Source organism: Calonectris borealis, chromosome W (assembly GCF_964195595.1).
Source record: "Calonectris borealis chromosome W, bCalBor7.hap1.2, whole genome shotgun sequence".
Lineage (NCBI taxonomy): Eukaryota > Metazoa > Chordata > Aves > Procellariiformes > Procellariidae > Calonectris > Calonectris borealis.
The window spans coordinates 12412744-12522623 of NC_134351.1; the positions used below are offsets into that span (position 1 = coordinate 12412744).

A 109880-nucleotide genomic window follows, 5' to 3' on the forward strand; every position below is an offset into this window, starting at 1 on the left:
CGCCCGTCTGGATCAGCTTGTCTGTGACTGCCGCGACTTGCAGTCCTGTCCCGGGAATACTATGAGGAAACGTTACCCCACGACCGAATGGTACCCGGTTGCGTGACCTGCTCTTCACTCCGTATTGAGCCCCTTCCTAGGTGCTGGTGTGGAGGAGGGCTAGCAGTTATGCTAACACCTTACATCTTAAGTGTCTAAAAGCAGGAAACAAAATGTCAAAGCCTTCAAACCTTGCTGTTGTTGATTGCCTGCTGTGGGTTAAACAGAGAAAGTGAAATTTACTTTGCAGTGGATATTGTATCTAAAAGTTGAGGTGTTTTATGTACAAAGTAATATCTATTCTATTTTTTCAGTGGTATTTTTTGTCCCAGTACACAGGAAGTGGGAATCTGGCCGTTTTCAGCTTGATCCCAGGCTACAAAGACTCATGCTTTTAACTTTGGAATTACATGTTTCTGCTTCTGGCCAAAATAGCATCTGCCATACTTGCTATATCGAATATTGATCTGCTGGAGGGGTGGTGTGCGTCACAGTGACACTCAGTTGCAATAGTGCCCCAGACTGTGTCCCATCCTGAGAATTCAGGAGGCTAAAGGCTGTATCCTGAAGTGAACAGTTTCTTTGGATGCGTCCTAAATTGGGTTTGCAGACAGTGCAGAGATCCCGAGCTAGTTTAGGTACTTAAGTAATGGAGCTCTATGCTGTTTCATTTATTCTGCTGGGACCTGTTGCTCTGAGAAACAGAGTAAATTAACTTGTGTCACATGCTGCACTGCTGAGTCTAGTCTACTTCCAATATATAAACTGTTCGCGTACCTCCAAACTACACAGCAGCCTAAGATGTAGACATACCTGCTCTTGATGTACCTGGGGGTAAGATGTTCACAACATAAAAATCCCAAGACTTTGCAGAAACACATTTTTTAGGAAAATTGTCACAGTCACAAGCAGCTCCAGCAGTACCTCATCCTCTGATCCCTGATCCGTCTTTGCCTTTTTCCAAAGTTATATACACAGATTAGGGAGTTATCAGGTAAAAATGATCAGCGACAGACAGGCTATGTCAGAGCACACTGCATGTACTCAAAAATTAAGGAAGTTTTAATACTTTCCACCTTTGACTGATCTGGAATGCCATTATAACCCACTAATGCTCCTTAGCATTTTTCAGTTTTGTTCCCTCCAGGTAGAGCAAACCCAGTTCCTATCCCAGTTCCCTTGAAGCCTCAGCTCTGGTAAGGCAAAATAGCTTCCCAAGAACACAGAATGTGTAACACATACACAGACCTGTTCATCTAATTGACATAATAGCACAAAAAGTGCAGCAGGAAGAATCTCCAATTCAGGGAAGTACATATTTGCTACTATACGCATTTTCTCAATAGGAATTCTCCACGATTTCGATGCAATTAGCTATTTCCTAACTTCTGAAGTAGATTACTTCACAGTCTTTCAACTGTTTAACGTGATTAAGTTTTTCAATTGTGTGCAATTTTACAGATAAATCTTCTGCTGTTAATTTGCCACTTAAAAACTTATCAGATTTAGATCAAAAGGAAGTTTTTTGATTATAATTCAGACCACTGTGATAAAATAATATGAAGTCATAGCTCTACCACAGCAGGTCATTAGGTGTGTTCCAGAGCTGTCATATAAGTTGCAGCAAGGATTCTGGAAAAACTACAGTGTTCAGAGATGTAGTGAACAGGGGGCTGCAAGACAGGGGGGGAAAAAAAGTAAACCTTACCTGGTTCTAAAGCGTATTAGTGATAAAAACGAGCATTTTCTTTTCTTGTCTTTTCCTGAGATTCAGTTTTGCATTTGGAAATTGCAGCTATGCAGAAAAACTTACAAATATTTGCAGACTCCAATACCTACAAAAAAAAGGTTGGTGAAGAACTGGATCCTGAAGATTTGAAAAGGACTGCTATGATCCCGTATCTGAGTTGGGGCTGGATTTTGATAGCAATATCTATAGTGCAATTATGTTCTAGGCTGTTACAACATGTTTTACCTCCCAGTGGTTTTCACTGAGTACAGATCAAGATAAAGAGTGAGGATGGTGAAGTTACTGCGGTAAGCTTGTCTGAAGGGGATGGAAAGGAACAAGGATGTGATTGTACCACCTCTTTCTCAATTAGCATTTTTCTCCAGAAACAGGGGTGAGAGCATGATGTGCTCTTAAAGTGTAGCTTGGAAACCAAACTACCTCATGCTTTTCTGGAGTCTGGTATGGCGCTGCATCATCAGGAGCTTCCACTGGAGCCCAGTGCTTTCACGGGTATGCTTCTGCTCTCTGCCTCGCTTCCCTGAGCAGAAAGGCAACGTGAGATTGCTCTTTCCATTTTACAGGGACTCTGAATTAGAGATGGCTGAACAAAATATGCATATGCATATATACAGTGAGTCAATTAGCTACATCAATGCAAATGCAGTTTTCCATAGCTGCTGGGCATACAAGAATGTATGGAGTTCTATATTTCAAGGTGTCTTTTCTCTTGAATTGGAATCAAGAAGATGGGACAAAAATCTGCCTAAACTGTTCCTTCTGAAGTAATGGAGGAAGATACATTTTGTGTCCATATTTTGAATATATTTTATCATCCAAGTTAATCTCAGATCAAAAAAAGGAAAAAATTTATTTTGAAACAATCAAAAAAAGGAAAGAACTAAAATTAATTAAAAGAGAATGTCGTGGTTTAACCCCAGCCAGCAAAAATAAACGCCACGCAGCCGCTCGATCACCCCCCCCACTCCGGTGGGATGGGGGAGAGAATCGGGAGGGCACAAGTAGGAAAGCTCCCGGGTTGAGATAAAAACAGTTTAATAATTGAAATAAAACTAAGTAGAACAGTAATAATAACAATGAGAACAACAACAATAACAGAAGACACAAAGCAGGCAATGCACAACACAACCGCTCACCGACCGCCGACCGCGTGTCACGAACGGGGGGCGAGCCCCCCCCACACACCTGGTTTTTATACTGAGCATGATGTCACATGGTATAGAATACCCCATTGGCCAGCTGGGTCCACCACCCCGGCTGTGCTCCCCCCTCCCGGTGCAAGCATCACCCAGCAAGAGCCAAAGCATCAACGGGCCATCAACGCTCCTTTCACACCAAACCCAAAACACAGCACACCCCCCAAGCTACTAGGAAGAAAGTTACCCCTGTCCCAGCTGGAACCAGGACAATTGCACCTTGCTCAGTTTCATCGGAGTTCATCCTACATTAATCTGGGTGTTTCTTACTGTAATACTGTTAATATGGCATATGGTAACCATAAAAGTGATGACATACAGTACTATGTAATAACTAACATCGTACAATTCAGTTCATTGGCTATTTTCACCCAAAATCAAATCCCCTTGAGGTACACACCGGACTTCCCCATCCTTTCTCATCACCCACCAAGTGCACCCAGGTCCCTGAGCAAAAGCAATCCCACGGATGGGTTTTCCCTTGCCAGAAGCAGGAGTAACCCAGACCGTCTTCCCCAGCATATTTCTCATATGCACGACAGGGACTTTATCCCCCTCTACAGTACGTAAGGGTTTGGATTGGGCAGGGCCAGCTTGAGTGACAGATCCCCTAGTGTTGACTAACCAGGTGGCCTTTGCTAAATGTGTGTCCCAATGCTTGAATGTCCCACCGTCCATTGCCCTCAGTGTTGTCTTTAACAGGCCGTTGTATCGTTCAATTTTTCCGGAGGCTGGTGCATGGTAGGGGATGTGATAGACCCACTCAATGCCATGCTCTTTGGCCCAGGTGTCTATGAGGGTGTTTCGGAAGTGAGTCCAGTTGTCTGACTCAATTCTTTCTGGGGTGCCATGTCGCCATAGGACTTGTTTTTCAAGGCCCAGAATGGTGTTCCGGGCGGTGGCATGGGGCACAGGGTATGTTTCCAGCCATCCTGTGGTTACTTCTACCATTGTGAGCACATAGCGCTTGCCCTGTCGGGTTTGTGGGAGTGTGATATAATCAATCTGCCAGGCCTCCCCATATTTATACTTCAACCATCGTCCTCCATACCAAAGAGGCTTTACTCGCTTGGCTTGCTTGATTGCAGCGCATGTTTCACATTCGTGGATAACCTGTGCAATAGTGTCCATGGTTAAGTCCACCCCTCGATCACGAGCCCATCTATATGTTGCATCACTCCCTTGGTGGCCTGAAGTGTCATGGGCCCACCGAGCTATAAATAATTCACCTTTATGTTGCCAGTCCAGATCTACCTGAGCTACTTCGATCTTGGCAGCCTGATCCACCTGCTGGTTGTTTTGGTGCTCTTCAGTGGCCCGACTCTTGGGTACGTGAGCATCTACGTGACGTACTTTTACAGTCAGGTTCTCTACCCGGGCAGCAATATCTTGCCACAATGCGGCAGCCCAGATGGGTTTACCTCTGCGCTGCCAGTTGTTATGCTTCCACTGCTGCAACCACCCCCACAGGGCATTTGCCACCATCCATGAGTCAGTATAGAGATAAAGTACTGGCCATTTTTCTCGTTCAGCAATGTCCAAGGCCAGCTGGATGGCTTTCACCTCTGCAAACTGACTCGATTCACCTTTTCCTTCAGCAGTTTCTGCAACTTGGCGTATAGGACTCCATACCGCAGCCTTCCATCTCCGATGTTTTCCCACAAGGCGACAGGACCCATCAGTGAACAGGGCATATTGCTTCTCGTTTTCTGGTAGTTTGTTATATGGTGGGGCCTCTTCAGCACGTGTCACCTCCTCCTCTGGGGATATTCCAAAATCTTTGCCTTCTGGCCAGTTCGTGATCACCTCCAAGATTCCTGGGCGACTGGGGTTTCCTATTCGGGCCCATTGTGTGATCAGTGCGACCCACTTACTCCACGTAGCATCAGTTGCATGATGTGTAGAGGGGACGCTCCCTTTGAACATCCAGCCCATCACCGGCAGTCGGGGTGCCAGGAGGAGCTGTGCTTCAGTGCCAACCACTTCCGAAGCAGCTTGAACCCCTTCATATGCTGCCAATATCTCCTTCTCAGTTGGAGTGTAGCGGGCCTCGGATCCTCTGTATCCCCGACTCCAGAACCCCAGGGGTCGACCTCGAGTCTCCCCTGGTGCTTTCTGCCAGAGGCTCCAGGTAGGACCATTCTCCCCGGCTGCGGTGTAGAGCACATTCTTCACATCTTGTCCTGCCCGGACTGGCCCAAGGGTTACTGCCTGAACTATCTCCCATTTAATTTGTTCAAAGGCTTGTCGTTGCTCAGGGCCCCATCTGAAGTCGTTCTTCTTCCTGGTCACGTGATAGAGAGGGCTTACGATCTGACTGTAGTTTGGAATATGCATTCTCCAAAAGCCCACAACGCCTAAGAAAGCTTGCGTTTCCTTTTTGTTAGTTGGTGGAGACATGGCTGTTATATTATTGATCACATCTGTTGGGATCTGACGACGTCCATCTTGCCATTTTATTCCTAAAAACTGGATCTCCTGTGCAGGTCCCTTGACCTTACTTGGTTTTATTGCAAAACCGGCCTCCAGAAGGATTTGGACTATTCTCTCCCCTTTCTTGAAAACTTCCTCTGCTGTGTTGCCCCATACGATGATGTCATCAATGTATTGCAGGTGTTCTGGAGCCTCACCCTGTTCCAGTGCAGTGTGGATCAGTCCATGGCAAATGGTAGGGCTGTGTTTCCACCCCTGGGGCAGTCGGTTCCAGGTGTACTGGACGCCCCTCCAAGTGAAAGCAAACTGTGGCCTGCACTCTGCCGCCAAAGGGATTGAGAAGAACGCATTGGCGATATCAGTTGTGGCGTACCACTTGGCTGCCTTTGACTCCAGTTCGTATTGAAGTTCTAGCATGTCCGGCACGGCAGCACTCAGTGGTGGCGTCTGTGAAAGACTGAATTATAGAACTTTTGTCTCAAAGACTGCTTATCTGGGCGAGGGTTCCTTTGGCTGCTGAATATGATAAGATCAGCTGCAAGGTGTGAAAGATCTGGGCGAGGGTTCCTTTGGCTGCTGAATATGATAAGATCAGCTGCAAGGCGTGAAAGATCTGGGCGAGGATTCCTTTGGCTGCTGAATATGGTAAGAATGGCTGCAAGGCCACAGAGATCTCCGGCTAGTAAGGTGTGAAAGATCTCCGGCTGGCACGTGCTTGGACAGTCAAGACTCAGGAATGCGGAGACATGTCGTTGCCATGGAAACTGCAGCCCTCGAACGAGAATAAAAGGGACTGCCAAGAGGACCCCAGTGCGATTGCCGACCCCGCCGAAACACCGCGGACCCCGGAGCGACCGCCCACCGCCGGAACACCGAGAGACTTGGACCCCCGGGACGCCACGGATCCATGGTGGGGACTATTCTTGCAAATCTATCCTGAATACCTGCTTGACTTCTGTCTTTTTACTCTATTCTATCCTATCGCTACTAATTTTCTACTTTTGATATTAAAAGTTGCTGTTTTGGGTATACGGCATTTGATCTCGTTTTGTGTCTTAATCTCGCTCTTGGGATCATATCGAAACCTCCCCCGACTTCGGATCGGGACATTCCCGACATCGGATCGGGACATTAAATTGGCGTCACGGACAGGATCCCTTGAGACGAGAGTGCCGTACTATTTCCCAAATACGTGAGACCTCTCAGGAAAGTAAGGGGTGTGGGTCTGTGTTTGCTGTGTTTGAAATTTACGTGCTGCCTTCCTGAGACGACCGCTTCCCCGCTTTGTCTGTGTTTAAAACTTACGTGCTGTTTTGTTTTCTAAATACGTGAGACCTCTCGGGAGAGTGAAGGGGTGCAGGGCTGTGTTTGTAACTTACGTGCTGCCTTCCTGAGAAGACTGCTTCCCCGCTTTGTTTTGCAAATACGTGAAACCTCTCAGGAGAGTGAAGGGGGGCGGGTTTGTGTTTGAAACTTGCGCGCTGCCTTCCTGAGATGACCGCTTCCCCGCTTTGTATAAAGATGAGTGATACTAAAACTGTCCCTTCGGGGAGAGAAGTTTTGTTTGAGTTTTTGGAGAAACATAATGCACGACCCTCTGTACCCGGAATGGATTGGGCTCAGGGAAATTGGTATAATTTGCAGAGTGTGGTTGATCGGACGAGTGCTTTGCAAAAGGATGCGAGAGTGAGATCTGGAAGAGGAAAAGCGATTGTTTGTGCTGTTCTTGGTGCCAGTTTAGCCGCTGCTGTAGAGGCGAGAGAACGTTGTCGCGTTGAGGAATCCCTAATTGTTGAATCCCTCCAAAACCTCGTTCGGTCCCTTCAGGGGCAAGTGGCGGAATTAAAGGAACAGCTTGAAGGAGAGAGAGACCAGGTGAAATATCTGCAGATTGCTCTTAAGGAGCAACTCCTTGCGGGCACTGCCCATGAGGAAATACCCCCAAGATCGGAAACTGGTTATCCTTTTAACGACTTGCAGGCAGCAAGAGAAAAAGTAGAGAAATTGGAACCGCTCTCGCTGCGACCCTTGGTTAAGACCGAGTATATTTATGATGATGAGGAGGATCAGTTCCCCCAGGTTACAACCAAGGAGGTCCCCTATACTGCCACTGAATTGGCGAAGCTAAAAAAGGATTTTGGCCGAACCCCTAGGGAGTCGGAGACGGAGTATGTGTGGAGAGTGTCGTTATCTGGGGGGGATCAGATTTTGTTAAGTGAAAAGGAGGCGGAGGGGTATTGGGGACCGGGAGTATTTTTAACTACCGTGATTACCGCGCCCCTTGGTCTTTAACCCAGCGGGCAGCCTATTGGGCGGGGGGATTGAACCCCTTGGAGAGGGGGGATCCCCTTGCAATCACGGGGACTGTTGATCAGTTGGTGGAAAGTGTGCATAAGGCAGCTTGCTTGCAGATGATGTATGATCGGAAGTTGGAGCCTAGGCAGGAGTCCCCGATGATGATGCCTGTAGATCCTGAGCGAATGACTCCCCTTATAAGGGGACTTCCCGATTCCTTAAAGCCGATTGGTATACAGTTACAGGGGAAAATACAAGCAATACCTCAGGGCGAAAGAGTTGCAGCTGCTTTAGAAGGACTTACACCCGATCGGCACCGCCGGTCCCCGGATAGGAAGATGTGGACTTGGGGGGAGGTCGCCCAAGAATTGATCAATTACGGGCGCAAGTATGGCCCTGTAAACCTTCCGGCCACTAAAACAGACTCTAGAGGCCTGAGGCGAACTGAAGTAAAAATGGTTCCACGCCCTGAGGGCGATGGAAAAACACCCCTCGCTAAACCACCTGGAGGGAGGGACATCCCAAATAAGCGCAGCAGTCTGTGGGCAAAGGGGTGGCAAAAGGGGATCCCACGTGACTTAATGGATGGATTACCGACTGACAAGTTAGAAAAACTGGTGTCTGAATGGCCCGATAAATCGGCAGATAAAGACACGGGTTCTAAAAATACCACCCCGAGTGCACCCTCTTTAATTGACTTATCAGAAACAAATGTCCCCCGATATTCGGCGGGAAACTAGATGCTTCGTCCTCTGATGGTGAGCGGGGGGGCGAAGGCTGGATGTACATCAGACAGCTCACCGAAAACGGCCAGGGTGATTTACTAATCACAGGTGTTGTGGGGCCAAAACAAGTCCCGGTCACATTTTTGGTAGATACTGGGGCTCAAATTTCAGCTATTAAAACAAAAGATGCTACTAGCTGTGGGGTTAAATTTTCTAAACAGAAACTGTTTGTAACAGATGCATTTGGCAATGTTCAACCACAGGCGTTAGCAATGGTCAGCCTACGATTGCCGGGAGAAGATATTGCTACCACGGTAACAATGGTTGTGGGAGATTTTCCACTCAACCTCCTGGGACTTGATGTCCTGAAAGGGAGGACCTGGATTGATAATAAAGGGAGACAGTGGTCGTTTGGCTCTCCAACAATAGACATTCGACTGCTACAAGCTGCGCCGCCACTTCCCCCTTCGAAGCTTACGAATGTTAAGCCTTACCCGATACCCTTAGGGGCCAGAGAGGGAATAACACCTGTGTTAGAGGACTTAAAGGGACAGGGCATCGTGGTTCTGACCCACTCCCCTTTTAACTCCCCAGTGTGGCCAGTACGAAAACCCAATGGCAAGTGGAGACTAACTGTGGATTATCGTAGACTTAATGCAAACACCGGTCCATTGACAGCCGCAGTACCGAATATTGCTGAGCTTATAGCTACAATCCAGGAACGAGCCCACCCGATCATGGCGACGGTGGATGTTAAGGACATGTTTTTCATGGTCCCCCTACAATCTGAGGACCAAGACCGTTTTGCTTTTACTTGGGAAGGTCAGCAATTCACTTTCACCCGACTCCCGCAGGGATACAAGCATTCCCCAACATTAGCCCACCATGCATTGGCGCGGGAGCTGGAAAGAATCCAGGTAGAGAAGGAGGTCAGTGTTTACCAATATATTGATGATATTCTTGTGGGAGGGGATAAGGTAGAAAGGGTTCAGACAACCCAAGATAATATAATTTCCCATCTGGAAAGTTTGGAACTGAAGATTCCGCCTGAGAAAACACAAACACCCTCGAGTGAAGTAAAGTTTTTAGGGATCTGGTGGAAGGGAGGAATGACATGTATCCCACCTGACACCCTCTCCTCGCTAGATCAGATTAAGATGCCAGAGTCAAAAGGACTTACAGCATGTGCTGGGGCTGCTTGTGTTTTGGAGAAAACACATTCCTGATTTTTCAATTATTGCAAGACCCCTGCATGACTTATTGCGAAAAGGGATGCAGTGGGAATGGACTGAGCCTCATGAAGAGGCATTGCAGTTGTTGGTGTTTGAAGCAACTGCCCATCAAGCTCTGGGTCCTATTCACCCTACAGACCCAGTCCATATCGAATGGGGATTTGCCAAAACTGGGCTATAGATACATTTGTGGCAAAAGGGCCCCAAAGGACCCACTCGACCTATTGGATTCTATTCTCACAGTTTTAAAGATGCTGAAAAAAGATATACAGCTTGGGAAAAGGGTTTGTTTGTGGTCAGTTTAGCCTTGAGAGAGGCTGAACGAACTATCCGACAACAACCAATAGTGCTCAGAGGCCCATTTAAAGTAATTAAAACAGTTTTGGCAGGAACTCCACCCCCTGACGGGGTGGCCCAGAGAGCTTCTGTTCGAAAATGGTATGCCCAGATAGAACATTACTGCGACATCTTCACGGTATCTGAGGGAGCCACAAAGATGTTAACCATTCAGGAGGAGATGGGCCCAGATAGGGAAACGAGTGAATTCCCTCCCGTAATACAAGTGGCCCCTCCATTTTCCGGGCAGTTACAGAATGTTTGGTTTACTGATGCTTCTTCCAAGCGGGAAGGAAAAACCTGGAAATATCGAGCCGTGGCACTCCGTGTAGACATTAATGAACAAATAATTACTGAAGGGGAAGGTAGTGCTCAAGTAGGGGAACTAATTGCAGTATGGAGTGTTTTTCAACATCAGGCCCAATCTGCTTCTCCTGCCTATATTTATACTGATTCCTATGCTGTATTTAAAGGCTGTACTGAATGGCTTCCGTTTTGGGAACAGAACGAGTGGGAAGTCAATAGGATACCTGTGTGGCAGAAGGAGAAATGGCTAGACATTCTAACTATTGCTAGGCAAGGAAAATTTGCAGTGGGCTGGGTGGCTTCCCACCAACAGGATGATACTCCTGCAAGCCAGTGGAATGGCAAAGCTGATGAACTAGCCCGATTGGCTCCCCTGCAGAACACCCAAATAACTGAAGATTGGGAACGGTTGCTAGAGTGGCTACATGTAAAAAGGAAACACTCAGGGGCTAAGGACCTCTATTGCGAGGCCCAAGCCCGAGGTTGGCCAGTTACCAGGGAAGAATGTAAGACTTGTGTGTCCACTTGCGAACAATGTCATACCCGCTTAGAAAGACATCCCCTGGAGGATGACCCCCTCCACTTGAGGGAGGGGAAAGGCCTGTGGGAAGCCTGGCAGGTGGACTACATCGGCCCTTTCCAGAAATCAGAAGGTAAGCATTATGTGTTGGTTGGAGTAGAGATAGTGTCAGGGCTAGTCCAGACCAAAGCATTTGCTAGAGCAACGGGGGAAAACACGGTAAAAGCTCTGAAGGAGTGGTTTGGTACCTTCCCCAAACCACAATCAATTCAATTGGATAATGGTTCCCACTTTATTGCCAGAGTAGTCCAAGACTGGGCAACTCGGGAGGGAATTTCATGGGTATATCATACTCCGTATTACCCACAGGCAAATGGGATTGGGGAAAGAACAAATGGCTTGCTGAAGCGCTGCCTTAAACCACACAAGCCAGGCTGGGCCGAACGGCTGTGGGACGCAGTGACTAGTGTCAACAGTCGTTGGGGCATAAATGGGTGCCCGAAAATTACTGCATTTTGTCCGAAGGCCCCAACCATTATACCAGCCCCATACGGCCCTGATCATCTTAAAAATCCATCACATTTTCCCGGCCAACCAGTTTTGGTCGAACTCCCTACTGTGGGAGCCGTACCCCTGGTACTGGAAACCCCAGTAAATAAGCACGCCTGGAAGGCAAAAGATGCTCGTGGGAAAGAACACAAGATTAACACGAGGTGGATTGTTCCATCTTTCTAATAACAATCTGTCCGGTTCCTTAAAACGAACCGAGTCTGCTTTCTTTTCTTTTTCAGGTGGAGACTCTGAAGCCAACCAGAAGAAATAACTGAAGCCGAGGATCATCTGAATGGTTTTGTTATATCATTGAAAATAATGTTTTGGTTAATTATTTTTACTGTGTTTGGTGTTTGGGGAGGCTTCTGTGCCCCCCTTTTCGACGTGTCATGGCAAAATGAATTTATTGTTTTAGGTCAACAAGTAGCTGATACCTTTAACCTTACCAATTGTTGGGTATGTGGAGGACCCTTGGGTTTAGAAAGTTGGCCCTGGACTTCCATCCCCCTTTCTCCTAAATGGTTAGTGAGTAATTACAGTGAGATCAAAAATGATTCCTATTGGAGCGAGGATACGCGACCTTGGACGATACAATACCCGACCCGAGGTGAATATTGTCTAAATCAAACACAGGAGGGTGGTGTTTTTGTAGGAAATAGCAAATGTAATTGGACCTATACATATGGAAACCATTGCTTCATTGAGGGCTGTAAGACAACGCTTAACTACAATAATGAGCCTTTTGTACCTCGCGAGCTGGGATGGGCCTGGGTGAATGAGACCGGACACCGGAAAATATTTCCTTCCTATTGGTCTCCGATCAATCGCATAAAAAATATTACCGGTGTTGCTGAAAAATGTTCCTGGCGTAATGATACCGGTGCTTGGTCCTGTTCCATTTACAAGATACCTGGCAACAACGTACCCATACTGTTAAACCATCCACTCGGAGCAGACAATACCACATATTTCCAATTACCATGAACCCCCACAGGTCTGTTTGAAAATGGTGCCTGGGCAATGAAAGGTCATTATTGGATCTGTGGACAACATGCATACAAGCAATTGCCCAAAAATTGGACTGGGGTGTGTTATGTGGGGCTAATTCGCCCCTTGTTCTTTTTGCTCCCAGAGGATGAAGGTGACAGTTTGGGTGTTAAGGTATATGATGATCTCAATCGATATCGGCAGTCCATTGATACCTCTATAACAGGTGGAAGTGGTCAAACCTGGGGTAAAGATGAGTGGACCCCTCAGCGTATAATCCAGCATTATGGACCTGCCACCTGGAACCCCAACGAGTGGATTAGCGGTGCTCGAGAACCTATCTATAATTTAAACCGCATCATCCGGCTACAAGCTGTCCTAGAAATTATTACTAATGAGACGGCCCGTGCCCTGGATCTATTAGCAGACCAGGCTACGCAAATGCGAACAGCAATATTCCAACACCGCATGGTTCTCGATTACCTGCTAGCCGAAGAAGGGGGTGTCTGGTAAACTGAATGATTCCAACTGTTGCTTAAAAATTGACAGCGGTAAAATTGTTAAACAAATTACCGCAGGAATACGAAAATTGGCCCATGTTCCTGTCCAGACATGGAAAGGCTGGGATGTTGACTTGTTTTCCTGGCTCCCAGGCGGCCCATGGGTTAAGCGAGTCTTATTTTATTTGTTATGTAGTTTTGCCATGTTATTGTTCTTGCCATGTGTTATTCCATGTTTTATACAGTTAATTCAATGTGTTGTAACCAATATGCAATTTGTAACCACCATTTCACCTGATGGTGTTAAACAAATACGCGCTGTGCATCGAACCATGCCGTCAGTAGTGCGGATTGTATGAATTGCTCTTTTCTAGCCTTTTCTACATAACTATCTTTCTCAAAACCGCCATGGGTCCTGAAGCAATATTTGAGCCACAGGGTGGTGTGAAAGACTGAATTATAGAACTTTTGTCTCAAAGACTGCTTATCTGGGCGAGGGTTCCTTTGGCTGCTGAATATGATAAGATCAGCTGCAAGGTGTGAAAGATCTGGGCGAGGGTTCCTTTGGCTGCTGAATATGATAAGATCAGCTGCAAGGCGTGAAAGATCTGGGTGAGGATTCCTTTGGTTGCTGAATATGATAAGAATGGCTGCAAGGCCACAGAGATCTCCGGCTAGTAAGGTGTGAAAGATCTCCGGCTGGCACGTGCTTGGACAGTCAAGACTCAGGAATGCGGAGACATGTCGTTGCCATGGAAACTGCAGCCCTCGAACGAGAATAAAAGGGACTGCCAAGAGGACCCCAGTGCGATTGCCGACCCCGCCGAAACACCGCGGACCCCGGAGCGACCGCCCACCGCCGGAACACCGAGAGACTTGGACCCCCGGGACGCCACGGATCCATGGTGGGGACTATTCTTGCAAATCTATCCTGAATACCTGCTTGACTTCTGTCTTTTTACTCTATTCTATCCTATCGCTACTAATTTTCTACTTTTGATATTAAAAGTTGCTGTTTTGGGTATACGGCATTTGATCTCGTTTTGTGTCTTAATCTCGCTCTTGGGATCATATCGAAACCTCCCCCGACTTCGGATCGGGACATTCCCGACATTGGATCGGGACAGCGTCACTTCGTTCAGGCCACAGTAGTCTACTGTTAGCCTCCACTCTCCATTGGACTTGCGCACTGGCCATATGGGACTGTTAAAGGGTGAGCAAGTCTTACTGATCACTCCTTGGCTCTCCAGTCAACGAATCAGCTCATGGATGGGGATCAGGGAGTCTCGGTTGGTGCGGTATTGCTGCCGGTGCACTGTTGTGGTAGCAATTGGTACCTGTTGTTCTTGGACCTTCAACAACCCCACAACAGAAGGATCCTCTGAGAGACCAGGCAAGGTGGACAGCTGTTTAATTTCCTCCGTCTCCAGGGCAGCTATACCAAAAGCCCACTGGTACCCTTTTGGGTCCTTAAAATACCCTCTCCTGAGGTAGTCTATGCCAAGGATGCACGGAGCCTCTGGGCCAGTCACAATGGGGTGCTTCTGCCACTCATTCCCGGTTAGACTTACTTCGGCCTCCAACACAGTTAACTCTTGGGATCCCCCCAAGCTACTGGGAAGAAAGTTAACCCTGTCCCAGCTGGAACCAGGACAGAGAAGAATCTAGTTTTTTAAAAAACCCACAAAACCAATAATGCAATGAAGCTGAACAGTTATAGATGAGGAGTTGTAAGATAAAGAGTGCAGAAGCTCTAGAAGAAAATTTCTTGAGATCTGTAGCATTTTTTCTCCTTTACCCTTAAAGAATGATAAAATTAAGTATTAAGTCTTTTACATTCTGCACTCTTAGGTATACGCTATCATGGATACATCCAACAGATGTATGGTGTTCAGAGAATACCATAACCATGTTTGAAGTCTTGGTCTTGTATCTGGGTGGCATAAATGTTGTGATACTTCTTCACTTCAGTCCACACTCCTCCAGCAAACCCGTTGCCCAAAGCCCTAGATTAATGGCCTCAAATAGCCCTTTTCTGTAGGCATAATAACAAAAAGTAAAGCCTGTTTGTTCAGGAAATGGAGCTGGTCTTAGACCCTTAGGCTGTATCTCTACTAGTAAATTAAATATGCTCAGGGATGTTTCCTAGACATTAAAACCACCAAAAAGCACAGAACTGCGCACATCTCTGCTAGCAAAACCTCTGCTTCCTTCAGAGACCACCTGTTGCAGATGGACTGTTGAACACAGTAACTCCTGAAGGGTACTGAAGAGGCAGGCTGGTGGGAGCAGGGCACAAAGCATGTGGGGACCATCCCAATAGTTTGATGTTACGGATGACCATGTGCCAGCACTATTTAATTTACTGGAAAAGCAGAAAGTATGTTGTAAAAATACAAGTCACCATCTCCCACAAATCTATAATCTTTGAGCTTCGAGATGGGAAGAAGGAAGGAACCCCATCTGTGTATTACTGACATCACTTACTACTGCTAATCACGTTGCTTGTTCAGATACCATGGTTTTGAGGATCGTATTTGCAGTAAAGAATAGACATGCAAAGTAAGTTTTTAAATGCCCTAGTTTTATCTATCTCCCTGTGCTTTAATTTTCATGAGTCCAAGTAACACAGCTTTCTGCAGTACCAACTGGACTTCTGTATAATGTAAGAAAGTTAGACTTTTTAAATAGTCTTGCTTGCTTACCTCTCATGCTAAATTTTCAAAGGGAATAGTTTCCCTTGCCTCCTTCCCAAGACTTTTAGTATTCTGCTATTTTTATAAAAAAAAGAAGTTTCATTTTGCCCTAAAGAACATAGAGAAAAAGTTTTAACTGATTTATTTTTCATAGTAATAATAATTTTAATTTTAGTAATAGGCAAAGCAGCTTATTTTTTGTGAAGCTTACCAACAGCCAGCAGATTTACAGCAAGGGGATGTTTTACCCAGACTTACAGACAGATACAGCACATGCATGTAATGACATCACTGGTAATTACATAAGAGATAGTATAATGTGTGCGTAACAAATATTTTAATTTAGGGGAATTTGTAGAGTTTCTTTTATGAAATTAAACAATTTCATTTGTATATAATCATAAATAGTTGTAAACAAAAAGGTAGTTATTGTAGTAGGAACTTAGGCAGCCTGACTCTCCTGGCCAATTCACTCCCTCAGTTCCCCTCTACCAGGAGGAGGAGTTTTTTAGTGAGCACTTCCTTCCAAATCATCCTTAATTGGAATCACTGGTTTTGTTTGGTTTTATTTGTCATTCAGTTTGAAGTGCCAAGGGGTTTCTAGCTAGCCAGTATCTTGGTCAGTTTGCCCTTTAGCCTCTTTTACGTGTTGCTTGCACAGCCCCTGTATTGAGTTTCTCCCTCTTTCTAGACTCCAGTGTCTTCCCCATCTTTTCTGTAACGTGTCTTCTCACTTGTCCAGATGGCACCTTCCTGCCTGTTCCTTAGCAGGGACTCACCCCCACGAAGCTCCTGCCCACGGGAGCTCCCTCGAGCATTTTACAGAGGCAGTCTAAGGAAGGCTTGTTATCAGGGACCCACCTCAGGCTGCACCCTACAGCCCTCCTGGTTTTACCACTGGAGGGATGGGATAATCCTGGTACGAAGGGGATGAGCCCCATGCTCCCTTGAGGGCCCAGCTTTCCCCAGGAAAGGCTTCTTGCTTAGAGAAAGCGGCTTTCTGATTGTCGTGGTCAGCATGACATCTCTGCACACTGAAATGTGACTTCACTTGCAATATAACTGAAAACAACTGTTAGCCAGCTATGCATAGAAAAACAGATGACCCAGTACCTCCTCTGTATGCCTTACTGTTGGGCAAGAAGGAGTGTAGGAGTTTTTTAATGAAAGGGTATGTGTGTGATTAAATTGTAAACAATTAAGAGCATGATGAGAAACAATTTCTCCTAAGTATAGTATTACACCTCGCTAATTTTCATTTTATAGCATCGGCAGATGTGTCACATTGTATGAAGGAAAAAACATTGTGCTTTTCAGTGTCTCTTAGAATATTTTAAACACATACATAATAGCCATCATAATTTGAAAAATATTTGCAGGAAATTCGCTTTTACTTAGTAAAGTAATGTGTACTTGTACTTGTGTTTTGAGAGTGTTTTGCCTATTTTATAATAATTAGCAAGTTTATAAAAAGTATCATCATTATCTTCCAAAAAGTTCACAAAGAAATAAGCATTTATATTCTGCAGATGTGGAAACTAAGGCACAGAAAAGTTAAAAAACTCAGCCAAAGTCTAAGGCAGGATTTCCGGCAGAAGTGAAAAACAAAACAAGACAATGCTGATTTGAAGCTATTATATCATCTTCGTAGACTGAAGTTTGTATTTCAGGGATTTCAAATTCTGAGTTATTTTCCACTTATTTACAAATACCAGGAGTTTCTAATAGCAACATGCAAAAATGCCACTATGTAAGAGTATAAGTATCACTTATGTTGGGTGGGTGTCCAGTAGGAAGGAACCATATCTCTAAGTTCCCAATTCTGAATGAATAAAAGAGGGCCTCTGAAATTTGTTCAGAGGGATCTGGAAAAGAGCATAACATAGCTCCAGGAAGACAAGTCTGAGAAAATATTTCATTTGCACTTGACCCTATTCACAGCCTTTCATACCATTAATTTCTTTGGGGTTTTTTTTGGCAAAGTTTCAGATGACAGAACCATGCAACAGATAGGAGAAACCTCTGCTGCCCATTTTTGTCCATGAAGGGAAAAACAGAGAAAGAGGAGCAGCTGAGAAAGAGGTAGATTTCACTCTCTCTAACTTTTTGCATTTAACCTCCTTAGAATACTAGAGCTTCGCTGGGGCGTTTCAGCCTGGTTTAAACACAGATGGAACTTTCTGCTAGTCAGAAAGCTGTTTTTAGTCTTTCTTGAAAATTCTTGTAGGTGAATCTAATTTTGGTCATATGTGATACAATTTTTTCTCTCTAAGGCTGATTGGTAATAAAGGTAAGGAACTGCAAAAGCCGAGCCTACTGTATCAACCTTGACAGTAGTTCTTTTTGGAGATCATGTCACAAAACTCAGATGATCTTTGAACTGTGAGTTATATCCCATAGTGTTTAGTATATATGACAATATCTAGGCTTCTCGTGGTTCTAGCAAACAGATCTAAAAAGTGGTATAGGTTTGTAGGTTTTTTTTGGGGGGGGTAGGGAGAGATTATTCTATTAATTAGATCAGTTAATATAGCTGGGAAGACACTGACAGACTTTTCTACATGCAATTCCTTCATCAGGTCTGTCTGTGTAGAGAAACAACACATATGTTGGGCCAGTTTCCTAAAGTAAGCCTCTGTAGTAACTACACATACTTTTAAGAAACATGGTAGTTTGTACATTATGGGCAAAACTTGCAGAAAATCCTTCAAAAAATGGGTTTGTTCACTTTACTTGGATGTGAAAAGTTTCTAAATGAATCTAGTCGTTAAAAAAATGGGGGAAATAAAATGTCAAGTTGGTGTCAATACAGATTTTTTAAAGAAAAAGGGATAACGCAAATAGATTTGGCTGTGAAATGAACCTGCATTAAAATATGAGATCTGCTCATATTTAAGTATGTGCAAGATCCTATCATCATGCTGGTCATCTGGTCTCCTTATTTCAAAATTAACAAGCTCTAAGTTCACAAGTTAGGTGCATTTTAGGGAAAATACAGGAATTTAATTTTATAGAGAAAAGGGTAGGGTAAAGATAAGTAGCTTATGAAAAAATAGTGATTTAGTATTGTATATTCAGTTCATAATTCCTTCAACTTGTTCCTTTTCATCTAAATTGTTCCTTGTGATTAACAGTTATTATTTTGAGCTCTTTATGAAATTTAGAACAGTGGGTATTCACTTGCTGTTATTTTACTTTCCTGGATGGAACAGGGCAGAAGTTGAGTATATTTAGGATTTACTTGCTTATTATTTTAGAGAAGGTGTATAGCATGACTTTATCCTTCAACAGAATAAATGTCATGTAGACAACATTCATTTGGGACATATTTGAAGAACAGTTGCACCCTTTTAACATCAGTTCATTAGCTGGATAACTTACATGAAAGGAATACTGCTTAATGGAGATAAACCATTAAAATAGTTTCATATAACCCTTGGTTTAATACCACCTAATGTTTCTGAAACACCTTCTTAGAGATGGATGCTTTTACTGTTAAAGGGGAAAAAGCTACTAGTCAGGCTATTTTCAGTTACAACATGGGTGAAAAACTTGAAATGGAGAAGCTGTTCTTTTAAAAGCTTGATTCTTAATAGTCTTTTTACCTTCCAATTAGTATTAACAAAAGAATGGCCTCTGAGTTCTTATCCTGGCTTTTCACTAGTGTCACCAAGATATTGATTCTTTCAGATAGAAAGAGTCATTATCTTGAGAGAGATAAAATGATCAATTAATTTCAATAATATAGGTCAAATTTATACTTATATATCATTCAAAATTAATACCTAGGTATTGCTTCAAAATATGAACTATTACCTACAGCTTTATTGAAGTTTTTGCCCAGAATGCTGCTCCCATCAAAGTCAATGGTAATTTTAATATTACAGTTCTTCAGAAAAGAATGAGTCAACAAGCACTTATGTTTTAATTTTCAGAGCTGTTTAGCACTTGTCAATTGTATTAAAGTACACTGGACACTGAGATGCTCAGAACTCTTGAAAAATAAAATAATTAGAGGTTATACATCCTATGATGCAAATTATAATGGTCATTTCTTTAATACAGTCAAATCCCATTGTCTTATTTGTGTAGGCAGACACACTGAAATCCTGAAGCAATTGAAAAAGTCATCTTACCTTCCTTTCCTGGAAGGGATAATAGATATAAATAGACAAGCACAGATACTTTATACTAGAGTTCATTGTGTTACTGCAAATGATAATGACTAGATGTTGCTATGTACTTTTGTATAATGCTTACATTCTTTTAATTTTGTTACTTAAAATGTTTCATATTGTGAACATGCAGCTGAAAGATATTTAAAACTTTGCAACAAGGACTGTTTATTTGAACTGTGTTTGGGATCTGATTGTACAAATACTTCTCTGTTGAGAAGAACATACATTAGAATTGGGTTTTTATTATTAATATTAGGTGGCCATTTTCTTTCTAGTTTTTAAATATTGGGCTCACTGCATCTGAAGCTTTCTGGATCAAATCTGTATTAATCAGATTTTAAACCTGTTATATGAAAATTTTGATTTTTGTCCTTCTGCCTGATTCTTTGGTTCAGATTGATTGTATATTTGGCACACTGGGTTTTTAGTACAAGGTTAAGTATTTTGTACATCTTCATGAAGCGGCACAAAAATGTGTAATAGTAAAGAATTAAATATGTTTCCATATTTTTCTTTAATATTTGCTCAATTAATGATCTGAGTGTATAATATACTCGCATAAATATCTTGTATTCTTCTCCTAGAACAAATGAGTGTCAAAAACATTTCAAGTGCCTGCCAAAATACATTTTTAACTTTTGGTCTCATACTTCATCCTGTCATCCAAGTTTGTGCAGTAAATAATTTAATTTTAAATTCATTATACATTTTTCATATTAAAATGAGTTCTAAGACTTGTATTTAAATATTGATGGTTAGTATTGTGGAGAAGAATTCTGGAATCGGGAGTTTCGGCCAAGATAAGATAGGACTTTGGCAATGCTACAAAATCATAAACAAAAAAGGGGGACATGTGGAGAAGAATTAAGAGGTGGCCTAATGAGCACCAGCTGATTCAAGAGCCAAAACAGGTGAAGGGAATTGTGAGCAGACATGTGATCGTTGCCAGAAGGAAGATGAATTAGGTAAGAGAGAGAGGGGCAATGGAGACAGAGATGATAAAGGCTGTGTATGTATCTATCAGCTACCACAATTGGTGTCTGAACAGGGACAGAAAGAAGAAAACCTGAAGAAAGAAGGCCTTGAAGAAAGGAAATAGAAATATCTGGTGGTGAGCCCTGCTGAACTGCAAAAGCCATTGAAAAGAAACAGGAAAAAAGCCGTTGAAAGGAAATGGGATAAAAGCTGTTGAAAAGAAACAGGATAGTGATGTCGCATAATTGTTTCTGCAGGACAGAGGTGAGCAGCTGTGGGGAAGTTATATGAACTTTATACATTAGTCATGGGGCAGTCGGCATCTCAGTCACGGAAGTTTCAACTTGAAATATCTCAACATATTTTGAAGAAACAAGGTTTTAAGGTCGCTCCAATACAATTAGTGAGACTCCTTGTGTAGGTCTGAGAACATTGTCCTTGGTTTCCTTCTGAGGGAACCATAGGATGTTATGATTTAGCCCTATGGCAAAAGGTGGGAGAAAAACTGCAGAGGAGGAAATCTTTGCAATTAGAAGTTCCAGAAGGAATATCGATTACCTGGTGAGTTGTTGTCCTAGTTTCGGCAGGGATAGGGTTAAATTTCTTCCTAGTGCTGTGTTTTGGATTTAGTATGAGGAGAATGTTGATAACACACTGATGTTTTCAGTTGTTGCTAAGTGCCCTCCTAGTCCAAGGACAGCTCCCATGCCTACTGACTGAGCTAGGTACACAAGATGGGAGGGAACATAATCAGGACAGCCAGCCCAGCTGGCCAATGGGGTATTCCATACCATGTGACGTCATGCTCAGTATATGAACGGTAGGCGTGATCCAGGAAGTACCGATCGCTACTTGGTTATCGGTCAGCGCGGGTGGTGAGCAATTGCATTGTGCATCACTCATTTTGTATATTCTATCATTATTTATTATCATTATTCTCCCTTTTCTGTTCTATTAAACTGTCTTTATCTCAACCCACGAGTTTTTCTCACTCTTACCCTTCCGATTCTCTCCCCGTCCCGCTGGGGGGGCGGGGGGGAGTGAGTGAGCGGCTGCGTGGTATTTGGTTGCCTGCCAGGTTAAACCACAACAGTCCTTTTTGGCGCCCAACGTGGGGCTCGAAGGGTTGAGATAACGATAGATCTGACCAAAGTGTGTTAAGGCAAAATTGTTATAAGCGTTCATTATATTGATTGGTCACAATGTTGATGTATTGGCTGTCAAAGTTGTGGGGCTGGCTCTCAATGTTGGGTCATGTAATACCTTGCTTGCAGTATGTGTTCCCTTTTGTGCTGTTTATCATTATTCGGAACTGGGCCAAGATTATCATTTTGCTGCTGTTTTATGAGGTGATAAAATCGTTGGTCGTAAGTCTAATCTGGTATCTGTATTTGGCACTGCCGTCATTTCTGTACCTTGGGAACCACCTCTTAGAAATTATTGGTAATTGCACTTGCTTCTCCTCGGAGAATGAATTTAAGGGGGAGACGGGATGGGACACTCTCTCCCACTTGTTCATCTTCCCTTCCATATCGTCAGAAACTCCTTTTTCTTCTATCCTCTTCATGAGGACATCCACAATATTCCCTGAGAATTTTGAATATCCTTGGGATGTCCAAACAAGCATGTTCATATTGCTACTATGTCTCCTGAATGTGGTTCAGGCCTTGTTTAGGGTTAAACAACTATTCAGGAATACTGTCCAGAGATCAACCCTCAGGAACAAGAAAAGAGGGAGGGCAAGCAGCGGTGCCTCATCGGGGTGGGCGGAGCGGCGAGTCTCGGGGGCGGGTACAGACACGGTGGCTACTCAAAACCCCACGACAGGCACTGCGGCTACTCCAACCCCCATGACAACCCCTGTGGCTACTCAAACCCCGGCAACAGTCACCGTAGCTTCTCCAACCCCTGCGACAAGCACTGCAGCCACTCAAGCTCCGGCAACAGGCACTACAGCTGAACCAGAGGACCAACCCTTGCTGGTATCTGTTGCCCCTGTACAGAAGAGGAAATCTTGGAAGCGGAGATCAGGTCGTTAAGAAAGGGATGATGAAAGAGCAGGGCCATCACGAGGAGGGGAGGAGGAAGAGGAAGAACTCATAAACGAGACGGAAACCACCCGATCCCTATCCCTGAGTGAGCTGCGAGATATGCGGAAAGATTTCAGCCGTCGTCCAGGCGAGCATATTGTTACCTGGCTGCTCCGATGCTGGGATAATGGGGCCAGTAGCCTGGAATTAGAGGGGAAGGAGGCCAAACACCTGGGATCCCTTGCTAGGGAAGCGGGTATTGACAAAGCAATTGGATAAGGGACACAGGTCCTCAGCCTCTGGAGGCGACTGCTGTCAGGCGTGAAGGAAAGGTATCCCTTCAAAGATGTTATATATCGCCCAAGCAAATGGACCACTATGGAGAGAAGTATCCAGTACCTGAGAGAACTAGGCGTGCTGGAGGTGGTTTATAGTGACCTGGATGACGCCCGAACACCCAAAGATCCAGATGAAGTCCAGTGCACCCGACCCATGTGGAGGAAGTTGGTACGGAGCGCACCAGCATCGTATGCCAGTTCGTTGGCAGTACTGTCCTGGGCAGAGGAAGAAGCACCAACGGTGGATGAGGTGGTTGGCAGACTTCGGGATTTCGAAGAAACTATCTCCTCCTCCCTTGTCTCGGCTGTAGAGAAACTGTCCCGGGAGGTCCAGCAACTCAAAGAGGATAGGTCCTATTCTCCACCTGTACGGACCAGTATCTCAGCCATTAGGAGTCAGCGTTTTTCTCCTCAAGAGAGAGGATATAGAAAGTACACACCACGGGGCACCCTGTGGTTTTACCTGCGTGACCACGGAGAGGACATGAGGCAGTGGGATGGAAAACCTACCTTGACCCTAGAGGCACGTGTACGTGAGTTGCAAGGAAAAACAATCACACAAGGGGGTTCTCTCAGGAAAAATGCTGCTCCAGTTTTCAGGAAAACCCTGTCTCATGGCGGTCCAGTTTCCAGTGAACAGTTCCCCAGACAGAGTAGAAGGGCTGATCTTACTTTGGACTGTAATGAAGGAATTCTTGACTCACGTTTGCAAGAAGTGAGAAGCGGATACTATGACCAGAACTAGAGGGGCCCTGCCTCCGGCCAGGTGGAGGAAAGGGACAACCGGGTTTACTGGACTGTGTGGATTCGATGGCCTGGCACATCAGACCCACAGGAGTAGAAGGCTCTCGTAGACACTGGTGCACAGTGTACCCTGATGCCATCAAGCTATAAAGGGGCAGAACCCATTTGTATTTCTGGAGTGACAGGGGGATCCCAAGAGTTAACTGTGTTGGAGGCCGAAGTGAGCCTAACCGGGAACGAGTGGCAGAAGCACCCCATTGTGACTGGCCCAGAGGCTCCCTGCATCCTTGGCATAGACTACCTCAGGAGAGGGTATTTCAAGGACCCAAAAGGGTACCGGTGGGCTTTTGGTATAGCTGCCTTGGAGACGGAGGAAATTAAACAGCTGTCCACCTTGCCCGGTCTCTGAGGACCCTTCTGTTGTGGGGTTGCTGAGGGTTGAAGAACAACAAGTACCAATCGCTACCACAACAGTGCATCAGCGACAATACCGCACCAACCGAGATTCCTTGATCCCCATCCATGAGCTGATTCGTCGACTGGAGAGCCAAGGAGTGATCAGCAAGACTCGCTCACCCTTTAACAGTCCCATATGGCCAGTGCGAAAGTCTAATGGAGAGTGGAGACTAACAGTAGACTACCGTGGCCTGAACGAAGTCACGCCGCCACTGAGTGCTGCCGTGCCAGACATGCTAGAACTTCAATACGAACTGGAGTCAAAGGCAGCCAAGTGGTACGCCACCGTTGACATTGCTAATGCGTTCTTCTCAATCCCTTTGGCAGCAGAGTGCAGGCCACAGTTTGCTTTCACTTGGAGGGGCGTCCAGTACACCTGGAACCGACTGCCCCAGGGGTGGAAACACAGCCCTACCATTTGCCATGGACTGATCCAGACTGCACTGGAACAGGGTGAGGCTCCAGAACACCTGCAATACATTGATGACATCATCGTATGGGGCAACACAGCAGAAGAAGTTTTTGAGAAAGGGAAGAGAATAGTCCAAATCCTTCTGAAGGCTGGTTTTGCCATAAAACAAAGTAAGGTCAAGGGACCTGCACAGGAGATCCAGTTTTGGAGAATGCATATTCCAAATTACAGTCAGATCGTAAGCCCTCTCTATCAAGTGACCAGGAAGAAGAACGACTTCAGATGGGGCCCTGAGCAACGACAAGCCTTTGAACAAATTAAAAAGGAGATAGTCCATGCAGTAGCCCTTGGGCCAGTCCGGGCAGGACAAGATGTGAAGAATGTGCTCTACACCGCAGCCGGGGAGAATGGCCCTACCTGGAGCCTCTGGCAGAAAGCACCAGGGGAGACTCGAAGTCGACCCTTAGGGTTCTGGAGTCGGGGATATAGAGGATCTGAGGCTCGCTACGCTCCAACTGAGAAGGAGATATTGGCAGCATATGAAGGGGTTCGAGCTGCTTCGGAAGTGGTTGGCACTGAAGCACAACTCCTCCTGGCACCCCGACTGCCGGTGCTGGGCTGGATGTTCAAAGGGAGGGTCCCCTCTACACATCATGCAACCGATGCTACGTGGAGTAAGTGGGTCGCACTGATCACACAACGGGCCCGAATAGGAAACCCCAGTCGCCCAGGAATCTTGGAGGTGATCACGAACTGGCCAGAAGGCAAAGATTTTGGAATATCCCCAGAGGAGGAGGTGACGCGTGCTGAAGAGGCCCCACTGTATAATAAACTGCCAGAAAGCGAGAAGCACTATGCCCTGTTCACTGATGGGTCCTGTCGCCTTGTGGGAAAGCATCAGAGGTGGAAAGCTGCTGTATGGAGTCCTATACGCCAAGTTGCAGAAACTGCTGAAGGAAAAGGTGAATCGAGTCAGTTTGCAGAGATGAAAGCCATCCAGCTGGCCTTGGACATTGCTGAACGAGAAAAATGGCCAGGACTTTATCTCTATATGGACTCATGGATGGTGGCAAATGCCCTGTGGGGGTGGTTGCAGCAGTGGAAGCAGAACAACTGGCAGCGCAGAGGGAAACCCATCTGGGCTGCTGCATTGTGGCAAGATATTGCTGCCCGAGTAGAGAACCTGGTTGTAAAAGTATGTCACATAGATGCTCACGTACCCAAGAGTCAGGCCGCTGAAGAACACCAAAACAACCAGCAGGTGGACCAGGCTGCTAAGATTGAAGTGGCTCAGGTGGATCTGGACTGGCAACATAAGGGTGAATTATGTATAGCTTGGTGGGCCCATGATGCCTCAGGCCATCAAGGAAGAGATGCAACATATAGATGGGCTCGTGATCGAGGGGTGGACTTGACCATGGACGATATTGCACAGGTTATCCATGAATGTGAAACGTGCGCTGCAATCAAGCAAGCCAAGCGAGTAAAGTCTCTTTGGTATGGGGGACGATGGTTGAAATACAAATATGGGGAGGCTTGGCAGATTGATTATATCACACTCCCACAAACCCGGCACGGCAAGCGCTATGTGCTCACCATGGTGGAAGCAACCACCGGATGGCTAGAAACATACCCTGTGCCTCATGCCACTGCCCGGAACACCATCCTGGGCCTTGAAAAGCAAGTCCTATGGCGACATGGCACTCCAGAAAGAATTGAGTCAGACAACGGGACTCATTTCCGAAACACCCTCATAGACGCCTGGGCCAAAGAGCACGGCATTGAGTGGGTCTATCACATCCCCTACCATGCACCAGCCTCCGGGAAAATTGAACGATACAACGGGCTGCTAAAGACAACACTGAGGGCAATGGGTGGTGGGACATTCAAGCATTGGGATACACATTTAGCAAAAGCCACCTGGTTAGTCAACACTAGGGGATCTGTCACTCGAGCTGGCCCTGCCCAATCAAGACTTTTACGTACTGTAGATGGAGATAAAGTCCCTGTTGTGCACATAAGAAATATGCTGGGGAAGACAGTCTGGGTTACTCCTGCTTCTTGCAAGGGAAAACCCATCCATGGGATTGCTTTTGCTCAAGGACCTGGGTGCACTTGGTGGGTGATGCGAAAGGATGGGCAAGTCCGGTGTGTACCTCAAGGGGATTTGATTTTGGGTGAAAATAGCCAATGAACTGAATTTTATGATGTCAATTGTTATATGATATTGTATATCATTATTTCTATGGTTGCTATCAATGGTATAGTAGTGAAAATCACCCAGATTAACAAAGAATGAACTAACTCTGATGAAACCGAGCAAAGTGCAACAATGATAGAACTGGACGAGCGCAGCAGTACCGGAGGGAGAACTGGCTTCAGGATGCAACAGCCCAACACCACACACCATTTTTCTGGCCCTGAAAGACTGTTATGACAGATGGAGCCCAAAGTTGTGGACTAAAAGAACTCAATGGACATTTATATATATTTATGTATATATATGTATGTATATGTATTATATGTATATATGTATGTATATGTATTATATGTATATATATAAAAAAGATAGTGGTGATTAATTGAAAGGTATCGAAAAATGTGAGACCTAAGCATAACGTAAATGGTATGGAATAAGGGGTGGATAGTGTCCTAGTTTCGGCAGGGATAGGGTTAAATTTCGTCCTAGTGCTGTGTTTTGGATTTAGTATGAGGAGAATGTTGATAACACACTGATGTTTTCAGTTGTTGTTAAGTGCCCTCCTAGTCCAAGGACAGCTCCCGTGCCTACTGACTGAGCTAGGTACACAAGATGGGAGGGAACATAATCAGGACAGCCAGCCCAGCTGGCCAATGGGGTATTCCATACCATGTGACGTCATGCTCAGTATATGAACGGTAGGCGTGATCCAGGAAGTACCGATTGCTACTTGGTTATCGGTCAGCGTGGGTGGTGAGCAATTGCATTGTGCATCACTCATTTTGTATATTCTATCATTATTTATTATCATTATTCTCCCTTTTCTGTTCTATTAAACTGTCTTTATCTCAACCCACGAGTTTTTCTCACTCTTACCCTTCCGATTCTCTCCCCGTCCCACTGGGGGGGCGGGGGGAGTGAGTGAGTGGCTGCGTGGTATTTGGCTGCCTTCCAGGTTAAACCATGACAGTTGTGTATACGGCTCCGCAGAAGTTGTGTCCTGCAGAGCAGGTGTTGCAAAATGTGACTGATTCAGCAATACTGGAGGGAGAATCAAAAGATAGGAAAGATTTGTTTGAACTTGCACCAACGGCAGATGAAATTTTACAGCAACAGAGACTAAAGACACTTTTTCAGTCTTCCATTGTGAAACCAGCACCATTTATCTCATAGTCTGTAGTATGATCTACATCAAACTGAACCTTAAATTACATATAGTATTCAGAATACTAAATTTGGATGAAAGTGCTAAATGAGTTTTTCTTCTCTTCATCAAACTACCCAGAGGTATGTCAGTCATTCAAAACCAATAATTCTTAGCTTTGTTCTTAAATATCAACTGTTGTCTAAATTCTGTGTGAGTTACCCTTTGCTTGTATCATGGTTCACTGAAAGGACTTTTAAAAACATGTGTGAGCATCTGTGGCAAAAATCTTGGCCTACTTTTCCAAGTTTGCTTAACAAAAGAGAACTGTTCGTATGGAGATATCTTTTTTTTTTTCCCTTTTCTATATTAATTTCCAATTTAAATGTCATCATAACCTCCTATAGTAGTTTTCCACACCAGACATATTCTGCTCAGCCTACCTACTTTCAGAAGCTGTTTCTGTTAAATTTAGATCGCTTTAATGCTCTCACCCTCTTCTATGCTCTACATACTTCTGAAGATCCAAGTACAGTTTGGGTTCAGAAGACCAAATAACATGGTTTACAACAAAATTTGCTATAAATATTGCTTCATAAATTTACCAGTCTGGATATCTTCTGTCTTTTCTCTTGTTCTTCATGACAGATGATGACTATGTTAATGCTAGGATTTCTTCATCAGTAAAGGAAGACGTATGGTTTCATCAGCGTAGTTTAATTATTCCCCACACAAGCAAAACAACCTGTATTAGTAGAAGCATTGTTTTGCTGGTATAAACTCTGTGTATATCAGGAGAACCAGCTGGTATAGTTATGCTGTGCATGGCAGGAACCTCTTCACAAATCAAATTCATAGGCCAGCAGGCTTAAAAATTAATTCCTTTAAACTAATCTTCACACACTAAGAATGGTCCTGTTGACTTTGCTGGAACTGCTTGAATGCTTGTGACATGTAAACTAAAGTGTGCTAAAAGAGGAGAGCTCTTGATTTGAATTCAGTGTCCGGTTTGCCACTGATCTCGGTAAGGTAAGGACATCACCTCACCTGTTTGCAGGGTCAAAGCCTTGCTTTTCATGAAGTGAAAATGGCATTATACCTTCTTTTATGAAACAATTAAAGAGATACACATCAAACCCATTTCCCATTACTAATTTCCCCGATGACTACCACAGCTTTTCCTGTGGTTACTAATATTGATGTGGTTATTGTTACAGGAAGGAAATAGAAGGATCATATATGAGGCAACACAAACAGAAACCTATTAGGAGGAATGATATGGATGAATTTATAATCTCCTGCTATTTATTGTGTCTCGCTTGATACCCACAATATATCATCATACTGGGTGCTATTGAAAGACATTTAAAGAACAAAGCAATCATCAGGCACAGTCAACATGGGTTCACAAAGGAAAAGTCCTGTTTAACTAATTCGATATCCTTCTACAATAAGGTCACCCACCTAGTGGATGAAGGGAAGGTGGTGGATGTGGTTTTTCTGGATTTTAGTAAGGCTTTTGATACTGTCCCTCACAGCATCCTTCTGGACAAGTTGTCCAACTGTGAGATGAGCCGGTACATGGTGCGCTGAGTGAAGAACTGGCTGAGCAGCAGGGCTCAAAGGGTTGTAGTGAATGGGGCTGCATCTGGCTGGCAACCAGTCACCAGCGGTGTTCCTCAGGGTTCAATCCTAAGGCCAGTTCTGTTCAATATTTTTATCAATGATCTGGATGCAGGAGTTGAATGCACCATTAGCAAGTTTGCTAATGACACTTGTTGTGGTTTAATCTGGCAGGCAGCCAAATACCATGCAGCTGCTCACTCACTCCCCTTGCCTGGCCCCCCACCCCCACCCCCCCCCCCCCGGTGGGATGGGGAGAGAATTGGAAGGGTAAGGGTGAGAAAAACTCGTGGGTTGAGATAAAGACAGTTTAATAGAACAGAAAAAAAGGGAAAATAACAATGATAATGATAGAATATACAAAATGAGTGATGCACAATGCAATTGCTCACCACCCGCGCTGACCGATAACCAAGTAGCGATTGCTACTTCCTGGATCATGCCTACCGTTCATATACTGAGCATGACATCACATGGTATGGAATACCCCATTGGCCAGCTGGGCTGGCTGTCCTGATTATGTTCCCTCCCATCTTGTGTACCTAGTTCAGTCAGTAGGCATGGGAGCTGTCCTTGGACTAGGAGGGCACTTAGCAACAACTGAAAACATCAGTGTGTTATCAACATTCTCCTCATACTAAATCCAAAACACAGCACTAGGAAGAAAATTAACCCTATCCCAGCCGAAACCAGGACAGTATCCACCCCTTTTTCTATACCATCTACGTCATGCCTAGGTCTCACATTTTTCGATACATTTCAATTCATCACCACTATGTTTCTTTTTATATATACATATATATATATATATGCACACACAGATATCATTCTCTTACTCTATGGGCCATCCCTCTAAAATGTCCACTGAGATCATTTAGTCCATGACTTTGGGCTCCATCTGTCATAACAGTCTTTCAGGGCCAGAGAGATGGTGTGTGGTGTTGGGCTGTTGCATCCTGAAGCCAGTTCTCATTTCAGTACTGCTGCGCTCGTCCAGTACTATCATTGTTGCACTTTGCTCGGTTTCATCGGAGTTAGTTCATTCTTCATTAATCTGAGTGATTTTCACTACTATACCATTGATAGCAACCATGGAAATAATGATATACAATATCATATAACAACTGACATCATAAAATTCAGTTCATTGGCTATTTTCACCCAAAATCAAATCCCATGAGGTACACACCGGACTTCCCCATCCTTTTGCATTACCCACCAAGTGCGCCCAGGTCCCTGAGCAAAAGCAATCCCGCAGATGGGTTTTCCCTTCCCAGAGGCAGGAGTAACCCAGACTGTCTTCCCCAGCATATTTCTTATGTGCACAACAGGGACTTTATCTCCATCTACAGTACATAAGAGTTTGGATTGGGCAGGGCCAGCTCGAGTGACAGATCCCCTAGTGTTGACTAACCAGGTGGCTTTTGCTAAATGTGTATCCCAATGCTTGAATGTCCCACCACCCATTGCTCTCAGCGTAGTCTTGAGCAGTCCCTTGTATCGTTCAATTATTCCGGAGGCTGGTGCATGGTAGGGGATGTGATAGACCCACTCAATGCCATGCTCTTTGGCCCAGGTGTCTATGAGGGTGTTTCGGAAATGAGTCCCGTTGTCTGACTCAATTCTTTCTGGGGTGCCATGTCGCCATAGGACTTGCTTTGCAAGGCCCAGGATGGTGTTCCGGGCGGTGGCATGGGGCACAGGGTATGTTTCTAACGATCCGGTGGTTGCTTCCACCATGGTGAGCACATGGCGCTTGCCTTGGTGGGTTTGTGGGAGCGTGATATAATCAATCTGCCAGGCCTCCCCATATTTATATTTCAGCCATCGTCCCCCATACCAAAGAGGCTTTACTCACTTGGCTTGCTTGATTGCAGCGCATGTTTCACATTCATGGATAACCTGTGCAATAGCGTCCATGGTCAAGTCCACCCCTCGATCACGAGCCCATCTATATGTTGCATCTCTTCCTTGATGGCCTGAGGCATCATGGGCCCACCAAGCTATAAATAATTCACCCTTATGTTGCCAGTCCAGATCCACCTGAGCCACTTCAATCTTAGCAGCCTGGTCCACCTGCTGGTTGTTTTGATGTTCTTCAGTGGCCCGACTCTTGGGTACGCGAGCATCTGCGTGACGTACTTTTACAATGAGGTTCTCTACCCGGGCAGCAATATCTTGCCACAGTGCGGCAGCCCAGATGGGTTTCCCTCTGCGCTGCCAGTTGTTCTACTTCCACTGCTGCAACCACCCCCACAGGGCATTTGCCACCATCCATGAGTCAGTATAGAGATAAAGGACTGGCCATTTTTCTCGTTCAGCAATGTCCAAGGCCAGCTGGATGGCTTTCATCTCTGCAAACTGACTCGATTCACCTTCTTCTTCAGCAGTTTCTGCAACTTGGTGTACAGGACTCCATACAGCAGCTTTCCATCTCCGATGTTTTCCCACAAGGCAACAGGACCCATCAGTGAACAGGGCATATTGCTTCTCATTTTCTGGCAGTTTGTTATACAGTGGGGCCTCTTCAGCACGCGTCACCTCCTCCTCTGGGGATATTCCAAAATCTTTGCCTTCTGGCCAGTTCGTGATCACCTCCAAGATTCCTGGGCGACTGGGGTTTCCTATTCGGGCCCGTTGTGTGATCAGGGCGACCCACTTACTCCACATAGCATCGGTTGCATGATGTGTAGAGGGGACCCTCCCTTTGAACATCCAGCCCAGCACCGGCAGTCGGGGAGCCAGGAGGAGCTGTGCTTCAGTACCAACCACTTCCGAAGCATCTCGAATCCCTTCATATGCTGCCAATATCTCCTTCTCAGTTGGAGTGTAGCGGGCCTCAGATCCTCTGTATCCCCGACTCCAGAACCCCAGGGGTCGACCTCGAGTCTCCCCTGGTGCTTTCTGCCAGAGGCTCCAGGTAGGGCCATTCTCCCCGGCTGCAGTGTAGAGCACATTCTTCACATCTTGTCCTGCCCGGACTGGCCCAAAGGCTACTGCCTGAACTATCTCCCGTTTAATTTGTTCAAAGGCTTGTTGTTGCTCAGGGCCCCATTTGAAATCGTTCTTCTTCCGGGTCACGTGATAGAGAGGGCTTACAATCAGGCTGTAATCTGGAATATGCATTCTCCAAAAGCCCACAACGCCTAAGAAAGCTTGTGTTTCCTTTTTGCTAGTTGGTGGGGACATGGCTGTTATTTTGTTGATCACATCCATTGGGATCTGGCGACGTCCATCTTGCCATTTTATTCCTAAAAACTGGATCTCCTGTGCAGGTCCCTTGACCTTACTTTGTTTTATGGCAAAACCGGCCTTCAGAAGGATTTGGACTATTCTCTCCCCTTTCTCAAAAACTTCTTCTGCTGTGTTGCCCCATACGATGATGTCATCAATGTATTGCAGGTGTTCTGGAGCCTCACCCTGTTCCAGTGCAGTCTGGATCAGTCCATGGCAAATGGTAGGGCTGTGTTTCCACCCCTGGGGCAGTCGGTTCCAGGTGTACTGGACGCCCCTCCAAGTGAAAGCAAACTGTGGCCTGTACTCTGCCGCCAAAGGGATTGAGAAGAACGCATTGGCGATATCAGTGGTGGCGTACCACTTGGCTGCCTTTGACTCCAGTTCGTATTGCAGTTCTAGCATGTCCGGCACGGCAGCACTCAGTGGCGGCGTGACTTCGTTCAGGCCACGGTAGTCTACTGTTAGTCTCCACTCTCCATTGGACTTTCGCACTGGCCATATGGGACTGTTGAAGGGTGAGCAAGTCTTACTGATCACTCCTTGCCTCTCCAGTCGACGAATCAGCTTATGGATGGGGATCAGAGAGTCTCGGTGGGTGCAATATTGTCGCTGGTGCACTGTTGTGGTAGCGATTGGTACCTGTTCTTGGACCTTCAGCAACCTCATAACAGAAGGGTCCTCCGAGAGACCAGGCAAGGTGGACAGCTGTTTAATTTCCTCCATCTCCAAGGCAGCTATACCAAAAGCCCACTGGTACCCTTTTGGGTCCTTGAAATACCCTCTCCTGAGGTAGTCTATGCCAAGGATGCACGGAGCTTCTGGGCCAGTCACAATGGGGTGCTTCTGCCACTCATTCCCGCTTAGGCTCACTTCGGCCTCCAATACAGTTAACTCTTGGGATCCCCCTGTCACTCCAGAAATACAAATGGGTTCTGCCCCTTTATAGCTTGATGGCATTAGGGTGCACTGTGCACCAGAGAGCCTTATACTCCTGTGGGTCTGATGTGCCAGGCCATCGAATCCACACAGTCCAGTAAACCCAGTTGTCCCTTTCCTCCACCTGGCCGGAGGCAGGGCCCCTCTAGTCCTGGTCATAGTATCTGTTTCTCACTTCTTGCAAACGCGAGTCCAGAATTCCTTCATTACAATCCAAAGTAAGATCAGCCCTTCTACTCTGTCTGGGGAACTGTTCACTGGAAACTGGACCGTCGTGAGACAGGTTTTTCCTGAAAACTGGAGCAGCATTTTTTCTTGGGAGAACCCCCTTGTGTGATTGTTTTTCCTTGCAACTCACGTACACGTGCCTCTAGGGTCAAGGTAGGTTTTCCATCCCACTGCCTCATGTCCTCTCCGTGGTCATGCAGGTAAAACCACAGAGTGCCCCATGGTGTGTACGTTTTATATCCTTTCTCTTGAGCAGTAGGACGCTGACTTCTAATAGCTGAGATACTGGTACATACAGGTGGAGAATAGGACATATCCTCTTTGAGTTGCTGGACCTCCCGGGACAGTTTCTCCACAACCGAGACAAGGGAGGAGGAGACAGTTTCTTCGTATTCCCGGAGATTGCTAACCATGTCATCCACCGTTGGTGCTTCTTTCTCTTTCCGGGACAGTACTGCCAACGAACTGGCATATGATGCTGGTGCGCTCCGTACTAATTTCCGCCACATGGGTCGCGTGCACTGGACTTCATCTGGATCTTTGGGCGCTTGCTCATTTTCCAGGTCACTATAAGCCATCTCCAGCACGCCTAATTCTCTCAGGTACTGGATACCTCTCTCCATGGTGGTCCATTTGCCTAGGCGATATATAACATCTTCCTTGAAGGGATATCTTTCCTTCATGCCTGACAGCAGTCACCTCCAGAGGCTGAGGGCCTGTGTCCCTTATCCAATTGCTTTGTCAATGCCCCCTTCCCTGGAAAGGGATCCCAGCTGTTTGGCCTCCTTCCCCTCTAATTCCAGGCTACTGGCCCCATTATCCCAGCATCGGAGCAGCCAGGTAACAATATGCTCGCCTGGACGACGGCTGAAATCTTTCTGCATATCTCGCAGCTCACTCAGGGATAGGGATCGGGTGGTTTCCGTCTCGTTTATGAGTTCTTCCTCTTCCTCCTCCCCTCCTCGTGATGGCCCTGGTTTTCCATCATCATCCCTTTCTAAACGGCCTGACTTCCGCTTCAAATATTTCCTCTTCTGTACAGGGGCGACGGATACCAGCAAGGGTTGGTCCTCTGGTTCAGCTGTAGTGCCTGTTGCCGGAGTTTGAGTGGCTGCAGTGCCTTTCGCACGGGTTTGAGAAGCTACGGTGACTGTTGCCAGGGTTTGAGTAGCCACAGGGGTTGTCGTGGGGGTTGAAGTAGCCGCAGTGCCTGTCGTGGGGTTTTGAGTAGCCACCGTGTCTGTAGCCGCCCCCGAGACTTGCCGCTCCGCCCGCCCCGATGAGGCACCGCCTTTTCCCCTCCCTCTTTTCTTGTTCCTGAGGGTTGATCTCTGGACAGTATTCCTGAATAGTTGTTTAACCCTAAACAAGGCCTGAACCACATTCAGGAGACATAGCATTAGGAACATGCTTGTTTGAACATCCCAAGGATATTCAAAATTCTCAGGGAATATTGTGGATGTCCTCATGAAGAGGATAGAAGAAAAAGGAGTTTTTGACGATATGGAAGGGAAGATGAACAAGTGGGAGAAAGTGTCCCATCCTGTCTCCCCCTTACATTCATTCTCCGAGGAGAAAAAAGTGCAATTACTAATAATTTCTAAGAGGTGGTTCCCGAGGTACAGAGATGACGGCAGTGCCGAGTGCAGATACCAGATTAGACTTACAACCAATGATTTTATCACCTCATAAAATGGCAGCAAAATGATAATCTTGGCCCAGTTCCGAAAAATGATAAACAGCATAAAAGGGAACATATACTGCAAGCAAGGTATTACATGACCCAGCATTGAGAGCCAGCCCCACAACTTTGACAGCCAATACATCAACATTGTGACCAATCAATATAATGAATGCTTATAACAATTTTGCCTTAACACACTTTGGTCAGATCTATCGTTATCTCAACCCTTCGAGCCCCATGTTGGGCGCCAAAAGGGACTGTTGTGGTTTAACCTGGCAGGCAGCCAAATACCACGCAGCCGCTCGGTCACTCCCCCCGCCCCCCCCCTCCAGTGGGACGGGGAGAGAATCGGAAGGGTAAGAGTGAGAAAAACTCGTGGGTTGAGATAAAGACAGTTTAATAGAACAGAAAAGGGAAAATAATAATGATAATAATAAATAATGATAGAATATACAAAATGAGTGATGCACAATGCAATTGCTCACCACCCGCGCTGACCGATAACCAAGTAGCGATCGCTACTTCCTGGATCACGCCTACCATTCATATACAGAGCATGACGTCACATGGTATGGAATACCCCATTGGCCAGCTGGGCTGGCTGTCCTGATTATGTTCCCTCCCATCTTGTGTACCTAGCTCAGTCAGTAGGCATGGGAGCTGTCCTTGGACTAGGAGGGCACTTAGCAACAACTGAAAACATCAGTGTGTTATCAACATTCTCCTCATACTAAATCCAAAACACAGCACTAGGAAGAAATTTAACCCTATCCCAGCCGAAACCAGGACAGTACTAAACTGGGAGGTGTTGTTGACTCTCTCAAGGGACAAGATACCTTGCAGAGGCATCTAGATAGATTGGAACATTGGGCAATAGTCAGTGGCATGAAATTTAACAAGTCCAAATGCCGGATTCTGCACCTGGGATGGAGTAACGCCATGCATATTTATAAATTGGTATTGGAGTGGCTGGAGAGCAGCTCTGCAGAAAGGGATCTGGGGGTGCTGGTTGACAGCAGGCTCAGTAGGAGTCAGCAGTGTGCCCTGGCAGCCAAGAGGGCAAACCGCATCCTGGGGTGCATCAAACACAGTATAACCAGCCAGTCAAGAGAGGTGATTATCCCTCTGTATTTAGTATTGGTGTGGCCTCAACCTTGAGTGTTGTGTGCAGTTCTGGGCCCCACAATTTAAAAAGGATGTGAAGGTCCTTGAATGCATCCAGCGGAGGGCAACAAAGCTGGTGAAAGGGCTGGAAGGCATGTCCTATGAGGAGCAGCTAAGGACTCTGGGTTTGTCTAGTTTGGAGAAAAGGAGGCTGAGGGGCGACCTCATTGCTCTCTGCAGCTTCCTGAGGAGGGGAAGTGGAGAGGCAGGTGCTGATCTCTTCTCCCTGGTGTCCAGTGATAGGACGCGTGGGAATGGTTCAAAGCTGTGCCAGGGGAGGTTCAGACTTGACATTAGGAAGCATTTCTTTACCGAGAGGGTGGTCAAGCACTGGAACAGGCTTCCTAGAGAGGTGGTCGATGCCCCATGCCTGTCAGTGTTTAAGAGGCATTTGGACAATGCCCTTAATAATATGCTTTAACTTTTGGTCAGCCCTGGAGTGGTCAGGCATTTGGACTGGATGATCATTGTAGGTCCCTTCCAACCAAACTATTCTATATAATGTATTGCAAAGACAGAAGATGCTCAGAATAGTTGTGTAGAGTGGAAGCTTTAGCCATAACTCCCTTGAATTGAAAGATCATTTCAGATCATTAATATAGCCTTAAGTGTGTGTTGTCAGAGTGGCCTGGAGATGCTTTATTGACTCTACACGCCTAGTTTTCATGTTGCTTTTGGGTTCATCTCTTATCTTATTTTCCTAAATATTGTTACCCATCATATTTTAGGATTGTATATGTCGCTTTGGGACTTGTATATGATCCCTTTGGTCAGAGCTTTCTTGGTATTACATGTGTTTGAAGCGCTCGCATAGTGATTCCTGGAGTCCTGAGATGTTTTTGGTGATTTTTCCTGGTTGAACAAACCTGTTAGCTTCTAGCTACTACTGCAACGTATGTTTGATATGAGTTAAATTCATCAGTGTGTAGGTTATAAATTACTATTTTGAAAAAGATTTTAATAAAGAAACTTGAGAGTGTGGACAGTTTTGGTACTATGGTCCTAGTGACCATAGACACATCAGACTTGGCTCCATGGCTGGCACCATGGTTCACAGTCAGGCCAGGTGGCAGAGCACTGCCCTGCCTTTCCTGTTTGTGGTTTCAGGCTTGGCAACAGACTGTGAAAATAACTGAGTGGCACGGGGTATGCTCCATCACCCTACCTGGAAAGCCTCACTTTTGCAGCACAGGTCAAAGTAAATAAAAGGCCAAACAATTTCAAGGATGAGGTAGAGAAAGGAAATTGCAACACAGTCAAGATTGTGATAGGCACCTAAAAAAAAGCCGTTGTTGTTAGAAATGGGAATTGGGGTTGACTAATCAGAATTGAGCTGAAGGCAAATGAGACTATAGCACTTTCCAACGTTTTATCAGTTTTTTAAAGATCAAACTCTCATGTATTTTTCTACTTTCTAATTTTCTCAGTTATTAATTTTTGTTTTCTAGTAATTTTATCAAATGATGAAAATGGGTTATTTTAAGAGCATATATACATCTGCAAAATACATTAAACAATACTACTATTTGTTAAGACTGAGACTTTTTTGTAAAAAATTAGCGCATAATTTCAGTTCGTACAATAATTTAAATCTCAGAGGAAACTGCCAATGGAAGAAAATACAGAATCAAATGCAGGCTCTAAAAACATTTGCCAGTACCCTTTTTAATGATATTTAAACATAATTTTGTATATTTTATTTTTCACATAATTAACTGCAAAATAATTTGACTTGCAATGGAAATGAGATTTCAAAATTGCAAAATGTTAATTCAGACATTTAGTTACCAGGCTGCAAAAATCCATCATGTTTCTTTCAAAAAGGCACACGTTGAATGACTGCACATACGTTAAACATGTTTCCACTCTTAAGTTTGTAAGTTGAAGCTATTTTTATCAATTCAATGAAGATACTTCTTTTTTTTGCTTGTTTAAATGGTGGTTATAGACTCTTTTACTCGCTTCAGGCCCTGCTGGCACCGTGATTTAATTCTGTTGCATTTGTGAGCTCTGCTCAGCGTCGCTGAGATGCAGATGACCTTCGGTCTCTGCTCTGCCTGCAGCTGCAGGCCCGCTGTACCCCCACCGCCCACGCGCCTCGCTTACGGGAGCGGTGGGGCTCTCCCTGCCACCGACCAGGTTGCTCTCGAGTCCGGTGGGACCGGGGTCGCGCTCATCGGCCGTTCACGCCCGCGGTCGGCGGCCCGCAGGGAGGCCGGCACCTGGCCGTACGCCGCGCACGGACCTTCCAGCGGCCAGCTAGGGCCTCGCGGCGCCCGCCCAGGCTGATTCGTACGACCGCGCCCTGGGCCCACGTCTCGGTTTCGGTGACCCGTTTCGGCGCTACAGCGCTCAGCCCAGGCTGCAGTGGCTCGTACCGCCAGCCGGGGCTGCTGTTGCCTCCTGAGTACCCGCCTTCTCCTCAGGCCGCTCTCCCGAGCAGCTGTTAGTGCCGGTAAGAATGACGCTGTAGAGCTGTGCCGCCGCACGGTTAATTACGGCGGCGCTGGGGACTCCCGCGGGCGGGGCAGGGCGGGGCGCGCGCTGGGGATTCCCCCGCCACCTCGCGCGGAACGTTCCGGATTGTTCCCGTGACGTCACGGCAGGGGGGCTCCCGCCAGCAGAGCGGGGTCACACCCTCGGTGGCGGCCGGGAAGCTCCGCCCCGGACGCCCGCGGGGTCGTGTGGTCGATCTTGCGAGGCTTGGGCGCGCAGAGGATTGCGGCTCGGAGCGGCGCCATTTTGGGAGTGAGGCGAACGGGGTGTGTGTGTGTGTGCGCGTGTGTGTGCGCGTGTGTGTGCGCGCGCGCGCGCGTGCGCGCGTGTGTGTGTGTGTGTGCGCTCTCGCGTCCGGGGCTCCCACGGTTCTTGGGGGGCGGGAGGGGGCAGCTCCCGCTAGGAGTGGCCTGGTGGTGGCGGGCCGGAGGCGCGGAGGGGCTTCCCCCGCCGCGGGGCGAGGCCCGCCCTCGGGGAGGGCGAGGGGAGCTGCCCCCAGCGCGGCGGCTGCTGCGCGGGGGTGGCGCGGCCGGTGAGTGCCTGAGCACGTGCCGCGGCCCCCCTGGAAGTCAGGGCGAGCGCCCAGCGCGGGCCGGCGGAGCCTTTCCCGGGGCCCGCCGCGGCGCCGCAACAAAAGGCCCGGCTGGGGCCGGGGAGCTGGGGGCCTGTCCTCGCACTTCATAGGCAGGCAACTCCGAAGTGGTGAGGCTTCCCCTAGGGCCGCGCTGGGGGGTTCCCCAGGCGTCTCCCGCTGCTCCCCTGGGCTTGTTCTGTGCTTAAGCTCGGTGTCCCTGGCCCAGGTCAGCGCCTTCCTCCCCAATAAAATGAGAAATGCCTCTTTCCGATTTTTTTTTATTTTCGGAAATCAGAGACAGGAAAACGTTTTCACTGATAGGCTGCGTTCTCCGATAAATATGCCTGCTGCTTTCTCCAGGATGTGAGCGAATGTTTAACTGAGGCTTCTGTAGTCGGGTTTGGCTGCCTGATTGCACGTATGTTTGCTTTTTAAGATTCAGATTTATGTACTTGTCTAACGCCAATTCAGATTTCAAAAGGGAAAACTGATTGTTCTGGTTCTTTTTCCCGTAGGCAATTTGGGTTGCAAAGAGAGTCTGGATATTTGGAGCCTTTTGCTTCAGCTGGTAGGGAGGAAAAAAGGGGGAAACCGTCCTGCACCGGTTGCTTCTTGTGAAAGGAGAGAAATATCGGACACTGATCTGGGATTATTTGTCCAAGTGCTTCCTCCTGAAAAGGCTTCCGAAATGATCATTAGGCATCTGAGAAGTGAATTGGAAGTTTGAAGTCATGAGCTTTTTCTTTTTAGCAGTGCAGAGCACCTCACCCTTGGACGCTGTTGTCCATGTGGCATGGATACACGGCTAAATTTATCAAGTTCTGAATACTTCGGCTGCCAAGATAAAGTGCTGTTTTGCTTTTAGTTACTTTTTTCTTCCAAGCAACGTTCTGTCTGAGTCATAGGCATAACCAGTTTTGTTAACTGGCTCCAGGATAAATGCAGCCTGAGTCACTGTGTAGACGTCGCTGAAAAGTTTCATGGCAGATATTTTTACCCTTATTTTATTTTTTAGATTTTCTGATATAGCCCTCTGTCATTTTGCAGTGAGACCTATTTTCTAAATGAAGTGTCTAATATAAATTTGTTTATGATTTTTTCTTTTATTTAATATTTTTGTTGAAAAATGTTGTTGCCAATAAGCAGTGTGGTGGTATCCAGATAGCTGCTGTTTACAAATGTCTCTGTTACCCGAAGCTAGGAAATGTTCCTCAGTTCAGATGTGAAATTTGGATTTTTGGCTTCACAGTTTGTGGTGTAAAAAGTGTATTTATTTCACCTGTAGCTGATGCTTCTTATAGTGAAATGTACATGGAATAGACAAGAGAAGAAGCTGTCAGAGGAAAAAAAAAAGAGCTCCTTAAGGCAGAGACTTGGCAAATTTTGGAAATAGCCTTGCAGAATCTGTAAGCAAGAAGGATGGGTAGCCGATTTCTGTGAGGTCAAATCTATGTCAAACAGCTACGAATGTAGTATTGCTAAGAACTCTGGATATTATCTCAAGGAAAACAAACTGGAAAATATAAGTCACGCAGTACTAACACCTTGTGCAGTCCTCTTGAATTAGGTAAGTGTTGTAGTGTTCATAAATCAATTTACACTTGAATAAACGTTTTATCAGTAGAATGGTTAAACCAGTAACATTTACTGCCTAGAGGATGTTGGTTTTTTTTTTGAGAATGTTGAAATGAGCTTGCAGAATCTAATTTTTACTTGCAATTTTTAATAATTAATGGAATATTTTTAAGAATTTGAAGAATACATGTACTACTACATTTGTGAGTATGAGTGTGATTTTTCTGGGAGATTAAAAAATGTGTACATCTAGACTGAATCTGTAGGTAACTTATCCTTCATGTTAATATTGTAATCTCAACAATGAGCTGTTATACTTATTGAACAAGTCTGCTGGATGGCTTGCGCATCTCAGTCTTTCCATTTGCATTAGACATTTTTGCAGCATGAAGGTACTGATAATGTAGCATTGGTGTTTTTTTTTTATTTCCTTCCACTGTTCTTTGTCACTTATGGAAGCCAGATATTTATTACCAAAATTAATTTACTGCCAATGCAAACTGGCTTTTTAATGTGTTGATATTTTAAGGTTGGGTTCAGAGTAATTTCCTATTCTGTAATGGGAATGAATGAGTCTGATTGGTTTGAAAGTATACTATAACAAACCCCCCCTACCTTTTTGGAAGGATTCAAAACAAAATATAGTGGTGAACTAACCAATTGTACGTGTTATTGTTAGATGTATTGCTGCCCCCTTCCCCCTGTAGTGGTTAAATGTTTCTGAAGATAGATATAGTTTAAATGTTGAAATTAATATATTTACAATATATTTTTTTGTAGGTTTGCTTTCAGCTGAATTACTACTGCCTCAGAAAATTAAGATGGATAGAACAACTTAATTCAAAAGTCAGTGGTAATTTTACCAAGTTCTCTCCCCCCTACCCCACCTTGATTATTCATAAATTTTTAAATAATTAAAGCATTATTGGGTAGACTGTAAACCGAGTGTCTGGTAAAGGTGACACATTTACCTTAGTTGTGACCTTTTCCAAAATTTTTCAGAGCTTCTGCAATACTGAAGTATTAGTAATAGTGAGCTAATGAAAAAAATGTTTTTTTCTAAGGACACTGCAAAGATGTTTGGGAAGATGGCTTGTGTTAAAGCCTTGTAGAAAAGTAATTTTAAGCATGTGAAACTGTGTCTAAAGATTACTACAGTGTTTTTTGTTTCCCCCCCCCAACTTGTTATTTTGACCATAAATGAAAGACTTGCACCTAAATAAGTATTTTAAATTCTTAGGCTCACTGAAGTAGTTCTGTTCTGTGTGTTGTCTTGTCAGTATCTAAAAGTTGATCTAGCTTCAGTATTTTGCTTTCTTTGAATGGCTTTGCTGTTTTGTTATTTTAACTTCTATTTCAACATAGTAATACAAGTACTTGCTTCTTAAATCATAGGAAAAGTGATGTCTGTCTTTTTTCAAGCTATTAACTTTCAGTGCTATGAGACACTTTTACCTCTTGACAAGAGGTTCTCACTGAAATCAAGGAACTGCATTCCCTCCACTTACTATTTTGGGTGACATCTTTATCTGGATTCTTTCTCTTCTGGATGTTTCTTTTTTTCTTTTCACCGTGTTTGCACTTGGGAAGTGCAGTTGTTCTTATTTGTATGCATATGTATTTGACACAGATTCAGGCATGTTTTACAGCTGTGCCCTTGTACTGTAAGCAAAATTCATACTTGGGTGAGGACCATTGAGGAGAAAATGCCTAGCATGCTGGTCCACTTGAATTCTTTCTTTAGGTTTTTATTTGTATAATGCTGACAGTCTGTTAAGTGGTTTGCAGACAACTATGAAGATAAGGTTCTTGCTCTGGAGAGCTTATACTTTAAGCCTTGATGTAAACATAGCTTTTGTACTGGAATAACTGTCAGCAGCTTGGCTCTTTTACTGATGCGTTTATTCTGGTAGAATCCTAAAATGGGTACATTCGTATTGAGAAATTGTCTTGAATGGTGTAAGCTGCTCTGCTGTGTGAAAAAACTGCTGGTGGAAGCTTTTAAGACTAAGCAGAGTTTAAACTTGCAGCAAAGCTTAAGTGGAATTAAATCTGTAAAACGATATAGGGAAATTGTGTAGATATTTAACTTTGTTAGTACTTCACAAGCTAATGTACTTTAAGCTCTTTTTTTTTCTCCATTCTAGCGAGATTCTTCTGTTTAAAATGTATGGATAAAACAGTTTGACAGTGATAGTTCATCAATAACTTCTGGGGAAGTTGCTCTTAGTTCTTTATTTTTTAGTACTGGGAGTAAATTCTGTCCTGCAAGGAGAACTACTTGCAGACCTTATTATAAACGAACTTGAATGAGACTTGGCATGCTTTTTTTTTTTTTTTTTTGTTACTGTGTGGTTTTGAGTAGTAGTATTACACAGTGACTGATGATAATGCCCTATGTGGTGCTGTCAACTCTTCCACAATCATCTCCTTTCATATTTTGGGTAAACATAGTCTGGGAAACAGCTGAAATTATATAGAATTGTTTTTCTGCTTCATATGCTCAGGATATTTTAAAACTGCCACCTTTTTCAACTGCTTTTTCTTCAGATCCTTGTGAAGACTCTAAAGCGCAAAAGCATTCCCGGTGATTTTGTTACATAATGTATGCTGAACTGGGTGGTGATGTTAGTGTACTAACACTTCAGCTTTTGGACTTTGAACCTTGCAGAGGACAAGAGATTAGTGTTTATCCAGCTTTCTGCTAAATGGTACTGCAAGTGTAGGATTTCAAGCAGAAGGAACCTGGTTGTAGTTTACCTTCAAATATGAAGTTATTCTGTGTTACAAAATAGTTAGCTTTTTTAATTTACATTTTGGTACAGTGCAAGAAGGAAAAACTTTTTTGGATAAAAGTGATGATCAAGGTATTCTAAGCTCTCTTGTTAACTTTGGCTCTTTCTAAAACATTTCCTAAAAGATGTTTTGATTTTTGTGACAATAATATTTGATTCACAGAAGTGATGTAAACCCTGTTGCTTGTGAACCATATCTATATACAGACAGGGGGCCATACGATAAGGAACAGTGGTTGGGATTTTTAGAACACTAGTGTCCCACCAAGTCTGCTGACGTTCTAGATCCTTATGCAAAACAAAGATAGTGAGTGCGCTTTAGTTGATTCATCCTCACATAAGGAACTTGAGCCCTAAGTAGAAATGAAGGTGGGTTTTTCTTAGGTGTTTTTGTTTGTTTTTGCTAAGTCACTGTAAAGCTAGGTTTTAGGGCTGTGTCTGTACTAGAGAATATGTTGTTTTTCTATGGTTAAAAAATTGACTGTTACAGTTTGATTCCATACACTTCTCATACCCTGGCATGTCATAAGACTTTTGGAGGTGTTCAAATTTGACAGAGGACTTTGTCCCATCCTCAGTGTTCTGCAGGAAGCCTTAGCGCTCATACTTTTTTTTTTTTTTAAAAAGATGAGGCAAGAAGGTAAATTAAAAAAATGAATGGATATTTTCTTTTATTCTTCCTCATTGTCCACTGTTAGAATACTCATCAGAACAGTTCTGTATTGGATGGTGGGGACAGTGAGACTAAAACTAGAGATTTTACTTGCTCTGCAGTAGCACAGTTGAGAAAGAAGAGGCTTCAGCTGAATTGTTCGGAACTTTTTAATGTCTGTTGAACCAGTGGGAGAGAAGACCTTTAAAGGTTCAACTCCCTTTCCTTTTATTGGAGGTGTGAGTCTCTGACAATAAATTTTAGAGAACCAAAGAACTTGAGAGAATTACTATATCCAAACTTAACCTTGTTTGTAAATTATCATATGTCTGTAAACCCTCTTCTACATTGGAATGTAGTGGGGGGGATGACGCGCACATTTTCCTTTCAAAGTGTTAAAAGGTTGGTTGTAAAGATTGAAGCTTATTCTTTTGTTGTGGCTGTGCATTTACATAGAGAGAAAATAAGGGAAATAAATAATCTTTAGTTCAAGTAGTTGTCACGCTTTTGCAGCAATTTGTGATCAGTAGAAATGTTTCCATTTTTAAAAACTCTGTAAAGCTTGTGTTAGGGTTTGAATATTCTTTTCTCTTTTATTAACATACAAATTTTGGATAGCAAAAGAACAACTTGAAATTAGCTTGTTTTGCTTTGTTCAAACTAAATGAATGACAGAGTAAGGAAGATCTCTAATAAGCTGTGTTTTTGAAGGGGAATAAAAATTGAGATGTATAGGGTTTAAACAAAAGTATTGTTTAAAGCTTACACTTACCAACTTAACTTCAAATTAGCACTACTCTTGACTAGAGATAACAGGGAAGGATATTTTATCACAAGAAATTTTCAGTTTAAAAGAAAATGTGTTTTTTTGTGGCAGAAGGAAAAAACTTTTGGAGTAGGTTATTGTAATGGCCTGCTTGGTTGAGAAAAATCCTGAACATTTCTGTTTATGAAGAAGAGAGACTGTGTAGTCTGATGGTTAGGATTTGAGCATATAGTTTCTTTGCCTAATTCAGAGCAAAACTTTGTAGTTCTATGGCTGATGCTAAATAGGTGAAGTAAACCTTTGAAGCTGGCCCAAGATGGGAGAACTGAAGGGTCAATTTATTCTGTAGCTCCGTTATTCCAGAGTTGCTCTGTTTTAGTGAGAACTTTGCCTGCTGATGATGCTTCTTCAGGAAAAAAAAATATTGACCTTGGCAAATAGCTTTCTCTTTTTGTTGTCGTGAAATGCAGTACAGTTGGTATTTGGCTTATCTCTGATAGTGAACATTCAGTTTTAATTCCCTCATAGAAAATTGTGTGCCTCCCTTCCCTTCTTGTAGATGGCTGCTCTTTTCTAAGATGTCATACAGACTTGCTTATTGGGCCCCTCTGAAATTCATATACGCTTGGTTTGTCTTCCTGACTTAATAAGGATGTGATACACTTGCTGTAGCTCATTACCAAGGAAGCAAAGCAGCAGCAGTAGCAACAGACTTGAGACACTGAGTAATATATAACCTTTTATTTTTCCACTGTCATAACAACACTATATTATATTTTAATTCTGATGGCTTACAACCTTCTTTTACCCCGTTTATAAATTTTATACTAAAAAATATGATGACAAGGTGAGGGTGGATTATCAAACAAGTGTGTAGCTAAGGGGTGGAGTTAAGGTTCCACATGCAGTTTGTGGTGTGCTGTACTTATGCTAATAATAATCTGTGAGGCATTAGGTAAAAGATCATAGGGTATGTGCCACTTAGATATGCATACATGTTAATTTTAGATTTTCTGAAAACTATGTATGTGCATATATCCATGTGCTTTTAACATTTATTCTGTTCATGGATTTCTCTATGTAAATCAACAGACTGAAGTTCTAAACTGGTCTTCAGAGAGCATCAAGAAATTTGAATTTGTATCTCCTTTCTAACTTTGGGAATTCATGTCTTGAAGCTTCCTTAATTTTTTTTTCTGTTAATAACTTTACTACTCCACTCACAAGCTTCAAGTAATCCTACCTTTTTGGGTTTATATTGCCTTTTATTTTAATCTTCTTCTAACAATCTCTGAAATACCTAGTGTCACAGAAACTGCTTCCTGTAAAATAATTTAGGCTATTCACAGAGTGTGAGAAGTATAGAAGCTGATAATGCAGAACTATTTTTCCTTGTCTCTAGTTTCTGGTGAGATGGGTTCAGCTGACAGGGATATTTTTTTTTTCCTAATTTTTAGCATTATTTTAATATTTGTTAGACAAATTACTGTAGGTAGTTCAGACAAATAGTGTTATCAAATGTATCTTGCCAACAATAATGAAATCTGTCTTAAATATTGAAGACAGCTTTCTGGGCTAGGGGAATATTTTTATTTTGTATGCTGAAGAGACCTTCCTGAAGTTGGATCTGTTCAATACCAATGGGACTGTCTTTCCTCTGCCAGCTAAATACTGGTTAGACAAGTTAAACAACATGCCCTTAAAATTGGGTGGGGATGGTCTCTGATCTCATGTCCTTGTCATCTTAAAGTTCTGCTGTGCTTTTTTTCTCCACCCTCGGTGGAAGAGGATCAGGTTAGGGAACACTTAAATAAGAGATACATAAGTCCATGGGGCCTGACAGGATGCACCCATGAGTGCAGAGGGAGCTGGCTGATGTCATTGCAAGGCCATTCTTGATTATCTTTGGGAGGTCATGGTGATTGGGAGAGGCTCTTGAGTACTAGAAGAGAGCAAATGTCAATCCTGTCATCAAGAAGGGTAAGAAGGAGGTTCCAGGGAACTACAGGTTGGTCAGCCTCACTTCAGTCCATGGGAAGGTGGTAATCCTGGAAACCATTTCCAAACACATGAAGGACAAGAAGGTGAGTGGGAGCAGTCAGCATGGCTTTATGAAGGGGATATCATGCTTAACCAAGCTAGTAGCCCTCTACAATGAGGTGACCTAGTTTGGTAGATGAAGGGAGCAATGGATGTTGTTTATCTTGACTTCAGTAAGGCTTTTGACACTGTCTTCCATGACATTCTCATAGAGAAGCTGACAAGTATGTGTTAGAGAAGTGAACAATGAGGTGTATCAAAAACTGGCTGAATGGCCAGGCCCAGCCCATCAGGGTTGTGATCAGTGGCACAAAGGCCATTTGAAGGAAGTCATTAGTGTTGTACCCCCAGGGTTCAATACCGGAGCCAGTACTGTTTGACATCTTCATTAATGACCTGGACGATGGGGCAGAGTTTACCCTTGGCAAGTTTGCAGATAATACAAAATGGGGAGGAGTGGCTGATACACTAGATGTTTGTGCTGCCATTCAGAGGAACCTGGACGGGCTAGAGAATTGGACAGAAGATCCTCATGAAGTTCAGCAAAGGGGAAAATGCAAAGTCCTCCATCTGGGGAGTAGTAGCCGCATATGCCATTACATGCTGGGGGCTGACCAGCTGGTAAGCAGCTCTGCAGAGAAGGACCTGGGGGTCCTGTTGGACAACAAGCTGACCATGAGCCAGCAATGCATCCTCACAACAAAGGTGGCCAACGGCACCCTGGGCTACATTAGGAAGAGTGTTGCCAGCAGGTCGAGGGGAGTTCATCCTTCTCTACTTAGCACTGGTGAAGCCACACGTTGAGTGCTGTGTCCAGTTATAGGCTCCCTGGTACAAGAAAGATACGGACTTAGTGGAGTGAGTCCAGCAAAGGGCCACAAAGTTGATTAAGGGACTGGAGCATCTTTCCTATGGGGAGAGGCTGATATTCTTTTTGATCTTCTAAGGAAGTACGAGTTGATTCTCAGTCTTTCAGAACACTCTAAGGATGTTATATTTTAATTTTTCAGAATATACTTTCCAGATTTAGAATTAGTAAGCCATCAAAATCATATTTTTCTCATGTAAAATTATGTGAAGGTGAAAATGATGAGGGAGACTTTGTATTTGTTAATGCTGTTGATAGGACTACAGACTGTTGAGACAAGAGTAGACAGTATGCCTTCAAAAGGATGTTACAAGGTAGCAATGTTTCATTACAAGATGATGCTTAAAGTTCATAACCCTGTCTGTGATAAATTGAAGAGTTGTGTTGTTGAGACATTCCTCCTATAATCTGTAATGGGTGTGGATGTGGGAAAATAAAAGGTAGGATTACATGTTTTTACGCTTGATTCTTATGAGTCACAAAATTGTTATAGTGTTTATAGTTAAATATATTAAAAATGTGATACTAAATGCATTTCCTCTACTTAGAGCTACTTAAACCATTGAAAACAAAAATGAAAATAGTCTCAAAAAATCACAGCAGTTAAATGTGAGTGCATATTACCTTATATGCCACAGTCTTTTCAGGAATCTGTACTTTAATAATCAGGCTCATTTTTTCTTATTTGACCTTGTTACCGTAAGTCGGCAAAATAAGAACTCTCTAAGACTCGTTTTTGGAGTTTTAGAAAGCAGGCATTCTTTAATGCGGTGCCGGGGGCACAGGGGATCGCTCCACCTAGTGTGCGCCCCAAATCACTCAACCATAGAAGTTATATACAATTAGAATATACATATTCATTACACTTCTGAGAAATAATCTAAATATTAATGTTATTTCCCGGAATTCATTAACATATGCAAAAGTCTTTGACGCATGCGCCCTTGTGTTCATTGGTGGTCTTTCAGGGTCCTCTGGTGGTCGTCGATAGTCTTCCTCACAGTGTCCTTTAGTTGAACTCAGCCTTTATGCATGCTCAGTTTTAACCCTTGACTTAATTAGCACAATTCTCATTAGCACGAACTAGCTTAGGCTGGCACAACCCCCTTATCTATTCTACTCAAGATACAAGGTTAGCTTCCTCATCTATTTTATGCAGAATACGAAGTTTCAAGGCCTTTTTATCTACTGAATGTCCGGCCTATCTATTCATAAAGCATTCCTAACCTATCTGCATCATTTCAACCAAAGAATCATCTCTCTTCACTGTTCCTTTGTAATTGGTATCAACCTGTTTATAGAAAACAAAACATGGAACTGAAATTCAGAATGCTTCGACTACAACTGCTTCCTCTGCTCTCTTGTCCCTGAAATATCCCAGATCATTCCCCCCCGGGCTCTCACATCCAATTATGCAGCCAGTGCAGAGATTCCCTTGAGAGGAATTCTCATGAGAGTCACTTTTCCAACTCCCGAAGAGTATTACACCCTTCCAGAAATGCTGTTTGGCTATTTTTAGTGTTGTGTGAGTAGACAAATAGAGAGAGAGGATTTCTGACACTAGACAGATCTGATGAATGGAAGTGAAGCTAGAAGAAATTCTGGATAAAGGGTCATCTTTATAATGGAGCAGGAGTGATCACTTAAATTAATTTGTGTGTAACCAGTTTGTTCCAGACCTCAGTATCCTTTGTTTTCTTGATGATATGTTTAAGGCCAGGTTGGAGACATTTGTAAAGGAAATTACTATTGTTCCACTGTGTTAGCAGGAGCAGTGCAGGAGACACTATATGAATTTCTAGTATATGAAGGAAGTCAGGTTAGATCATAAAGGTTCCAGTGTTTGAGTTGGAGACTTGGGCTTTTTGTTTGTTTGTTTTGTTTTAAAGCTTTGTCAGTTCTAATTGTTTCCAGCATTTTATAGATGCCTGGCATGGAAACAAAAAAGTCTAGGTCTGTCTACTTGCCTTATCTTTTTGCTCCATGGCTTTTGCCAGCACAACTGCTTCCTGGTTTAGCACTGCAGCTAAGTGAGTTAATAAATGCACCCAATTCTGTCTGTAGTGACTCTACAGTTACCCTGTCTGTAATGAGTCTGGTATGTGCCTGTACTGTATTCCCATTTTTTTATGTGCTACGCAGAGATATGAGCTGGACTAATGGATGTTTGCTAGGATTCTGCAGTATGCTTAGCCTATAATGCTCTTTCTCACGCTTCACTAGTGGTTAGAAACTACTGCCACATATTGTCAGTCTGCCTATTTGGTGAAATTATTCAGGAGTGGAGGAGGGTGAAATCTGTAACTGACATAGTTGTGGTGCCAGGAGTCCCTAATTTAGGACAAATGGTATGAGAATGAGTAAACATCCTATGTTTTTTTTTCCTCCTAGTAAACATAGGGGGAAAAAAGATTTTTAAAAAAATATACTTTTACTGCAAGAAACTACACAAATTTTATTAAAACGTGAGAAATTGTATTTGTTAAACTTGAGATGTATTCCATAACACTGTTTCGGATAGTTTGTTCAATTGGATCTCCTTGATCTATGTATTTTATGCCCCTGTTTTATGTGCTAACTGCATGGAGGTTTTTAGCTTGCAAACAAAACTTAAATGTTAGTCATTTTGGCTGTTGCATATTTTTTCCCAGTAATAGTGAATTAAAGGCTGCAGATAATGTGAAAATTGTAATATAAGATGAAGCTTGAAGAAGCACTTTGCTAAAGTAATCTGAAAGTAAATTAATCTGAAAGTTCATGAATACAGGGTGTTTTCTGCTTTTGTACCATGTTGAATTTTATCTGTGTTATTGCAAAAAAAAAAATATTTGATTTATGTTGGTTGTAGTGCATGGTCTTCACGTTTAAAAACTTTGGTTTTTAAACACTGCATCGATTTTTAAAGTAGCAGGGGAGAGGGGAAGAAAAACTTGCTGGGGGAATGGTATTCTCATATGGTTACCACCTAAGATGGGAAAAACTGGATTAATTATTACAATGTTATCTCTGTGTACATGTATTGTGTTACATGTTAAACTCCTTAGTTACAATTATTAGTTTCTGACTTATAAGCATAATAGGAATTGACAGGTTCAAATATTTGTGTTAAGTCTTAAAGTTGTTCCAGAATTTTGTTCTTCTGATCTTCAAAACTGTGTGTCCGGCTTAAATCTATTATGACTGGTATCTTCTTGTGATTCTTATAGTGTTTTGGTTTAAGACATCTCTTTTCTTGGTGGAATTTACTCCTTCAGATGTTTATAACCACTGTTTAAATACATCTTGGGTCCTAATTTTGTGAGGCAAAGCAAGCCAAGTAGTTTTCTTAGACTTTTCTTGTCCCTGATCACTGAAATAGTTCATTATTGCACTAAGTAAAATTTTAAATTTCTGTGCTGTTATTCTAAGTGTGATTTTACTTGTATCTTTTTCTGTGATGATTTAAAAAATGTAGTAGTGCAGGGAAAATTGACTATACTGTTTAAGATTTGATTTCTTCATTTAATTTGGTAAGCACAAGCTAAACTAATAATAGTTATTTCAGTTCCATCTTTTTTGTTGTTTTTTGCAGAGTTTTGGGAGTTGACTCTAGCTGTTTTTTCTTAGCCTTTTTGCAGAAGTCTTGACTTCTGATTCATGCAGTGGCTTTCTGCTTCCCTTTTTCTCAGCATGTTACTTCTTTTTCTAAAACAGAGGCAATATATTAAATTTTCCTGAATGCTCTTTGGATGAGACAAATAAGTTTGTTTAAAAAGTGAGTGTTTCCAGCTGCTTTAAAACTGGTGAAAAAATACTTCTTGTCACAAAAGGACCTTATTGACTCAACCATAAAAAAAAACCCCAGCCCAACCTTTTTGGATGTTGGTTAAGCATACTTGGTGCAGTGTTCTTATTTCAGCTGTTCATGTAGCTCGAAGTGGGTGACTGAGTTATATTTATGACAAATCTCTTTACTGTACATCATTTGGAACCAGCTGTTCATTATTCCTTGGCGTTCACTGCCTTATTATTGAAGATCATACTTCACAAAACTATAGACTTAAATTTTATGTAATTGAATATTGGAATAATTGTTGCATGTTACCTGAAACAAAACGCTTTACAGACTTCACTCAGATATGCCCCACAAGAAGTAAAATTTAAGAACAGTTTTTTTTTTTTCCTTTGCTGTAAACTATTCTGCTATCCACAACACAGCAAAAGATAAATTTTATCTAAATTTATGGGCTATGGAAGACTTTCTTTTCTGAAGTCACTACGCAGTCCTTGAATCAGACACCAGAGACTATTGCTGAGATTAGACTGAATATTTTGACCAGTCTGATTAAAGAAACTGAAATGCATTTGAGTGTTAATAGTATGAGGATAACAGTATTTCAGTATCTTTTTCTTGCCTTTCTAGAATTGTGCAGCTCTGCTTCAGTAATAGACAACCTGAACCAAGTTAGCTTTTATGATACTTTTGTTAGAGAATGGCAGGTATATTTTGAGTTTGTGCTACCAGGGACTGATGAATTCATCATTCAATGATGAATTTTGGGCCTGATCTTTTGTTACCAAGAGAGTTTCTGAAAGCAGTGGAATAGTGTTCAGATCTGTGGAGCTTACCTCAATAAGCTTACTTCTGATAGCTGTATTAATGCTGGGAGTACAACAGCTGTTTTATCAGTGTTAATGAACAGTGGTTGATCTGTTGTATGGTGTGTGTATGTAAGAGAAGGCTTGCTAGCAGACAAATGAGTTCTTCGTGGTCTGTCAGTATAATTAAAGCAAATTCCTGTAAATGCTTGTATGGGTGCATATTATTTAATTTCATTCTATTCAAATACTTTAAATGTTTTGGGTTTTTTTGGTTTTTTTTTAATTTATTTAAAAGTAGGACAGTCCCGTGTTTCTGAAAGGCAGAAGTGTTTTTCTAAATTGTTGCTCAATGTTACCTATTTGCCTTAGTGGCTTCTCAGCCTTTGTAAAGGCAGCTCTTGTTTGATGTCAAGCTGGAAGGATGTATCAAGCGAATTTCTAAAGAAGTCTCTTCGGTATTTTTATTAATAACTTCAATCATGAAATGGAGTGTATGCTTATTAAATTTGTAGATACTATGAATCTGAATAGAGGTTGCAAGTGCTTTGGGGGACACAGAATGCAGAAATGTCTCTGATTGCTGGGGAAAGCTTAAGAAGTAATGGACTTGAATAGCAGGAAAAAAAACTTAAGTCAGACCTTATAGAAGAAACCTTTCTAGTGATGTAAGAGTAGTTCAATACTGGGACATGTTGCAGAAGAAAGTGATAGTCTCAGTTGTTGGTCTAACTTAAGTTGGAAAGCAACGAAGAATCAATCAAACTGATGTTTGGCAACCAAGCTGATCACAAAGGGTTTAAGCATAGCAAATCCTGTCTGTGGCAGCAGAGTGGTCATGCTGACATCCCATTCTCACTTTGTGATCTATTTTCAATTTACCAAAAATATCTTCCTAAGACTGAAGAGTGTCCTAGAGCCATTGGATATTTGCTAGATCATCAAAACAGAGCTCATGCTTGTAGTGAAAATGTTTTTATATTAAAATACATTCTAGGACAAACTTGTTGGCAACATCAGAAAGGTAGCATCTATAAGAATATGTATGAAGCCTGGTAAAACATGGTATTGTCAACTTAAAGCTGGGTAGGCTGTGTACTCTAAAATGTAGTTTTAAAAAAAGATATTAATATTTGTCCTTTCCTGATCTGCTGTGTGTTTCCCAATTTAATTATGGATAAGGTATTTGTGCCTTTTAGAAGTTAGTGAGTAAATAAGGTTTAATAATGGAAATACTCGATTTTCCTGTGTCTGATTGCCAGATCAATAATATGTACAATCAGATGAGAGAAAGTATTTTCTTTACTTCAGTGGTGTGGAGATCAGTATCTTCAGTAGTTGCTTTTCCTGGTAGTCTTTAACTGTAAACCTATGAAATTGGTTCTAAAAATACATCTAAGCTTTTGTTATTGTTGTTCTTTTATCAAAATTAGCTGGAAGAATTAGGCCTAAAAGACTTTCTTTTATGGACTTACTGAAATTTACAAATATTCTGCTGCTGACTTTGCACTCTGAGTATTGTGTAGTTTTGGCCCAGGCTTCTTTCTTTGTCACTTCACTATACTGTTTTGGAGGAAAGGGATTGACTCATCTGACTCAGCAGCACTATCAAAAACCTTTTTATAGCTTTTAGTTGGAGAACTGAGAACATGGGGAAGACTTGAATCTGCTTCTAGAATAATTTTTGTGGGAAGAAATATACACCCAGTATCAGTGAGCTGTGGACAAAGTTTGGTTAAAAACACCTTTCCAATCCTTAGATACTCGGTGATCACCAAGTCTCACTTCAGCCCTTGATTTATGTGCAAAGGTAAAAGGTAGGGATGTTAGTAAGTTAAGAATAAACTTTTTTCATGGCAGTTGGATAAATAGTAGTGTTAGGAAGCTTGACTAGTTTTCTAAAAACAGTAAGGCTAATTTATTAAGAAATCACATTTAGTGCTTTTGTTGTCCCATACCTAATAGCTGATTCACCAATAACTTGGTAATAGTTTTTGGATCCTTTGTTATGTTCTTATTCGGTATAAACCTAATCTCTCCATTTGTTTTTTAGACTGTAAGTGCCTTGATCTGAAGATTTTGTTGTTGTTGCTGTGCTGATCTTCCAGTATCGATACCTGTCTTGGTCCTTCCTAAAAATTTCATAATTCTCTTGCTTGGAGATGAGAACTGTATCTGAGGGAAGGAGAAAAAAAATATTTTTCTTGCTGTAGTCTGTTCACATTTAATTTGCTATTTCTTAATTTAGCATCTCTCTTGTATTGGTTCATCTGTAAACATATACCCTTTTCTGTTTCTACACCATTGCTGAACATGATTAATCAGTAAAAGTGAACTTGGTTCCTGTTAGAAAGAGAAGCCATTTCTGTGACGGTTCTGTGACTCTAGAACTTCCTTCAATTTTTTTTTTTTTTTTAACTAGTCTGACATAATTGGATTGTTTAGAAAATTTCTCTGGAATTTCTTTTGAAGTTAATTTAGAAGAGAGTGTTGGATGACTTCAGTAGAGTAATTTATAACAAGTTATTTGGGTGACACATACTTTTAAACTTGTCTCTATTTAATGATAGTGGATTTTGTGCATCTTACCTTATAGTTTAACTCTGGTATCAGAGGTACCTAAAAACTTTAGTATGAGCTCACTGCATAAAAAAGAACCAGCAGCTCAACTAAGTAGTGCAGTTTAATGCTTACAAATCTGCTATACTTCCTTTTAGAAGTTGGAACATTCTCCTCTGTCACTGAAAGTCTGCAGTAGTCCGGTTCAGGCCTGAATACAATAATTATCAGTTATCAAGTTCAGATTCCACAGCTCTTCCTAAAACTTACTCAAATTACAGCAGTTTTAGATTAAAGTGAACTACATATGTGCTCACTGACTAACAGATCTGCACTCTGTTGTGCAGAGATGTTGAATATGCATTTATTTGGGTCTCCCTGTAAAATGCATGTGGATATTAATTATGTTTTCACTAGCTGAATTTCTAATAGTGTGTTGTCGTGGTTTAACCCCAGCCGGCAACTAAGCACCACACAGCTGCTCGCTCACTCCCCCCTGCTGGGAAGGGGGAGAGAATCGGAAGGGTAAAAGTGAGAAAACTCGTGGGTGGAGATAAAGACAGTTTAATAAGTAAAGCAAAAGCTGCGCATGCAAGCAAAACAAAACAAGGAATTCATTCACTTCTTCCCATCGGCAGGCAGGTGTTCAGCCATCTCCAGGAAAGCAGGGCTCCATCATGCGTAATGGTTACTTGGGAAGACAAAACGCCATAACTCCAAACGTCCCCCCTTCCTTCTTCGGAAGGAAGCTTTATATACTGAGCATGATGTCATATGGTATGGCATACCCCGTTGGCCAGTTTGGGTTAGCTGTCCTGTCTATGCTCCCTCCCAGCTTCTTGTGCACCTGGTAGGGCATGGAAAGCTGAAAAGTCCTTGACTAGGTGTCGTGGTTTAACCCCAGCCAGCAAAAAAAATAAACTCCACGCAGCTGCTCGATCACCCCCCCCTCCCCGGTGGGATGGGGGAGAGAATCGGGAGGGCACAAGTAGGAAAGCTCCCGGGTTGAGATAAAAACAGTTTAATAATTGAAATAAAACGAAGTAGAACAGTAATAATAACAATGAGAACAACAACAATAACAGAATACACAAAACACGCAATGCACAACGCAACTGCTCACCGACCACCGACCGCGTGTCACCAACGGGGGGCGAGCCCCCCCCCCCCACACCTGGTTTTTATACTGAGCATGATGTCACATGGTATAGAATACCCCATTGGCCAGCTGGGTCCACCACCCCGGCTGTGCTCCCCCCTCCCGGTGCAAGCATCACTCAGCAACAGCCAAAGCATCAATGGGCCATCAACGCTCCTTTCACACCGAACCCAAAACACAGCACACCCCCCAAGCTACTGGGAAGAAAGTTAACCCTGTCCCAGCCGGAACCAGGACAATATCCACCCCTTATTCTATACCATCTACATCATGCCCAGGTCTCACATTTTCCCATACATTCCAATTAGTCACCGCTCCTTTTCCCTGCCTTTTGATATATACACACACAGAGATATCATTCCCTTAGTCCATGGGCCATCCCTCTAAAACGTCCGTTGAGTTCATTTAGTCCATGACTTTGGGTTCCACCTGTCATAACAGTCTTGCAGGGCAGGAGAGATGGTGTGTGGTGTTGGGCTCTTGCATGCAGAGGCCAGTTCTGGGCGCTCGTCCGGTTCTATCATTGTTGCACCTTGCTCAGTTTCATTGGAGTTCATTCTTCATTAATCTGGGTGATTCTTACTGTAATACTGTTAATATGACATATGGTAACCATAAAAGTGATGACATACAGTACTATGTAATAACTAACATCGTACAATTCAGTTCATTGGCTATTTTCACCCAAAATCAAATCCCCTTGAGGTACACACTGGACTTCCCCATCCTTTCTCATCACCCACCAAGTGCACCCAGGTCCCTGAGCAAAAGCAATCCCACGGATGGGTTTTCCCTTCCCAGAGGCAGGAGCAACCCAGACCGTCTTCCCCAGCATATTTCTCATATGCACGACAGGGACTTTATCCCCCTCTACAGTACATAAGGGTTTGGATTGGGCAGGGCCAGCTTGAGTGACAGATCCCCTAGTGTTGACTAACCAGGTGGCCTTTGCTAAATGTGTGTCCCAATGCTTGAATGTCCCACCGCCCATTGCCCTCAGTGTTGTCTTTAGCAGCCCGTTGTATCGTTCGATTTTCCCGGAGGCTGGTGCATGGTAGGGGATGTGATAGACCCACTCAATGCCATGCTCTTTGGCCCAGGTGTCTATGAGGGCGTTTCGGAAGTGAGTCCCGTTGTCTGACTCAATTCTTTCTGGGGTGCCATGTCGCCATAGGACTTGTTTTTCAAGGCCCGGGATGGTGTTCCTGGTGGTGGCATGGGGCACAGGATATGTTTCCAGCCATCCTGTGGTTACTTCCACCATGGTGAGCACATAGCGCTTGCCTTGGTGGGTTTGTGGGAGTGTGATATAATCAATCTGCCAGGCCTCCCCATATTTATATTTCAACCGTCGTCCTCCATACCAAAGAGGCTTTACGCGCTTGGCTTGCTTGATTGCAGCGCATGTTTCACATTCGTGGATAACCTGTGCAATAGCGTCCATGGTCAAGTCCACCCCTCGATCACGAGCCCATCTATATGTTGCATCTCTCCCTTGGTGGCCTGAAGTGTCATGGGCCCACAGGGCTATAAATAATTATCGTGGTTTAACCCCAGCCGGCAAAAATAAACGCCACACAGCCGCTCGATCACCCCCACCCCGGTGGGATGGGGGAGAGAATCGGGAGGGCACAAGTAGAAAAGCCTCTGGGTTGAGATAAAAACAGTTTAATAATTGAAATAAAACGAAGTAGAACAGTAATAATAACAAAGAGAACAACAACAATAACGGAATACACAAAGCAGGCAATGCACAACACAACCGCTCACCAACCGCGTGTCACGAACGGGGGGCGAGCCCCCCCCCACACCTGGTTTCTATATTGAGCACGATGTCACATGGTATAGAATACCCCATTGGCCAGCTGGGTCCACCACCCCGGCTATGCTCCCCCCTCCCGGTGCAAGCACCACCCAGCAACAGCCAAAGCATCAATGGGCCATCAACGGTCCTTTCACACCAAACCCAAAACACAGCACACCCCCCAAGCTGCTGGGAAGAAAGTTAACCCTGTCCCAGCTGGAACCAGGACAATAATTCACCTTTATGTTGCCAGTCCAGATCCACCTGAGCCACTTCAATCTTAGCAGCCTGATCCACCTGCTGGTTGTTTTGGTGCTCTTCAGTGGCCCGACTCTTGGGTACGTCAGCATCTACGTGACGTACTTTTACAACCAGGTTCTCTACCCGGGCAGCAATATCTTGCCACAACGCGGCAGCCCAGATGGGTTTCCCTCTGCGCTGCCAGTTGTTCTGCTTCCACTGCTGCAACCACCCCCACAGGGCATTTGCCACCATCCATGAGTCAGTATAGAGATAAAGTACTGGCCATTTTTCTCGTTCAGCAATGTCCAAGGCCAGATGGATGGCTTTCACCTCTGCAAACTGGCTCGATTCACCTTCTCCTTCAGCAGTTTCTGCAACTTGGCGTATAGGACTCCATACAGCAGCCTTCCACCTCCGATGTTTTCCCACAAGGCGACAGGACCCATCAGTGAACAGGGCATATTGCTTCTCGTTTTCTGGTAGTTTGTTATATGGTGGGGCCTCTTCAGCACGCGTCACTTCCTCCTCTGGGGATATTCCAAAATCTTTGCCTTCTGGCCAGTTCGTGATCACCTCCAAGATTCCTGAGTGACTGGGGTTTCCTATTCGGGCCCATTGTGTGATCAGTGCGACCCACTTACTCCACGTAGCATCAGTTGCATGATGTGTAGAGGGGACCCTCCCTTTGAACATCCAGCCCAGCACCGGCAGTCGGGGTGCCAGTGTTGTCCGAAAAGCGGATTCGTGCCCGGCGTGCAAGTAACCAATTCCACACGCTCAGGAGAGATATTGTTTTATTCAGGCCTGGGTGCTCGGTGGACTTGCCACAAATCAAGCACACCTGGTCTAGTCACCTTTCTGTTTATATCCATGCTTCTCATACATATTTTGAATTTCCTTGTTACATATTCATTACATTTCCGAGAACTAATTATAATATTGCATCATCTTAAACACATGCGCACTAAAGCCTTTAGGGTCTTCTTGGGGGTCTCGGGTGGTCTCTGGTGGTCGGCAGGGTAGTGAACTCTTCATGAACTTACTTCCTCTTTACCTTATAGGGTCGTGATTTGTCCCTGAGCCATGCTTGGACCACGTCTGTTTATAGTTTCCATACCTAAATTAATTATCACTACTTCTAAAACACACCCCTGTTAGTTACCTAACTTCTAAGCAACAAGTCTTCATTGTTTAAAATTACAGAAGCGAGCAACATAGAATCCACAACAAACCAAACCATCCATCACCATAGTACTCTTAAATTAAAACACATACATCTTGATCTTCTCCAATCAAAACCCCACTCACTAGTTTCATCATTCTGGTTTCTTATTAACTGGTCTTTTAACCCAGTTCTGGGTGAGGGCTATACACAAGATGACAACACTTTGAAGATTAATGTTGATTAAGATTAACATTAACACCAGGAGCAGCTGTGCTTCAGTACCAACCACTTCCGAAGCAGCTTGAACCCCTTCATATGCTGCCAATATCTCCTTCTCAGTTGGAGTGTAGCGGGCCTCGGATCCTCTGTATCCCTGACTCCAGAACCCTAAGGGTCGACCTCGAGTCTCCCCTGGTGCTTTCTGCCAGAGGCTCCAGGTAGGACCATTCTCCCCGGCTGCGGTGTAGAGCACATTCTTTACATCTTGTCCTGCCCGGACTGGCCCAAGGGCTACTGCCTGAACTATCTCCTGTTTAATTTGTTCAAAGGCTTGTTGTTGCTCAGGGCCCCATTTGAAGTCGTTCTTCTTCCTGGTCACGTGATAGAGAGGGCTTACAATCAGGCTGTAATCTGGAATATGCATTCTCCAAAAACCCACAACGCCTAAGAAAGCTTGCGTTTCCTTTTTCTTAGTGGTGGGGACATGGCTGTTATTTTGTTGATCACATCCATTGGGATCTGACGACGTCCATCTTGCCATTTTATTCCTAAAAACTGGATCTCCTGTGCAGGTCCCTTGACCTTACTTCATTTTATTGCAAAGCCGGCTTTCAGAAGGAAAAACACAGCACACCCCCCAAGCTACTGGGAAGAAAGTTAACTCTGTCCCAGCTGGAACCAGGACACTAGGGTAAACGCACTACTTAAGACATTGATGTTTTAGTTGTTGCTATCAACATTCTTCTCATACTAAATCCAAAACACAGCACTATACCAGCTAGTAGGAGGAAAATTGACACTATCCCAGCTGAAACCAGGACATGTGTATATCATACTTAAGATACTTTTGAGTCATTAACAATTTTACAGTATCTAGCTGCAGAGCATGATTCACATACCCTTATAATTCAGGCAGTTTCATCCATTTCTTTCCTTTCTGTGCTATTGTTCAGCTTCAAGTAATATAGTTTGCATTATCTTGCATTCTCTTGCTTACTGAGAGATGTTTTCCCACCTGTGGAGATAGCATGGGGTAGAAAAAGTACTCTTGGGTTTTATCTTAAGCCATTACCTTCTCTTGCCCATTTTCAAACTAGAGAATTTTACTGGATTTTGACAGTATTTCTGGACATGTAAACACAGTTTCCATTAAATCTAGAGAAAATATGGGGCTTGTGGTGGTCCTGAGCATCTAGTCTTTTATTAAGGAACTTTAGTATGGCCTCTGAGATTAACTATTAGGGACTAATTTGAAAAAATCAGCTTCTTCTAGGAAGCTAATGAAATAGCTCCTGCAATCCATTCTAGATCGTACCAGAAAATATTTCAACAAGCTAATTTTGCCACAACTTTCTGATCAGACCTTACGCAAGATGCTTCATCCCATTTATAAGAGGAAATAAAGGAGTGAATGTTACAGTTGCATTTTCATGATACTTGTGATATATTTGATTAGTGTGACGCTTTGGTAATAAAAGCACAGATGTGATGCTATAAATGAGATGAGGCTAGTTAGATTCTAAAAACAGATCTGTGTGAGAAAATAATACCAGAAAACAGAAGGGAAATAATGATCAAAACACCACAAGTGTAATCCTCTTGTAAGATAAGCATCTGAAAATACTCATTTCCTGTTTTTTCCAATTACAGGGACTTGCCATGAGGTGCTGAAGCCTTGTTTCATTGATTCGGAGAGACTGGACCTAAATGGCGCAGCATGACTTTGCTCCAGCCTGGCTTAATTTTCCTACTCCGCCATCATCAACAAAGGTATGTTCTTTGCTGTTCTTTTGAACAGGCAGTCTCATTATTAGAGAAGTCTAAATGTCATAACCTCAATCATAGTAAAAATACAAATCTCTTTATGAATATGTGAAGGGTGATAACAGATGATATCTAGCAAGTCTTGCTGTCGTGATTTAAATAGTTGGACCTTGGTTGTCAAGCTTGTACCTCCGGTAGGGGTTTTTGCTTGAGCATCTGAGTTCATGGAAAGAAGTATGTGCCTGGACACATTGTCAGAGCTGTTGTTGGATTAAGATTGCCTTCATCAGGAGTTTAAAATGAATTATGGTATTTTGTGCTAGAAGAACCGAGACAGAGGCATGTGCTTAATGTTCTTGCTTCTGATTTTGCTCTATCCCCTATACATTTCACAGAAGTGTTATTCCATTATCCAAGTGATTAAAAAAAATGCTTTTGAAATAGACCTTCTGAAATGGCTCTTCAGTTGCTGGTGGGATGCTTGCTACTACTGGTAGTGTGTGGCACTTTCAAATAGTTGTGCATTCTCGCTGTGGTTGTTTCATCTAGACTACTGTTACTCACTTTATACAATGGGACAGCTTGGAAACAAGAGGTAGCAATCTCTGAATCATTAGGATTTGTAAGTATTCTAGGAAGTCTTGAATATGTCTATCTCATATAAATGTTTCTTTTTTTCTGGCCTATCCCTTCTACTCTTTCTTAATTTGTGTGAATGCAGAAGCAGAGGCAGCACTGGATGTTTCAAACTCCTGTCATCTGTTTTATTTCCCTATTTGTAGACCTGTTGTCTTCAGTATAATCTTTTGAATGCATTATAATCTTTTGAATGCTCGTCTCCCGATGAGCAGGATAAACCCCCCATAATCCCAGAGGAAGCAGTTAATGACCTGCTACGCCACCTGGACGTTCACAAGTCTATGGGGCTGGATGGGATCCACCCGAGGGTAATGAGGGAGCTGGCAGAGGAGCTTGCCGAGCTGCTCTGCATCATTTACCAGCAGTCCTGGTTAACGGGGGAGGTCCCGGATGACTGGAGGCTTGCCAATGTGACGCCCATCTACAAGAAGGGCCGGAAGGATCCGGGGAACTACAGGCCGGTCAGCCTGACCTCGGTGCCAGGGAAGATTATGTAGCGGTTTGTTTTGAGGGTGCTCACGAGCCATGTCTGGGACAACCAGGGGATCAGGCCCAGCCAACACGGGTTCATGGAAGGCAGGTCCTGCTTGACCAACCTGATCTCCTTCTATGACCAGGTGACCTGCCTAGTGGATGAGGGAAAGGCTGTGGATGTGGTCTACCTGGACTTCAGGAAAGCCTTTGACACTGTCTCCCACAGCATTCTCCTAGAGAAGCTGGCGGCTCACGGCCTAGACAGGTACACTCTTCGCTGGGTAAAAAACTGGCTGGACGGCCGGGCCCGGAGAGTTGTGGTGAACGGAGTTAAATCCAGTTGGCGGCCGGTCACGAGCGGTGTTCCCCAGGGCTCAGTACTGGGGCCGGTCCTGTTCAATATCTTTATCAACGATCTGGACGAGGGGATCGAGTGCTCCCTCAGTAAGTTTGCAGACGACACCAAGTTGGGCGGGAGTGTTGATCTGCTCGAGGGTAGGAAGGCTCTGCAGAGGGACCTGGACAGGCTGGATCGATGGGCCGAGGCCAACTGTATGAGGTTCAACAAGGCCAAGTGCCTGGTCCTGCACTTGGGCCACAACAACCCCATGCAACGCTACAGGCTTGGGGAAGAGTGGCTGGAAAGCTGCCCAGAGGAAAAGGACCTGGGGGTGCTGGTTGACAGCCGGCTGAACATGAGCCGGCAGTGTGCCCAGGTGGCCAAGAAGGCCAATGGCATCCTGGCCTGTATTAGAAATAGTGTGGCCAGCAGGACTAGGGAAGTGATCGTGCCCTTGTACTTGGTACTAGTGAGGCCGCACCTCAAATACTGTGTTCCGTTTTGGGCCCCTCACTACAAGAAGGACATGGAGGTGCTGGAGCGTGTCCAGAGAAGGGCAATGAAGCTGGTGAAGGGCCTGGAGCACAAGCCTTATGAGGAGCGGCTGAGGGAACTGGGGTTGTTTAGCCTGGAGAAGAGGAGGCTGAGGGGAGACCTCATCGCGCTCTACAACTACCTGAAAGGAGGTTGTAGCGAGGTGGGTGTTGGTCTCTTCTCCCAAGTAACTAGCGATAGGACGAGAGGAAATGGCCTCAAGTTGTGCCAAGGGAGGTTTAGATTGGACATTAGGAGAAATTTCTTTACTGAAAGAGTGGTCAGGCCTTGGAACAGGCTGCCCAGGGAAGTGGTTGAGTCACCATCCCTGGAAGTATTTAAAAGACGTGTAGATGAGGCGCTTGGGGACATGGTGTAGTGGGCATGGTGGTGTTGGGTTGACGGTTGGACTCGATGATCTTAGAGGTCTTTTCCAACCTTAATGATTCTATGATTCTATATCCGTATCTGCAGCTATGAGAGTGGCATTGCTTTGCTTTAATGTATTTATGTAAGTTTCTTGCTGTCTTTCATGTCCATGGAAAATGTTTAACCTTTATTAACTTATGGAAATAGGCTTGTGCTATTGTTAAATGCACAGTCAGCTGTCAGTATTAGTTGTGTTCCCATTGCTTTACTTTATATATGTCTACACACACACACACATACACGCATGCATTTTTTTAAGTCAGGTCATTGAATGTCCTTATTTATTATATTGCTCTATTCATCTTTCTTCTACACTGATCTAGCTAGCTTCTTTCTTTAGTATAGTCTATCAGCAACTGTCAGTTGCTCTTCTGGGAACATCAGGCCTATCTGTTCCAGGATGGTTCCTGCGATCTGTTTGTTTTCATTCTACTTAATTTCTGAGATATTAACTCTTTTGATCTGCTTTTTCCAATTTAAATACATTTTCAACCAGAAAAGTAATCAGAGCTTAGTTTAATATGGTGTCACAATTGCAAAACAATCTTTCTCTTTACCTGCATACTTAAAGTGTCAATATAGCAGGATAAAAATAAGTTCCAGCACTACCCCAGTGCTACTCGAATATATCTGGGGTGTGGGTTGTATTTGTCACCTCATTCCTGAATTGTAGGAAATTTCATTGCAAGCATATGTTGTGGATCCTGTTCTCTTCCATGAATCTTTGCCTCAAGGAGTTTAGATAGATTTTCTTTCATCTCTTCCAAAAACTCTGCAGTTGTATGCTTTCTCCATTATAGTCTTTGTGCTTCATTGTTTGAAATGCAGCTTATTTCCTTGCGTTACCTCCTCCCTCAATGATCAGCATTCTGTGATATAGAGCACATTTGGATATTAAACACTTGAAAAGTCTTTTTGGTCCTACCCAATGCGTAGTAATTCCTAGTTTATGGAATAAGGCTTATCCTGTCATTCCTCTACAAGACAGGTCTCAAATGTTGTGCCCCCCTGCTCCCTGTCCCCTCCATTTCCTAGGACAGATGTTTATTTCTGCTTCCCATATCTCAACAAAGCAGCTGAAGAGAAGAGCAGGTAAGAGGGATGGAGATGAAGAGGAAGAATGGGGTGAGGAAGGCAAGGTGTCTCATGTTTCATGCAGAATGGAGCTGGGATGAGGCTATGGTATCAACAACATTTAGACTTGAGAAGGAGAAACTGAACTCTGCCTGGTCAGTTTTTATTTCCCTGAAAGAGGCACTTTAAGGAATTGCATCTTTACGAGTTTGGTTTCCCCCTTGATCCTGGGTAGCCAAGGCTTTCCCTTACATAGGTAAAGGCTAGCATTAGAAAAACCTGATGCCAGGAAGCTGGGATTGTGAATGAGTTTTCTTAATGTGACTGATACAGATTACAGCTTGACCGAAATCCATCTCGCCTATTGCTGATGATTTCCTCTTAAGGATAAGCTTTTGTATCATTTCCCTGTCACTTATATAGCAAAGTCTACCGAGATAGCTAGGTATCCATTGCTCAGTAGCTTTAGTTCAGGTCTGGAACTAATATATTTGCATCAGTGCAGTATTGCAGTTGAGCAGGCAGAAATGGGAAAGTGTTGTGAATAGTGAAGCCATCTTGGGACATGGACGAAACTTTTCAGAAAGGGTTGCTGTAAAATGTGTATGGGGAGATTGCAGATAGATTGGTAAACTCAGTAGTTTTTGCAAGCTTACTGTTACTTCATATTAAGCAATAAGACTTCTTATACTTCAAAAATCTGTGTTGCTTGCTTTCTTGACTGGCTGAATCAAGTCAGATAATTTCTCAACTTCCAGAAATTGCCAGTAGATTTCCTGTTGATTACAAAGTTTACTGTCATCTTTGCCACAAGAGGCTTGATAGACTGATACCTCCATCATGTGGGGAAAATGCAAACTGCATGATCTTTGCACGCAATTTAGAGACTTTAGATGCATTTTATCAAGTACAACTCAAACACTATATAAAGTGCTGTCAGTTATAGTTTGTGAAAATGTGTTTGTTCTTCAAAGTTCATACAAAAAAACCCTGAAAGTTAAACTCCAAAGGCAATATTAGGAGGTTGTCATATGTAAATGAACACATGAAGCTATCTTCTAAAATTTCATCTATGATCAACAGATCTGGAGCTTTCGGAAATTTTTGGCAGCTTATTCAAAGTTTGTTTATAAGGAATTATTTTTTTACTTAAATATTGAGATTCATTATGATAATTTGTTAACTACTTAGATCTTTTGATAATTTCTTGTGGTTTTCTGTTTTTTTCTCTCTCTCCAAGTTTGTGAAGGAAATAATTCACTCTCCAGGTCTCAAATTGAGAGGGAAATCCCTTTTCATTTGACTTCTATACAGTTTGGAAATACATATCTATTGCTTACTTGAGTTTGAATTTTAAGCAGTGGATTTTGAACAGCACCTTGAGCTCTGCTGGGGCATTGTCAGTAGAACTTAGGTGTCATTTTTTTGTGTGATTGTCTCGTGGTGGTGGGGGAGAAGGAAATAATTTTCTTCAACATATTTTCCAAAGTAGTTAAACCTATTAATGTGATTTCCTTCCCCCCCCCCCCCCTTTCTACTCACTTTGACCAGTGGAGTACTTTAAATATTAATATGGCTTGTTTAGACGTTAATGGATAATAACTGTTGAAATAAACTTGGGGCTTTCATTTTCAAACATGCACCATTACTGCTATACTCCCCCCCCCCCCCCCGACTGTTACTCAATCTGGAGAGGGAGCGAGCTTCGGGCAGCAAAGTTGATACTCCCTGGAATCACTAAGCTTACTTTGCTCATATAGTACATTTCCACATAGCTGTGCATTTATGCATTTGTAGGTATTATGGCCCTGGGAAGTGTTGGATCTCTTGTACATGTGCAATACAATGGACATATATGTGCACAGTATGTGCTGGAGGGAAGGGGGCTTTGCTTCATCTGCATCAAAGGTTGGCTGTGTGGCAGGGAGGTGCTGGGTAACACAGCTCTCTGCTATCACTCATTGGGATATGTGTGGTATGTACAACAGTAAGGCTAAGCACTACTTTTGCAGAATGAAAATTTATTCTTGAATTTTTAAGGTGTAACAGTGAAAGAAATGTTATAGTGTTAAAATAGTAAAGCCAGATAGAAGTAATAGGAAAGACAGCTGCTGTAAGACATGATATTTTTTGGTTTAATCCCCTTAGGTATGAGTTCTAGTCAGGATATGTTTTAATTTCCGAGTGCTATTCTCAACATAAGGTTTTGGTTAATAAAGTACTTCCTACTGGTATATTAAAGATTTACTTCTTTAAAATTTCTACAATGCCTACTTAAAAGCTGATAATTTGAAGTATATTTGTGAATCTGTACACTTTTGACTCTAGGTTTTACTTGTATTTCATAACTAGTTGCATTTGCTTTATTAAGTTATAATGACAAGGCTAATAAACTGGGCCTTTTTTGGGTACAGCTGCCTCTGGTGGAAACAATTCCTTGTTTTCTATGCAATGCACATGTGTAGTCTCTAACCACCCAAATTAAGATCCCAGACTTCTTTCCTGCCTTCCAAACTCTGATCTCATATCCTTTGTTACCTTTTTTTATTTTTCCTCTTCTGCCACACGTCACTTGTGCTCTGTTCTGCTGCCAAACCAAAATAAACACTTGGTTTTTTTACTTTGTGTCACAAGCATGGTCCTCAGCACTGTTTCAGTGTCCTGGAGCGGAAGATATAGCTTCTGTTTCTGCTAGTGTGGGAGATGATGATGTAACTGAACATATGCATACTTGAGAACTGCTGTATTGTCTGCCATTCATAGTCCTTTTAAAAATGGATTGTATATACCATGAGTAATGTACATATTACAGTTCTGATAATTCAGTTTTGTTATTAATCAGATATCTCAGGTCTACCACTTGTGCTCCTTTACAGTCATCACTGAACTTTGAGAAACATTCTGAAAATTTTTCATGGACAGAGAATCATTATGAAGCAAATCGCAGAAGACACAACTCTTCAGATGGGTTTGATCCTAACATTGGATGGCCTAATGGAGGTATAATTTAGCTTTCATGGAACATTTTAAATACGTTTACATCGTTGCTTTGTAGCACTTTAGCTAGAAAAAAAGTCTGATGATAATAGCTGTCCTATGCCAAATGCTGTATTCTGTAGTAGAATAGAGGTAACGGAAAGACAGATCTTCTGGGAGACGATGTGATGACTAAGGGTTGGTTAAAGTAGTGTGATTCCAGGTGTATTTCTCTCTTAAGAAGAAGGTCAAGTTAATTCTCTAGCCAACAACATATAAATGAGCAGCCAGAAAAGGGGTTCGACTTCTTAATGTTGGACTACTATCCTCTTTGGCACTGTTTTGTGAGATTCTTCCCTGCTGCTTATGTGAATGAAAACTAAGTTTACTATGCTATCACATCCCAGAGGTATAGAGCTGCTTGCTTAACTCCTCTACCAATTTTGCAAAAGTAGAATGTTCTTTCAGAACTGTTAGTAATTACATTTCTTTAAAATTTAAAAATCTAAGGGCATTTTGGGAGAAAAGAGAAGAATGGTTGGCGTTCACAAGGCAGAAATGGTACAGAAAATATAAACTATCGTGGGGGATACCATGGCGGAGGTTCCCGCACTCGTACCAGCACTTTCCACTGTGGAAAAGGCCAAGGACTGCATGAAAACAATGTATCTGATAATGAAACTGGGAAAAAGGAAGACAAGGAAGTACCCAAACAGTTTGAGGCTGAGGATTTTGTAAGTTAATTGTAATTATAATAAACAAGGTTTCATTGTTTCTGCAAGTGCCATTTTGTCCATTACAAGATACTTCATGAGATTTCACCAGTTACAGATCATCATATAAGGGATCACCCTTCCCATAGGTAAGAGGGTGTTAGTCATTTGTCCACTAACTTGTTTCTCTTTTTAATATCCAGTTTTTATCATTATGTTTTTATTATTGTTACTTAAGTGTTTAAGTGAAACTATAATTGGGTTCTAAGTTTATTTCATAATATCTTACCACAGTTTACTGTGGCATGTGTATGTATTAAATTCTGTACAAGTACCTTACTAGAAATCTGAAGTACTAACAAAATGATCTTTCTGCCACTGGCCGTTTGAGGTCCCATGCTTCAACCTAAAATTGTAGGATGTAAGGGGAAGGGTGAGCTTCCTCTTTGAAGAACCATACATCACTGTTTTGCTTTCTCTGGACAGTTCATATAATGGTATTGATTGCTGCTTGAGATGTTTTGTTGGAGAAGAGAAACAAGTGAGCATTGATCTATTTGGGTCACAGGGGGAAGTGTCTAGTCTGTCTCCATTTAAAAATCTTTGACAGCAGAGGTCATACTTCCGATATTATTGTGATTCTTTATTTCATTGGTCCCACAATTCAAGACTTATTATTAATTTTTATTTTTAATAATGATAAATTTTCCTTTCAGCCATCTTTGAATCCTGAATATGAGAGAACACCAAACCAGAATAAGTCTTTAGCTGCAGGTGTGTGGGGTGAGTATTTTTGATGTTTCTAAATATAAAAATGTAGCAGAGATCTGAAGTTGTTTTATTTGAAACATAGGATTTTTTTTTTTTTAGAATATTACAAAGGTATAGATTGAAATTGAGCAAACTTGAATATTATTACAATGTAAGTATCTTTTTGATAGAGAGGTGACACTTCTATTTGGATATCAATCTGTTGGTCTATAGATGCAGCCACAACTAGGATTCTTGCCAAGAACAAGTATATGTCTTTTTGTAAAGATGTCAAGTATTTATCTCCCAAGAGGAAATGCGATGAAGGTGGGTCACCTAAACTAGTGATGTGATTGCTAGCTGAAGACTTTGTAAAAGAATGCTCCTGACTGATTAGAGCTGTTGGAAGATCTTGGAGAGAAATCTAGTAGCTGGTATAGTGCTGTGTTTTGGATTTAGGATGAGAAGAATGTTGCTAACACACTGATGTTTTTAGTTGCTGCTAAGTAGTGTTTACTTACTCAAGGACTTTTCAGCTTCCCATGCTCTGCCAGGTGCACAAGAAGCTGGGAGGGAGCATAGCCAGGACAGCTGACCCAAACTGACCAAAGGGATATTCCATACCATATGACGTCATGCTCGATATAGAAACTGGGGGAGGGGGCTGGGGAGGGGTGATCGCCGCTTGGGGACTGGCTGGGCATCAGTCGGCTGTTGGTGAGCAATTGCATTGTGCATCACTCATTTTGTATATTCTACCATTATTATTATTATTTTCCCTTCCTTTTCTGTTTTATTAAACTCTCTTTATCTCAATCCATGAATTTTACTTTTTTTTTTTTTCCAATTCTCTTCCCCCATCCCACTTGGGGGGGGGGGGGGGAGTGAGCGAGCAGCTGTGTGGTGTTTGGCTGCCTGCCGGGTTAAACCACAACAGTCGTGTTTATGAATTACTTGTAAGAAAGCCAATCCTGAGAGTGGGCCTTTAACTGAATTGTAGTCTGGGTTTGTTTTCTCGTCTCTACCTGATAAATTTGGCTACCACTTTAAAGCCCACAGAACTGTAAGTAGTGAATTGTTCACTCTAAGAAGGTTGCAGCTTTAGACTGCACAGGTTTTGAAGTAATAAACTTGCTCAAAATAAGAACCTTTTTCTTTGAGGAAATAAGTTTAATTAAACATAAAAGCTACAACTTAAACTGTTGTTAATACTGAGGTCTGAAACTTGTTGCTCATTTTAAATGGTACTTTAATTTGCTGATTCTTTTTCTCATACTTCCCCAGTATGTTCTGCATTTGTAGGTAACACTAGGTGTAGGCCAACCCCTCAATATAAATATCTAATTGCTAAGAACTTTTGCAGGAGCCTAAACAGTTGGACTGCTTTCCATTTTTGTGTATTTAGCAGCTTTCATATGAAAGTCAGGAAATATAGTTATCTTTCAATAAAAGAGTAACAATAGCTGAATCTTTTTCCTAACCAAGTTGTGGAAAACTATATAGCAACTTGAGTGTTTTACGACCTTTGCAGCACTCTGGCTGTGGCTGCTGCATGGTGTGGCTCAATTTGATCTGAAGGAGGGCAAGTTTTCCAGGCTTTCTAGGTATCGCTCTTCACAAGCAAAGGAAGGAACAGTTCTGTTAGCTACATAGATCTGTAAGCTACAGTGCAGCGGCTTGTTACAGCTTACAGCTTGGTATCTTACTTTATTACAGCTCTGCTATTGCAAGCCTTGTTTTGTAATTGAAAAACTGAAATTAAGGCTATTCTTATTCCCTATTAAAGGAAACTTAATATTCAGGACAGGAGGAATGTTACCATCCCCTTTTAATGACTGTTAAAAATGTATACTTCTGTTAGATTCCGTTTTACCTTGTGTATACGGGATGGGAGCATGCAAGTATTATGAAAAGTTTTTTCATAAAGTTTAATGAGAGCTAAGTATACAGTTATCACAAATGTTTTGTAACATCTACCTGCTAAACAAAGCTAAAATCACTTACGCTTTTAAGATAGGTTTTTTAAATGCAGGATATGGTGACTCCGCCTGTGAAGTAGAAATGCTTGCAGAGAGAGGAGATAATCTTGGAAAAGGTTGTTAATGCAGCATTGGAATGCATGTGCAAAAAAATAATTCAAGTGGTTTTTTTACTTTTTGAAAACTTTACAACTGTTTTTAATAGGTGTTCTTTCAAACTGTTAAATGTCAGTTACTGAGTATGACAACTGACTGTATGTCTCCAATTAGTGCTCTCTTGAACCTGGAAATGGTGTAAGCTTCAGATGTTCTATTATGCTCATCTTGAGGCATAGAGATAGAGAAACCAGTCATTACCATGGTCTACAGTAGTATGCATCTCTTCTCTCATGTTTATAGAGCCTCGGTGTGGAACATTTGGCTCTAAAATGAGTTGTTAATAAATATATGAGTAATTATTCTTTAGTAACCTTAAAGGGAAATATGAAAACCATAATCTTTTTTGAAGATTAGGTGACTATTAACAACTAATAGTATTTGGATTTTAGATTTGCAAACAAGAACTGTGTAGCTAGCTGCTTTGACTGAAGGATATCTTTATTTTCTGAAAGTAAAATTCCTGCATTGCCAAGTGAAATATTTTATAAAAGGTGGTTGTGGAAAATGGAACAGAACTTGTGTTTACCCAGGTTTGTACAGTGTGTTATTTGTGGAACTAATGCTGGACCAAGTTCCTGATTTATGCCTATTTGCTCTGGACCATATGGCTATCCAGTACCCTATGAACTAGGAACTTAAGAATGTATACACATGCATATATATATACACACACACACACAATATATATATACACACACACTTTTTTTTTTCCCCCAGAGTACCCTTTGAATCCTAAATCTAGATCTCCAAGAATGCTGGTCATTAAAAAGGGCAGTACAAAAGAACTGCAGATATCTGGATTCCCTGTAGTAGGAAGTCTTCATTCACAGCCAGTAAAGAATGGAACTGGCACAAGTGTTTATAAAGGATTAGTCCCTAAACCTGCTACTCCACCCGCAAAGGTGAGTCTTGGATACTGGTGGCATGAACAACATGCTGAAAAAAATAATGCTCTAATTCTGAATGCGCTTATTTCACCCCTGAGAGTACTGTTCCTAGAGTATTATGCTTTCAAATCTTGCTAAGTGCAGAACACCCTGAAAGTGAATGGAAACACTTTTTCTCATTTTTCTTTTTAAACTATACTGTATTTTAACAGAAAAATAGATACCTAGTGGAGAGCTATAGTTGGCATAAAAATACCTCCAGAATTTATCCTAATTATTGATATAGATGTGCTTAGTGTCATTCTGGTCCCTCTCCATATGCAACTTTCTATGTTCATCTTTTGATTTTGTTTCAGGAATTTTTCTGTGCTCCTGAGAGCATTTGGTGGAGCTGTTCTTAACTCTCTTAACATACTACATTTAAAAACACTACTTTCAGCTGTTAAAGACTCATATTTTGATTCTTAATACCTCCAATATGAGGGTCTTAATTGTTTGTAAATTTAACTCTATATAAAAAGTGTAAACAGTATTTGTGAGAGAGGATGAATTGCTCATAAACAGTCTCTTTTCCACAATAAAACAGGTATTTGCTCTAAATTATGGTTGTAGTTATGATTTGCTTTTGCTTAATCATTTTTCTAAATATTCCTGAAAATAATCCTATTGTAGTTAATGACTCTCTAAATTTTTGTTTAAATTTTTGTTTAGCCTACACAGTGGAAAAGCCAAGCAAAAGAAAGTAAACTTGGGAATTCATTTTCTCATGAATCTGCATATGGTATTGGCAATTTCAGTCCTTTCAAATCAACTGCCAAGGCATTTACTGTATCACAGAATTCAGTGAAAGAGGTAAAGCAATGTCTGTAGTTTTTATCAAATCTATCAAATTTTAAATTTGTTTGGTTGGATAACTGGATCAGTAAGTTTTATGCAGAACTGTATTAAATAAGTTTATTTTTGTGGGAGAGAGAAATACGGAAGGTACATCACTGGCCTTTAAGTACTGCAATATTTGCTTTGTAAGTTTGATTTGGAGTAAAAATGGTGCATTAGGAACTATAACCTGGTAGGTTTAAACTTCAAAACTGCTAATAGTGTGATACGCTTCAGAAGGTCCACTGTTTGTTAGCAGGGCTCCATAAACCTTCATCTCTGGGGTTACATGTAAGAACTATATATACTGAAATACAAATATCTTCCCTCTGCTTTTGACTGTGGATATACATGAAACTTGAAACTACAGGTGCCTGTGAGTCTGTCTTTCATTTGAAGTTTTCTAAATGAATAAACTTCTAATATTCTTTCTTTTTTCTGACACCCCCCCCCCTCCCATTAGTGTAATCGGTCAAATTCGTCATCCCCTATTGACAAAGTTGGTCAGCCTCGTTTAACAAAATTGACAAGAATGCGGACTGATAAGAAGAGTGAATTTTTGAAAGCATTGAAACAAGATAGAGTGGAAGAGGAACGTGAAGACGAGAATCATACTGGACAAGAGAAGGTAGTTTTGTTCATACCTATTGTAGATCCAGCAGTAACAGTTCTCAGACTGAACATAAACTACTTTTGTATTTGGCTGTAAACAGCTGTTAAGTCATGGTCTTGATCTCTAAATGAAGGAAAGGAATTACCTTTAGATGAATTTTAAAAATTTGCTCTAAGTACTATTTCTCCAGTGCTGCTTAGTAGTTTCTTTTTTTCTTTCTGCAGTATCTGCTCGTACATGTTAGAGACAGATGTGCCTGAGTTATTAGCAACAATAAAAAGAATAAATAAGCTTAGTACACTAACCTAATCTTTGTGGAGGGCAGTGTTTCACACCTTGGCCATTAGTTATCCTACAAAACAATTAATGGAAAAACTTGGCTCTGCTTCTCAAACCATTTCCTTTCTAATTCGAGTGTTTAGATAGCCAGAAGTTCTCTATTCTTGGTCTAGTCATAGGGGCAGTAGTTTGATTTATGCATATATAAAAAAAACTGGTTTTGCTTCCTAATTGAGAACTTGGAGGCCTATACTGTGTATAATATTATGTGTCAGTTTTCTTTCAATCTGGATCAGTTTATGCAGTGCTTAGCTGGCACCTGAGACTATTTGTGTCAGTGCTACCAGCCACCAGCAAGCCATAAGCATAGTTGTTATACATAGTCCAAGTGAAGATAAGTAATGTATTATTCAGGATGAGGCGATTAAAAGCCTATGTTTGCTGTAAATGAGTGGTTTAAAGTGTAAACAAAAAAAAGGGCACAAATTACAAATCAGCCAGACAAATGAGTGGTTTTAAGGAAGGGTTATTCAGATTTAGAGACATGAAAAAAGAAACAGTGCCAGTGTGCATTGCTCATAAAAGATTTACTTTTCTGACCCTGTTCCTATTTCGGGTAAAATAAAATTTGCTGTAATGGGACTGTACAACTTAGCTGTATGTGTCAGTTGGGAAAGGTCTGCATCTTTCCATTAGGCATTTTTATGGCTGAGCACCCTGAGATGGGTGTTGGGGGTAATGCTGTTCATGTGTGTTTAAGAAATACACAAAATTTTGTTTTAAGATTAAAAAGATCTTGGGGAAACACTGTCTTGAGCTTCAGAATTCTGAACATGAATTTGGTGGGAATTTCTGTTCCTGAAATTGTCTTGAGTTCTTAATATCTTCATGATACTTATGTCAAATGCATTTCGTTGTCCCATTTTACACAGCTGATTTTCATAAGCAGTGTATTGGGGGGAGGGGAGGTTTTTAGTAGTGAAAATTGTAATGTCCTTGGACAAGTGTATGTAACACGTAGCCTGGAGTATTTGTTGGTAAGTGCATGCATCCTCTTCCCTGCCCTTGCTGTTTCACTAACAGGTGTGAAAAGATGTTAAACAAATCATGTAACTAATAGTTGTCGTACTTCCAACATTCATTTTAATGATAATCAGTAGAAGACATGGTGTGCAACTGAGTGGATAGGGAGATAACCGCGCAACAGACTTATAACGTGATCCTGTTGATGGAATTTTAAGGCCTGCAGTAACAGATTTCACCTCTGAAATAATGAGGCAAATCATGATCAGCAGCTGAATCATGCTTGGAAGAAGCTATTTTGCCCTAATATATTAAAACTGTTTAATATTTTTATGGATTTTCTTTGATAATGAGAGATGCATTCTTCAGGCATATGATTTAACAGGTGAATATATGTTTACTGGGGTACTTGTTCTTAAGAAATTCTCGCTGAGCATTCTAAAATTTCTGGAGGCAGACAACACTGTGAGTGGGAGGGGAATGATGATGGATGGTCTTGATCGTGGACTCTGAAATATGATTTTGTACAAGTGCAGAACTGGCTGATTGAGCAATTGCCTCCTGCTATGGATAATGCTGTTATATGCCAAGTTTAGGGATTTTGTTGTCAAAAGGGTGTTAGCTAGATAATGTTCACACTCTCCTCTTTGTTTTTACAGTTGGTAAGACTTCTGAGGCTATTTGGCTCATTACTAAATAAGAATTACAAGTTGCTGAATGAGTAGAATTAAAAGAAACATCTCTGGTTTATAGGATTAAAGAGCTTTTAATATTTGAGTGAACCTGAACAGTCTGCTTTCTAAATAAACTTTCTTCCTAGTTCTTATTTCATGGCTAGTAAGTTACAGTTGCTGTAACAACAGCCTGTGAAGCTCTGTGATGTGTGCATGTGTGTAGGGGAAGCTGTTGTCTGAATTTAAAGAGCAGTATCCAACCTTTCTGAACTTGTGGCAGGTGAATTTGCTGGTTGAGGTAAGTTGGCTGTGACTTGCCCCTTAAACTAAGCAAACTTGAGAACTCTTGCTTTCAAACTTCTCCTGACACGCATGGTTCTGATAGTTAATTAGGAACCTTGTTTGTAAGTTCAACAGATAACTTATTTAAGCTGCCTTTCATACTTATAGAAATAAGAAGTTTGAATTTTAAGATATGTTTGAAACTTTGTAGAAAAAAGTTTGAGGCTGAGCATGGGAGTTGCTTTCTACATTACTTGATCAGTGGCATAACTTAAGATTTCTGTAGTATCCAGGTATTGCAAACTATAGAAGTATGAACAGAATTACCCCCGAAGTAGTATAGAGCGTCTCCATTTAAACTTAATTTAAATTAAATAGAATCACTGAATTGCAGCATTTGCAGACATTTACTTGTGAATGGAATTTACTTTTAAACTTTGTAATATATAATTATTTTTAACAGGATGATGAGTCCTTTAACTTGCATAACAGCAACAGTCCTCATCATGAGAGAGATATAAACCGAAACTTTGAAAATGAAATTCCGCAAGAGAATGGCAATGCTCCAATTATATCTCAACAGATCATTCGATCTTCAACTTTCCCTCGGGCAGATGTTCTTTCAAGCTCACTTGAGGCAGAGCATAGGTATGTACTTTATTATAATATAAAGAGTGTTCCTTCATGGTAAGTGAGCATGTCTTAAATTCTTACTAGTTCAGAAGTCAGAATCTGAAAACTGAGAACACGTAAAATGTTTAATGAGTACTGTCAAAGTCTAACTTTTATACATGTACTAATTTAACATGGAATATACTTTGTTTCTACTAGACTTGTGTACTGACATCTTAAACTTGCTTTACTAAAAATTTGATGTATTTCATTATAAAGAAATAAAGCAAACTACATAGTGACTTCATCCCTCTGATTTTGGTCTGCATGTCTAGGAAAAACAATGCATGTAATTGCTATTTGTATTAATAATACTTTAAATGCTTCATCTTATGTAAAACTCCAATGAGTTTTTCCTTGTTAAAGAAACGAATTATTTCTGTAGCTGACTAGTTGATGCTGTCAGTGATATCACAAGACAATGCACTGGAAAGGGAGAAAGTAACTTCAAAAAAGGATTGAAACAATTCTAGTATCTCATAATAGTAACTGCAGTAGCAACTGGTAGAGATTGAGAATGATACTGCTGGGAAATCACAACTCAGTCTGGAGGTGAGCTTGTCATGAGCTCTGTTAAATTCTTACTGTTTCTGGCAACTACAGAAATGTAGATAGGTTTTTTTTGTTTGTTTTAAGGTGATAGATTCTACGTATACATTGGACTAGAGAACTTTTCCTTTTGTAGTACCTGCAGAGGAAACTTTCATGACCTCTTATCCCTCATGAGTATGAAAAGTGAAATGCACCCTGCTCTGTTCCTTTTTTCCCACCATTGGCTATGGAGACAGAAATCTTTGGCTGCTAGAGGCTGCTGATGAATATTTTTGACTAGAAGATAGGAGTCAAATCTAAGTCTCCTTGGTCAATTCAAATGACTTTGAATGGCCTTCATAGGGTTTCTGGGCAAGCATCTTTCCTTGTGGTATCCCAGAGATGCTGTGTCTCCGTACTATACCAGCCCTTTGGCCGAGACCTCTGCATGCATGTAGACAGATGTGATGGTAAGCCTTTTTGTGGTAAATTGGACTTGAAGAAACCAGCTTAACTCACAGGATACTTGTGCATACCTAAAAACTGTATAGGCACATCTTGTACAAAATTTATCTTGGGCTTCCTTTCTGCTGGGGGAGTTTCCAACATGCAGTGATTATGTACTCATCCTGTTGGTGTCAAGTTTGCTAATCTGAAGCTTAATTTTTTTACGTAGTTAATAATTTTAACTATTCTAGAAGCCTAATGTTGCTTTAAAGGGACAGCGGTCCTGCTAACTTAAGATGATATTGCTTAAAAATTAATTAGCTATTGCCCTAAATTATATTTATGTTAACAGGAGCTATGTAACTTCACTTCACCATACATAATACTGTTAACATGTTAGCTTGCTTGCAGTAAAATTTTCTGACTCAAGTTACTGTTGCTAAAAATATAACTATCATTGAACTGCTTTTGGCATTGCATAATGGCGAGTCTTTTTCTGTATTTGTATACAAATGCACATATTCTCTTAAAAGAGAGAAGTTTTGGATGACTTGCATATTATTTCTGCTGCTTCCTGAGGATTTCACTGTTCCTGGCTGTCACATTGTCCAGTTTGGTTCAAACACTATAGAGGATGTAATTTCCATTTCGGTTATTGTTCTTTTAACTTTCTTAAATGATCTCAGTAGTGCTGTTCTCCCCCCGCGCAATTCCAGGCTTTTATTATGGTTTTAACAACAGTCATTGGTGTCATTGGTCACCTGCAGTGACACATCCAGTGCATGTCCATTGTGTTGGGACCTAGAATTTTTCATAGGGAGGGTTATGTTGAAGGGCATTTCTTGCTGACATCTAGCTAAATGGAATACCTGGCACATAACATCAACTGTGAGTTCATCTAACTTCCCTGTTGTAGTATATTCACTGTTCTTCATCTCTAAGTGTAAGTTTCTTGTGTCAGTTCTGGCATATACTTTAGAAAACTCTTCATTTTTTGTGAAATAGCTTTAACCTCCTGTCCTGGTTTCGGCTGAGATAGGGTTAAATTTCTTCCTAGTGCTGTGTTTTGGATTTAGTATGAGGAGAATGTTGATAACACACTGATGTTTTCAGTTGTTGCTAAGTGCCCTCCTAGTCCAAGGACAGCTCCCATGCCTACTGACTGAGCTAGGTACACAAGATGGGAGGGAACATAATCAGGACAGCCAGTCCAGCTGGCTAATGAGGTATTCCATACCATGTGACGTCATGCTCAGTATATGAATGGTAGGCGTGATCCAGGAAGTAACGATCGCTACTTGGTTATCGGTCAGCGCGGGTGGTGAGCAATTGCATTGTGCATCACTCATTTTGTATATTTTATCATTATCATTATTATTTTCCTTTTTTTTCCCTGTTCTATTAAACTGTCTTTATCTCAACCCACGAGTTTTTCTCACTCTTACCCTTCCGATTCTCTCCCCGTCCCGCTGGGGGTGGGGGGGAGTGAGTGAGCGGCTGCGTGGTATTTGGCTGCCTGCCAGGTTAAACCACGACAGTCCTTTTTTTGGCACCCAACGTGGGGCTCAGAGGGTTGAAATAACGACACATCTGACCCGAACGGGTTAAAACAAATTTGTTATAAGCATTCATTATATCAGTTTAGTACTCGCTGTTCACAATGTTGATTTATTTGCTCTCAGAGTTTTTGGATCTGTTTTTGGAGTTGTGGTATATAGCACCTTACTGGCTGTCTATACTGCTGATTATCAGTTTGTATGTGGGGTTGGTCATCTCTGGGAAATGGATTAAGGTCATTGCTTTGCTATACTGTGTGACACTGGTTTATGTTATGATAAAATTATTGGTCACGAGCCTGTACTCAGCACTGCCATCATTCCTGTTCTTTGGGAGCTATCTTTTGGAAACTATTAATAATTACACTTTTTACGTCTTCACCTCAGAGGATGAATTTAGTGGGGAGACAGGATGGGACACCTTCTCCCACTTGTTCACCTTCCCTTCCATATCTTCAGAAACTCCTTTTTCTTCTATCCTCTTCATGAAGACATCCACAATATTCCCTGAGAATTTTGAATATCCTTGGGATGCTCAAATGAGCATGTTCATATTGCTATGTCTCCTGAATGTGGTTCAGGCCTTGTTTAGAGTTAAACAACTATTCAGGAATACTGTCCAGAGATCAACCCCGGCAACAGACACGGTGACTACCCAAACCCCCACGACAGGCACTGTAGCTGCTTCAACCCGCACGACAACCACTGTGGCTACCCAAACCCTCGCGACGGGTACTACAGCTGAACCAGAGGACCAACCATCGCTGGTATCCGTCGCCCCTGTACAGAAGAAGAAATCTTTGAAGCGGAAGTCAGGTGGTTTAGAAAAGGATGATGGAAAAGCAGGGCCATCACGAGGAGGGGAGGAGGAAGAGGAAGAACTCATAAACGAGACGGAAACCACCCGATCCCTATCCCTGAATGAGTTGCGAGATATGCGGAAAGATTTCAGCCGTCGTCCAGGCGAGCATATTGTTACCTGGCTGCTCCGATGCTGGGATAATGGGGCCAGTAGCCTGGAATTAGAGGGGAAGGAAGCCAAACAGCTGGGATCCCTTGCTAGGGAAGCGGGTATTGACAAAGCAATTGGAAAAGGGACACAGGTCCTCAGCCTCTGGAGGCGACTGCTGTCAGGCGTAAAGGAAAGGTATCCCTTCAAGGAAGATGTTATATATCGCCCAGGCAAATGGACCTCTATGGAGAGAGGTATCCAGTACCTGAGAGAACTAGGCGTGCTGGAGGTGGTTTATAGTGACCTGGACGACGTCCGAAGACCCAAAGATCCAGATGACGTCCAGTGCACGCGACCCATGTGGCGGAAGTTGGTACGGAGCGCACCAGCATCGTATGCCAGTTCGTTGGCAGTACTGTCCTGTGCAGAGGAAGAAGCACCAACAGTGGATGTCTTAGTTAGCAGACTTCGGGATTTTGAAGAAACTATCTCCTCCTCCCTTGTCTCGGCTGTGGAGAAACTGTCCTGGGAGTTCCAGCAATTCAAAGAGGATATGTCCTATTCTCCACCTGTACGGACCAGTATCTCAGCCATTAGGAGTCAGCGTTTTTCTCCTCAAGAGAGAGGATATAGAAAGTACACACCACAGGGCACCCTGTGGTTTTACCTGCGTGACCACGGAGAGGACATAAGGAAGTGGGATGGAAAACCTACCTTCATCCTAGAGGCACGTGTACGTGAGTTGCAAGGAAAAACAATCACACAAGGGGGTTCTCCCAGGAAAAATGCTGCTCCAGTTTTCAGGAAAAACCTGTCTCACGACAGTCCAGTTTCCAGTGAACAGTTCCCCAGACAGAGTAGAAGGGCTGATCTTACTTTGGATTGTAATTGCGATGAAGAAATTCTTGACTCGCGTTTGCAAGAAGTGAGAGATGGATACTATGACCAGAACTAGAGGGGCCCTGCCTCCGGCCAGGTGGAGGAAAGGGACAACCGGGTTTACTGGACTGTGTGGATTCGATGGCCTGGCACATCAGACCCACAGGAGTATAAGGCTCTCGTAGACACCGGTGCACAGTGTACCCTGATGCCATCAAACTATGAAGGGGCAGAACCCATTTGTATTTCTGGAGTGACAGAGGGATCCCAAGAGTTAACTGTATTGGAGGCCGAAGTGAGCCTAAGCGGGAATGAGTGGCAGAAGCACCCCATTGTGACTGGCCCAGAGGCTCCGTGCATCCTTGGCATAGACTACCTCAGGAGAGGGTATTTCAAGGACCCAAAAGGGTCCCGGTGGGCTTTTGGTATAGCTGCCCTGGAGACGGAGGAAATTAAACAGCTGTCCACCTTGCCTGGTCTCTCAGAGGACCCTTCTATTGTGGGGTTGCTGAGGGTTGAAGAAACGCAGGTACCAATCGCTACCACAACAGTGCACCGGCAGCAATACCGCACCAACCGAGACTCCCTGCTTCCCATCCATGAGCTGATTCGTCGACTGGAGAGCCAAGGAGTGATCAGCAAGACTCGCTCACCCTTTAACAGTCCCATATGGCCAGTGCGAAAGTCTAATGGAGAGTGGAGACTAACAGTAGACTATCGTGGCCTGAACGAAGTCACGCTGCCACTGAGTGCTGCCGTGCCAGACATGCTAGAACTTCAATATGAACTGGAGTCAAAGGCAGCCAAGTGGTACGCCACAACTGATATCGCTAATGCGTTCTTCTCAATCCCTTTGGCGGCAGAGTGCAGGCCACAGTTTGCTTTCACTTGGAGGGGCATCCAGTACACCTGGAACCGACTGCCCCAGGGGTGGAAACACAGCCCTACCATTTGCCATGGACTGATCCACACTGCACTGGAACAGGGTGAGGCTCCGAAACACCTGCAATACATTGATGACATCATCGTGTGGGGCAACACAGCAGAAGAAGTTTTCGAGAAAGGGGAGAGAATAGTCCAAATCCTTCTGAAATCTGGTTTTGCCATAAAACAAAGTAAGGTCAAGGGACCTGCACAGGAGATCCAGTTTTTAGGAATAAAATGGCAAGATGGACGTCGTCAGATCCCAACAGATGTGATCAACAAAATAACAGCCATGTCCCCACCAACTAGCAGAAAGGAAACACAAGCTTTCTTAGGCGTTGTGGGCTTTTGGAGAATGCATATTCCAGATTACAGCCTGATTGTAAGCCCCCTCTATCACGTGACCAGGAAGAAGAACGACTTCAAATGGGGCCCTGAGCAACGACAAGCCTTTGAACAAATTAAACAGGAGATAGTTCATGCAGTAGCCCTTGGGCCAGTCCGGGCAGGACAAGATGTAAAGAATGTGCTCTACACCGCAGCCGGGGAGAATGGCCCTGACGTGCGGAAAACAGACTCCACAACCTAAAAGGTTATAAAGTAGGTATGTTTATTCAGCGCTGGGCAGCACGGGGGGTAGTCCCACCAAAGTCGTGCACGCCTCAACGCGGCACCTATATACAGTAAAATATTACATATTCATAGAGTTTCGTATTACGCTTATACATATGCATGACCTGTCCCCGCTTTGTATTAAAATGAGTTCCAAGAAGTCATTTACATAGTCCAAGCATGCGCAGTAAAATTAGGGTTAGGGTCTTTTCCTTCTCCGGTGGTCGTCCATAGTCTTCTTCACTGTGTCCGTTAGTTGAACTCTGGGTTTCCTTTGTCTATATATGGTCACTTAATTAACTCATCCGTTCCTCGACTCTTGGAATGTAACAAGGCATCGGGTTATCTTGTCCTTTAACACTTATCCTTTCACAGGTGTTTGTTATTAGTGATTTACATAGGACACTATCTCATCACAGCTGTTACATAGGAGGCCTAACGAGCCAGCTCAAGGTTTATCCTCTCTTATCAAGTGGGAGGATGCACTACAGTAAGGTCTCAGTCAGGAATTGTTAGTTAGTTTAGTAATTCAAGGATCCTGTTATCTACACAGCCTTTGTAACTTCTGCTTACAATATTTATTATGCATATAACAGCATCTTGTCTATCCGAGTTGCTAGCTGCAAAAGATTGCACTAGCAAGCCAGACAATGGCTCTGCTATTAACCCTTAAGTGTTAGTTCCCTCTATCAATCCCTCCTTTTCTAAAAAGTTAGTAAATTCATTTACTTTATATTAATGCCTTTTATATTATTCCATTCCTCTCCAGGTTCTTTATAAGATTTTTGCCTGCTTCAATTTGTTCTCGGAGCTGATGAGCATATATCAAATGCCTCATTTGTTTTATCATTTGCCAATTTAAAACATATAGCACTATAGATAAAACAATACTAATCAAGGACAAAATTAGGAGAAAAATAATAGGGTGACACAAGTTATTAAGGATACCTGTAGCAGTGGGTGACCATCCGAAAAGTGTATCCCACCATTTATGTTCTCCATCCTTTTTTACTCTTTTTAGAACTTCTTTTATTTTATCTACGTCATGATGAACCGTTATCAAAGTTTCCTGGCCGTTGTTTTTGATCTCCTCTAGTATCTGTATTAAACCTTGATGCTGTAATAATTTCTTCGTTAGGGTTAAGTCCATCCCAATGGATGTAGGTACCAATTCATGGATTAATGTATAATTAGATTTTAAAATCTGATGGGATATGACTGGAGCTGAATAATTAAAGTCACATCCAGTGATTTTAGTAAAATTGCAAACACAAAAATTTGAGTGATTTCTAGTGTCTCCTTCTGTGTCCCCTACAGATATAAAAGTACAAGCAGTTCTCAAACATACACAACCTTTGCCAGTGTATATTAATATGGTCTTAAGGTCAGCATTGGGGCGAACTTCAAAATGGCAAACTTTCTGGACAGTGTCAAGACAAATATCTTGTGCACTGATGGCGTTGTTCTCACAAATGAACCCTTGTTGTTCTCGCACAATGCAGGATTCTAGGTCTACTGTTTGCCATTCATTTTTCACTTTTCGGGCCCATGCCCTATGCTCAGAAGGATAGAGTAAGGTCCCGTCGTGATTTAATCCTAACGCTACAACGGGATGAATCACATATATTGAAGCATTGCGAATGGTTAACACAAAAGTTGTAACTGTGTTTGTAGTGGGATCATAGGTAAAGTTTACTAAATTCCACCAGGACTGGAGTTTCTTTTCAAAGTCATTTGCATTGTTCCAGATTATTTTCCGGATTTCAGTGGGAAAAATCCCTTCTTCGCCTTCTCTTATGATTGAAGCAGTTATTGACTGCATCCACAACTGAGCCTGGATACAGCTGAGAGCCAAAGAGATGTTACTTTGGAGCCCACCAAGTGCGTCTATAATTAATTCGTGGTCTCCTATGTTTATTCTTTCCCAATCTGGTAACACTTTTGACATTAGCCACTGATGAGTTCCCAAAGCCAATAGGGAAGATCGTAAAGGCTGTCGTAATTTTGTCAAATCGGCAGTGGAGGTAGCCAATTTATTCATTATTATCTCTGAGTCAATGCTATTCTGAACCCCCAGTCCTGTTCCTAAAACACCAGTCAGGTCTCTTGATATTTGTCTGAAAAGTTGCTGTTGTTCTTTTACGTAGCCATGTGGTCCACCCCTCGTAAGAGGTTCGTAAAAAAGGAGAACAGGCTGGTTGAATTTCTGAGACATTGTTCTGTATCTGTAATTCAACCTGTTTAAGGGACCATTCTGGGTTAAACAGCATTTGCTGCTGGCCTGTGTTTCTTATTACATACGGACCAATCTCATAGATTCTGGGTTTGAGCTTGAGTGCTGGCGTAGGTTGTGTATCTTTTTTATGGTGTGTGACACTTGTAACGGGCACCGTTGTAACAGGCCTCGCTACAGCATTTATCTTAAATTTGAATGAGAGTCCAACAGTATCATAGGCCCAGAGACAAACCACCTCAATGGTCCGTACTAATGTAAAGTTATGCCAACAATCTAATTCCCTGGAAGTACAGACCTTTCTGCTCTTATTTGTAGGAGTAACTGAGACAGTAATTTGGGATACCTTTTTATGGGTGGTCCCATTAACCATTCGGCATCCCACTTTGATCTCTTCTCCTACAGTTCTTTGAAGTTGATGGATTCCCTTTACACCTTTACTCCATTCTTCTTTTAAGTATACTTGACTTCCGTGCATAACCACGGTGGATAGATTTAAATCCTTTCGAGCAGAATATTTCCCCATGGATCCAGTATATCCGATATAAGCTTGAGACCAAGGCTGCCCAATATTATTCTGGCTAGAAGTGCTCTCCCATCCCTGAATTATAATTATGACCGTGAGAAAAATAATTTTCCTGGTTGGGCTTGCGTGACCTTCCATGAAGATTTAGGTGCCTTTTTCACCCTGGTGTGATGGATCCAGGCGCTCTGCTCCTTGGTTTTGATTGCTGTGAAGGAGGTGAGGAGTACCTGGAATGGTTCTTCCCACTGCGGCTCCAAAGTCTTTTCTGTAAGAGACTTTATATACACATAGTTTCCAGGTTGTATGTTATGTACAGGCTCATCCAAACCCCTACTTCGAGTCCCAACCACATGCTTCTCAATTTTGCTGAGTTGTTTGCTTAATGCCACCATGTAGGAGGTCATGATTTCATCCCCAGCTTGTGTGGACATCCCTTTCTGTATTCTATAGGGTCGTCCATACAAGATTTCAAAAGGGCTCAGTCCTTCTCTTGCTCTTGGCCTAGTTCGTATGTGCAAAAGAGCCAAAGGAAGAGACTGAGGCCAGGCCAGGTTAGTTTCCTGTCCCAATTTCACAATCTGCTGTTTGATTAAGTGGTTCATTTTTTCTACTTGGCCACTTGACTGAGGGCGATATGGGGTATGAAGCTGCCAATCTATGCCCAAATGGTGGCTAATTTGTTGTACTACTTTTGAGATGAAATGTGGTCCTCTGTCAGAAGATATGGTTGCTGGAACCCCAAAACGTGGTATTATTTCTTGTATTAATGTTCTAGTTACCTCCTGAGCCTTGGTTGTCCTGGTAGGGAATGCCTCTGGCCAACCTGAAAAGGTGTCAGTTAATTCCAATAAATATCGATACCCCCCCTTTTCTTGGGAGTTCTGAAAAATCAATCTGCCATTGTTGCCCAGGCCCGTTGCCTTTCCCAATTTGGCCCATTTCTGGTTTGGGGGTATTTTTGGGATTAGTCTGGAGGCAAAGATCGCACTGCTGAGTCACTTGTCTCACAGTGGTGTATAAATTTCTAGCTACGATCTCTCTAATTAGATGTTTATATAAGGCTTCTGCCCCCCAATGTCTCTTCTTATGTTCCTCCCTTATCAGAGACCATGTTAGATAGGAGGGGATGATTAGTTTCCCTTGTGGGGTGAAAGCCCACCCCTCTTTACTATATGACCCTTCTAGATCTGTGATAAGCTTCTGATCTTCTTTGGTATATTTTGGCTTACCTTCTAGGGAGATTCGCCCGTCAGTTTTTACCTTTGCTTTGGCTACCTGTTTTGCCTCTCTGTCCGCCAGCTCATTTCCTCTTTCCAATTCCGAGTTCACTTTCTTGTGCGCCTTAATGTGCATGATCGCCACTTTCTCAGGGAGTTGGACTGCCTCCAACAGTTTCAGGATCTCCTCTGCATGTTTGATGTTTTTACCCTGTGTGTTCAATAATCCTCTCTCCTTCCAGATTGCTCCGTGCGCATGTACGACTCCAAAGGCATATTTCGAGTCTGTGTAGATATTCACAGCTTTGCCTCGGGCCAATTCCAAGGCGCGGGTCAGAGCAATTATTTCTGCCTTCTGTGCAGAGGTATTCATGGGCAAAGGCCTTGACTCTATTACTTCCTGACTGGTGGTAATGGCATATCCAGCATACCTTTTACCACTTAGGACATAGCTGCTTCCATCCGTGAACCAGTTTTCCGTGTTTTCCATAGGACTGTCTCTCAGGTCCGAACGGCTCGAATATGTTGCTTCTATGGTCTCCAGACAGTCATGATGCACTGGTTCTCCTGTGTTTTCACTGAGGAAAGAGGCTGGATTGACAATGTTAGTGACTACAATCTCCACATCATCTTGTTCTACCATTATAGCCTGGTATTTCAAGAATCTTTGTGGGGAAAGCCAGTGTCCACCTTTCGCTTCTAGTACTGCAGATACTGTATGGGACACCAACACAGTCATTTTCTGGCCCAGGGTGAATTTTCGGGCTTCCTGGATGTTTAGTGCTACGGCTGCAACCGCTCGCAAGCATCCAGGCCAACCCTTTGCAGTTGCATCCAATTGTTTGGAAAAGTAGGCAACTGCTCGTCGATACGGGCCCAGATCTTGTGCTAATATCCCTAGGGCAATCCCCTGCTTCTCGTGGGAAAAAAGGAAAAACGGCTTACTCACATCCGGGAGTCCTAAGGCTGGGGCCGACATCAGGGCCTTTTTTAGCAGCTCAAAGGCCCGTATGGTCTCTTTGTTCCATTTAAGGGGTTTCTGCTCAGTGGTTGTTAGTGCGTACAGGGGTTTAACAAGCAGTCCATAGTTATAGATCCACAGTCGGCACCACCCAGTCATCCCCAGGAAAGTTCGTAACTCTTTCACTGTTTGCGGTCTCGGAGTTTGGCATATTGTCTCTTTTCGGGCCTGTCCCAAAGTCCTTTGTCCAGCACTGATTTCATAGCCCAGATAAATCACCTTGCACTGCATTACTTGGGCCTTCTTCTTGGATACCCGGTATCCCTGGAGCCCCAAAAAATTTAGCAGACTCACTGTCCAGGTCATACAAGCGTCCTTTGTCCTAGTGGCAATCAAGATATCATCCACATATTGTAGCAGTTTCCCTTCCTCAGGCGGGGCTTCCCAGGACTCAAGATCTTTTGCGAGTTGGTTACCAAATATAGTAGGGATGTTTTTGAACCCTTGTGGTAGCACCGTCCAAGTGAGCTGAGTTTTACGCCCGCTTTTAGGATTTTCCCATTCAAATGCAAATATTTTCTGGCTGGCCTTATGGAGAGGGAGGCAAAAGAAGGCATCCTTCATGTCTAAAACAGTAAACCAAGTTAGCTCAGGCGTTAATACAGTCAACAGAGTATATGGATTCGCCACTACGGGGTAGAGATCCTCAGTTATTTTATTTATAGCCCGTAGGTCCTGGACCACCCGATATGACCCGTCGGGTTTACGGACAGGTAATATGGGAGTGTTAAAGTCGGATTCACATTCCTTTAATAATCCCAGTTGTAAAAATTTTTCTATTATTGGCCGAATTCCCTCCCTGTCCTCCTTCCTCAGGGGATATTGTTTGATTCTTACCGGCTGTCGTCCGTCTTTGAGCTTGACCTCAACAGGTGAAGCATTCTTTGCTTTCCCAGGCACATCGGTGGCCCATACCCCAGGATATACCTGGTTCATGATTTCTTCGCTGATTTTTCCTTCTGTGGGAACACTAGCTAGGGATAAACTCATTATTTGGATATACTGCTGGTCATTTACCTCCAGAGTAATCTCTCCCTTTTCAAATTTGATTATTGCACCCAATTGTTCCAATAAATCTCTTCCCAGAAGTGCTTTCGGGGAGTTGGGCATGTACAGAAATCTGTGGATGCCCCATTGTTTTCCCAGTTTATATCTCAGAGGTTCACAAAAATATGCCTTTTCACTTTGGCCAGTTGCCCCTTTTACCATGATATAGTCATTTCCCAGGGGCATCAAAGCTTGGTTTAAAACCGAATACGTTGCCCCTGTGTCAACCAGAAATTCTACTTTCTTTTGCTCCTTCCCTAGCTGCATTATAACCAGTGGATCCGCTAGGGTAGATTCCCCCGGTTCCCATCAGTCTTTCTTCACATGGGCCACTATTCTTCCTTTCTGATTATTCCACTCCTTTTCCTTCCTTTTCCATTTCTCCGGACATTCATTCTTCCAATGACCAAATCTTTTGCAAAACGCACACTGATCTTTGCCTAGCCGCCTAGGTATCCTTTCTTCCTCTTCCCTAACAGCCGCTATTATTCTCCTCTGCCCTTGCCTATAACCCTCCTCTCTATTGCTAAACACTCTCCACGCTTCATCCAACAATACTTCCAAATTCCTGCTTTCTGTAGTGTGTAGCTTCTGGAGCTTGTGCCTAATGTCTCCTGTGGACTGACCCAAGAACAGAGAGACTAGTTGTTGTATTCCTACCTCTGACCCAGGATCCAGCGGTGTGTTACGGCGCATTACATCTCTCAATCGATCCAGGAATTCGGATGGGGACTCGGAGGGACCTTGCTTAACTGCATATAAAGCTGACCAGTTTATAGTTTTGGGGATAGCCCTCTCCATTCCTTTCGAAATCCACTCCCAATACCCCTGTAATTTTTCCATATGTGCAGATCTATTAACATCCCACTTTGGATCTTGGAGAGGGAAATATTCCTTAACGTCCCCTCCTATAATTTTATAATGATCATCAGCCAAACTCCCTGCTGTTTTTAAAATCAATTGCTTTTCTGTTTCAGTCATATAGTCTAATAATAACTGTATGTCCTTCCAATCAGGGTTATGTTGTTTCACAATAAACTGAAAATGTTTAGTTACACTGATCGGATCGCTCCTATAATCCTTCGCAACCCTTTTCCATTCCCCTAAATCAGTAGTGGAAAAAGGTACCTTGATTAGCATCGTCCCGCCATCGGGCGCCACCGCCTCTCGAAGAGGTGCCTGTAAGGCTACTGGGGCAGTTTTCTTTCTGGTACGGGACGATACTGGGCTGGTCGGAGGGGTAGAAGTTTCGTCCGAGTCCACATCCTGTTCCTGTGGTCGAGGGGGAGGCTTAAACAGGTCAGTTAGATCTGGTTCCGGCGCCTGGTGAATTTTATTTGCTTTCATACACCTCTGTCCAATACTGCATGCCGAGCAACACCGCTTCAGTTTACCTTTAAATTCTTTATTATTTTCTCGCTCAAGTGCGAGTACCATAGGGTCCTGTGGTGGCGCCATTCCACAGTCCCTTTGCCACTCCGGATGGTTTCGGAGGGTGAAAAACATGTCTGCATATGAAACTTCATCCCACTTCCCTTCTCTCCTTAGAAATAGCATCAATTGTAGGAGAGTATTGTAGTCTATTGATCCATTAAGTGGCCATTTAGCCTCACTTTCCAATTTATACAATGGCCACCATTGATTACAATACTTAATAAGAACCTTTCTATTTTCTGTCCCTCCGGTCCCAACAATATCTCTCCAATGAGCAAGCACACAGCCCAAGGGGCTTTTCTTCAAGACTCCCTTTTGAATGTTACCCATTTCGTATCTTCCCTTTATTGATCTTTTCTTTTAAGCTTTAATAAGATGCCGGGACTAGTTTTCCTTCCCGCACTGTCTCAGTGATTTTATCGGAGGTTTTCTTATCATAGAACCCTCTAGATGTACAATACTACTTTTTCACAAAATTCTACAATGTTTTCGTACACAAAAGACAAAGGCTCGATCCTATCATTCACTTCGTTCGTCTCCGGCCGCTCTCCTCGCGGAGATTACGGAACCGCGGATCAGAACTCCGCACTCGCTTCGCAGCTGTGCTGCGTCTCACTCATACAACACAGACACTCAGTCACACAATAAATTGCTGCAACAGATGATAATATTTATGGCCATGCCACGTACAACTCCTCAGATTATTTGTACTCCCACCCAGCAGCTGCAACCGTAAAGATGACCCAATCGCGATTGCAAGGAGGTCCGCTTACCCTTCTCCTGCTTCTTATATACCAGTCATTAGCAGGTCCGTCCTGGCTCCCAACACTGGGATACAGCAGAAACCTCGGATTCACTCGATCTACTCCCAAGATCGCTAGCGGCCGCTCTATCGGTCAGCGAATCCCCCCTATTACCGTGCAGGGTACCCTCCTACCATACAGGGACTATGCTGCACACCAGACGTCTCTGCGCAATTTACCAGCAGCCCCAGCCATGCGTACGACTTACAGGCCCCTCTCCTAAAACATACCTTTCCTTTCCGCGGACTCAGGAGGTTCTTGTCTACTCCCACAGTGAGCGGCTGGCAGCGGAGTCCCCTCCGAGGAAATGCTCGGGGCGCGCCCAGGGGCGTCCGCTCCCCAGCCGATCCGGCGGTGAAGCAGAGAGCCTCCTGGCTGGCTCGCTAAAACTGACGTGCGGAAAACAGACTCCACAACCTAAAAGGTTATAAAGTAGGTATGTTTATTCAGCGCTGGGCAGCACGGGGGGTAGTCCCACCAAAGTCGTGTGCGCCTCAACGCGGCACCTACCATAAATATATACAGTAAAATATTACATATTCATAGAGTTTCGTATTACGCCTATACATATGCATGACCTGTCCCTGCTTTGTATTAAAATGAGTTCCAAGAAGTTATTTACATAGTCCAAGCATGCGCAGTAAAATTAGGGTTAGGGTCTTTTCCTTCTCCGGTGGTCGTCCATAGTCTTCTTCACTGTGTCCGTTAGTTGAACTCTGGGTTTCCTTTGTCTATATATGGTCACTTAATTAACTCATCCGTTCCTCGACTCTTGGAATGTAACAAGGCATCGGGTTATCTTGTCCTTTAACACTTATCCTTTCACAGGTGTTTGTTATTAGTGATTTACATAGGACACTATCTCATCACAGCTGTTACATAGGAGGCCTAACGAGCCAGCTCAAGGTTTATCCTCTCTTATCAAGTGGGAGGATGCACTACAGTAAGGTCTCAGTCAGGAATTGTTAGTTAGTTTAGTAATTCAAGGATCCTGTTATCTACACAGCCTTTGTAACTTCTGCTTACAATATTTATTATGCATATAACAGCATCTTGTCTATCCGAGTTGCTAGCTGCAAAAGATTGCACTAGCAAGCCAGACAATGGCTCTGCTATTAACCCTTAAGTGTTAGTTCCCTCTATCAGCCCTACCTGGAGCCTCTGGCAGAAAGCACCAGGGGAGACTCGAGGTCGACCCTTAGGGTTCTGGAGTCGGGGATACAGAGGATCCGAGGCCCGCTACACTCCAACTGAGAAGGAGATATTGGCAGCATATGAAGGGGTTCGAGCTGCTTCGGAAGTGGTTGGTACTGAAGCACAGCTCCTCCTGGCACCCCGACTGCCGGTGCTGGGCTGGATGTTCAAAGGGAGGGTCCCCTCTACACATCATGCAACCGATGCTACGTGGAGTAAGTGGGTCGCACTGATCACACAACGGGCCCGAATAGGAAACCCCAGTCGCCCAGGAATCTTGGAGGTGATCACGAACTGGCCAGAAGGCAAAGATTTTGGAATATCCCCAGAGGAGGAGGTGACGTGTGCTGGAGAGGCCCCACCATATAACAGACTACCAGAAAACGAGAAGCAATATGCCCTGTTCACTGATGGGTCCTGTCGCCTTGTGGGAAAACATCGTAGGTGGAAAGCTGCTGTATGGAATCCTATACGCCAAGTTGCAGAAACTGCTGAAGGAGAAGGTGAATCGAGTCTGTTTGCAGAGGTGAAAGCCATCCAGCTGGCCTTGGACATTGCTGAATGAGAAAAATGGCGAGTCCTTTATCTCTATACTGACTCATGGATGGTGGCAAATGCCCTGTGGGGGTGGTTGCAGCAGTGGAAGCAGAACAACTGGCAGCGCAGAGGCAAATCCATCTGGGCTGCCGCATTGTGGCAAGATATTGCTGCCCGAGTAGAGAACCTGGTTGTAAAAGTACGTCACGTAGATGCTCACGTACCCAAGAGTCGGGCCACTGAGGAACATCAAAATAATCAGCAGGTGGACCAGGCTGCTAAGATTGAAGTGGCTCAGGTGGATCTGGACTGGCAACATAAGGGTGAATTATTTATAGCTTGGTGGGCCCATGACACCTCAGGCCATCAAGGAAGAGATGCAACATATAGATGGGCTCGTGATCAAGGGGTGGACTTAACCATGGACGCTATTGCACAGGTTATCCATGAATGTGAAACGTACGCTACAATCAAACAAGCCAAGCGAGTAAACCCTCTTTGGTATGGGGGACGATGGTTGAAATATAAATATGGGGAGGCCTGGCAGATTGATTATATCACACTCCCACAAACCCACCAAGGCAAGCGCTATGTGCTCACCATGGTGGAAGCAACCACCGGATGGCTGGAAACATACCCTGTGCCCCATGCCACCGCCAGGAACACCATCCTGGGCCTTGAAAAGCAAGTCCTATGGCGACATGGCACTCCAGAAAGAATTGAGTCAGACAACGGGACTCATTTCCGAAACACCCTCATAGATGCCTGGGCCAAAGAGCACGGCATTGAGTGGGTCTATCACATCCCCTACCATGCACCAGCCTCCGGGAAAATCGAACGATACAACGGGCTGCTAAAGACAACACTGAGGGCAATGGGTGGTGGGACATTCAAGCATTGGGATACGCATTTAGCAAAAGCCACCTGGTTAGTCAATACCAGGGGATCTGTCACTCGAGCTGGCCCTGCCCAATCAAGACTCTTATGTACTGTAGATGGAGATAAAGTCCCTGTCGTGCACATAAGAAATGTGCTGGGGAAGATGGTCTGGGTTACTCCTGCCTCTGGCAAGGGAAAACCCATCCGTGGGATTGCTTTTGCTCAAGGACCTGGGTACACTTGGTGGGTGATGCGAAAGGATGGGGAGGTCCGGTGTGTACCTCAAGGGGATTTGATTTTGGGTGAAAATAGCCAATGAACTGAATTTTGATGTCAACTGTTACATGATATTGTATATCATTATTTCTATGGTTGCTATCAATGGTATAGCAGTGAAAATCACCCAGATTAATGAAGAATGAACTAACTCCGATGAAACCGAGCAAAGTGCAACGATGATAGAACCGGACAAGTGCAGCAGTACCAAAATGAGAAGTGGCTTCAGGATGCAACAGCCCAACACCACACACCATCTCTCCTGCCCTTAAAGACTGTTATGACAGATGGAGCCCAAAGTCATGGACTAAATGAACTCAGTGGACATTTTGAAGGGATAGTCCATAGACCAAGGGAATGATATCTGTGTGTGCATATATATATATGTGTATAGATAAAAAGAAAGATAGTGGTGGTTAATTGAAATGTATTAAAAAAAATGTGAGACCTAAGCACGACGTAAATTGTATGGAATAAGGGGTGGATACTGTCCTGGTTTCGGCTGAGATAGGGTTAAATTTCTTCCTAGTGCTGTGTTTTGGATTTAGTATGAGGAGAATGTTGATAACACACTGATGTTTTCAGTTGTTGCTAAGTGCCCTCCTAGTCCAAGGACAGCTCCCGTGCCTACTGACTGAGCTAGGTACACAAGATGGGAGGGAACATAATCAGGACAGCCAGCCCAGCTGGCTAATGGGGTATTCCATACCATGTGACGTCATGCTCAGTATATGAATGGTAGGCATGATCCAGGAAGTAACGATTGCTACTTGGTTATCGGTCAGCGCGGGTGGTGAGCAATTGCATTGTGTATCACTCATTTTGTATATTTTATCATTATCATTATTATTTTCCCTTTTTTTCCCTGTTCTATTAAACTGTCTTTATCTCAACCCACGAGTTTTTCTCACTCTTACCCTTCCGATTCTCTCCCTGTCCCGCTGGGGGTGGGGGGAGTGAGTGAGTGGCTGCATGGTATTTGGCTGCCTGCCAGGTTAAACCACGACACCTCCTTTAACATTTAAGGTCAACAGGTGTGTGGTTTGCCTGAAGAAGGTGCTAATCCTTTTGGCAAAAACTTGGCAGCAAGAGAACTTAGTATCTTCATTTTTAAATGTCACAGTGTCTTCACCCTCAGATAACCTGTGTTTTCACAGCGTCTTCAAACCTAAAACCACTTTCTTCCTACTCAGGTACTGCTGTCCCACTTTTGGCACTAGCTAAAACACTTTTATTATTGCATCTTTGGACATCTCAGGCTTAGTCACGAGAGGAATCTGTCTCGTTTTTTTTCCTCCCCTCATCCCAAAACTCACTCCTAGTTGTAGTCTGTCTGTGCTGGAATATCAGCATCTGCTGTTAGGTGAGACTTAATTGCAAAGCAACCTGTCCTGGCTCTGACATTAGCATGTGCTAGAAAAAAGAAAGTGTATGAGGCCATTGCATCCTGAATCGTGCTTCTGTCACTGAGGATCAATGCAGCTTCTCCCATGTGCGTTGTCTCCATCTCCAAACTTGATGCAGAAGATACTGTGGGTCTGAGGTGAGGAACCATCTTTGATGTTGGTTCCCATGGAGGGTGTCCTGGTTTTGGCTGGGATAGAGTTAAATTTCTTCCTAGTGCTGTGTTTTGGATTTAGTATGAGGAGAATGTTGATAACACACTGATGTTTTCAGTTGTTGCTAAGTACCCTGCTAGTCAAGGACTCTTCAGAGGCTGGGAGGGAGCATAGCTGGGACAGCTGGCCCAGTTGGCCAACGGGGTATTCCATACCATATGATGTCATGCTCAGTATATAAATAAGAGGTGTGGTCCAGGAAGTAGCGATTGCTACTTGGTTATCGGTCAGCAGGTGGTGAGCATTGTGCATCACTCATTTTGTATATTCTATTATTATTCTTTTTCTGTTCTATTAAACTGTCTTTATCTCAATCCACGAATTTTACTTTTTTTTTCTCCTGATTCTTCCCCCATCCCGCTGTGTGTGGGGGGAGTGAGCGAGCGGCTGTGTGGCGTTTAGCTGCCTGCTGGGTTAAACCACAACAGTCCTTTTTGGCGCCCAACGTGGGGCACGAAGGGTTGAGATAACGACACATCGGACCCGAGTGGGTTAAAACAAATCTGTTATACGCATTCATTATATCAGTTTAGTACTCGCTGGTCACAATGTTGGTTTATTTGCTCTCAGAGCTGTTGGATCTGTTCTTGGAGTTTTGGTATGTAGCACCTTACTGGCTGTATATACTGCTGATTATCAGTATTTATGTGGGGTTTATCATCTCTGGGGAATGGATTAAGGTCATCGCTTTGCTACACTGTGTAACACTGGCTTATGGTATGATAAAACTACTGGTTGGGAGACTGTACTCAGCACTGCTGCCATCCCTGTTCTTCGGGAGCTATCTCTTGGAAACTATCAATAATTACACTTTCTACCTCTTCTCCTCGGAGAGCCAATTTATGGGGGAGACAGCTTCCTTCACCTTCCCCTTCTCCTCCAGGCTGATTACAACAGCTCTTGAGGATTTTGAATATCCTTGGGATGTTCAAACCAGTGTGTTCCTATTGCTATGTCTCCTGAATGTGGTTCAGGCCTTGTTTAAGGTTAAACAACTATTTAAGAATACCACCCAGAGATCTGCCCCGAGGCTGGATAGTTATGAGCAGCAGGGTGTGTGGGATAGTATGGGTAAGTACCTAGGACAGTAGTCACCTCCAATGTTTTGGAGCTTCACCCCTGAACAAGTGCAGAATCCTGAAAAACTAGTAAAATATTTGGAAAACGTATGCTGCCACCCTGGCAATTCCAGAGAAACATAAATCACTGCAACATCCTGGGGCCTGGCCCATGCCTACCGAGCCCTGTTTAACACTATTCAGAACCCTCAAGGGGGAGAGAAGGTCTCCAGATCAGATGTCAAAACAACAGGCACTGCTGCTACTCCAACCCCAGCAACAGGTACTACAGCCGAACCAGAGGACCAGCCCTTGCTGGTATCAGTCGACCCTATACATAAGAGGAAATCTTGGAGGCAAAAGTCAGGTCGTTTAGAAAGGGATGATGGAAAAGTAGGGCCATCACGAGGAGAGGAGGAGGAAGAGGAAGAACTCGTAAACGAGACGGAAACCAACCGATCCCTATCCCTGAGTGAGCTGCGAGATATGCGGAAAGATTTCAGCCGTCGTCCAGGCGAGCATATTGTTACCTGGCTGCTCCGATGCTGGGATAATGGGGCCAGTAGCCTGGAATTAGAGGGGAAGGAGGCCAAACAGCTGGGATCCCTTGCTAGGGAAGCGGGTATTGACAAAGCAATTGGAAAAGGGACACAGGTCCTCAGCCTCTGGAGGCGACTGCTGTCAGGCGTAAAGGAAAGGTATCCCTTCAAGGAAGATGTTATATATCGCCCAGGCAAATGGAGTACTATGGAGAGAGGTATCCAGTACCTGAGAGAACTAGGCGTGCTGGAGGTGGTTCACAGTGACCTGGACAATGACCAAACGCCCAAAGATCCAGATGACGTCCAGTGCACCCGACCCATGTGGCGGAAGTTGGTACGGAGCGCACCAGCGTCGTATGCCAATTTATTGGTAGTACTGTGCTGGAAAGAGGAAGAAGCACCAACAGTGGATGGCGCGGTTAGCCGACTCCGGGAATGCGAAGAAACTGTCTCCTCCTCCCTTGTCTCGGTTGTGGAGAAACTGTCCCAGATGGTCCAGCAATTCAAAGAGGATATGTCCTATTCTCCATCTGTATGGACCAGTATCTCAGCCATTAGGAGTCAGCGTTCTTCTGCTCAAGAGAGAGGATATAGAAGGTACACACCACGGGGCACCCTGTGGTTTTACCTGCGTGACCATGGAGAGGACATGAGGCAGTGGGATGGAAAACGTACGTTCATCCTAGAGGCACAGGTACGACAGTTGCAAGGAAAGACAATCACGCAAGGGGGTTCTCCCAGGGAAAATGCTGCTCCAGTTTTCAGGAAAAACCTGTCTCATGACGGTCCAGTTTCCAGTGAACAGTTCCCCAGACAGAGTAGAAAGGCTGATCTTACTTTGGATTGTAATGAAGGAATTCTTGACTCGCGTTTGCAAGAAGTGAGAGATGGATACTATGACCAGAACTAGAGGGGCCCTGCCTCCAGCCAGCTAGAGGAAAGGGACAACTGGGTTTACTGGACTGTGTGGATTCGATGGCCTGGCACATCAGACCCACAGGAGTATAAGGCTCTCGTAGACACCGGTGCACAGTGTACCCTGATGCCATCAAGCTATAAAGGGGCAGAACCCATTTGTATTTCTGGAGTGACAGAGGGATCCCAAGAGTTAACTGTATTGGAGGCCGAAGTGAGCCTAAGCGGGAATGAGTGGCAGAAGCACCCCATTGTGACTGGCCCAGAGGCTCCATGCATCCTTGGCATAGACTACCTCAGGAGAGGGTATTTCAAGGACCCAAAAGGGTACCAGTGGGCTTTTGGTATAGCTGCCCTGGAGACGGAGGAAATTAAACAGCTGTCTACCTTGCCTGGTCTCTCAGAGGACCCTTCTGTTGTGGGGTTGCTGAGGGTTGAAGAACAACAGGTGCCGATCGCTACCACAACAGTGCACCGGCGGCAATATCACACCAACCCAGATTCCCTGATCCCCATCCATGAGCTGATTCGTCGACTGGAGAGCCAAGGAGTGATCAGCAAGACTCGCTCACCCTTTCACAGTCCCATATGGCCAGTGCGAAAGTCCAATGGAGAGTGGAGACTAACAGTAGACTACCGTGGCCTGAACGAAGTCACGCCGCCACTGAGTGCTGCCGTTGTGGACATGCTAGAACTTCAGTATGAACTGGAGTCAAAGGCAGCCAAGTGGTACGCCACCACTGACATTGCCAATGCGTTCTTCTCAATCCCTTTGGCGGCAGAGTGCAGGCCACAGTTTGCTTTCACTTGGAGGGGCGTCCAGTACACCTGGAACCGACTGCCCCAGGGGTGGAAACACAGCCCTACCATTTGCCATGGACTGATCCAGACTGCACTGGAACAGGGTGAGGCTCCTGAACACCTTCAATACATTGATGACATCATTATATGGGGCAACTCAGCAGAAGTTGTTTTTGAGAAAGGGAAGAAAATAATTCAAATCCTTCTGAAGGCCGGTTTTGCCATAAAACAAAGTAAGGTCAAGGGACCTGCACAGGAGATCCAGTTTTTAGGAATAAAATGGCAGGATGGACGTCGACGTCAGATCCCAATGGATGTGATCAACAAAATAACAGCCATGTCCCCACCAACTAGCAAAAAGGAAACACAAGCTTTCTTTGGCGTGGTGGGCTTTTGGACAATGCATATTCCAAATTACAGTCAAATCGTAAGCCCCCTCTATCACGTGACTTGGAAAAAGAACAATTTCAAATGGGGCCCTGAGCAGCAGCAAGCCTTTGAACAAATGAAACGGGAGATAGTTCAGGCAGTAGCCCTTGGACCAGTCCGGGTAGGACAAGATGTAAAGAATGTGCTCTACACCGCAGCCAGGGAGAATGGCCCTACCTGGAGCCTCTGGCAGAAAGCACCAGGGGAGACTCGAGGTCGACCCTTAGGGTTCTGGAGTCGGGGATACAGAGGGTCCGACTCCCGTTGTACTCGAACTGAGAAGGAGATATTGGCAGCATATGAAGGGGTTCGAGCTGCTTCGGAAGTGGTTGGTACTGAAGCACAGCTCCTCCTGGCACCCCGACTGCCGGTGCTGGGCTGGATGTTCAAAGGGAGGGTCCCCTCTACACATCATGTAACCCATGCTACGTGGAGTAAGTGGGTCGCACTGATCACACAGCGGGCCCGAATAGGAAACCCCAGTCGCCCAGGAATCTTGGAAGTGATCACGAACTGGCCAGAAGGCAAAGATTTTGGAATATCCCCAGAGGAGGAGGTGACGCGTGCTGAAGAGGCCCCACTGTATAACAAACTGCCAGAAAATGAGAAGCACTATGCCCTGTTCACTGATGGGTCCTGTCGCCTTGTGGGAAAGCATCGGAGGTGGAAAGCTGCTGTATGGAGTCCTATATGCCAAGTCGCAGAAACTGCTGAAGGAGAAGGCGAATCGAGCCAGTTTGCAGAGGTGAAAGCCATCCAGCTGGCCTTGGACATTGCTGAATGAGAAAAATGGCGAGTCCTTTATCTCTACACTGACTCATGGATGGTGGCAAATGCCCTGTGGGGGTGGTTGCAGCAGTGGAAGTAGAACAACTGGCAGCGCAGAGGTAAACCCATCTGGGCTGCCGCATTGTGGCAAGATATTGCTGCCCGGGTAGAGAACCTCGTTGTAAAAGTACGTCACGCAGATGCTCACGTACCCAAGAGTCGGGCCACTGAAGAACACCAAAACAACTAGGAGGTGGACCAGGCTGCTAAGCTTGAAGTGGCTCAGGTAGATCTGGACTGGCAACATAAGGGTGAATTATTTATGGCTTGGTGGGCCCATGACACCTCAGGCCATCAAGGAAGAGATGCAACATATAGATGGGCTCATGATCGAGGGGTGGACTTAACCGTGGACGCTATTGCACAGGTTATCCATGAATGTGAAACATGCGCTGCAATCCAGCAAGCCAAGCGAGTAAAGCCTCTGGTATGGAGGACGATGGTTGAAATATAAATATGGGGAGGCCTGGCAGATTGATTATATCACACTCCCACAAACCCGCCAAGGCAAGCGCCATGTGCTCACCATGGTGGAAGCAACCACAGGATGGCTAGAAACATATCCCATGCCCCATGCCACTGCCTGGAACACCATCCTCGGCCTTGAAAAGCAAGTCCTATGGTGACATGGCACCCCAGAAAGAATTGAGTCAGACAACGGGACTCATTTCCAAAACACCCTCATAGACACCTGGGCCAAAGAGCATGGCATTGAGTGGGTCTATCACATCCCCTACCATGCACCATCCTCCAGGAAAATCGAATGATACAATGGTCTGCTAAAGACTACGCTGAGAGCAATGGGTGGTGGGACATTCAAGCATTGGGATACACATTTAGCAAAAGCCACCTGGTTAGTCAACACTAGGGGATCTGTCACTCGAGCTGGCCTTGCCCAGTTAAAACCCTTAAGTACTGTAGAGGGGTATAAAGTCCCTGTCATGCACATGAAGAATATGCTGGGGAAGACAGTCTGGGTTACTCCTGCCTCTGGCAAGGGAAAACCCATCCGTGGGGTTGCTTTTGCTCAAGGACCTGGGTGCACTTGGTGGGTAATGCGAAAGGATGGGGAAGTCCTGTGTGTACCTCAAGGGGATCTGATTTTGGGTGAAAATAGCCAATGTACTGAATTGTATGATGTTAATTGCTATATGATATTGTATGTTATCACTTCTACGGTTGCCATCAACAGTATTGCAGTAAAATGAAGATTTTTTTGAGGAATGAACTCCAATGAAACCGATCAAAGTGCAGCAATGATAGAACCGGACGAGCGCAGCTAGAATGGAATCAGAACTGTCTTCAGGATGCAACAGTCCAACACCACACACCATCTCTCCTGCCCTGAAAGACTGTTATGACAGGTGGAGCCCAAAGTCGTGGACTAAATGAACTCAATGGACATTTTAGAGGGATGGCCCATAGACTAAGGGAATCATATCTCTGTGTGTATATCAAAAGACAAGAGAGGTGGTGGTGATTATTTGGAATGTATTGGAAAATGTGAGACCTAGGCATGACGTAGATGGTATAGAGTAAGGGGTGGATACTGTCCTGATTTTGGCTGGGATAGAGTTAAATTTCTTCCTAGTGCTGTGTTTTGGATTTAGTATGAGGAGAATGTTGATAACACACTGATGTTTTCAGTTGTTGCTAAGTACCCTGCTAGTCAAGGACTTTTTAGAGGCTGGGAGGGAGCATAGGTGGGACAGCTGGCCCAGCTGGCCAACGGGGTATTCCATGCCATATGATGTCATGCTCAGTATATGAATAGGAGGCGTGGTCCAGGAAGTAGCAATTGCTCCTTGGTTATCGGTCAGCAGGTGGTGAGCAATTGCGTTGTGCATCTCTCACTTTGTATATTCTGTTTATTATTATTATTGTTATTATTATTTCTTTTTCTGTTCTATTAAACTGTCTTTATCTCAGTCCACAAATTTTACTTTTTTTTTCTCCCAATTCTTCCCCCATCCTACTGTGCGGAGCGGGGGGAGTGAGCGAGCGGCTGTGTGGTGTTTAGCTCCCTGCCGAGTTAAACCACAACAGAGGGATATCACCACCATTCCTACACTGCTGCTCCACCAGAGCAGTTATGCAAAGGAGATACATTTTTACTTTTCCACCTGACAGAGGTTTCTTGTCTTAAAATTCAGATACAGTTACTTAGATTCTGCTCTCTTCCTGCTTGATGTTTAGGAATATGATGCATATCATAGCGTAGCCAGGGTCACTTCATTGTACTCAAGTCATTTGCCTTTGATAACTTCTTACACAAATTTTTTGACGATAGAGGTCACAGCTTAATGGGCTGTAAAGTCTATAGTCCCAACACCAGATATGCTTTTAGGAGTAATCCTATGCATCAACAGCTGAACTTGCATATGATCCAAATTCTTTTCTCTTTTGCTTTCTTTATTGCTGCAGTCCTGGAGAGCAGCCATCCAATTGAAACAGAATATGAACAACTGTCAGCTGTTTTTAGGCTGGTAATAAAGATCCTGAAGTGAGATAGTATGAAATTTGACTTTTTTGTCCTTATCTTCACTGGATCGGCAGAGAGAGCAGGGTCTATTTTGTATGTGAAATCTGATGGCAGGAAATGTAATACTTGGTATGTGCAAGTGATGGTGTGAATATATGCTTGAAATTTAACAGTAATACTTTATCTGTAGAACACATTCTTAATGTTTGCAACCTTTGAAATTAAACATGTAGTGGTAAAACAGGGTCATCTGTGAAGGACCTGAGAACTTATCAACTTCTATGCTTTATATATCTTTTGTGAGGCTTTTAACCTACTTTTATGTAAGAGTTTGTTTAAAAAAATTATGGACTGATTAATCCATTTATTACAGGTGTTTACACATCTGCGTAGGCAGAGCTTGAAATGTCTCTGTGTGTGTAGCAAATTCTTTAATGTTGTCCTTTTTATTTTAAAGGTTGTTAAAGGAGATGGGTTGGCAGGAAGACAGTGAAAATGATGAAACATGTGCTCCACTAACAGAGGATGAGATGAGGGAATTCCAAGTCATTAGTGAACAGGTAACGCTAAGTTAATGTTCCATTATGAACTTGTAGGTGGCTACCCTAAATGCCTACCTTTGAGGGGGATCTCCAGTAATTTTGATGGTTAGGGATGCTGCCATTTCAGTATCCTTTTTCTTTCCCCTCTCTTGTCTCCTTGTGCTTTTGGAAGAATAGTTGCTTTAAAAAGATAGGGGACCAGTGCTTATTGTAGGTAAGGCCTATTTTCAAAATATCAAGGGAAGGGTAGGGGAGTGGTTCTGAGTAGTTGCAGCATTGCTGGTAGTAGAATTGCACAGGCTTTCCAACTCCTCAGCTTAGCCTGAGGAAAGGGAATTTTCTTTCAAGGTTTTTATGTAGCTTCTTTGGCTTTCCAAAATCTGAATTTTCTCTGTTGGAAACTGAGGGACATTTAATTCACTAGTAATGCAGTCTGAAAAGGCAATCTAGACTTGAATATTTTTTTTTTTTTTTTTTAATTAGGAGTGTTTTATATACCTGATGGGGTCAGTGGGGGAGGGGCTGGAAGGGAGAATCTTGCATAATGTTAAATCTGAACATTTGATATTTCCATAAGTCTAGTCATGCAGGTGCTAATTAGAGCATTTGGAATATTAACCTCATAAATGCTTGGCTTATTGCCCAGCTTCTGCACTATGTGTGGAAATGCAGTAATTCCTTTCTTGTAGAATAAGTTGTTTCCTTCTCTCCATTGTCTTTGACTTTCCAACTGCATCAGGTAGACAGACTGGGATACCTATTCCTCCCTGCTGCTTCTCTTCCTGGGCCCCTTCCTCACTGCAGACCCTGCCCTTCTTAGCACAGGTGTTTGCAGCAGACTGTGGAAAAAGGGACTGCATCACAGGAGAGACCATGTGGGAGGGATCACTGGGGCAAGATGTCTGAGGAAGTGGGTGAGAAGAGGGTAAGCTCTTGTTCACTGCAGGAGCTTAGTTTAGCACAGTTGGTGATTCTTGGATGCAGGTGGCTGGCCCAGAAGTGAAGGCTCTCAGGTGAATTTTCCTTTGTGTGTATATATAAAATAGGTCATGCAGTGGATCTAATGTAGTCCATAGATGATGTAGAGAATGCTGAAATGCAACAGATAGTTGTGTTTAGCTTTTTCTTTGTCTGAATACATCTTGTTTTCTCATTTCAGTTACAAAAAAATGGCCTTCGGAAAAATGGCATTTTGAAAAATGGCCTCATCTGTGATTTTAAATTTAGCCCCTGGAAAAACAGCACTTTCAAACCTGCTCTGGAGAATGAGGATTCTGAGACGAGCAGTAGTGATACATCAGATGATGATGATGTGTGAAGATTTCTGTAACATCTGTAGAAGCTTGTTTTGATCTCATGAAAATTTGGGGATGTATTGTCCAAAAAAAATTTCTAATTTATGTAGTAACATACCCCATTAGAGGAAGAATGATGGGACTTCTCTCTGAAGAAAGCAAGGAATGTTGTGTTGAACATTACTATAATTTCTTTGCAAACAAATGTTGTAGAATGAGGACTTGGGTTGACCCAGCATTGACTTTCTTCATCACTGCAGCATTTCTGACTAGCAATGTGACAATGTAACAAATCAGACTTTCTCATTTAATAATAAAAACAAAAAGAATTGTGTAATGTCTTGCAAAGCTTCTGTCTTAATATATCCAAGTCTATTAGGGAAAAAAGGGCAGCTTGACACAGTGTTTTGCTTGCCAAGTCATTTCTTTCTTACAATGGAAATCCTTGAGTCCACTTTGTACGCAAAAAGGGCAATGTAGCATGTTGGCTAAAATGAGCAAAGTGCACTAAAACTCTTTTCCTTAATTGAGCTGTTGTACTGTTCTGCTTCTTCCACACATAACTGTTCTTTAGCCATTTGTAGTGTAGTCATCGTTATTAACGGCAAAAAAACTTGATGTTTCGGTTCCAAATTTCTAGAACTAACCTTTAAATTGAAAGCTTTATGTGGGGTATTGCAAGACCCAGTATTCTCACAGTGAACACATTTCTTGTGGGAAAATAAGCACTTTGATTTTACTATTCACGTGCAGAAAAAATAATTACACTGACTGGATTTGTCCATTACATGGAAAATAAACTGATTTACAGAGTATTGTCTCAGTGCATAGCGTCAAGGGTATTGTTTTAAAATCTAGTAAGTTTTGTTTGCATTTATATTAAATGTACTCTGGCAGTAGTGACTGCATTTCAGAACGAGTTAAAATATTTTTATCACCAGATCTTGCTTTTATAGCAGCAGAAGTATATCTATGCAATAAGCACCTGTTTTGCTTACTTTGTGTCAAACACATTTAAAAACTAATATTATATTATTTATAGTTTTATTTGGTTCATTTTAGTTCTTTAAATATTTTCCATAGGGTTGTACAAATTATGTAGCATTAATTCATAAGCACAACTGTTCTTGGTGATGTCACATACATTTATAACATAGCTTATATATAGACATTCCTCCTTCAAAATATTTTTGAATTGCACTACTTCTTATAGTAAGTAATTTGCAATTTAAAACTCTAAAGCAAAAATATTTATAAAGCTGAGATTTTTGTCCATGTTTAACTTCTTTAGGAAGACAATTTTTTTTATAAGGTAGCATCTAACAATTTTGGGCCAAAGGTGGTGTGTGGGGTTTTTTGTGGGTTTGGTTTGGTTTTGTTTTGTTTTGTTTTTTTGGGGTGGGGTGGGTTGGTGTTTGTGTGTTTTGTTTTGTGGGGGGTTTTTTTATTATTATTATTTTTTGTTTGGTTGGTTTGGTTTTTTGTGGGTTTTTTTTTTAGTTTAAACAGGTTTCTATTCAAGGGGTCAGTTTTTTTTCTTGGAACAGGCATGCAAATGTTGGTGTAGTTAATTTTGGCACAATGTATTGAAATATGCCATTTTTTTGTCTAAATTTAAGAGGATAAAAATCTTTCTTTTTTAAAGAGAAAACTGCTGTATGAAGTATTTCCTACTTGTATACCTTACCTTTCTCTTTCCCCTCTCCTGCAGTTTTTTTTACGAACTTTGACACCTTGGTGTAGTTTATTCTCTTTTTGGTTGTCATATCCTATCAACAGGATCTTCTGCCTATCATAGTTACTTAGTGGTATGTGAATACACTATTTTTACTACTAAGTGAAAACTATTTTTGCCTTGGTATTTCTCAAAGCGGGACATAGACAATTTTTTTTTTCTCTGTCTTTAGTGACAAGTGTCACCTCTGTAACTAACCCTTTGGGAAGATACTATATAGAAGAATTGTGTTATACTAAGCGTATAGACTTGGGAAATTTACAGGTTGTAATTGAGAAAATTTTCTTTAGAGAAAGTAGAAATAATAGTTATACTTGGTACTTCTGTTTCTCTAGTTTACATCCTGAAACTGGTAACAGAAGCACAGGTCACAATGAGTTGTGAGCGAAGGAAGTAACAGGACTTGAGTAGTGGTTTTGCTTCGTAGAACGAAACACCTTTACAGCCTTTGTAACTTGTTTTCTATGAGTGTGACTTCTTGTGGCTATTTCCCTTGTATCTGCTGTGTTGTCCATTCTGTCTCTATACACCCAGCATAATTACTCTGTACTTGTACTACACCATGTTTGTGTTTCTGAAGTCTGTTGTGTTTGATACGGTGATTTGATGATGTGCAGATGCATAACCTTAACCAACTGATACTTGTGGATTCAGTTCTAGTCCTATACAGTGGTCTATTCTGACCCTTCATGCTAGTTCAGAAACTGGCGTCAAAGGTCTGCATAGCCCTTAGCTTAAATGGTTATCTGCCTGCTCTGTTACTTCAGTTTGCCCCTCACCGCAGTAAGAGATGGAAGTGGGGAAGCTGTGATGTTTTCACTGAGGAATTGATTGCCTTATGTTTATATTTACTTAATGGCAAAGCTGAGTAATGCATTGGTCCTCTTTTCTGCCACCTTAATAAGAAACACTTTCTTTAGTCACTCACTGAGGAATTCTTTGTGGTTGAGTTTTTTATTTTCCTAGGAAGTGTCACTTGAAACAAAGTTTGTTTTTCATATTTTACTTCCATAAAATGTATGAAAGCATTCTTTTGCGCTGTCCCCCTCCCTTTTGTTCAGTGCTTGAGGACGTAAAGCAGAATGAAATCTGATTTTCTATTATGTAACAATGCAACTTTTTGCATCTTTGACTTTGTTCCTTTCCCAGGGCAATTTTAGTGGTTTATCAGCCTTTCTCTTCTGTCGTACCTGAACCATGATCTATTCCCAGGATACATCCTCTCTTGTTTTTCTGCTTGAGCATATTAAACACCAGCAAGGAAGTCTACCTTAAAGGCTTAAGAAGTTGTTGGACTAAGCTTGCCTATTCCTTTAGTAGGTTCTAGCAAGCTTTGGATATTAAAGAATGTCTGCTGGAGATAGTTTCAGTGCTGGGCCCCAGAGAGCTTGACTTTAGTGACAGTAGTCACTGATTGCTGCATGCAGACATGGCACTGCTGTATGATTTGCAGTAATCGCTGCCACTTCTCTTCTTAATCCTGTCTCTATTGGCAGAGAACTGCATCTTAGTTTCCCCTTCCCATCCTTTTTTAAAAGGGAAGATGACTGATTAATCACTCACTGATTTTCTGATCTACTGGTGATGAGGGATATGCCCTCTGTGTATGCTGATGGTATGGAAGGTACCTTTGTTTATGGTAAGGATCTGGGGCTCCTTTGCCTCATCTAGAATGACTAGAGGCCTTCCTCACTGACTTGTACAGGGCCTTTTTCTCTCTCAACTGGTAAGAGAAGCTAGATATCTTTCCTGAAAAGAGTGTTAATTACAGTAAAGTTGTCCATTGATGCATATTGGACCCAATCAAGATTCTGAAGAAGATTTTTGCTGCTTGTAATCCCAGTCTTTGAGAAATGTTATCAAGTATGAAGGAAATTGCTTTTTGTTCTCCTATGCGATTGCCTCTGGAGGGGGGGAAAATAAAATCTGTTTTATTTATGATGGGGACCTCAACTTTAGTGTTTCTTCTTTAAAGAATGCCTGTTCTTCAGTAAATACATTTAAACTGCTGGCTGCTAGAAACTGGAAGGAGAGCTTCGTCAAGTATGTCTTTGTTTTTCCCTGTTTTCTATTTGCTGCTAGGCAGTGGTTGAGACAGTTTACTCTGCTGCATGGAACTTTTGGTCTGATTAAGGATTATTGCTGTTGTGCACCAAGAATTATTGGCTCATTAGAATGATAAATGTGCCGACTAGCTGGTCAGCTTTCCTCGTGCTGTTATTCATAGTCATTAGTGAGCTTTATTGCAAAATGAATGAGGTTTGTTTCATTCCCTGGATCTTGCTCTTCAGCCTTCCCTAGAGGTAGCTGGCAATGCATTTGCTAGACCGGCACTGGCAGTGATTTGTGAGGCAGTCTGGCTGTGTGAAGCATAGGTGTGTATTGAAAACTTTCTTCTGTCTCAGGAGGTTTGTGCTTCCTCAGAGATTTGAAAGCAACTTCTAGGGTCTATCTCTGTGTGTTGCCATCTAGGAAAGACCTTCAGACAGACTAAAGAAAAATTCATACCTTTGACCAGTTGGTCAATAGAGTGTACTGTTACTAAATTCAGTGCCTACCAAAGCCTGCTTCCCTTGCGTTCTCTTGTGCAAATCTGATCATCTGATGGAGATGCGAGATCTTACAGGGTCTATAGTGGCATGCGTTTCTTAAATTCCTACAAAGATACCTGAGAGTATGCTTGCTATTTAGGCTTCATTCTGTATACATCTTCTTTGGACATCCTCTTAGTATGTAGCTATTTATTCCCTTGGCAATAGCATGATTCCTATAGAGGAATGACGTTCCATACTTGCAGGGCAAATGCTCATTTACTTTCCTATCCTATCCAGGTCAAAGATACAGCCTTGAAGTGGAAGAGAATATTTTTGGCAACTGGTATGACTGCTGATTTCCAGAGAAGCATCTCCACATCAGGCTGATGGAGCTTGGGTCAATATGAGAGAACTTGAGTTCCCCTTAGGAGGTGTGGGGAGGTACCTGGTTCAGGTGGTACTAAGCAAGGCACTACAGAGGTTTCG

General features: G+C 43.1%; 2 protein-coding genes across 6 annotated transcripts; one reads left to right on the forward strand and one right to left on the reverse strand.

Annotated features, from left to right (window-relative positions):
* Window positions 1-39511: 39511 nt before the first annotated feature.
* On the forward strand, window positions 39512-105651 carry LOC142074696 (vasculin-like). 5 transcript variants are annotated; one of them, XM_075135491.1, is made up of 13 exons: window positions 39512-39664; window positions 40502-41553; window positions 42342-42407; window positions 62060-62179; window positions 68540-68663; window positions 69150-69373; window positions 70069-70135; window positions 72958-73142; window positions 73839-73979; window positions 74467-74631; window positions 77458-77522; window positions 103746-103848; window positions 104990-105651. In XM_075135491.1, exons 4-13 carry the CDS (start codon window positions 62117-62119, stop codon window positions 105146-105148), a joined length of 1296 nt encoding a protein of 431 aa, XP_074991592.1. In that variant the 5' UTR covers window positions 39512-39664; window positions 40502-41553; window positions 42342-42407; window positions 62060-62116; the 3' UTR covers window positions 105149-105651. The 5 variants fall into 5 exon arrangements, with proteins under 5 accessions (XP_074991592.1, XP_074991590.1, XP_074991587.1 ...); XM_075135489.1 differs by having other exon boundaries at window positions 70069-70126; window positions 77338-77522; XM_075135486.1 differs by having other exon boundaries at window positions 39513-39664; window positions 77338-77522.
* LOC142074938 (uncharacterized) lies at window positions 79282-86053 on the reverse strand. Its single transcript, XM_075135955.1, is given in 3 exon segments — window positions 79282-79325; window positions 84339-85554; window positions 85556-86053. Coding segments are annotated over 3 exon segments (1758 nt in total).
* Window positions 105652-109880: the final 4229 nt, after the last annotated feature.

Coding starts and splice junctions, on each gene's coding strand:
- LOC142074696 (XM_075135486.1), top strand. CDS start 62,117: ATGGCGCAGCATGACTTTGCTCCAGCCTGGCTTAATTTTCCTACTCCG. Junction 73,143..73,838: donor CTGCTACTCCACCCGCAAAG/GTGAGTCTTGGA, acceptor ATTTTTGTTTAG/CCTACACAGTGGAAAAGCCA. Junction 74,632..77,337: donor ATCATACTGGACAAGAGAAG/GTAGTTTTGTTC, acceptor TATTTTTAACAG/GATGATGAGTCCTTTAACTT.